At 39.4% G+C, this 124,605-nt stretch overlaps 7 protein-coding genes, 1 non-coding gene and 1 pseudogene across 19 annotated transcripts; 4 read left to right on the forward strand and 5 right to left on the reverse strand.

The window, feature by feature from the left end:
- Positions 1–10,176: 10,176 nt before the first annotated feature.
- Positions 10,177–19,642, reverse strand: LOC103695470 (cytochrome c oxidase subunit 5b-1, mitochondrial-like). The gene is made up of 6 exons (XM_008776808.4): positions 19,326–19,642; positions 19,161–19,246; positions 19,013–19,066; positions 10,951–11,017; positions 10,637–10,716; positions 10,177–10,509 (listed from the first exon to the last, which is right to left on the reverse strand). The coding sequence occupies exons 1-6, from the start codon at positions 19,492–19,494 to the stop codon at positions 10,450–10,452; spliced, it is 516 nt and encodes a 171-aa protein (XP_008775030.1). The 5' UTR covers positions 19,495–19,642; the 3' UTR covers positions 10,177–10,449.
- Positions 19,643–20,661: 1,019 nt separating this feature from the next.
- LOC103695471 (pentatricopeptide repeat-containing protein At3g54980, mitochondrial) lies at positions 20,662–24,979 on the forward strand. 2 transcript variants are annotated; one of them, XM_008776810.4, is made up of 3 exons: positions 20,662–23,467; positions 24,394–24,526; positions 24,624–24,979. In XM_008776810.4, the coding sequence occupies exon 1, from the start codon at positions 20,817–20,819 to the stop codon at positions 23,352–23,354; it is 2,538 nt and encodes an 845-aa protein (XP_008775032.1). In that variant the 5' UTR covers positions 20,662–20,816; the 3' UTR covers positions 23,355–23,467; positions 24,394–24,526; positions 24,624–24,979. The 2 variants fall into 2 exon arrangements, with proteins under 2 accessions (XP_008775032.1, XP_008775031.1); XM_008776809.4 differs by having other exon boundaries at positions 24,394–24,979.
- A 35-nt stretch (positions 24,980–25,014) lies between these two features.
- On the forward strand, positions 25,015–26,604 carry LOC103695478. 3 transcript variants are annotated; one of them, XM_039118963.1, is made up of 3 exons: positions 25,015–25,742; positions 25,863–26,087; positions 26,263–26,604. In XM_039118963.1, the coding sequence occupies exons 1-2, from the start codon at positions 25,145–25,147 to the stop codon at positions 26,042–26,044; spliced, it is 780 nt and encodes a 259-aa protein (XP_038974891.1). In that variant the 5' UTR covers positions 25,015–25,144; the 3' UTR covers positions 26,045–26,087; positions 26,263–26,604. The 3 variants fall into 3 exon arrangements, with proteins under 3 accessions (XP_038974891.1, XP_038974890.1, XP_038974888.1); XM_039118962.1 differs by having other exon boundaries at positions 26,424–26,604; XM_039118960.1 differs by lacking the exon at positions 26,263–26,604 and having other exon boundaries at positions 25,863–26,209.
- Positions 26,605–30,375: 3,771 nt separating this feature from the next.
- On the forward strand, positions 30,376–38,861 carry LOC120106090. Of its 9 annotated transcripts, none has more exons than XR_005508322.1 (6): positions 30,376–30,573; positions 31,263–31,784; positions 32,125–32,409; positions 33,806–38,140; positions 38,227–38,345; positions 38,423–38,861. XR_005508322.1 is itself a non-coding variant. In XM_039118964.1 (3 exons), the coding sequence occupies exons 2-3, from the start codon at positions 31,380–31,382 to the stop codon at positions 32,950–32,952; spliced, it is 1,233 nt and encodes a 410-aa protein (XP_038974892.1). In that variant the 5' UTR covers positions 30,377–30,573; positions 31,263–31,379; the 3' UTR covers positions 32,953–33,134. The 9 variants fall into 9 exon arrangements, 1 of the variants encoding a protein (XP_038974892.1); XR_005508323.1 differs by having other exon boundaries at positions 38,227–38,340; XR_005508324.1 differs by having other exon boundaries at positions 38,227–38,271.
- Positions 38,862–46,767: 7,906 nt separating this feature from the next.
- On the reverse strand, positions 46,768–52,304 carry LOC103695474 (GTP-binding nuclear protein Ran-A1). Its single transcript, XM_008776812.4, has 8 exons — positions 52,149–52,304; positions 51,946–52,015; positions 51,733–51,789; positions 51,423–51,540; positions 48,125–48,214; positions 47,864–48,043; positions 47,690–47,767; positions 46,768–47,178 (listed from the first exon to the last, which is right to left on the reverse strand). The coding sequence occupies exons 1-8, from the start codon at positions 52,287–52,289 to the stop codon at positions 47,109–47,111; spliced, it is 804 nt and encodes a 267-aa protein (XP_008775034.2). The 5' UTR covers positions 52,290–52,304; the 3' UTR covers positions 46,768–47,108.
- Positions 52,305–57,293: 4,989 nt separating this feature from the next.
- LOC103695475 (GTP-binding nuclear protein Ran1B) lies at positions 57,294–62,288 on the reverse strand. The gene is made up of 8 exons (XM_008776813.3): positions 62,131–62,288; positions 61,951–62,020; positions 61,102–61,158; positions 60,895–61,012; positions 58,226–58,315; positions 57,949–58,128; positions 57,784–57,861; positions 57,294–57,594 (listed from the first exon to the last, which is right to left on the reverse strand). Exons 1-8 carry the CDS (start codon positions 62,131–62,133, stop codon positions 57,525–57,527), a joined length of 666 nt encoding a protein of 221 aa, XP_008775035.1. The 5' UTR covers positions 62,134–62,288; the 3' UTR covers positions 57,294–57,524.
- Positions 62,289–64,956: 2,668 nt separating this feature from the next.
- On the reverse strand, positions 64,957–68,541 carry LOC103695476. Its single transcript, XM_008776814.2, has 3 exons — positions 68,365–68,541; positions 66,014–66,523; positions 64,957–65,937 (listed from the first exon to the last, which is right to left on the reverse strand). Exons 1-3 carry the CDS (start codon positions 68,441–68,443, stop codon positions 65,396–65,398), a joined length of 1,131 nt encoding a protein of 376 aa, XP_008775036.1. The 5' UTR covers positions 68,444–68,541; the 3' UTR covers positions 64,957–65,395.
- Positions 68,542–84,216: 15,675 nt separating this feature from the next.
- Positions 84,217–99,202, reverse strand: LOC120106089 (annotated as a pseudogene).
- A 67-nt stretch (positions 99,203–99,269) lies between these two features.
- On the forward strand, positions 99,270–99,375 carry LOC113461707. The gene has a single exon (XR_003383993.2). It is a non-coding gene; the product is annotated as a small nucleolar RNA R71 (small nucleolar RNA).
- Positions 99,376–124,605: the final 25,230 nt, after the last annotated feature.

Below are 124,605 nucleotides of genomic sequence, written 5' to 3' on the forward strand. Positions count from 1 at the left end.
CAGACAGCACCGGAATAAGGAAAGATAAAGCTAGAAGGGAAAAGCATGGGAGCTTTTTTTCTCGGGTAGAGAATCTATGGCGCACCACACACTCCCATGCATGAGCGATCGAGCCAAAAAGGGACATGTGCGATGGAGCCAAATAAGAGACAAAGTGAAAATATAAAGGAAAAGGTGCGCAATGAAGAAAGGCAGTGATGCTTTGGGTTTGCATACAGGAATCAATGCCTGGGGCAGTGGAGGGGAACCCATGCCAACCCCAAGAATCTACAATAATAACACCATTAAATAGTCTTTCGTTACCGGCGTTCTCAATGGGATAACTAGCCCCGAAGAATCACATCATGATCACGTCATCAATACAGCGGTATAATATATCATTAATGAATAAAATATAAGAGAAGGAGGTGGAAAGAAAATAAAGAAGGAGCTTGAAGTAGATGGAAGAGGGCTATGCTTTGCCAAGTTTAACTACTAACCTCAAATTGATGAGAGACAGCAGAACATAGGATTTTTTTTTTGTTTGTTTGCTTGTTTCATATTTTTTACCCTTTTTTTGCATTTTCTGTGTGGAATATTTTGTCCTTTTTGTTTCTTGGCTACAAAGAATACTTTGTCCTTAAATGGGCAGATTTATACCTGAAAATTAATCGGCCATCGGTCAACTATAAAAAATGGTCAAAAATATATTGCTCGACCAATATCGGGTTCATATTAGTTTATGCATGATGACTAGTTTGATCACTTGCACTCATATATGTAGCCACATATGGACGGTCTTTTACTGGAATTTAACTTTCTAAAGAATTATTTAGAATAAAAAAGTGAATCATGCAAGCAACCTCAGAATTGGAAGTTACCAGGACAAGAAGCAACCATCCCAGGTGAAGTTTTGTTGGAAATAACTCTCTCTTTCATAACAGATAACAAGACGGCCTTCATCGACTCTCTCTCAAATATCCTCATACAAGACTATACGACAGATCTACTATGGTGTCTACACCAAAATAGCCTACTTCAACCTTGTATCTTTAGCTCTAGGATTCTTCACTATAGCAAAGATTCGATCTACTCTAGAGTGCATCTTATATAATTTTAGTGTATGAAAGACACTTGAAATTAGATTAAATAATATTTAAGCATTAATTCCCCCTTCTTTTGTAATCTCATTTCTCTCTTCGATGCCTCACTTATATTATCTTATCTTTATAAATTATATATATTGGATCTATCAGTATTGCAAAATTTTAGATTAAATAAAAGTTGATTCAATATCTTTACTTTTAATTATCTTGTTCATGCTTTTGGTGCATGTTTTACTTTTCTTTTTCTTTTAGCCGCTCGGCAATATTGGGCTCTCTCATTTGAGGCGTGAAAAAGGAAACCAAGTATTTCTTTCATTGATCTAAATCAAAAAACATATATGTATTATTAGAAAAATATTAAAACAGTAGGTAATAGATATGAAAATATTAAAAAGAAATCAAGATCGATCACAAGAAAAATATTGGAAAATGAAGAGCCCATGGCAAGTACACTCCCACTTCTATTTTAGGTTGGTTTGGGAATGCCCCTTTGCAAATCCTTCTTTTTATAAACCTTTTGCGGGTGGCAAGTCGATCCGTCCCATCATGCAAACGTAATAAACAACTGGAGTGAATCTAAACTACCATCTCCTTTTCTCGCGGGGAATATTAGAGAGCTTGGCTTACAATTAGGCCCGTCAGCTCCTCCGCATGCAAAGAGAATCTTATGCAACTCCACCTTCCCATTTTCTATTATTTGCATGGGGATGATGGCGAACAACTCGACCCAAAAACCAAAGTACTAGAGTGTGACGTCAAGTCATTATGTCCCTATGCCGAGAGCGCACACGTGTTACAAGTAGTCGGAACAAGGAATTGCAATCCTGCGAGGATAAGCTGTCTATAAAAATCTGTCCTTGGTTTGGATTGCAGGCTGATTCCATGGAACATTGTATCTATGTGCATTAGGATCTCAATTTATGGATCTATGGATTCGGAAAACAAGAGGATCAAACTATTTCCAATCAAACTACTTGTTACAAATAACATCTTGTTGTTGCATCGAAACATACAAATTTTAACTGATCTAGCGGACATTGAACCTAGTAAAATGAAATGGTTGAACAATTAAAAGATTAGATTATTCAAGAAGATGATATACGGTTCCGGTTGTTGCATTTCTTTGTTTCGAACAATTCTACTTTCTTTTTTTCTTCCAGATACTATCCTCGAGTTTGTTTCTTTTTTTTAACATTTCAAAGAATTTTTTAGAAATCCTATAAGATCAATTTATTCTTTTTTCTCTAATAGATGATCAGAAGTTTGTCTAGATTCAAATCCTACTAGGAAGTCTACTGGAGATTAAAAATTGTTGCAGAAAATAAAGATGCTTCTTTTGCCCCTTCCATGTGTTTGGAAAATCAAAAAATATTTGTTATATTAAAAATAATTATATATCTACAAAATGCCGTCTCAATTCATTCTATTTTATTATTTTATTTTTTATGAATAATATTGCTTGCTTTTGGTATTGAGGGGACTTGACAACGAATTGCTCAACAACAACAATGATTTGGGTAATGATTAAAATTGTTGCTGCTTCCTGATCTGGTTTCTACAACTTTCAACCCTATCTTAATTTATTCTCCAGCTATTGGTGGAGTTCTGTCCTAACTCCATCTTGCATCGAGTTTTCTATGAACAATGCATGACCATGGGGATCATTTGCTTTGGTTGTCAAAACCTCCATTGCTAGGTGATCCAGCTAAACTCCGCATGGTTAATTCAAAAGATTCCTTGGATCAGCGAAACTAACGAAATGCTTCCTGCAATTTTATCATGTCCGGCCATGGAGACAAACTAGCATGGGCGCGGCCCCGTCAAGTGGTTGATCATAGGATCCCCAAAGCGCGTGCTTGGAGCTTTGCCGTGGTCCAAATTGCTAGAGTGGAAGCCATCAGAAACAACCAAGAAAAGGAGGAGGACAAATCTAGCTAGCTACCTCGATTGTCAAACCCTTTGTTCATATTGTAATAGCCCAGCCTTGGCCTTGTGGGCCGGCCCGAAGAGGCCAGGCCCAAGCTCGGGCATGCCCTGTTGCACACAAAGGAGGAGAAGACTTCCAATCAGAGTCTTCTTCCTCCTCCAATATTACCGGACTCTGGGAGTCCTGAGGCAATCCCAACACCGGCTAGAACTCCGGGATTCAATCTATTTAAGGCTCCTTTTCTCTCTTTGAGATATCTATTTGATTCATCGTCAAAAAGGGCCGCCAAAATCTTGTCGGATCGAGGCGAGTGACGCTTGCCTTCCTCTCCTTCTTTTTCTAGATTTATAGCTGTCTTTGCTTGAATTTGAGCCAGCTAATAATCACTAGGATTTAATTAGAAACAGGGGTGCCTTGTTTCAGCATCTCTTCCCTCCGTGTTCACTGGCATCAGCTGCCGAAAAAAGGGCGAGCCTTGCCGCCCCTGAGGACCTTGAGATCATGTGGTGGTGGGTTAAAAAATATCCATGATCAGGCCAAGTTTGATTAGTTCTTTGATGATATTCTTCCTCCTTTTTTTCCTTCTTCTCATCGGCCAACCGCCGTCGCCGATGGTGCCACGGCTAAAGGTCGCTATCGCCGAAACTCGACCACCTTGGGTTGCCACCCCCTAATCCAAGAAGAAGAGGGTAAGATCGGGCTCTCCCCTATTTTGGAGAAGAAGAAGAGAGCCCTCTCTCTTTTTTCTCTCTCCTCTCTCTCTCTTGGTTTATCTTTCTTTGTTTTTCTCTCTTTGCATGATTCTCTGGACCCAATAGAAGAGTCCCAAATATTCTCATTGTAGACTCGGATTGACCTACTAGAGAGTTCTGGACTAGTGTCACTGCGACCACCCATCATGCTAGCCTTATCCTGACCATTGCCAAGTTTCGTTGGGCTCTATCATCATGAATCTCTATTGCGTTACTTGTACTATAAGCTGATTCTTGTTTCATGAGTTGACTAGCTTGATTGACCAGAGCGGACCGACCTGGATCGTTGGATGCTGCTACCTAGTTGACCCTGTCTGTCCTGCACCCCTACTGCTGTCAGTTACCATTAGATCTATAATTGATAACCCGTGATCTATTTCATTGATTGGATATATATATTTCTTGATCAGATAGATTAAGTTACGCTGTAGTGATTGATTCAAATAATTAAGCGTTGTTATCTAGTTGGCCTTGTATATCTTCATATATAAGTCTATTTTCACAGTGAGCCCTAATTTTGTATAGGGTTATAGTCATCTGGATAGGAACAAAGCCCAACAAAATTTTATACCCTAGTTTCTCTCTCTTTCTGGTTCTTTCTGTTGGTATTTTCTCTCTCTAGCTTGATCCAAAGAAATTTTAGTTAAAGGGGCTCAAAGGGTAGTCCTAGATTGCTACATAATGGTAAACCCTTGAGTGGACCAGTAAAGGGTTCTGGGTTGTCAGATATCTCAAATAATTTTTTATGTTGATTTGGTTCTATAGAAGAACAATTTTCTGGACAAAAGAACATTGAGCAGGATTCTGCGCACCCCCGGTTCGTAGACCACGGTGTGGGTAGATGATTAGTATATCTGGGCTATCAGCAAAGAGGTAAAAATTCTTATACACTAACCTGCATAATATAGATATTTTTGTATCTATATATATATGGTATGTTAAGGATCTAGATAAGTAAGAAGCAAGAATAGTTTTATGATGGTTTCTGTATTAAATCATATTTTGATCATATATGCTTATAATTGATAGTATGATGGATGCATATATATACATAACTTACACTTGCATAATCAGACTAATGGATGTGTTGCTTTGGACTAACCATGTTATATTGATTGTCCCATCAGGTAGAAAAATGTGACCGTGATTATTCTAAAGCTAGAAATAAAAAGAAACTAATGTGTGAATGTGAACTAAATTGAATAAATAAGAACTTGGAGCTTATCTCGTTACTATGGTAGACTCCATCACAGGCCAAAAATGTGATACTTTGATAGGCCCATCACAGGCTGGAAATGTGAAATTATAGCAACCCCCATCATAGGTTGGAAATGCGAAACTATAGCAAGCCCCGTCATATGTTGGATATGTGATATCTTGGCAGACCCCTTCATAGGGTAGGAAATGGAACTGAAATTTGGTCCAAAGTTGGAAAGATAATTGATCCGGATCAAGTTAAAAAGGAATAGAATGAAAAGCATTGAAAATACTAATAAAAATTTATGAGATATCATCCGATATATCACTCTTGAGTAGCTAGATTTCTATTAATTTTTTATATACATATTTATATTGATTATTCGAGCATTATTTGTAGTCGGTTTGTAATTTCATAATATGTTAAATAATTTTTTATGGTTTTCAAACTTAAATTATTATTGTATTGGTGTGGATGTGCAAGGATTCTTACTAGGTTGTAAAGCTCACAACTTTTTATTCTTTCTCTTTTTCAGAGTTGCATGTTGCATAATACATAGCTATAGTTGAGATCACAGGTGAAGGGGATGATTAGATAAAGCATCACTAGTACTAGTTGGATGATCAAATTTTGTAATTGGATCAACTTTATTGTTTGGTATAAATTGAGATCATTATTGATTACGAATATTGAGGTTGTAATATATTTTTAGGCCTCGCATATTTTCTAGGGTTCTGCCCTAAGAAGTGTGCAATCATGTCGCATGCCGGACCTAGGTGCTGGGTTCGTGACGTGACACATATCCCTATCATTCTTTTCCTTTAGATTATCAGATATAATTGAAAGCACTATTATTCTCTCTTTTTGCTTGTCAAAAAAAAGAAATTTGAAGCTGCACAGCAACTGATTCTATTCTCACCTTTGCACCTATGCACCTATGCACGGGCTCTGAGGGAGGACCTCTACAACTGGGACTTGGCATTTTGTAGGTACATGTACATGCATCATAGGGTTTACTATATATGTGGATGCTTCGATATCTTATGCGTAAATGCGAACTTGGGGCATCAAATTTCCAAATACATAGGGAGGGGCGGAGTAATTAGTGGACATGATATTCTGTATTATCTAGAATCATCTTTGGGGTCTGGCCTTTATCAATATCCTTTCACCTCAAACCCCTAAATTAGCATTGCAAGTAAATAGCTATTTGCTAGGAGAATTGAATGATGGTGTTCTAATTAATTAGGATATCGAAGCATCCCCTTCCGCGTATCATGGTTACAGATTGGACAGTGTTGTGAATGGAAGGAAAAGCTTGCACTTCTCTCAAAGAAACAAATAATTTATGGTTGCATTTCGCATGTCAAATATTAGTGCCATCTTGTTCCTTAAGAAGGGACAAATTATCACCATCATGTAAGGGACAATCAGGGACCCATTAGGTGCCTGTTGTGGTGGTAATGTATTTAGTTGAATCTGTCAAAATTGACGGTTTTAATATCAGGGTGCTATATTTTTACAAGATAATCATTAAAACCTAATGAATAAATCTACGCATATTTTAAGATGCATATATCATGACTACAAAATAATTTTTTTAATTTATATACCCTATCATATATTTTATCGCGCTAGGTGATTAAAAATATTCTTTTTTGTATTGACTTGATCGATGCATAGATCAAAGAGCACAAATATACATGAATTTTGATTTGCAGATCATGATCAATAATTTTGGTTTTCAATTTAGACGGCGTTATTATTGATTTTGAAGATGAGAGAACAAATATGTTACCCTGCGTCTCTATGAGTGCACGTATATAGAGACCACAAATATAGGTATCGTTGTATGTATATATGGATGTATTGACAAAAGCAAGAGGGTTACTCCCAACTCAGCGCGGTTCAGATTTAGGCACCATCCAAACAATATATGTGTTTATGCATGTGTCTGTGTATGGAATCAATAACAAATATTTTATAGTCGATAATCTGAGTAAAAAGGAACAGGACTGGAGGACATCATCATGCATGTTTTAGGACAAAGGATAGATTCTTCAGTCATCATCTCTACTGTTTGATGTGTGGTCACGAGATCTCGGCAGATGCACTTCGTCATCATAAAAATGAAAGCTCGCCTACCAAGTTGATATCTCTCTGGGCCATTTTGGAAGAGAATGATTGCAAAACGAACCAAGAATCCTCTGGATATGATTGAATGGTGATAGAAAGATGCAGAGAGAGATAGAGACTGAGAATTTTTGCTGCTTTAGGCTCTTGATGTGGTCTAGACGCGTGGGGCGAAATTCTTAAAAGTAAAGCAAGAAAGCACCGAAGGCAATAAATAGCAAATAGCTCCAGAGAAGAACTGAAAAGATTTAGTGCCTGAGAATATATAGAGGTAGAATCCAAGTTAGGTACCAATCGGATCTCAAATCTTTTATCATGAAACAGCGACTGTTCCTTTTGATTGTCAAATGGATTTAAAAGCACTATTAATTTCCTCTCTTTTCTTTTCTTTTCTTTTTTTTCACTTGTCTCGTAATATGAAGATGTACAGGATTTGACTCCAGTTACGCATGAGCCTCTATTAACTTACGTGATCCGACAAGCTCATTATTTAAGTAACAGGACTCCATGTACGACCATGACTATATGCTTGTAGATATATAATATGATAATTATAGCAAAAGAAAATGAGACTTAATCGTGCTTGTTGCAACCAAACGCCATTTCTGCCATCTCAACAGAGATGTGTTGCCAATTAAGGGGTAGACAAATAACAATTTAACCAGCCCTGTGGTTAATTGGTTAGGTGATAATTATCGGCGCTCAACACTAGCCATCCCCAATTAGCTATCCAGAAACCTAAAGTTATCCAGCCAATCAACCACACACCATACAAAAGATATGATAACCTTATTCAAGATGGATGGCCAGTTTAAAGCTAATTCAACGCCCCTATTTTCTTCATCACTTGTACCCTGGATGGTATTTATTACCATCCCCTCAACAAAACAAAGAATAACTTTATTCGCTGATTAGCTCATTGAACGATGAATATGAGCGAGTAAAAAGGTTATCCAGGGATAGTTAATTATTCGGCATCGAGACACAACCTTATGATTCTAATAAAATATGTATGCATATACATGCATAATATGTATATAAGTATTTAATCGTTGGTAATCAAAGCATTAATATACAATAGACCTATAACAGCACAAATTAAACACTTGATTCCTATTTGAGCCCAAAAATAGCTGCTGAAGCAATTCATAGAGTTTGAGATCTTGAAAAAAGGCTATAAGAATGCAGCTCATAAACCTTCCCACTTCTTCTTCCACTTCTTTCTCTCTTTTTTTTCTTTCTTTCTTTTTTCTTTTTTTCTTTTTTTTCTTTTTTTTTTTACAACGGCGGCTCACACACAACGAATATGAATGCAGCCAACAAGATCGAAAAAGAAATACTACACAAGGGCTCAGACAATGACACATGGTTCACCTAGATAAAAGTGGTGAGCTGCAAAGGAGGCAACCCAGTTTGTACCACCATTTGCCTCCCTATGTATATGGGTGGCCTGATGGAAGCTGCACCCCTCGAATAGTCAGTGGATGTCGTGGAGCAGCGATCTGCCCCAGTAGCGCATCCTCGACTCTGAATCCACTCGATCACTGTGGCCGAGTACCTCTCGAGGAGGATGCGATCCCAGCACCAGCTTTGCATAGTTAATGCAACCCAACACACGATGCCTCAGTAGTGCTGAAAATCTACGCCGCATGCAGTAGAGCCCTGTCCACCACCACCCTCGGATAAGAGCTGCCATTCTTGAAGATCCGAGCATTCTTATCCAGCCAACAATGGCAGACCAAGTAGGCAGGCACGTGTCCTCCTCTCCTCAAGCCCGAACCCCCGCACGGAGGCCTTCAAGAAGCACAAGTAGTCCTCAATGGACGTCCACCCCTACTGCAGATCGGGGTGAGCCATGGCATACTCCCAAATTTGACTAGCTTGCAGACACTCAATGAAAACATTGTAGATAGACTCCTCCAGCTCCGAACAAACCGCACAGACTAAAGAGATCCTCACTTTCTGCCGCACCAGTACGCCTCTAATAAGCAAATACCCCCAAGCCACCTTCTAGAGAAACATGGCTACACAGAGATGGATATGCGCGTCCTCCAAATCCATCCTTTATTAATCTGCCAAGCCAGAAATCTCTCGACCATTCCAGATAAGTCCCAGGCTGGCACGACAGACCTCTCGATCATACTTCAGACTCTCCTATCTACTCTCCCTGCAAGGATCGACAAAGGCAAGACCCGCTCAGCAATCTGCTCTCCAAACATCCGCCTGACAAGGGCCTCGTCCCACCTCCGCTCCTCTGGAGCGAACAAATCACAAACTCTGCATCCCACCTTCCCACTTCTTTAGTAACACAGATAAATTGAACGAAATCTTACCATAGATGATAACATACATGAGAAGCAGTCTTGAATACAGAAATCCACTTTTCCAGTCCCACAAAAACCCCCTTTCATATGTATATACAATCCTCATCGGGAGCATGCCAGGGATAGGACCTCCTCAAGTTATAAGATCTTGCCACTCCTAAAATAGCAACCTCTAAATAAGGCGGGCTCCAGTTAGGACCTTCTCTCCCTTGGGAATTGAACCTGCAACCTGAATATAATATATCTTGCATACCCCAGGCAGACGGTCCTACAGTCCCCTCTGCAATAGGCTCAAACTTACAGTGGCTCCACAATTCTCCACATAGTCAGCACTCAGTAGCCATTTGGGCTTGCCCTGAACACACATGGAAAATCAATCATGATCCTGTCTTACACTTCGCAATGTCAACATTTTTCAACATAGTTACTTGAATTCATAGTTGGATCCTAATTGATAAAAAGCTCAGTTACTCTTAACTACACCAACCATTATTTGAATACGATTGAAAGATAACGGTATTATAACCACAATGTTGGTGGAACCTTTTGGTCATCCCTAAAGAATCCATCCACACACTCGCTGCTCCTCTAGCAGCAGCAACATAAATACCAACAGACTATAGCAACTAGAAAGCAAATTGCAGCCCTACCTGAGCAATTTTCTTGACATGTTGCTTCTAAGAGCAAAGGTTTCCTGCAAATAGATAGATCAAATATAGCAAACTATAGATGAAAGTACATGCAAACTAACACCACAGGAAAAAACCTTTCTGATTTACTACAAGCAAAGGAAAGAACAGAACTTAACGTGGCCATTGATTATTCGACAATGCATCAAAAGGCATAAAATAATCCAAAGGTCACGTAGATGACCATTACACCATGCAAGCAAAACAGCCAACAGGAAATGCCTTCAGATTCACAGGCAAGAATATTGGTCAAACAGAATGACCTAAAGCTCTCTGAAGATTCACGGTATGACAGAAACCAACCATCTCACCAAATATTTTTATTTCCAGGAGTCCTATCCCTAGTGATGTTCATCATCACTGTGTGCTTCTGGGTCCCCTCCCTCACCAATCACCTCCAACTGCAAAATGATATGAAATTAATCAGGAACTCTTACTCCTAGACATAAAAGCAGCCAAAAATATAGAATATTTCTATATAATCCTGTTTGGTGGTACACTAGGAATTTTACAAGCCATCTCAATTACCACAAAATATTGGGAGCACACAGGGCACTCGTGTGGTTTGTCTTTCTCCAGCCAGAACCAGACAACATCATGCTCATCCTCTGCAAACACATCAAGAATTTGAACTAACATCAAACGCGGTCAACTGGTGGCATCTTATTTTAGAACTTTCCTTCCTTTCAGTTTCCTTTTCATATAACAGAAATTGAAAGATAAACATTCTTTTCCTCATACTTCTTTTCTTGGAGAAATTGAAAGATGATGAGCCAGGGTCAATCAAAATACAACAGATGTCAAAGAACTAGCTTGTCATAAGTGTGACAAAAGTAACTTACCACCTTCACCACCAGGGCAGCCAACTATTCTCTTGTTATAGTAGGACTTAACGACAGCAGGTGTTTCCTACAAGCAAGCCAAATAAAATTTTATGGCACAGTTCAATACTCAATGTTTTAATAACAAGTTAATACTGTGGACCAGCATAAACATTGTTATATTCACAATCAATATCCAGGAAAAGCTAATTTAATTTTAAAAACAAAGGGAAAATTTTCATTATACTCGAGGAAAGGAAAATTTCTAAACTATTGATGAGGAAGATCTGAGGAACGAAAAAATTAAAGGATACAGGTTGAATGTTGGCTGTATGCAATAAAGAGACAGATTATAAAATATATGGATTATGTTTTCAGTATGACACCATTTTCCTCATAAACCATGCCACAAATTGAACCAGTAGCATGGTAACAGAATGCGCAATGGCTGCCATGAGCATCACCGATCAGGGATACATGACTATGAAACCTGGTAACACCAATGGAGTGGCAAAGTTCCTGAACCAAAGATCTTGGGTGGACAAAGGATCTTCCACACAAAATTGAATAACTAGACCAAACCCATTAAGGGCACAAACATATTCAGGGATTAATTTGCTTTGTGCATCAATTTTAATGATGTGATATATTACATTCTACTAAAAGGAAAATGTGAAAAAGGTAAAAAAGAAAAAGTAAAAGCACACAGAACAAGTTGCAACAATGCCACATACACAAGCTGCATGACATGAATATCTGAAGGCAGACCTGAACATTAAGAAAATATAGTAACGAATGTGCATGAACCATCAATTTTTACTATCCTTCCACAATGCTCTCAGAAAAGAAAAGCCTCCAAAGAGATGAAACAAGCTAAAACAATCCCACTACATCCCACAAAGCATCAGTCTCTAGCATAAAGTCATAACTATTCTTTTCAAAACAAGAAATTTTGCCAAGGAGTTATATATATGGAGAATAAGGCAGAAAGTTTTGTTTGGACCAAATGACGGCTTTTCATTTACTACCACAAAGTTGGACCAACATGAACCAGTAATGAGGATATCATACTTATAATATATCAAAAAAATGATGTAAATATGAAAAAGCTAATTAAACAATATGCAAGACATAAAGTATTAAACAGTTGACACTAAGACCACTTAGATTTCCATAGATAGTTGATAGTTTTGGCAATGTTTAACAGGGATGATCTTTGGAAATGAATATATATTCTCCATACTGAATACTGTTCTACTCCTCTATGATGAAAGTCAGGTGTTTTGTCCAGAATCATGTGTTTCGTCCAGAATCATGTGTTTCAACCAAGGACATACCAGTTCTGTCCACAACATATCAAAACAAGATAAAAATGTACAAATAACAATTTGGTGTAATGTTTTGGTTAGATATGCCACAACTACCATTTCAGGTGTTACATTTTTTTTGCCTCAAAAAAAGTTGTAAAACATCGGAAACTAATGCAACTTCCACATGCCTCTCAACCAGAAGCATTTTTGTTGTCTAAAATCCAAATAAGATATGATAAGCATAGTACATATACACCCAAAATGGTTCCAATAGAAACTGGAAAATGCTTCTCATGATGCCAATGCAAAAAAGTTTACAAATATATACAATACGTATTTTTAGGAGACTAAAACCTGAGCATCCTACTTTCAACCATCAACATAACCAAAAGCCTCAGACCATGTATTTGTTGTTATCCTAGCAAATCCTTTATCACCACTATCATGATTAAAGTTGCATCATATACTAAGGCAAGCTTTTTCAATTTTAAGTCACAATATCTTGGAGGTTACAATCAACTCACCTCTTCTTTTACTCTGCAACAGATAGCAAGTTCATAATTTCACCTGGCACACCTAGTAACTTCAATGAACAAAGGAAGCCTAGGACCGCCAAAATCGGGTGGAGCCCTAGGGCTTTTCTATAAATAGAGATGCCTTCTTCTCTAGTACCCCACCGTCGAGATTCCCTCCAAATCACCGTCAATTGCAAGTTCTTTGGTCGAGATTTCCTTGGATTCTTGTTGGAAGACCTCACCGAGCCCCCATCATATCTCATCAGAATCGAGGTAATAACCCCTAATCTTTCTCCTCCTCCCTGTTTCGGTTCCATGGTTGTCATCATCACCTTGAATAGCACCAGCAAGTCGTCGGATTTGGTTGAACAAGACCACCCTTGCTTTGCGATTCTTCTCCTCTATTCCGGCTATAATCTCTTCTATTCCGCCAACCCTGTTGTGGGTTAAGGCTAAGGTTCTTGCCAAAGCTCTAATCGAGCTCTCAACCACCTCTTATTTTAGGCCAACCTATCATCAATTTTCTTCACCCTTTCGCCGTCGCTATCTTCGTCGAAGGCTGAACCTCGAGCGGAAGCTTGCGGCTGCCGCTAACAGCCCGAGCTTCCTCCATCTAGATCCAGCCCAAGCCGCCCTTTCCTATTTGATATGTTTTTCTTTCTCACTCTTGCTCTCTCTTCATCACTCTTTCTCTCTCTACATACTTTAAAGGACCAATGAAGTGTCCAAACACCTTTGTGAATCCCGATCAATCCTAAGCGAGGTCTCGAACCAGCATTGTGCGACCATCTACCATGTCATGTAATTTTCCACCATCGACCGTGGTTGTTTATGATTATTTTGTTGATGAGACTTGGCTTTGTAGGTGAGCGATCATTTGGGCAAGAAGATGCTGAGAATGATGTTCTATGCCTTAGTTCTTAGATCAAGAAGTGTGGTACGCATTGTGGTTTGAGTCTATCACACGTAGAGATCAGAATCCCTGAACATTGATCGTCTATATATATGTTATTTTCGTGCATCAATGATTTTGGCTTCGCTTGGAATATGATCGCAGCTCATTGCATGATTATATGTTGGGGATGTATGGTTCTTTATGTATCAATGTAGCATATGTTGCTGATTTTGGGTTGCATGGATTTTGATACTCGTGTGCATCGAATTTCATAAAGAATATAGCTTTATTTACTTAACAAGTATAAAAAATAAATTGTATAATCGAACGATTGTGGTGCTCTAAACTAGCCATGTAGTTCATGCTCCGTCATGGACTGAAAATGTGGTACTTGTTGATGCCCCACCACAGATTGAAAATATGGTACTGTTGATGCCCTACCATAAATCATAAATGTGGTACTATTGATACCCTATCAAAAACAATAACGCCACGGGCTAGAAACGTGGCACCATTGATGCCACACCATGGGCAGAAAATATGGTCATGGTTAGTCCAAAGTCCAAATGCTAAAACATTATTTGATCAGAATTATGCAAAACAAAAACAAAGATAATTAATGGGTGTCATTATTGCATGGAAAGGTATTTTGATGCTATATGATATATTGCTGATCTAGCATACTTATGTTATTATATTGGATAGTTGGTGTCAAGAGTTTTATAGCATTATACTTTAATTATTTGTCATTTTCAAAATTATATTACTATTATGCTGGTATGGGTGTGTGGAAATTCTTACTAGACTGTAAAGCTTGCACCACTCCTTCACTTCTCTCTTCAGATTTGCGGAATGCTTATTGCTTGGTTGCATTTTGGGATTATTGGTGAAAGAATGAATAGTTAGAGCATCATTGACACCGATCAAATAGCTGAATTGGTAACTAAATAATTTGTTACTTATTAATGATAGAACTATTTTATTGTTAATTAAGATCATTATTATCCAATTATGAAGACGTTGTATTGAATTTATAAGCCTTGCATATTCTTTTGGGCCTTGCACTAGGAGATGCACAGCCATGTCATGTGATCAACCCTGATGATGGGTTCAAGGCATGACAAAAGTGGTAATCAAAGCTTATATTTATGATCACTAGGAATTGAGACAGAAATGATCCATAGGATTTCTATAGAGGGGATGGTGAATTTGTCTCCGGTTATAATCTATGGGGTGTGGTTTAACAAATTTTGGGTCATATTGATTTAAGTATAGAGTAGTATTTTGATCGAAAATTATGTATCTAACTTAGAGAATTTTGGTGGGTTTAGATCAGAGTTGCGCAATGGAAGTGTGAAGGGTTGAGTCATTGTGAAGCTAATCGAAAAACATCAACTTTGATTCAGAGCGTGTTATGATGGAGAGGTTTCAATTCAAATCATAGACAAAAGGAAGGCTACTTAAGAGCTCGAGGATGAGATAAGGATTTAGCATCTTCAACTCTTTGAAGCCTCAAGTACATGAATTTCGAGGACGAAATTACTTTAAGGGGGGAGAATGTGAGAACCCAATTTTGAACTTGGTTGGGCCAACTGAGAAAGGGCACGTACTGACCCTCGTGCATGCCTCGCACGTGAGGCAAGGGCGCATGCCTTACACGAGGATGCATGCCTTACACGTGAGGCGGTGGATGCAGACTCCCGATGGAAGTCTGTATCCTCTTTTGACTCTATCGAGGGAAGGAAGCCCAGGGCCGCCACAATTAGGCGGAGCCCTAGGGCTTTTCTATAAATAGAGATGCCTTCTTTAGTACCCCACCATCAAGATTCCCTCCAAATCATCATCGATCGCAAATTCTTTGAAAGAAATTTCCTTGGAAGACCTTACGGAGCCCCCCATCATACCTCATCGGAATCGAGGTAACGACCCCTAATCTTTCTCCTCCTTTTTCCAATCCTATGGCTGTCGTCGTCGCCTTGAGTAGCATTGGTGAGTCATCGAATTTGGTTGAACAAGATTGCCCCGAATTGTGATTCTTCTCCCTTATTCTGGCTATAACCTCTTCTATTTCACCAGCTACGTCGTGAATTGAGGCTAAGGTTCTTGCCAGAGCTTTATTCGAGCTCTCAGCCACCCCTATGATCATTGAAAGAGACCCATCACTGGCCAACGAGCCAAGCAACTTTCGTTCCCTATTTTAGGCCGAACTATCATCAGTTTTCTTCACCTTTTCGCCATCACCTGCCACCATGGTCGTTGATACCATCAGTCTCCGTTGGAGGCCGAACCTCAAGCAGACGCTTGGCACTGCCACTGACCACTTGGGCTTCCCCCATCTAGATCAAGCCGAAGCTACCCTCCCCTATTTGATCTGCTCTTCTTCTTTCTCTCTCTTGCTCTCTCTCCTCCCTCTCTCTTCATCACTCTCTCTCTACATACTTTAGGGGATCAATGGTAGGTCTCGACACCTATGTGAATTCCGGTCGATCCTAACGGGGTCCTAGACTGGCATTGTGTGACCATCTACCATGTCCTGGACAAGAAGACACTAAGTAGGGTACTCTACATCTTAGTTCTCGGATCAAGTGGGTCAGCACGCATTGTGTTTGTGTCTGTCATTGGTAGTGGCATGAATCCTTGGACATTGATCACCTATATATATATATATATATATATATATATATATATATATATATATATATATATATACCATTTTTGTGCATCAATGATTTTGGCTTAGCTTGGAATATGATAACCACTCATTGCATGACTATCTGTTGAGGATGTATGGTTCTTTATGTATATATGTAGCATATGTTGCTGATTTGGGTTGCATGAATTTTGATACTCGTGCACATCGAATTTTGCAAAGAATATAGCTTTATTTACTTCATAAGTATAAAAAATAAATTGTATAATTGGACAGTTGGTTGTAGCGCTCCAAACTAGCCATGTTGCTAATGCCCCACCATCCCCAAACGTGGTGCTTGTTGATGCCCCGCTATAGGCCGAAAATGTGGTACTATTGATGCCCCACCACAGGTTAGAAACGTGGTACCTGTTGATATCCTGCCACGAGCTAGAAACGTAGTACTATCGATGCCTTGTCACAGGCCAGAAATATGGTATTGCTGATCCCCCACCACGGGCCAAAAACAATGATAATTAATTGGGATCATTGTTGCATTGAAAGGTATTTTGATGCTATGTGATGTATTCATGAGCTCATATAATTATAGTTGGTATCAACAGTTCTATAATTTCATATTTATATTAGCTTTGATTATTTTCTATTTTCAAATTTATATTAGTATAATGCTAGTGTGGATGTGTGGAGATATTTATTGGGTTGTAAAGTTCACACCGCTCCTTCACTTCTCTTTTCAGAGTTGTAGGATGATGCTTATTGCTTGGCTACGATTTGGGATCATTAGTGAGAGAATGAATAGTTAGAGCATCACTAATACCAGTCAAATAGCTAAATTGGTAACTAGATAATTTTGTTACTTGTTAATGATGGAAATTTTTTGTTGTGAATTGAGATCCTTATTATCTAGATATGAAAAGGTCATATTAAATTTATAGGCCTTGCATATTCTCTCAAGGGTTTCCCTATGGAATGTGCTGTCGTATCATGTGACCAACCCGGGTGATGGGTTTGGAGAGTGATAGGAACCATGCCAGTAACCAATTGATCCAGTTTGGCACGCCCCGAAATCGGCCAACTTGGCATGGTTCAGCAAATGATGGATGGAACACTATTGGCATTTCACCTAATATTATATCCTACAAATTGAAGAAATCATGGATTTTTACTTTCAAATACATCTTATAGTTCCTATTTTAAACTCAATTTATCCCTTATCGATCAACTATATACGATCAACAAAGATGATCTAGATCGACATAATGGTAGACCATTAGTTTACAACACCTTGTCATAGGCTCACTACATCTAGAAAATCAACTATCACACCCCTACTACTTTGTCTCAATACCTTTGTATAAGTGCCTAATACATTTTTGTGATTCACGTTGAGGAAAGCATCCAATTAAGCACCTCATTTGATTATATCTAATATCTAATAGACTTCTGAAATTTTGTTAATTGAGAAAATGAATTTACAATTTAGTGTAACCAAGGCTGCATCAACCATGAATTCTTGTGCAAAATATATACTTATGACATATAAGTACTCACATGTCTATGGCTTATATGTCAAAATTTTTTACACTTTTAAAATCCCATCCATTTTATCCATGATAGCTTTCAGTCATCTTAACTGACCTGGAAGTGTTATATTTCTGACCCTATACGTTACACAAATTTAAACTATATAATTTGCAGATCTCATAAAATTTCTTGGAAAGAAAATAAAACAGAATGATACCTCATTAATTTCTACTCGTGACCAGTGGAATGTGTACCTAAAATGTATATTTTAATTATGATACCAAATGAAAAAGAGGGGCAGCTTCAGTTTTGTCCTCTAATATTTGTCCTAAGTTTTGCATACAAGGAGCTTACATAAGCTCAACATGCTAACAAAAACTAGCATGGCCAGAATTCACAGGCAGGTGCCCTCTTGACAAGGTGGATGCTTCCACCACATTATTATGAAGAATAGTAAAATATTGTTATGAAGAATACTAGACTTGAGAATAATGTAGAATGTCTGGTATCCCATTTCTTTCTAAGTTCACCTAACCTGTAACTACTTTTTTCCCAACCCTACAGTAGATATCATTGACCCATCCTGCACATGTTGTTCATGTATTGGGCATCCAAAGCTTTTGAAGACATCAGCAGAGTTTTACATTAGGGTGTTAAAAAGAAGGGGGCAAAACAAATTAATAGTCCAGGGAAAGAAATGAGAGTTGATGATTCAATCCTTCTAACTGTGAAGTTGCTGAATGCCAAGTTGACCGTATAGCAGTATGAAAATTCTCTTCAGGTTAACTCAGCAGATGGTATGATCTTTATTTTGCAGCCCTAGCAAATACATGAAAATAAAGATATACACAAGCATCATAGACCTACGAACAATCATTGTATTACAATCTATGTAGTTATAGCGATAAGGACGAACATAACAAGATGGTACCCATTAATCTAATGCACATTAACAAATGATATACCACAAGTATTCGCTTCCATTCTACCAAGTACTAAGAAACCAGCTAAAATATTGCAGCCAACACATATGAGAAGATCGCATTTTAATGCAAAAACACTGAAAGGGTCTAAGCAAGAAGGGAAAAAGACGGAAAAACAACACGTCATCATCCACGAACAAATCAGAACGAAAATTTATCAGGGATCAAGAACATCTTGCAGATTCAAGTTCAAGAATCAGACTAACTTTGGTGCCGAACGGACCGACCGGGGAATCCATGTCAGTAAACCGCTTCGTCCCCTAAAAAAGTCACGCACAAGAGAATCCATCAGATCCTGAATCGACCAACAAAGACGCAAGCAGAGTGCAAGTCGAACGAAACAGGAAAACTCGCCTCCAACTCGCCCTCGAGCTCCTCCCGCTCATGGCCGGTGGCGATCGGCATCACGTCCTCCACTTTCTTCTTCGTCGGGACATTATCTAAAGAAAGAAGACCAAATCGGATGGGTCAGCATGGTTCCACCCTAGCCAAAACAAAAGAGATCGGAGGAGGACCCACCGGATTCCGAGGAGAGGAGAGGAGAGGTCTTCCGGAACGGCGAGGAGGTGACGGAGGCGAGGCCACGGCTCTGTAGGGTATCTTGGGCGGAAAGGCAGAGAAGCTGGGGGCCGGATCGCCGCCATTGGCCAGCGAGGGTTTGGAGGTGGGAAGAGGCCCTCCGCCACATCGTCTCTTGCCGCCGCAGCCGTCAGAGTTCTCAGGTCACCCCCTATGGTCTCTCGCCGAGACTCCTCTCTCTCGCTTGCTTGACCAAGAACTAGGGAATTGGGTCTCCGAGAACCGCCGCCAGTCTCACAGCCAGTGGGGGAGGCGGCCCGGAGGCATTTAAAGGCCAATACGACGCGTGTCGGCTCAGGGCGTTCACGTGCCATCTGAGACTGTGTTATCTCAAGATTCGTGCGGATAGATAGCGGAATTTCCGATGAGGTGATCTGCAGTTTTATTTGATATATATATAAATAAGGATCCATCCCTGAGGGCATGACAGTAGCAGAGATCATTGATAATGGTGAATGATAGTGGAGATTGTTAGTAAAGGTAGGTAGTGATAGAGATCTTAAACAACGGTGGATGGTTATAAAGATTGGACATGGTAGTGAATGATGGCGAATATTAACGACTATGATGAATGAAGGTAGAGAGAACTAACTTGCCATGTCAAACTAATATCTCCTTAACTTACCATGTAGGCACCAACAGCGAACTATGGCCCAAATTAGAAGGTCAGTGGGAGCATTGCAATAATTAAAAAAATATATAGGGTTGACATTATAGCAATTAAAGTTACAGGAATATTTGCAAATCTAGATAAAATACAAAATATCTACTGGACTCTATTTTTTAAAAATAATAAATATTTTCTCTTATCTCATCCAACTTCTCCCGACTCCTTTAAAATTTTGAAAAACAAAAAGCATATATTTTTTCCATAATACATGTATATATATTTCTTATCTTCATATTTCTTAACTTTTCTATTAAATCATTTTTAACATATCTTGCTCAGGATATATTGGTGTTTAGTCCTAAATGAATTACTGCTACAATATTTTCCAGCCTATAGCAGTTGCATGGGCGATCTACTCTAATATTATTTATAATAATTCAGCATATTATCTTAAAAAAATTAAAAAGATTATTTGAGTGCTTAGGATCTATATGAGTAATTCAGAATTATCTAATAAATATTTAACGTATGATACACCTACATGGATCGTCCAAAGATCTAGAGTTAAAATCGGCACTGCGTGTACCGATATCTGTTTGAGTTGGACAAATAGCCAATTATTTACAGATAACTCCTCGCAGATCGAAGGCTGGGGTTGGGTGGGTTTGTGCCGGGTTGGGTGGGTCTGGCCGGCTAGGGTTATCGACTCTTCCCACCATCTGCAAATAGGCGACCCCTCCTCGCTCCTCTCGCTCTCCATCTCACCCCGGCCACTGCCGGAGCACTCGGTGGCCACCGCCTCCGATTCCTAGATCGAAGAAATGAGGGCCTTAGGAAGCTCCTCCACCCTCTCTCCACGGCTTCCCCGCTCTATCCGTCGTATCCCCAGGTCCTTGTACTCCGCCTCGGCCACCCTCCTTCCTTCCATCGAGGAGCCAACAGCGGCCGCGGAGAAACCGATCCCAAATAACGTCGTCCATGCCCATTCTCCTCCGATTCGAAGACTTATCTCCGCATTCGACCCCGAAAGATCGATGTCGACGCAGGAGCGAGTCGTCGAGTTCCTCTTGACCTATCAGCGCAGACCCCGAGAAGCTTTGAAGTACTTCAATTGGGTTCAGAATCAGGGGGGTCCCATGGGCGTGGAGCCCCTCTGCATCTTGCTTCATATCCTCGTGCGGTCCGGATGGCTGTCGAGTGCTCGAGAGTTACTAAAAAGATCGATCTTGGGCGATTCCAGCACCCGCCCCAGCAGCATCGTCGACTGCCTGATTGAAACTTCAAAAAGGTGCGATTTTGATCCTCTCTCCTACTGTTACCTCTTGTCTTGCTATGCACATGTCCATCGAGTCGAAGAGGCGGTGGAAGCTTTCAGTCGGATGGTTGAAAGCAGCATCTTTCCTGACGTAAAAGCGAGAAATGATGTGCTGAGTGCTATGCTAAGGTCGAACTCTTTCTCAAGGGCTCGAGAATTTTACCGAGAGATGCGAGCTAAAGGAATGGACTTCGATTGCAGCACGTGTGATATTATGATGCATGTGTGTTTGAAAGAAGGGAAGCCTGAGGATGCCGAGTTGTACTTCAGGGAAATGGTTGATGGGGGCGTGGAGCCGGATGTGCAAGCTTATGCTACCGTGATTCAGTCGGCGTGCAAGAAACCTGATTCCAAGAGAGCTTGTGAATTGTTCAGCGAGATGAAAGGTTTTGGCTTGGTTCCTTCCGAGTTTATATATACTTTGTTGATTGGAGCTTGTGCAAAGCAGAGAAACATGGGCGAGGCTGTAAGGTTAAAAGAAGAGATGGTCAGTAGTGGGCTGCCGCTGAACTTGGTAGCTGCAACTAGTCTGATGAAAGGATACTGTGCTCAAGGAGATATTAACACTGCATTGGATTTACTCGCAACTGTTCTCGAGCAAGGAATAGTTCCAAACAATGTGACATACTCGGTTCTGATTGAAGGTTGCTATAGATATGGAAATGTGGAGAAAGCCTACGAGCTTTACTGTCAAATGAAACAGCTGGGGATGTTGCCGAGCGTCTTCATTGTTAATTCAGTGATACGGTGCTTCTTGAAGAATAATCAATGGAAAGAGGCATTTGACTTATTTGAAGAAGCAGTTGGCTCTGGTGTACCAAATGTTTTCACATATAACATTCTTATGCATTGGCTCTGTCATGCTGGTAGGCTGAAGGAAGCTTGCAATCTATATGCTAGAATGGAGGATGCAGGAGTGAAGCCTAATGTTGTATCATGCAACAACTTGTTATTTGGCCATTGTGAACAGGGGGATATGGATTCAGCAGCTAATCTGTATAGCCAAATGACTGAAAGGGGCATCAAACCCAATGTCGTCACCTTTGCCACTCTGATGGATGGGTATGTCAAGAAAAAGGACTTTGACCGGGTTTATGATATGCTCAATATAATGCGTGGCTTGGGCATTGCTTGTAATGAATATACATTCAACACTGTTATAAATGGCTTCTGCAAAGCCTGCCGTACATCTGAAGCGAATGACATGCTGCCCAAATTTATGGAGGAGGGTTTTGTTCCTAACTGTATGACCTATAACAGTATCATCAGCGGCTTCATAAGAGAGGGTGCAATGAGCTCCGCAATCTCAACTTATCAGCAAATGCTTAAAAGGGGCATCTCTCCTAATGTTATTACATATACCAATTTCATTGATGGCTATTGTAAAAGCAATTGTACTGATGTTGCTTTGAAGTTGATGAATGAGGTGAGAAGGAAGGGTCTCCAATTGGATATTGCCGCATATAATGCTATTATTGTTGGTTTTTGCAAGGACAATAATATGGCTGATGCACTTAAGCTTTTCGATGAGCTGCTTGAAGCTGGGTTAAAGCCAAATGCAGCTGTATTTAACAGCCTTATCTCTGGCTATATAGATTTGAGTAATATGAAAGCTGCTTTTGAGCTGCACAAGAAAATGCTAGAAGAAGGAATACCTTGTGATACTGCTATTTACACAACCTTAATCGATGGATCACTAAAAGCTGGTAATGTGACAATTGCTTTAGAACTTTACTCTGAGATGTTAGCCAAGGGCCATTTTCCGGATGATGTTGCCTTCACTGCACTGATACATGGTCTTTGCGAGAATGGACACCTTGAAGATGCTTACAAGATTTTGCATGAAATGGATAGGATGGACGTACGTCCTAATGTTCTTATATACAACACACTGATCAACAGATACTTCAGGGAAGGCAATTTGCAAGAGGCCTTTCGATTGCATGATGAAATGCTTGACAGAGGCCTCATGCCTGATGATAAAACTTACGATATTCTCGTGAGTCAGAAGTTTGAAGGAGACGATGCTATTGCTGGAACTTAGATGTCCCTCTGGCATGGCGAGTGGATCTTGTTTGCATAAATTGGCCCATTGAGACAGATCAAATGGAGGAATCTCATAGTATTACTGGTAGCAATTATGCTCTGCCTGCAAAGGTAAGCATTATGGCTATATAAGTTGCTGTAAATTGGTAGCGATGGCTGCATTTAGTCTGAATAATTGTTTTATTTTTTATTATTCTCTTACCTTCCATAAGTCATCATTATTTTATATCATCTTGTGCTCATTTTTTTTTTTCATCTCCTCAAAGCTTTTAAAATTTCACCACACATGCATATTTTCAGTTTTTGATTACTTTCAATTTGAAAAACTGTGTATTCTTTCTCTTATGGACAATGACAATATGTCGATATCTAGAAATCCTAGTTTGATCAACTTTAAGGGATGGATCCGATATGCAAAATTTTTGCTGATAGTGTTGTTGAACCACTGGAAACATCCGGAATTGGATTGTTTCATGACTTTAATCATACAAATGTTGGCATGAGCTAAGAGGGAGGGAGGGAGCGAGCTCTCAAGAAAGAAAGACAAGAAAATTATGATGGATTAAACTCGGATGCTAATACCGTGCACATCATTTGTTGATATATTTGCTCTTTGATATGTGCATGGTTGAAGTAGGTATGGTTCAGTTTTGTGGTAGTTCAATAAGGTATCCAAATTGGACCTGGTTGATACCAGATTCATAGAGGAAAATGTGTTCTAAACAAATATGTTAAGGGAGTATTCACAACTAGCAGAAAACCAATATGTCTTTTGCATATAAAATATGAGAGAACTAACTAATTGCTCAGGTCAGCATGTTTCGCATAAGCTGGCTGTAAAAAGGTTCTGTTAATGTGGATCATAAGCTTTTTGTATTTTGGGGGATATAGCTTGAAACCTACAGTTTGATGCAATTATATGACTATATATTATTCCTAGTGCAGAAAGCAATAAATGTGCATGTGAAAATTGCTCTGAAATTTCAATCTCAGTAATCTAAACAAAGTAGAAAACTGACTTAGCTGCTACTGTGCAGATGCTTGGCTTTGCTACTAATCTCTCAAGTAACTACTTTCAACCCCACTTGAGTTGCACAGGAGAGCACCCGAAAAGCTATCACTGAAGAGGTGGCATCATACATACATTTCAACATGGTCCTACCGAATTTGGTAAGCAACTCTCAGGTTGCATTCATTTCATGCTTCAGCAAAGTTTCTTTCAATGACGTGGTGGTACATAAATTCATTTGTGTACGTGGACAAGCAGCATGGGGTGTGCCGAGTCCATTCTCTGCGGCAAACCATGTAGGCAAGTCCTTCAAATGGAGTGGAGATGGGTGAGAGGCCTGCGCGGCCGATGAAACCAACAGCATGGCGCAGAGATATTGGTTGAACGAACAATGGTGCTTGCGCCTTGGTCTAAATTCTTCTAATAGATATGGAATCTCACTGGGTTGGCATCCGAAACCGTGTCATCGCTTGTGGCTAGCACTTGGATCAATGGATACTTTTTTTCTGGAAACTAGGACTCGATGTCTTCTGTCCTTTGTGTATGCTGTGTGTTTACATAATAATTTTGTGCAAGACTGTTCATCCATCAATAATTGTGATCTTACATCTTTATCCGGATCCGAGTTCTTCATGTCTTTGTATTGGGGTTAACTTTGCCTTTGGTTTATCTCCAAATAGTCTCTATTTTTTTTCTGAAAAAAAAAGTTCATTCTTTTTTATGGTGGAGGGTGGTTGGGGTGATTGGGCGATGATAAAGGTCTAGGCCATAATCCTCGAATGAACGGATTGCATGCATATCCAACCAAATTAAATCGGACAACAATAAGGGAATCTCAAGTTCCACGCCTTCATGTACTACAGTCTGGTCCGATCCGCTTTCTTCTCTTTGTCGTCTCCTTAATCCAACCCGCTTCCACATGGGATCGGAGTCTGACCGAGTCTGCTCTATTGCATCCGCATTACCGCAACCTCCGCAAATCTGAATTAAAAGGCTGCCTCCTGCCAAATTCAAGAATACATCTTCTCCTTTGTTATCTTTCCTTCTCGCTGCTGTTGTTGTTGCTGCTGCTGCTGCAAGAGATGCACCGATCGGCGAGCGCATCAAGGACGTCAGAGGAGTACTATATGAGCATGACGACGGGAGGAGGAGGAGGAGGAGGAGGAGGAGGGGGAGGGGGAGGAGGAGGGAAGGGACTGTCATCGTCTCCCGGCTACCGGTCGAGCCTGGACGTGGACCAACTTCCCACCTACGACCCCCTCTCCGACGCCTCCAAGAAGGCGGCGCTGCGTGCCCGCTTCGCCGAGAACATGGTCCATCTCATCCCCCTCGTCCTCATCTTCTGCGCCATGGTCCTCTGGTTCTTCTCGCACCCCGGTAAAAACCACTCCTATCCCTTCTTGAAGGCCTTCTGATCCTGACGGACCGTAAAATAATTTGATGGCTTTTTCCCATGTGTCCGTCCGTCTTCTACTACTACCGCTCGTTTGTCTGCAGAGATCGATATGGTGAATACAGATGATTCTATTGTTGCTAGAATCAAGAACATGACCATCGATGGCTACAGCAGCTGGAATGGCTCATCGATGACGATAGGGTTGGGGGATTTGGATCCAATCGATGGGATCGGGATGGAAGACAGCGGCAGAGACACCGAGAACAAAGACAATGAGGAATGAGGGGAGTGTTTTGCTGCATACATCATTGCGATGAGGAAATTTGGTAATTCTTTGCGTCTTGGCTCTGCTCTGTCTGTGAATTTTGTTTCTAAAATATGGAAATCTTTCCTTTTTTTTTCTCTCCTATTTTTTTTTATTTTTTTAATAAATAATGTTTGAAGCTTCCAGGTAGGGCATGGTTCTCTTTAATCTTCTTTTTTTCTTGTTTTAAAACCCAGCCTGTCATGAAGAATGGAGGGTGTGGAGTGACAGGTTTCCCCTTTTTATCCTGTTTGGGAGGATGAATTCTGATCCAACTTCTCAAGAAAAAACACACAGAAAAATATCACGCCATGCTTGTAGATATCCATGTAGGGTTGATGCATTCACAATTTTTCAGGTCTCTATTGGTCGAGGTTTGAAATGATGCCTTACTCCATGATCACGCCATGATCAGCTTGCTATTGCTATTGCAACTAAGCTACCTGCATAAATTGCTCGCTGATCACAATGACGTAAGGACTTTGTATTACCATTGGTTAGTGTTGATTCTAATAATACAATCTTTAGACCATACTTCATCATTGTGGCTCTGATCCTTCATCTTATATGGACTTTCAGGTATCTAGATTTTTATAGATGATAATATCATCTTTATTTAATTATCCCTTCTTCTATTAAATTTTTGATAGCATGAATAGTTAGACAACTAAAATTACTATGTAATATCTTTGTAATGTCGTAAGTGCTGGAGCACGGAAGACGAGGAGGAGAAGGAACAATAAAATGGTGGAGAAAGATAAAAGAGAAACAATGGGACCATGTAGAGTAGAGCAAGCCCTGAATTTTATCCCCGTTCAATAGTCATAATCCTAGTTCCTGTGAATCTGGAATGGTTTCACGAATCATCCATATAACTCATAGTTAAATATAATTTAATATCCACGTAAGGGTGTGGATGTAGATAAAGGTATCTTGCAATTCGGATAAATACAAATTAGTCGAAGCCAACCCGATTATAAAAAGCTCGAGTATATGTTTGACCCGTCAACCCAGTGGCTTTTCATGGATTGAATAAATCTTTAAGATCCATGCCAAATTTATAGGAAGCAGTGGCTATGCGATGAGTTAAGGCTTCCTTAATGGTTGATGAAGATGATTACCAAAAAGCTATATTATTAATAATTAAGAGAATAAAAAAATAGAAAAGAAAAGTGAAGAGGATGGGTTTTATATTTTTTTTTCTGTTTACTAAGGTATTATAATGGTCAGGTAAAGCGATAATTATATTTTAGTATACTCTATATATAGTCTAGTTCTTTATGGAGGGGGGATATAAGAGATGTCGACCCCCTCAAACCGAGTTTGCTAGAATCTGATTGGTGTGAGGAGATAGAGGGATGTGGGTTGTCGTGATTGGAGGAAACCAGGAAAGAAAAGGAGAAGTGGCACTCACATGGCCAATATAGCAGGAAAAGAATGTATAAAAAATTTGAGGTGCAGTCTAAGAAGAGTTAAAGTTGAAACCTTGGATATTGTAGGGATGCATTGAATAATGCATAGGGCATAAAAGAATCTTAATTAGATTGAGGGATCATAATTATCGCTAGTGCTTGAAATCAATCTTAGTTACGCATAAAACATAAGATAGATTATGTTCAATTTTGGTGCCAAAATCATAGAAAAATGTCTTTGATGATTGGAAAGTGCTAGCGAACCCACCATAAGAACAAAATCATAATAACATGGGATAAATTAGATAATCCAAAATGACCTAACATAGGCTTTCCTTGTGGAAGAAATGCAAAAATCTATAAATAATGAATTCATGGCAAATGTTGGCATTTTAGCAATTGCCAAACATAAAAAAGTTGGCACCGCAAACCTTTTGAATTGAAAAAAAAAAGACAATTATCAGAGAGCAATATATCTCTACGTGAAAAACAAAACAAAAATAATTGAAAATAAGCTATCTTGCTCAAAAAATGAAAAACCTCTAATGGTAGAATTATGAATATATGTTGCCTAAAATCTTAATTGAGAGTTGTTGCTTAACACTCAACAGCCTTATTTAACTCAACATTCAAGCTTCCATCATAATATTACTCAACTAGAACGGCATGCATACATTACAATTTTATTACATGATCATGGATCATGATGGTATATAATGGTGCATTTATTCTCTCTTCCACTAAGATATTATTAGGCGCGCTGCAAAAACTCTGGTACGATGGAATTAGTCCCCTGAAGCATTGATTTTTAATTTTCTCAACCATTATCTTAATAAGCTTCGGTGATGCTATCATGATTTGTTTTTGTTCCATGCTTCATCATGGTTAATTTGTGTGAGGGCATGCAGTTGATGTAGAGTATTTTTTGTTGGACCAAGTGAATCTGAAATGATTATAAGCAGTCTGTCATTTGGGGGCAAATGCTGAAACACGGTCAGGCCACAGCCACACACACACACAAATCCGAAAAAAAAAAAGGAAAAGAAAACAAAACATGAAAGGAGTCTAGCTTGATGGCTTCTAATGATGAAACCTACTCCACGATGAAGACCTCCAGTCTTAACAGATCGATCAAAGCTGACTTCAACAACTTCAAGTGGTGGGGGGAGCCGATAAGTGCATGGTCTTGGTGGTCTCCCCAGACTTCCCTTGGTTGTTGAGTTAGATTTGATGATCTCCTAGCCCCGGAACTCAGCTCGTCAAACAGGTTGCTGCGGTGAAATAACGTCTGTCTTCAAACACTTTGACTCCAAGCAATCCAAATTGAGTAAACGAGGTGAAAGTAATTGTGGGACTTTGGTTTGGGCTATCAACACCATCATTACTTAATACAAATTTAGGAGATGATTTAGCCGAAATGGCATCACCTCAAACACATTCGCCTGGAGCCAGATTGCTTGTGCCGGGGGCAACGAAGAAAAACTTGATCCACTATTTCCTGTGATAAATCTATAGTCGTAATTGAATCGACCATCTCTTGGGAGAACATAGGAAACAACTTCTGCAAGTTTCAAGATCACATGAGCATCATTTTATTTTCAAAAAAAATAATAGAGCTGTAGATTGGATGGCTTTTCATACAATATGAGCTCCTGGGATAATTTCAGGTGAACCGCTAAGCCGCCCGTGGCATGGAGGCCTCGTCTCTTTCCACCCGCCACATTTTTCTCCTTTTCCGTCTCGATCGCATCACAGCAAACGCCAACCTAGACAAAAAAGCCCAGCTCAAGATGAAAACGGTTATGTCAAAATTATATTAGGGCTGCACATCTTCACCTTATAATGAGCGGAAACAAAAAAAAAATCAACATGCAAGAGCAAAAAAAAATAATAGAGTCTAAACTTTGAAAAAAAATTTAATTAAATATAAATTAACTATAACTGAAAAAAAAAATTCTATGGTGTTATGGATCGGATAGATATTTGTATTGAACTTTTTAATATTTTATTTGTGGATTCTCACGGTTGTATTTTTCTAGATTGATTTAATAAATTTAGTTTCTTTAGAAAAAGAGTTCTAATCACACTGGGAGTCTCCAACAGATTTTGTACTAACTTTTTTTAATATTGTGTTTGTGGATTTTCATGGTTGTATTTACTCTGGACTGATTTAATAAACTTGATTTTTTTTAAAAATAAATAGTTCTAACCATACTAGATCTACTTTGTGGATGATTCTAATAGATATTTGTACTGAATTTTTTAATATTTTATTTATAGATCCTCATGATTGTTTTTATTTTTAATTAGAAAAAGAGTTCAAAAATTTTGATTCAAAAGTTCATATCTATATTTCTTTTAAATAGATATAAATACAAATTGGATACCAAAAAATGGATATAAATCAGATAATTAAACTTTATAACCATATAATCAAAAAATATTACTAAATAGATGGTAAATCAAATTAATAGCATATTAGTTATTTATTTTTTAAAAAATATAAATATTATATGAAATTAAATAAAATTACATATAAAATTGAATATGATAGGATGATTGTTTATGCATATCTTTATCTTTTTTTTTTTAACAGATATGAATGCAAATACAAATATTAATCGGATGCTTATATTATATCAGAATAGATTTGAAAATAAATTGAGATAAATATTATCCAACCACTTTTGCCTTTATCCAACCAGCTTAGATGAAGTGCCCGGAATAACTCATCTCGGCATTTTCAATATTTCCCATCGTATCGTAAACCCTGTATACGAAAAAAAATATGCAATCGTATAAATCGGACGGCTGAGATTGGCGGACGGTCTCCTAGTTGGTACGGGAACTCGGACTTGACCGAGACGCGGATTATCGGATTTGATGGGTTCCTCAATTCCGTTTCATGAGTTCCGCAGCTCCTTTGAAATCCCCAGCTAAAAATTACTACGAGGAGGAAACAGGAGGGAGAGCCGGAGAGGAGGGGGTGAGAGAGAGAGGGAGAGGAGGGGGTGAGAGAAAAGAATTCTTTCCTTCCCCGTTCTTCCATCCGATCGATTTTTTTGAGTTTCTTCGTCACGGTCGTCGTCGAGAGAGGTCGGTGGAGTTCTTCTAAATCTCAATCGAAATTTAGCGTTCCAAATCGATAATAATTTCTAAGATTTTGATTCGACGTTGAATCGAGCGGATGGAAATCGAGATTTCGTCTCCTATTTTCTATTGCGATGCTTCGAGGATCCGCGATTTTTTTTTTACATGTTTTCAATTTTTACTTGTAATTTTATGTATTATTCATATTTTTTCATTCTTTTTTTTTATATGATTATCTTCTAAGTATCGGCGAGTTATAAGATTTTGTGAGAATCTATCTTGGCTAGGGTTTGGACTATTTCGAGGGTCTTGAAGAGTATTAGTGCACATAACTCTTGCGTTCATCTACTGAAATAAATATTTTATGCTGTTAAACTTTGATGATCGATGATGCATTCGATCGTGGGATGACGATTTAACCGATTATTGGTCTGGAGGACTTGTCTGTGTGCGATTAGTGTTTTGATTTTTGTGTTTCCCTCGGTAAGCCTAATATTTTTCCGTGTGCTAATTAGTTTATGCTGAAAGATTTGTGGCTTCTTTCATTGCAGTCTGCTTTAGTTGATGCGTCCGTCTGTATTTTTCTTATTAAGGTTCTGCAGTAGTTGTCAATGCAATTTGACATCATGTTTATAATTCTCTTTCTTCCGTGCATCTCGATAATCCTCAGTTGATGTCTTTTGATCTAATTATAGGGTCATGATCTTGGTTCAGAGTTAGCAAGGAATTCAAAGGTTTTGAATTTTATCACTTCGAATCTCATTTGCGAATTGCCCCCACGAGGATTTAGAAATCTGGGTTTTGACATCATTATGCTCATGAGGTTCAAGAAAGGGAGTAAGGTGGAGGTATTGAAAAAGAGGGAGGTGGCCTCAGGCTCCTGGTGGTGTGCCGAGATCATCTCGGGGAATGGGCATACCTACAGTGTCAGGTACGATCGATATTTGCCGGATATGGATGGGGCTGTCGAAAAAGTATCAAGAAAGGTTATCAGGCCATGTCCTCCTCCTGTTAAGGCGCCGAGGAGCTGGGTTGCTGGTGACATTGTTGAGGTATTTGACAATAACTCGTGGAAGCTTGCAGAAGTGTCAAAGGTTGTTGCTAGGAATTTCTATTTTGTCAGACACCTTGGATCCTTCAGGGAATTCAGAGTCTATATATCAGATCTCAGGGTACGACAATCTTGGCAAGACAACAAATGGGTTGTGATTCAGAAGGTAGCATCATAAAATCCTGTTATTAATATTAGATTTTTTTTTCAAGGGATGAACAGTCATTTTTCAATGATGCTTTAAGAGCATGCTGTTTTTTTTCTCCCCTTTAAAACATCATTAGCTTTACCTTTTTACTAAGTAGGTGCATTTGACTTTCTATGCTTTGTTTTCTTGCCCTTAAAAATGGTTTTGCTTTAATTGTTTCTGATTTCACTTTAGAGTCATCTTGAAAACATTTGTAATTGACTTATTTAATTGATGTTTAAGCTAGCTATCAAGCTTTTTTTTTTTTCTGCCTTTCTTATTCCTTTCTATTATCTAATGGTTCATCACTTGCTTGCAGGACTCTGGAAGATGTAATGATGGGCTTACAAACAGCCAGACAAAAACTGTAAAGTTCAGTCCCCAGTTACCCCAGTCATGCATAGAGTTGGAGAAATACAGGGTAGATGAGCAAATTCATGTCAAAAATAATAATGGATATGCAGAGCCTACTTCAAGAAGCATGAAGAAAAGATCACTCCCGGTTGATACATGCACTGGAACCCGCAGAAAGATGAGAGCAGTCCAGAAAGAAGGAAGGCATCAGCAAATTATTGCAAGGCATTCATCCCAATTACTAGAAAAGGTAGATGCTGTTGCTTCACCATGTAACGTGCTTGGTGAAAAATACATGCATGCTTCCTTAAACCACAGAATTTATGAAATAGGCTCGGACAAGCAAAAACGACTAGCCAATGTTGGCTATCATTTCATAGGAAGTGCAGGGCCTAATGATGCTGAGAGTGTTTCATCCTCTGTTGGTAGTTGTAGTCCTAACAAAAGTCCATATAGGTCTCTCCACTATCCTATTGCAAGCCCACCCCAAGGTCTGGATAATCATTTTGATGATGCTGATTCTTCTTGTGCATTAGGAAGAGATTGTTCTCTTCATGCAAAAAAGGCACTGGAGGAAGAAATTCATCATTTAGAGTTACATGCTTACCGTTCCACCATGTTGGCATTATATGCATCTGGGCCCTTAAGTTGGGAAAGGGAAGCATTGATGACTGACCTCCGCCTTATGCTCCACATATCAAATGACGAACATCTATTAGAGCTAAGGCATCTTGCATCTACCAACACAGATATTCGTCATAGTTCTCAGAACATTATTCTTAGATCATTGTAGGGTTCCTTGTGCTTTAGTTTCTACTACTGCTGCTTTAATTTCTCCATATCACTGTAAAGCAGACATTCATTTGTAGCTACATGGGTATTCAGGTTTTGAGGATGCAACAGTAAATTACTATGGCGAGTTTTTTTGTATGCTACTACTTTTCATAAAGCAATGGAATATCTTAGCATTGAAGATCTCCTGGCCCAATCTGTGTTAGTTTATATAGTTGTTATACTTGTTATATTATCCATACTTATTGTATAGTGGAATGTTGAACAATTTCTAAAGTGATGATCTTCAGCAAATTGTTAGCAACTTATCTAAAGATTATGCTTTTCTTTTTACGTGGATTTTGTTGATGCTATTTAAGTTTATTGCCTAAAGGGGGCATTTGCTTACCTGCTTGCTCTCATCGAGCTTTGTCAAGATGGACAATCAACCAATCATGCACACTTATATAACAGTTGAGTGGGGAATAATTTGTATTCTTAGTGGAGAGGCTGAGGTTTTTCCAATTCAGTTGTGGTTTCTCATACAAGAATTTGGCAGCTTGAAAGAAATGCTTGTTGCCAAGGGCATTTTGAACCCTCATTATGTGAGTACGTGCATAACATTAAATGGTTCATGTTTGGAGTTAAAATCCTAAGGGTTCATGCTCAGGGATTGCAATTATAATTTGTTTTCTTTGTTTACCGCCTCAGTTTTATCAAGTTCACTGCTTTAATTTGAAATTTCTTTAGAACAGGCCTCTTGTCGTGATCCAACGTGCTTCTGTGCTTAGCATTTTGATATTAGTCATAGAATTTGATACTGTAAAAGTATTCCATATTGAGGACATATTTGACATTCCCCATGCACTTTTCAGGGCCAAAGTTGGATGCTTGTATAGCTTGCCACAGGGCCAAGATTGTGATGGGGTTTGTCACCTATTTTACAGTTTGGATGTTATGGCAACAATTTCAGCTGATTTTGACACGTTAAGTCAGCATATGATGTAAAGTTGGTATCTTCTATATCTTTTGTCACTTCCATTTCAGGCTAGCTGCGTGCCTGGGATATATGATCTACAGAGGAAAGTTAAACCAAGATCCATAAATGAACCCCATGATATATAGATCGTCAGTATTTTTATTTGCAAAACCTTCTTCCAAGTTCCAAGCTACCTTATATCTTTAAATTTCATAACTTGCTTGCATTGTGTGCATGTTACAAGCTTCTATAAACTAAGGCAATGGCCAACTGGCTTGTTAGGCTTAAATTTGATCATGGATTGCAGACAATCCTAACAATTGTGGTCTTAAATCCAGACAATCCTAAGATAAGTTTAGAAGCAATGGTTGCAGGTGCTGAACCCATCGAAACATAACTCCGCGAATGAGAGCATATGTATAGAATTGCATCCAAATTTATATGATATCACAAGAAGCATTTTGTTTTACTTATTTCTTGAATTATTGAATATTGGCACAAAGTCTTAGTTTAATCAGAAGAGACGACTAGACGCAATGAAAATCATTCCATTCTTATGTTTGGAAGGTTCAGCATTAAAACACAGACACAATATTGCCTGCCCCTTCAGTGCTTCAGAACCAAGATTCTATCTCCACTCCCCTTTTCCCTTTTTTTGCTCCACTGGTGGTTTGGAATTTTTCTTGTTGGATGGGGTTGTGGGTTGCTACCATGTACCAATCAGTTGGGATTATGTGGAATTGTGGATATTCAAATTTTATTCCGATCACCATCAGTAGACTTTTTGTATGATATAACTTTCAGAAAGCAACAAAATCTCCTAGGCCAAAGGGGACTATCGTACACGCTTTGACAAGATGGACAATTGAATGCAGGCGTTTATCTTTCAGTTCTCTTGCGATTGGGTTGTGAGAGGGCACACATGCGTGCATATACCAGTGCTTGTCTGTCTGAGTATGTTCTCTAGAGAAAGGGTTGCAGCTCATTGTGATGTATAATATGTTCTTTTTCGGATAGAACTTAGCAGGTTTAAAGATGTATGTGGTTAACGAGGGCATCTTGAACTGTCATGTTCGAACATTTGCTTATTGTTCTATGTTTCATGCTGAGGCTTACATTTTCAATTTGTTTTCCCTCTTTTCTTTTGCTAAGTTTTATTGGTCAATTGATTCAGAATCTCTTATGTATAAGCAGCTTCTCTGTGCTCAGCTATTATCAATTGTTCTGATCTATTGATTAATTTTGGAGCGCTTTGATGTCATCTGTAGAATCTGACACTGTTAAGTACTCAATATTGAGGATATATTTAATATTATTCATGCATTTTTCAGGATCAAAGTTGGTTGCTTGTAAAGCTTGCCACAGGGACAGGTTGATGGTAGTGTTTTTCGTCTATTATACACTTCATACATTCTTGCAGCATTTTCATCATATTTTGACAAAAATTAGACAGCATAAGGTGATAAGTGGAGTGTCTTCCATTTCTCTTGTCGCTTCTCTTTCAGACTAGCTGTGGACCTTTGATGTATGAATTACTCCATGAAAATTGATTGCACTGTGCAAAATATAGGTGGTCAAATCCCTTGTTATGAAGATTGTGATTAAAAAAAAAAAAAATTCAAGACATGCTCAGTAGATTTATGCTCACTTTCATAACTTGCTGATTCTGGTTTTTTTGTGTCCATGCCACAAGCACCTATGAACTAAGGCAATTGTTAACTCAAGCATGTTGGTTTTTTGGAATAAATCTGTTCCATTTTTGTGGATGACTTACTCAAATAATATAACATAAACTTAAAAAATTGCACAGATTTACATCTAGAAGAATTCAACAAGAGCTTTCGAAGCAAAGTATGCATGTTTGGAATACTTTACAGGAGAACTCAGAAAATGAGAATTTATAAATGGAAATAGCATGAAAAAATGCATCTGATATTCAAGAAGCATTTCATTTTATATATTACTTGGATTATTTAAACATGTAGTATTTCAAAACTAGAACATCACAAACAATAAAAACCATTTCAAAATTTGTTTGCATACTTTAATACGGGCACAATTCAATCCGCATACATTGGTTCAGGAAGTTGCACTGACTATATTTTTCTTTGCCATTACTGTTCTTTTGTTATACTGTATGTTTAACTTATTTTATTTCAAGGAATTAGGTATGCAGGAATTCTATGAGCAAAATATCTGAAGGAGATGTTCTATTGTAGGAACAATAATAATTAAGGTGTTGTTATAATAGAGTACAGTATTTGGAGGTAGCAACTCAACACACCCAATTCCCAGATATGTTAATTTCGAAGTTATGAAATTAGTCTTCAGTTTGAAAAAATTGAAATGGAAATATGCATGTAGTAGTATATAGTTAATTTTGTTTAAGAGGAAAGGTTGCTTGGAATTAACTGGATGGATTATATTATTAGTGAGTCATTTTGGTGTTGGTTAGAAGCCTTGGAAGGTTTGTGCCTTTGTGCCTTTGTTTTCTCATACATTTTTGTGCTTTTGTAACTCCTTTATTCTTTTGTTAACCCTTACTTTTTTCAGTGTTTTTCTGCTTTGAAGAAATCTGTTAGAAAGAAATTCTGCATTTTACTACATAATCTGAAATTTTGTTAGACAACTTATGGTCGCTGCCCATCATGCACTCTTTTGATGTGCTTGATAGTTAAGTCTTTTTTCCATGTTATGTATGGTGAGTTGGAGAATTTTCTGTTGTATTTCCAGGTCTGGTGAATGTGCATGCATGACTAGCATTCTCACTCCTTCCTCTTGCACCCCTTTTATACATGCAAGATGAATACAGCAGCTTATAAACATCTTAATGAAATATTTGAGCCTTTAGATTCATGTAGCAACTTGAATAAAACCGAATTAGCATGATGCTGCTGACCAGTTAGATTAAACATCTGAATGCACTACATTTGAAAATCTCTACTATGCAAGTTAAACATTGAACAACATGATACGGGGTGAAACAGAACATAGCACTGAAATGCTCTACTGATCAAGAGGTGAAGCAAAAAAGTAAAAGCAACCATTCATCAGCTTCAAGATTTTAACTTGGATCTTGACATTGGGAGTGAATGATAGAATTTCATTCAGCAAAAGAAAATATACAAAATAATACTTTTGAATTATTGATGGATTTTGTATAGTTTTGCATTTAATTGAGTTAATCCAACTTGTATTTGCTTATACTGAAGAGTAGAAACTTTTGATAAACAGTTGGTTGAATACCTACCACATTAATTCTTGTTCTACAAATATCAGAACATGCCAATTTGCTATGTATGCCACTGCATAACCATGATATGCTTATACAGGTTTATATGCAACAATTGAAAATACACAAGCTCTGTATATTGTGCCCAAGGAACTTTATGACATGGTATGGATGATATAGTGGTTATAATTGTTGCCACTGAACTTTACTGGACCTATTCTGGTTTTCTCAGGTGTAGCATCTATGATGCTGAACTTGTTCAGGTGGATGGATCAGCATGCTGTGAAAGATATAGTTTTTAATCTGGTAGATGAAGTTCAATATTTTATGGTTACATAAAGATAATGTTTCATCGTTTGAATCTTTTCATGAAAGTACATGTCTGCAGAGTTTCTTGCTAATCTTGAGGCATGGCATCTTACTCCATCGAGATGCCATGCCTACGAAAAAGTCGAAGCAAGAGACTTAGAGAGCTTTAAATATAAGCAAAATTTTCAGCATACCAGGATCGAGCAAAATATTTTTATTGAGTACAATTGTGACCATCCTGTCATTTCATGCAAAAATCAGATGGCTGTTGTTATGGTTATGATTTTTTTTTTTTGGGTGTAAAAATCTTCAAGCTTGGTACCCTTTTTCAGCGGGAGTTTTTCTCATCTAATTGCTGTCTTCAACAGTTTGAAATGAAGCTTTTAGGATAACAAACCTGCTGTTCCAGCCTCTTGAAGCTTGACAGGCTAGCTCTCCCTCCCTCCCTCTGTGTTTGTGTTTGGGGGGGGGGATGTGTTTCTGTGCAGTCTGTTTGCGTGGCACATGCATGTTTTGGATATCAGAGAAACTTTTAGAAGGGGTCCTCTGGGGGTGGTCTTCTGCCTCTGGCTGAGCATGCTTTACCTTTTGATGAATTAGCTGGAGAGTTTGGATCTTTGATTTGTTGGTCTCCTGGAAGACAGCCTCCTCCGAAAGTGCAGTTTTAACACTTTCAGCCGCTGCTATCAGGTATGATGATAGGATCTATGATGAACAATGAATTTGCATAGAAAGAGTTGAAACATTTATTTCTATTCGGTATTGGTGCATTGCAGGGTATGGATACTGAAGTTGTGAGCTCATGCAATATGGAACGGAAGGTTTGGAACTATGAGGATTGGCTAATTAGATTGCCAACTATCCTTCATTATTGGCACGATTACTTCATGGTTGAGTGGGTTGATGCAAGATGCACAGATTGTTGTTTTTCTTTAAGCAATTCAGATTGATCCACGAGCATTTGTTTTACAGAATAACTAAAGAAACACTCCTCTGAAGCTTGGACTTGGATACTGAGGGTTGTGCAGCAGCTGAAACATGGGTTTTGCAAAATCAAGGAAAATGGACTTGGAGTCCAGGCCTCCACGCTACATCGGCACCTCTGCTGGCCCTCAGCCGATGCAGTGCGCAGGGCCTGTTGTACACACTAGTCATGCGCGGGGCACATGGCGGGTACACCGTGCACAGGCATAAGAGAATCCAAGCTTTTTATTTTTTCGGATTCTGTTGTGCAAAATTGGGGTTAGCAGTATCAGTCGAGTCTTTTTGTTGTGTGGTGTGTATCTTAAGCCAGAAGCTTGCCTTAATCCTTTTCCTGTGAAAATGCTTGTTATATTTTTGTTAGAATCCATTGATTGATTGATTGTGCTAAATTTAGTTGGTCTTACCAAACTTCACTTTGATTGATTTATGATTGATCGTGTGAAAGTTAGTCGGCCTTATAAAACTTCATCAACCTCTTATGAGGGTAGAATTATAATTTTCTTCTCTTTTTTTTTTTTTTTTCTTTTCAAAATGGTATCAGAACTTTTTGAACACCTGCTTTTAGGTGCTTTTGTTCCTTTGGAGATGGAGTTAAGCTCCTCGGGAACCCACTGTTGGTGCTCGTGTTTCTTTGGGAATAAGGGAGTTAAAGCTCCTCGAGCATCCGCTTTCGGTGCTCCTTTTCCTCCGAAAATAAGGGAGTTGATCTCTCTAAGCATCCGCTTCCGGTGCTCTTGTTCCTTCATGAAGGCGGCATCGTACTGTCAGAAGTTTGGCGAAGGTAAATTTAGCAGGCATAATTTCTTCCTCGATCATGTAAGAGCAGCGTGCCACACCGTACCGTCAAAAGCTTAGTGAAGATAAACTTGGCATATGTGGTTTCGCTTTCCATCATGGAGGCTTACATTTGCATGGGGCCACTCCAGCCTCAACCTCCGATTTTATTTACTTTTCTCGGCTCTTTCATCATCCAATTTGAGGTCTCTTGCTCTTTTTTTATGGTGCTTTCGTCTGCGAGAATCGTTGAGCTTCTCTTTAAGATCTATCCTCATTTGCAGATGCCTTCACCGAAGCTCATCATTCTGGCATCTTTCGATTTCTAGTTTCCAAACTCAAGTTGGTGTCCATTTTACCACCTTGAGTTTGAGGGGGATGCTAGAATCCATTGATTGATTGATTATGCCAAATTTAGTCAGTTTTACCAAACTTCATCTTGATTGGTTTGTGATTGATTGTGCTAAACTTAGTCGGCCTTGCAAAATTTCGTCAGCCTCCTATTATTATATAAAGATTGTTCCTATATACTGTAATTGATGGGTAGAAGTATAATTCTCTTCTCTCTTCTTTTTTTCAACAATTTTAATACTTCTAATGAATGGTTAGGAATTTGGAAAAGAAAAAGGAAGCGCCGTCGGGGATTTGCTTTGGGTTATCTGAAAAAGATGTTCTTTTCAAGTTGCAGGTCTTTTCAAGGACTATTGATTTGATCAGGTCTAATGGAGTCAAGCCAAACGGACAAAGTTCTAAAGACGGCCAAGCGGTGGGCCCTTGTCTGCATTCTTTTAAAAAAAACTCTAGATTGTTAAGGAAGCGTTCCAAGTTTTGGGCCCATCCAGTCTTAGTTCGAGAAATCTCAAGCCATGTTTCGAGTTTCAAACCAAGTTGTTCGGCAATTCTGGCTGAAGTTATAGTTATTCTCCGTCCAAGTTCTTTGCATAAATGCACGCAAGCAATCCGAGCTATCCCTATATGATCTGAGTATCTGCTTGGCTGAACACCCTTCAATCTAATGTATCCAACTTTTTTTGTGGGAAATATTTTGTCCGACATTTTAAATATTTCGGTTAGCCGGTTGAATATATTTTACAGTGTCAAAGTGGTCAAATTGGCTCAAAAGTTGCAAGTACCTTGATTCCTATTCCTGCTCTCCCTCTCCTCTTCGCTTCCGACGATGGAAACTTCGATGCTCTAGTTGAAGGTCGACCCGCCTTGTTACTCTCGACATTTCTTACGTCGGATTCCATCGTTTGTTGCCGTCAAAGATAAGCTGCCTGAACTGGCTCATCAATCTCAGCATTACCTGTGACTGGCGTGACGGCGGGATCCTCCACATAGTTTGCTCCGGTCTTGCTCACGAATCTCGCGAGATGAGGCATTAGGTACTCGCTGCCATGAAGAAGAGGAACTCTTTAGGCATCTGCCTCCGCCATCCTCTGCTAGCGTAGCAACCTTCGTCACTGGGGGCAGCGAGCGCCTGCACCACCAACAGCAAGAACTTCTTGCCAACCTCAAACGTTCTTCGATCGGTCCAGCATCTGCGTCAGCCTAGTCGCGCTCTTCCCCTCCATTGATAGCCCATTTTGGTTTGATAGGATGGCCAGTAGCATCACGGTTGTCGAATATGAGGAGATCGATCGGGGCTAGTATGATGCCTTCCTCGGCAATGGTAGTCTGGACGTCTTCAATGGTGGGCAAGGGCTTGGATGAAGGAAGGGGATGCATCTCCCGACCGGTGGCTAGCAATCAGGATCAGGACACGGTTGTATGCAAAGACATCCTAGCCATTTGCGAGATCGATGGTGATGGCCTCCATCATGGTGGCATTTGCGAGATCGATGGTGATGGCCTCGATCATGGTGGCATTTGCGAGATCGATGGTGATGGCCTCGATCATGGTGGCAACGTGCTCGTAGCCTCGTGGGGAGGTCGTCCTCGGCGACGAGTGGGGCGAAATTGGGGGATCATTGAAGGTACCGCTACTGGAAGATATGTAACCTCAAACTATGCCAGTTTACTGCATCCCACTCTCATCGTGATGCCAACAGAGCTGCTGGTTTCATAGCTAAACTAGCTCTTCAACTAGACTGCTTTTGGACCTCTCAGGACGTTATGCACTGGAACCTATATTCCATTGTGCAGGGGCAGGGCGATGCTCAAGGTGCCATATATAGGACATCAAGACGACTGTGCTGGGATGGTTTTGGTTGCTTCTTCAGACCGCGATGGAACGGGCCTTTTAGTCCTGAAAACTGAACGGGGATCTTCAAACATATATCGTATGGGTATAGTAAGTCTTTCTTAGATGTTGTGTCTGTTGTATTAATATAAGTATTCTGTATTGTTTGTGTTCGGGGAGTGCTAAGTTACATTGTTTAGAAGTACCACTCACAGGTGGTTTGTAGCAGGTGCGAACTGGGGGGAAGACCTTATCCAATAAGAGGGAGGTTAGAAAGTTTCAGGACTTCATCACGAGCAATGGCCTGATTGACCTCGGATTTGACGGTCCGTGGTTCACTTAGTGCAACAATCAGCAGGGACAAGTCGGGGTCTAGGAGCGAATTGACAGTTTTCGCCATGACTGGATGGGTGCAGAGTTATCCAGACTACTGTGTGAGTCATCTACCTCGGATCGCCTCATACCACTGTCCGGTTCCAATGAGTACCTCATCCATCATTCCTTACCGTAGTCCATTCAGATTTGAGAAGCTATGGATGTCATATCCCCGCTCCTGGGAGATTGTTCGTGATGCGTGGTGGGTGCCGGTCGGGGGCAATACCATGTATAAAGTTTCTCGCAAGCTGGAGATAACTAAATGGCGGCTGCAGAGATGAAATAGGGAGGAGGTAGGCAACATCTTCAAGAGGGAAGAGGAGGCCGAAGAGGTTATCTCCAAGCTGCAGTACCAAGAGGTTCAGAGGGGGGCCTATCGGCGGCGGACCTGGAGGAGCTTAGATCCCATCTATCCACTCATGACTCACTCTAGGAGACGTTCTCGAGGTAGAAGTCTCGGATTCAGTGAATCAGGGAGAGGGACAACAACACCAGATTCTTTCATCAGTCAACCATCATCACAAGGCAGAGGAATAGAATCATGGGTATTAGAGGGCCGGATGGCAAGATGATTGAGGATTCGGATGTTATTAGAAGAGTGCTAGAGCAGTTCTTCAAGTCCAGGTGGACAGACCAGACGGGTAGGGGGAGCTCGCCTTCCATGCCGCCTCCTTCTGCCAGGGTTTCAAAGGAGGAGAATGCTGCTCTGATCAGACCAGTCACTATCGAGGAGGTTTGAGAGGCTTTGTGGTCCCTAGGGGAGAATAGGGCCTCGGAGCCGGATGGATTTCCTTCGATATTCTTCAGGAGGTATTGGTCGATCATCTGGCAGGATGTGTTGGAGGTTATACAACAATTCTTTAGCTCACAGCCCTACCAGCAGATTGGAAGAGAACCTTTGTCACGTTGATTCCGAAAAGACAGGATGCCATGGAGCTGTGCCACTACCGGCAATCAGTTTGCGCACTATATTGTATAAGGCCACGACAAAGGTTTTTTGTTGCTAGGTTGCGGTGCATTCTACCTAGACTTATCAGTTCGGAGCAGGGGGCCTTCGTGGGAGGGAGAAGCATTACAGATAATATCCTTATTGCCCAGAAATTCTTATTCGACTTACGGAAAGCCCCGAGGTGGAAGAGCTTGATGAGCATCAAGCTAGACATAAAGAAAGCTTATGATAGGATGAGTTGGGAGTTCCTGCGGAGTTCGCTGGTGAGCTTTGGTTTCCATGAGCAGTGGATTGACTGGGTCATGGGTTGTGTGTGCGCTCCTTCCTTCGCTATTCTCGTGAATGGCTCACCCACTCAATTCTTCGAGTCTGTGGTTGGCCTCCGTCAGGGTTGCCCTTTGTCTCCTCTGCTCTTCATTCTGTGTTCAGATGCGTTATCAGGGCCCTTCGGCGTGCGGCGGAGACTCGGATCTCGGAGGCTTATAGACCAGTGGTGGAGTCAATGACGCAGAATGAAGGTGGGTGCTGCTGAATTTTTATAGAAGATTGCTGAAATTGGTTGAACCCAAAGATAATTTGAGTTAGGATGTGGTAATAAAGGATTCAAGGCCTACGTTTGAGGTCTAAAACCTAAGGGGATTTATGATGAATGACAGATTGAAACAATAACAATAAAAGTGCTGCGAGTTGAAAGTAATGGAGATAACTATGGGCTGAATATAAAAGTCTCACCTATACCCAAAATCCAAGAAGTTTTTCTAACATCTTACTAAGGAAGAAGAAGAGCCTTTGGAGTCTCACCAAAGAATGGAGTGCTTTTCACCCCACCACCTTCCTTTCACTTTTTTTTTTAGCTCAGCACAGGATTTTTCTCTGAGTTCCTAAGACAATAGAGGGGTCGCGCCTAATCGTCTTAGCTGGGTTAACCGGGGTTTCCTCAAGTCCCAAGATCGGGTAAGTAGAGAGGAGAAGGAGAGGTGAGAGGTAAGGGTCTTATTGGCTTTCTCTCTCTAGGTGAAGTACTACTGCTTTTCATTTTTCGAATCATTCAATCAACCGACAGCATAAAGAACTGGAGCAGGAAGACGAGTTGGAATATTGTTGTATGAACAGATCTATTGGAGAAGAAGAAGAAGCCTCTCGCCTCTAGATCACAAACAATTTGCAAGCCAAAATATTCTACCTTTATTTTTCAATGTCTATCCTTTAAATAGATGGGGTGTTGGAACAAAATAGAAAATTAATCTTATGACAAAACTTAGATTAAGTCTCATGACTAAACTCGTAACTAAAGTAAGATTTGACCATGTCCAGGGACCAAGTAGGATTTAACTAAGTCAAAAGATCAAATATTTTTGCCCTTCCAACTTGATTTTGGTTGCAAGACCTTAAGCTCACAGCTGCTAATGATTTCCTTAATCATTCTCCTCTTCGAACAGTAGCTTTTTTTCAAGATTTCAGCTACCCTCATGGCTTCTTGCAAAGGAGCTGATTACTTCAATTTTAGCTCTTTCAAAAGCCAAGGTTTCAACCCATCAATAAAGTTTCCCAAAAAAGCTTCATCCGGCCAACCCGTCACCATAGTTTGAAGTTGATGGAATTCATCAATATAGGTTTGGACCTTCCCTTCTTTCTTCAATTTCGCCAATTGCCCGTGATGATTGACAACCGGCGATGGCCCCATTGTATCATGAACTCTTTGACAAAGGTCGTCCGCTCCAATCTTCTTCTCTCACTCTCATAAATGGATCTTAACCACCTCCACCATCGGCTAGCCCTTTCCTCCAAATGAAAGCTTGCTAAGGTGACTTTCTCATCTTGGGGTACTTCATACACATAGAAGAATTGCTCCGCTTTATCCAACCATGGATCTCCTCTACTAAATTTCGAAAAGTCTATTTTTGGTTTTCTTGACTTCCGATCTTAAGCTCTTGGACTCCCTTCTTCATTACTATATTCTCCTACATGTGGCCTTCTTCTTCTTCTCTCCTCATGACCTCTTTGGCCATCATGTCATGGGGCATGATAAAGCCTCTCTTCTGGCTCCGTAACTCTCTTCATAACATTCTTCTTGTCTCATACTCCCTCCAAACCTATCTACACAAGCACCATAGCCTTCGATCCTACTCCCTCTTCTCACATTTTCTCTCATATTTTTCCTCACATAATAACCCCTATGGTCGGGAGCCGACCCACTAACACATTCACTCTCTCTTTTTTCTCTAGCTTGGCCCTACCGTAAGGCATGCGAACAAGACCTCTCCCTCTGATTTTTTTCTCTTTCACCCTCACCCAATCTTCTTTCCAATCTCTCCAAACTAACATTTGTCACTCTTCTCATTTCAGCCATGGAGGTAAAGAGTTTTTCCAAGAGTTCGTTTACTTGGTTAGATTGACTTTTGAGGGTTTCAAGTCGTTGTTAATGGGAGTTAGAGTTTTCCTCGAATTCCATGATTAGATGGCTGCTGCGGATGATCGCAACACCCAGAATTTCTTTCTTTCTTTTTTGGCACTTCTTCCACCCAAAACCACTCCAAACCTCCTGCGGTTGTCACCCAAAGGATGATCCAACCCTCAATCAGCCTCCACTTTACAGTGTTTCCAAATATACCTATAGAAAATTCAGCCCCTCAAGTTCTCCTTAATCAGCGCTTGATTCTAAGTTAGTTTTCTGATTCACTGTAGTTGAAAAATTAGCACAAGATACTACCAGTAGCCTCACTTTTGTGCCATCCCTATATGAACACGGCGAAGATCAAAAACTTCAATACAATCTACTCGAAAGAAGGCACAGATACACCTGCCCCTTTACAACTCAAGACTCTCTCAATTCAAAATTTTAGATCTCACAATCAACTCCAAATACTTAACAACTCATTCCCAAGCAATTGATAATGATACAGAATTTTAAAGATAACAATTCCACATGAAGGATATAGCATGTACTACTCTTTGATAAGATAGATTTAAGAAGTGTAAGTGTGGCATTACCTCCCGAGATCCTCCTCTTAAGGCTCTCAATGAAAGCACCAAATTGATGGGGTGCGTCGGTCGACCATCTCCACACCACGTAGTCCCCTTGCCTTCTTTGCATCTGCCCTTGGAATGATAGCGCTGCCTCGATCGGGTGTAGGCAACGCCGAATAAATTTGATATTCGGCACACTTAAAATTTCTTTGTCCAAGATCGAGATTACTGATTGTAGCTTATCTCGATGTTTGCACAAGAAGGATGGTTCTCTTTCTTGAAATGCTGGAACTAATGGATTACTGGTTGCAGCTTATCCTTTGATTTATCCAAATTGAATGAACCCACATGAGATGCATAATGAGGAAAGCTTGCTAATTTGATTCAAAAAAAAAAAAAAAAAAGACGAAAACAATCTAAGGAGGGATTAGCTTATCCTAACCTTAGCCCAAGCCCGAAAGCCAATTACAATAGGCGCTAGGCCTTCCAAACCTTTGCTGTCGACTCACATTGTAGGTGGATGAAAACAAGATTTCCAGGATATCCCCCTTAATCTTATCCCACACCTTATATAAGATTTTACATAAACACATGCTAAATTTTGAAACAATTCAAATTTAAATTTAAAATTGAAATTCAAAAAAAAAAGAGAGAGCAACGTTGGGCGTGATCAATAAGCGTCGCTGCTGTCGTATGGATTGCAGAATTCAAATTCAAAATTTGAATTCAAATTCTAAATTTAAATTCAAATAAAAGCCAGTTGATTGGATATAGAACAGTTACTCCTGAATTTAATTCGCCAAATTGGCCCGGCATAATCCTTAGCTTTAATTACTACAGTGTTTGATGGCTACAGAATTTGAATTCAAATTCGAATTTTAGACGACTGTTGGGGGCCGAATGCGAATGGGGCGAAAAACCGGACGCGGTCCATGGTTGGACTTGCGGAGGCTCTTAACACAATGAAGCAGAAGAGAGCTCACCTTAGTCATGCACCATCACACCCGGATGTCAAAATAAACCATATTTGAGGTTCTCCTTATGCCCCTACCTATACCAACAATTTATATGATCACCAACAACAAATTGAAACCAGATTTGCCGTAGATGGCAAACTTAACCATAAGCCTGACATCGCATATTCTCAGTACTGAATTTAATGCAAAAATCAGAAGGCACGGATCACTTGGAAACCAAACATTTCCAAGCTTAAACAGAAGTAACAAGACAAGCAAAAGAACATCCAAAATGCAGTCCTAGCAAATGCCAATGACAGACCCGTGACCTACCCAATCCAATCATCTAATAATACTCCACAAATAGGGACATCAAATGCAAAATCAACTGGCTTTTTTCCTAGATTAGAAAAAGAAACGATGCTGTAGTTTAGAAGCAAAGACATCCCGCCAACACTATCATCCCTCCACTTACTCAAATGCATCATCATCATCATCCGGAAGGGGTTGTGCTGCAGCAGCAGCTATCTCAGCCTCATACCTGAAAAATACAGAAGAGAATATTAAATGGATAGCATCGATACGAGTTACAAGAAAGACATCTTCCTGAAGGTGTGCCCGCACAATCATATACCCATCAAAAAGCCTTCCACATCATATTAGAGTTGCAGAATATAACACTTGGATTATATTAGCCCCCAAATAATATATTTGTATTGGTGCATTGTAGTTTGGCCATGGTTATCAACAGAATACAGTAACAGCTTTTCAATTGAAAAAAAAAAAAAAATGGTAGCTGTCCATCTAAAAATCAATGTTTGATGAGGATCTACATAAACTGCAGAGCTAAACAATGTCTGCAATCAATGTGTAGACCCCAACTTATATTAATGATCAACAAAACATTATTAGGGAAATGATAATGATTAAGACTAATCTATTAAAATAAGAAACATATGGTGAATTTTACTGTCACCAGTGCCCCTAACTTATCATTGTCAGCTTACGAAATAATATCCCATCTCACTAGTAGTCAGGTGTATTTCACTTACTGTTGCTGCGCAGCAATGTCAATCTGTACTTCAGGAGGAGCAAGAGCTGGTGATTCAACAAAGTGAAGATTTGGATCCCTGCAGGAAGGCAAGCATCGATACATAAGCACCTACGAGCATTCACATGTTTAATATAACAACGTTGAAAACAAGTAGCATAATAAAAGCTCTTACCCAGCAAGCTTTCTAGCCAAATAGAGGAATGGCTTTTCAAAATTGTAATTACTCTTAGCAGATATCTCATAGTACTGAAGATTCTTCTTCCTGTGGAAGGTAACCATCTTGGCTTTCACCTGCCTGTTCTTGACATCTACCTTGTTGCCACAAAGAACTATGGGAATGTTCTCACAGACCCTGAATGCAGCAAAAATTAGATATGCTTGAAAGAATCTATGCCAAACAAAATTTAGAGGATAAACTGATTGCAAAGCTCACCGACAGAGATCCCTATGCCATGTAGGAACATTCTTGTATGTAAGCCGTGCGGTGACATCAAACATGATAATTGCACATTGACCATGGATGCTGGAGAGGAAGGAAATTATTAAGCTTAAGTTTCAAAGCTAAGAGGCAACAAACGTAATTGATGACCACACCAATAAAAATAAACCAAACAACCTTGTTCCAACATTTAAAATAGCAAGAATCTCTAGTTTTTTTAAGAAGCAACGGAAATTTTACAAAAAAAAAAGAAAGAAAGGAAGGGGGGGGGGGGGGGGAAGAGAGGGGGAGGGGGGGGGGGGGGGGGGGGGGGGGGGTGGTGGAGTTGTAAATACAAAACTCTTAAAGACCTGAAGTAAACATAGACAAAAAATTAAAGGACTTTGTAAAACAAGCAGTCAGATGCACAGGGAAACAAGCATCAGTATATTACTTTGCAAACCAAAAATAAATGCCCATTACCAATAGGAACCCTCTTTTCTGATGTTTATATCAATGAACTAGAAATAAAATTAGGTGTATATTAAAATTAGGAAATTGAAAATCAACAGACTAAAACTAAGCATTTATTGATAACATGGAAAAAATTTTCAAAAAAACTATTAATAGGAAAACAATAATTTCTCGTATCAGCAATTCGTGGCTATTGCAAATAGATAATCGAGCAAATAATTTTGGACCTAAAACTAAAATTGACTTCGATGCCAAAAAGCACATAACAGATGAATCATTCCTCCATTTTATTTCCATTTTTTTCAAGGCATCACGTACATGCATGGTGGTGGTTTTGCCAAAATGATCCAACTGCATCTATTTTGTCTTTAAAAAGACGCATGTTGATGAAGTGGTGGCCTCTCAGATGATATTATTTGCAGATGACAGATAAAGAAGCATATAATATTGCCTCTCACAATGTAAAGAAAACCACATCATAAATTTCAAACATCACAAGACAAACTAGAAGCAATGCATCACACAATAAGCATTATTCAGCATAAACACAGGTTTTCGACATTGGACTCTCAAATACCAGAAGCATGGATGCATAACACAGTCAATAATCTCTCAAAAATAAAATCATCTGCAAATTCCATACACAATAACAGAAATCTATTTTTTACTTTTTCTAAATTTCAGAAATGGAAAAGACATGCATGACATTATGAGCAACCAAATAGCAATGAAGCAATATGCAGATGACAGAGCACATAACTGATCTCATAAATCTGCATATATTTGGAATAATGTCTCTACCAAAAACATATTCATACAGCATAATCCACAATCAAGAGAGGGTGAGCCTTGGTGCAGCTGTAAATTGCTCCAGTGCAACCTAGAGGTCACGGGTTTGAAACACGGAAATAGTCTTTCCATATGTGGAGTGTGAAGTTGTGTACATCTAACCTTCTACAGACCCCACAATGGCGAGAGCCTTGTGCACTGGGTCACCCATAATCTACAATGAGGAGAGTGCACTACAAAATTGAAAAAGGAAGACATAAGCCTAGAATTATGGCTAAATTCAAAAGGGAAAAAATGAGAACATTATCTAATTATACACTACTCCATACAGAATGCGCATGTACAGTGACTTAAAACACACAATATGGAAGCGCAAAAATGCATGTCTGTAACATTATGAAGGATAAAACAAGAGGAATAGGAGTTTCGCAGATTGATGACCGTGACGGTGCGAAGAGGTGTTTGGATTTGTATCAAAGGACTACAACTAGATGACAAAGACCAGGAAGCTTTTACAAAAGAGGATTTTGAAGAGCTTAAAAGCAACACCGGAGATAGGCATCAAGAGGGGCATTGGCAAATCGGGATTCATAATTGAAACTCAAGAGAATCAGAGCATAGCTTTACTGTTACTGATAATGGTTTATACTAGAGCCGAAACACTTCAAAGAACTTTGGAAGTCTTCATTGCTTTATTTGGATAATGTGCTCCAACGGAAAGTTCGGCTAAAATTTTAATGCCACAATTTGATCTAAAAGATCTGTCCAGAAAAAGGGGTAAAATCTGTCTTGATCTTATACGTGGGTTATATTACATTATTTCATTAATATCATTATTTATCTATAAAAGTTTTTCTGCAGGGTACTTGCAGAGGTTCAATAAACCTGAAAGATCAGTACTATGGTGATGTTAAAGCTTGTATTCATGAGGGCTGAGGCAAATTTCCCTCACCACAACAGCACAGTAAAAGCATTTAAATCTTACATCAAACATGTACTGCTATCATCCACAACATTATCATCAGCTGGGTCCACTGAACATAGCTCAATCGATGTAAAAGTAAATATTGCACTCAATCATCTAAATGAATGACAGTTTCAATGTGTAATCAATCATCTAAAGTTGAAAGAAAATGCTCAGCAAGAAGCCAAACAAAGTATTCTGTTATAAAATAAAGTGTTAGTTGGTAGTCCTGAAACATAACTTCCTTAGTTTCTCAGCAAACAATGCCTAGGGAAGGAAATATTTCAAAAAACTAATTTTCTGTTTAATATAGTATAACTCTATATATGACTAAACCAATAACACCTTATTATTAGTGTACTGAGAGGAGGCCTAGTAATGTAAACCGAAAACAGCATATGTATCAGGAAATTGGAAGTATCTAAGTAAAACTACTTGAGCTTGCAAATGCAAACATAAAAATCAAATAATCAAGCAAAGCAAAGCTTCATATCACCATATGATTCAAATTAATCTTTAACAGGACAATCACACAAGCACCATAACTAGACAAGAATATAGAACTTGAAAGAACAGAATTGGACAGCAACCCATTCAATTAAAAAGGAGCAAATAAACAACTTCTCATCGTGCTAATACTATCATGTCATGACAACATAATATCATAAAAAACACATGCCTCCTAATTCTAAAAGCAAACTTAAAATATCAACACAATCGCATAAAAATCAGTACAACAATAGATTATACATACACACATATATATTCATACATACACAGAGAGAGAGAGAGAGAGAGAGAGATATATACATATAGAGAGAGAGAGAGAGAGAGAGAGAGAGAGAGAGAGAATCTCATCGTGCTAAAACTATCACGTCAGGACAATGAAATATCACAAGACACGTGCCTTGTAAGACGCAAACTTAAAATAACAACACGTTCGCATAAAAATCCGTATACCAATAGGTTATACATACACATACGGAAAGAGAGAGAATCAAAAAAACCAGGCACAGACCCCTATCCATGGATGCATCCAGGCAGACAAAATAAACAATTATAGAAAGGGTAAACCCAAGAACTCACTAGTATCCATCCCTAAGCCCACCAAACTTCTCCTGCCCTGCAGTATCCCAGCAGTAGAACCGGATCTTCCCACAGTTGGTGAAAAAATCCAGGGGATGGACTTCAACCCCAATAGTAGCTGGAGGAGAACAAAAAAGATTCTTTGAAATTAATATCGCAGCAAATCAAATCGGATGCAACATGAGCGAAACAAGCAAATCAAGAGGAACACAAAGAAAGACAAAAAAATAATAAGCGAGAAAGATCCAATAAAGAAAGACGAATAATTCAAAGCAAAAAAAAAAAAAAGACGAATAAGATGCCTACGTACGTTCATATTTCTTCTCAAACTCTCCGGTGAGGTGCCTCTTCACGAAGGTAGTCTTGCCTGTAGGAAAGAGATCAGAGAGCTCTTGAGAACCGATCCATTCTCTCCGATCCAAGAAAGGACGCGAAAATCACCAAGAAATAGAAAAGTAGAATGTCCAACAAGCTAAAACCCCCAAATCTACATAGAGAACGAAGGGGAGGATGGATCGATCACCTGTGCCACCATCGCCGACGATCACCAACTTGAAGCTCGGATAATCAACCGCCTGTTGGCCCGGAAGCGCCTGCAATCACCAAGAAAGGAAAGGGATCGGCAAAAACCCCAGAAAATCCAACAGAAAATACTAGCCCTCACCAAGAGAAGAGAACCCAAGAAACGAGAGAAGGAGGAGGCAGAGTAGCGCGAGAGAAAAATACCATCTTGCTTCGATCGAGGAGCGTTTTCTCCCTTCTCTCCTTCCACCGGAGCTCGGAGACGGAGAGGGCTTTTGATTGGGATGGGGGGAAAGGGGGAGCTGGGGACTGGGGGTATATATGGTCCCGGCTCTTGGCTTTCATTTGACGCGACCATTTGGGCCGTCCGATGTGATCGCGCTCTGCAGCAATGGTTTAACTAAGACCGTACACGTGGCAGGGCATCGATGCCGGTCACTACACTCGAGGAGTTTGACCGGAAACCCTACTCTCGCATTCGTGGCCGTGAAATTCCAGAGCGGCCCGAACTTTCTTAGACTTCAATGTTTTCTTTCTTTTTCTTTATTAAAACCTGACAAGAACCCACCGAGCAGCTTGCGAAGACCGCTTCAAAATGGAAGGCTACCCACACCGCCAATCTGGCGTTCAATGGTGCAGATGGGACGGGAGAAAGGCGAAAAAAGAAAAAAAAAAGGGAAAAAGAATGAAGCAGTGGAATAATGATAAACTAATATACTTTAGGTATTATGTTTCAAATGACATCGATATATATTTTAATATACTCTATAATTGCACTATAAATAGGAACAATCATGATTCATGTTTTATAAATAAAATGTAAAAAATATAATATAAGATTTCGTTCATTGTAAATAATAATTGATTCATTTTTTTATTATTATTTTCTTAATTATTAATAAAAATTTTAAAATATCATACAATAAAGTTATCTTGGTTGTCCGTTATTGTCACTTTTAATAAAAAATAAAAAAAATATTTTTAAAAAATATGTTTGATGGTCACTATTATTTTGGCAATAAAACTAAGAAAATATTCAATAGACACCGCCAGAAATGAAGGTGGCGAAGGGCTAAACACTTGAGGATGTGCTTAACCTTCGTGAAACTGGCAACCATTGCATAAGAGTAATCGGAGAAGGAATGGATTAGGGGCGAAGAGAGAGTGGAGGATGCGAGCAGTGAATGTTTCAGTGAAGATATCGGAAAAATGGTAGTTGTCGACAACAAGAAGGCAGGTAATGGCAGAGGGAGAATGAAGTAAGAGGTGGGTAATGAAGATGCAAGAAATAAGTAGATTGGTGATAAAGATGCATGAAGTAATGAAGGTGGGGCAAAAGAAATAGAGGGCGGTGTCGAGGTAGGATTGGAGGTCGTTGAGGACTTCGGAAGGAGTCGAGAAGGAAGTTGAATAGATGAAAAGTTGCAGGGATTTAAGATGCGAGTGGGTGTTGAGATGCACGAGGAAAAAAGTCTAAATTTTACATTCATTTTTTCTAGAAAAAATAAAAGTTATTTTTTAAAAAAATAAAAACGCAGCAAACAAACAACTTTTTTGTACATCAAATTCTATATTTCTACTATAAAAAAAAATAAACAGCTATATGAAAGAGATAAAGAATTACTCTTTTGCAAAAAAAAAATCTTGGACTACTATTATTTTTAATTATTTTAAGTCATAAGGTTGTGAAAATATCCAAAATAACAATGGTAGAGTGAGGATTTTCTATAATTGGGTTGGGCATGGATTACTCGAGACTAGTGCAATTACCGATGGGTCAACCTAACTCTATGTAGCATCATCGTTTTTTATGTTTTTTTATCAAGTATTGTATTTCTCATTTTTTTGGTCACTTTCTTCTTCTTTTCTGGATACCAACTTAAAATTTTCTGTTTATATATATATTCTGCATTATTTTAAATCATTATAATTGATAGGTGAGATGGTTATTGGTCACCTAGTTAGGTATGGTTTCAAGATATTAAATAGGTTGGTTAGATGGAGTGTCTCACAGAGACCTATGTAGCCGAACCCAATACCCTTACCTGGAGAGGTTGAGGGCTGACACTTTGGTAGTAATATTCGTACCATATTCCTTGAAAAGATGCAATTTTTTTGACAAACATAAAGATATATAAATTATGAAGATGCGGTATTTGAAGATATTATAAAGATGATGGAAGATCGTTGAAGATCTTTGATAATTTGTTACCGCATTGGTAAGTAAGAGAGATTGGGCAATTTGATACCGTATTAAAGTACGATCCAAAAGCTTACATTTGTTGGCGGATAAGAGCATAAGTATACAAACACCACTCCCATCCCTTTCTTATCCAATGTGGGATTATACTATGCTCTCAACACCGCTTCTAACATGTAGAGTTCGAGGACGGAACCTATAAAGAAGTAACAAGTGGAATAGTAAGTAGGAGCATAGAAATATTCGAAGGACAAGAGAGATTCCAGGTCTAATACCATGATATAATATAATCCATGAGTACTTAAGCACCGCAACGATTCTTTTCCTATCCAACGTGGCATTATACTTTTACCTGATGTGACATTATATTTTTCTCAATAGCAACATGTGCAGCCTTTGATGCGGGTAAGCAAGGTTTAACCTTAGCTTCAAAGCAAAATAATGGAAGATTATAATTTATTAAGCAAGAATTAATTGTCATAAACAAGATATGATCGAAATTTAGAAGCCAGAAAGTAGGAAATTCATTTTAAAAACCAGAAAGCTAGAAAAACTAGATCTAACAGCTAAGAAATATCTAGTAGCTTCTCTATCTTGCTAACAAAAGGCTTCTAAATGCCCATGAATTCATGAATTAATAACTAGAAGCGTCAGTTAGCCTCGCTGCTGTCTTCAAAATCCATTAGGGCTTGCGCAGAATTGCATCATACAAGGAAAAGAGGAGCAAGATAGCACACTAAAAAATAATTCTTTTTACCTTGCAAAAATGGGAGATATGTATAGATTTTGGGACCTCTGCAAAAATTAGAGCAACCAGATGTCTTTACAATCCTTGAAAAACTTGAATGGAACTTCTGAAATATCTAAACTAGGACTTCTCGCTGAAAGAAGTTTTTATATGGAAATATTTTTCCATTGGTGAACCAACAACCGTCGAAAGTGTTCAGATGGTTATTCCACTGTCGCATAATATCCATCGTAGCTTGTTCCACCATTGGATGCTTCTAGACAGGACTTCAGCTCGGACTCAATTCCTTGATCTTCAGAAGTGAGCTAGCCGAATCGGATGTTCTTACATGGGTGCTATTAAAGTCACTAAAAATATTTGGGGTAATTAATTTCCCGCCCTTCAAAAGACTGCGCTATAACAAAAAATCCCTGTTGACCGGACATTAGTTTCCCCATTAAGATATCAAATCCACCAGAGAGATCTTTTAATGCACGCCTTGCTTAGCATTCTGGTTGGCACATCTGCTGATTCTTAGAAGACACGAAAGCATGAAAATATTGGTGGAGATACTGGACGAAAGGTTTTAAGACCGGTCAATAGGAATTTTTTGTTATAGTGCGGTCTTTTGAAGGGTGGGGAATTAATTACCCCATATTTTGAGGAAACTTACCTTTGTTGTTCTAGTTGTATATATGTAGGAATGTTGACGAATAGTCCGATATCCTAAGCGTATGTGATGTTTAATTAATCATGGTAGCAGAACTCATGATCCCTCTTGCCTTCTGATGCCTCTGCATCCTCTTTTTAATCCATGTGTCATCCCTCCCTAAGGTTTCAGTACATTAGGCTCTCCATGTGAGAGGGGGTGTTGAAGAATAATCCCACATTGTTTAAGTATTTATGGGCCCATCCACTTATTAATTGGAGTTTTAGGATTCGGTTGTATAAAGAATTCATAGAGCGGCCTAAACCTTTCCCCTTATGTGAGTAGAAAGAAAACTGAGAGAATTTTTTTGTAAGAGGTTTTGTTTTATTTTATTTTCTTTTTTTTTCTTTTTTCTGGAGAATGAGGACGTGTATGGCAGAGGTGAAGATCAAACAAAAATGAACTTTCTTTGACTCAAGTTTTGTTAAAATTTCCAACCTGCCATTTATTGGAAAATCATCTCCACGTTTATAGCAAAATCCAATCGACACAAGTAGCACCTAGTCAGCTCTAATAGACTCAAGTTTTTTTAATACATGGTACACTTTGTACCATCCGATTAGAACCGGTGTGGTGTACCATTTTTGTTTTTTGGTACAACGATTGCTCATGCTACTCTGGTATAGGTACAGCCAACAGAATCAAGAGCGACAATCTGACATAACTGTGAAGGAGATATCCTCTAGTGTGTTCAGAAGAATCTCTCCAAAGTGCTATGCTACATAAGAAGCGACCCAGTCGACAGCCTTGTTTGCCTCTCGATATACATGCACTGTCTGAAAGGCATTGCATTTTCTGACCATCCGTCGAATGTCGTCGAATAGAGGACTTCCATCTCCTCTCCGCCCCTTCTTTCCTATCTAATCAATCACCATGGCAGAGTCTTCCTCGAAGATGATGCGCTTTGCTCTAACATCAAAGTTCCACATCTACTCAGTCTCCATCATCGGTAGCACTAAAGTCAAAGTTCACCTTGAAATAGAAGACAACTAATGGCAATTTTATAGCCACCGGTACTGGTAACTTCCAGTTCCAATTGAAGAGTTCTCTCAATGAAATCTTCTCTCTTTCTCAGCTTTCCTAAACCAATAATGAGTTGATTCTTTTGGTGTTTATTTTCTTTTTCTTTAAATTGAGAGACCGCGCTATTTCATCAATTTTAGATGCGAAAGGCGAAAGTTCCATGAGTTCCATAACAATGACTCGAGTGTACCCGAGAGCAGGAAGCATGAGCAAACGCTACCACACTGCTTTGAATTTCTTGATGCTCCACCGCAGCCACATCCGGGAACCTCCGTGAGTTGAAAAACCAAACCACTTAGCGACTGTTACCAGCGAAGATTATATAACAACCTAAATCACCACCCAGACCGTCACTAGCACCCTTGAACTTCTCAAAGCCAAATTACCAAGTGACTGTTACTAACAAGATTATATAACATCATAAATCACTGCTCGGACTATCACCTAGAAAATAGACAAACGGCTAACTATGAAGCTGCAAAGACTAACTCATCCAATGATAACCACATCTGCAGCAAATACTATCCAAAGTTTGGCAAAAATCAGCTTCATCAATTTTTGATGGCCAGTGCAGGTTTCTCCAGTCTCGTCCAAGGCTACGTTGTTAATGGGGAATTTTTCATCAAACTTTCTTATTTAACCAAACGTAGTTTCCTTCATCTGCCTTCATCTGCAACTGGATGCATAAAATTTAGAAATATCTTTATCTTCATATGGATATGTATAGCCATCCAGCAAACTAAACAAAGGATCCACTCTAAGACTACTCATACAGTATAATAGATCAAGAATTCGGCTGGTAAAAGCTGACATGGTTCGAAGACAAGAAACATGTTTAAGGATACATACCCCCTCATAGCAGAACTCTCTATAAGACTTATAAAACCTCACTGTACTGGATATATTAGGAAAATTATGATTTTAATTAAAAGCATCATCGTCGTCGTCAGGAAGAGGCTGAGCGGCAGCTGCAGCTAGGTCCGCCTCATGCCTGTGGAATAAGAGAGAACCATGGTTAAGAATTTGCAAGCTTGCACAGGGAGCAAAAAAGTATATTACAGTAATTTTCTTTGTTTGAATATTGGGTTATCACAACTTCAGCTGAAGCTTCCACTAGTTAGCACGTTAAGCCAAAACTGAATAGTATGATGAGATAAAACTCAGTGCGCAGAACACTTACTGTTGCTGGGCAGCCAAGTCAATCTGCACCTCCGGAGGAGCAAGAGCGGGTGATTCAACAAAGTGTAGATTCGGATCCCTGGCAATGTAATCAACATGTTAATTCCACCCTGTACAGGTTTTTTACATCATGCCTAAAACAATGGGATCGGTCAAATCTCATTACCCTGCAAGCTTTCTAGCAAGATAGAGAAAAGGCTTCTCAAAGTTGTAGTTGCTCTTTGCTGAAATCTCATAATACTGCAGGTTCTTCTTCCTGTGAAATGTAACTTGCTTTGCTTTAACCTGCCTGTTCTTCACATCAACCTTGTTACCGCACAACACAATTGGAATATTCTCGCAGACCCTGGTTTAGTATATTTCATATAAATCAGACATCTAGAATAGCAATAGCAAGGACAAGTTCTGTAGATTTTAGTTCCATATGTATTTCAAGCACAAACCTGCATAGATCCCTGTGCCATGTTGGAACATTCTTGTATGTTAACCGGGCGGTGACATCGAACATGATAATAGCACACTGACCATGGATACTGTAAGACAGCAAGACGGATCAGAATAGGTCACAAAGTGCTGATCTCCCAAATACAGAATAATAATTAAAAAAAAGTTTCATCCGCAAGCATTTAATGGCTTTGACTCTAGTTTCATTTGGGCCCTCCCGACATCACCTAAATCAGCTGAATAAAACCCACTTATCCAGCATTGGTCCACAAATAACATTTTTCGCACCTGAATAAAGTCAGCTAAAAGGTGAAAGGGGGAATTCAGTAACGGGCTAAAGCAGACAGACACTTCCTTCACTCACTCATTCCTCTTGACCAGGATAAAACTATTCATAACTTCTCTTATTCAAATAACCCGAACAAATCTATGCTGGAACTACACCAGGACCTAAATGGCTCATGGTGATAACTAGAATCACCAATGAACAGAATATAGTGTCCAGAAAGCATATGCAGAATAACTTTGCTAGAACAAATATTTCATGAAATAGATGGGAACTAATTATTCTAGCAAGCAATTAGAAAAACAAACAATCAAGCAACTCCTGACACATAGGATATAATAGGCACAAAGAAAAGAGGGCCTGTTATTAGTAATATAACAATTTCTCCATGTAACTTGGCCCACCTATCATATGCCATTCAAAACTACACCCAACTTGATAATGTCTATAATAAAGATGCTGATGAACTAGCTTGAAGGGAATTCCTATCTCAGATTCTCGAAGAAGAGTAGCCCAAACAAGTGTTCTATTTATTTTTCATCTAATTCACATTGACCAACAATTTTAACAAATCAGTACCATCAAGGAATACTGTCATGCTCCAGATAATATAACAGCATCAAGAGGGAAGCATGTAATTCCAGCAAACTGTCAACAATATCCCGTTCATAAAACGAAACAACTTCTAGCACATTCTTCTTATTTAATCAAAAATCAAGATGATATGAAAATCTCAGCTTAACTTTATAAGTGTTTCAACATTCAGCATTCAGATCAGTATGTTCTGTTTGCATGATAATGTGCATCCCATTGAATAACTATTGTCATATCAAAAACATAAAGTGCGAGGCTCAGCTAATTCAACAATGGTGCTACAGAACTTATATCAATGCAGCTTCACACACACTACACACACACACACATAAAACAAATGACCGAAAGGATTTTTACAAGGTACACAGCAGTTCCAATCGTTGTGAATGAACATATGAAGATCGTGTTTTGTAAGGAGTTGATAAAATGTATTTCCTATTAAAAAACACTACTTTTCTCTCACAGATACTCAAGTACCATAAGATTTCATCATGAAGCTTGGGAATAGGAAAAGAATAGGGAAAAGAATTTGAATACCAATAACAAGTCTCAATCCTCAAATCTGTCCAATGGAAACCCACATATAAAATTGCATGAAATTGAGCAAACACCACATGTAATAACAACACATCATGATAACCTAACACAACTGTCTTCATTATTAAGATTCACCCAAAGCAATCATACGAATTAACATAATGAGAAACTAAAAGCACATAAGAACTACAAAATGTCCTGGTACTAAGTGCTGCATCATTTGTTCCAAATAACTGAAATGCCATAACAAGTGCAGATACTGGATTAAAAGATAAAACTTGAAGGACATTTTATGAAGAAACAATGCACTGAGAAATGACATGCTAAATAGCAAGGTAGGATTTTGTGCAATATAAATGGGGAAAGAGCAAAACAACAACAACAACAACAGCAATTTGCTAATTCATGGAGATCGAAATTATGGAGATCGAAATGAACATTGTGTATTTACCAAAAAAAAAAAAAAAAAGAACATTGTGCATGTGCACCGAAACAGGGAATCAGCCATCAGTTAAGAGCAATGTCACTATATGCAGCTCACTACCTATATTGATGGTAATGTGGAAGCATAAGTGAACAAGCATCAGATAGCAAGAGTAAGGAAAGTGCATTTGATACGGCAAACAAAAGAAGATAATGTTGAAAGATATTTGTAATGTTAACATGTGAAAGGCCTGGAAGTGCAGTTATATGGCTTCAGAGGAAGTGCCTGCAGTTATGAAGAAGCTTCTTGCTGAACTCAGAAAGTGTCCACATTATACACAGAACTGGACATAATTTCATCTGTTAACATGATATAGAGAAAAATGAACATAAATGCCAAACAATATTTAAAAGCATTTTGATACTTCATATTGTAAAAGAAGTCCAATATGTTGTCCGCTGGGAAGCTTGTCATGTCATTCGTGTTCTACATTGATTTTTACATGTCATGTTAGCAGGAAATTTTTTGTGCAAATTATTATGCAGTCAGTCTCATTAGAAAGACCTAGGAAGCATCAAAATGAAAGCTGTGAAACCAATTTGGCTTTCAATAAGCAAAGACTTATGAACCTGCGAATTAAACAGCCTACCAACAGTAAAGTTTACTTTTTCACACCTAAAACCGTCAATGCTTGCATCTCCAATGAGCAATTCATCATCTGATATGGTCTTGAAAAGAGAATTTGCAATCAAGCATCCACAAGCCCAATTTCAAACAATTTATAGCAAAAAAGAAAAATAAAAACAAAATAATATTTCCTGACTTACTAGTATCCATCCCTGAGACCACCAAACTTCTCTTGACCAGCTGTATCCCAGCAATAAAACCGGATCTTCCCACAATTTGTGAAGAAATCCAAAGGATGAACTTCAACACCGATAGTGGCTACAGGAGATGATTGAAGGGAAACTTACAGAAATAATTAAGGGGAAAAAATGGAAGATATACTGCTATAGATTAGAGACGATACTTACGCTCATATTTCTTTTCGAATTCACCAGTGAGATGCCTCTTCACAAATGTAGTTTTACCTACATGATTATAAAGCAAAACATGTTCAACGTTATGAAAGCGCACATGAGATAAAATAACTACATATGCATGTGAAGTACTAACAGAATTCATGGAACTCAAGAATCTGGCCACTTATTCTGCTTAATAGAAATATAATTACAAGAACAAAAATGGATTGAAAACTAATGTGAAGTAGAGATAAACAAATAAGGCTGCTACCAAGAAAGAGTACTTCCTCAGAGTTTTAAATATTAATCAAAAATCACAGAGTCATTATACTGGTAGCAGTTATAGATAGGCCTACCATCATTATTCTAATCACAGAAGAAAAATTTGTTAGAAACCCATAAGTGAATAGACAAATGATCAAGATCTAGAAAGCAAAATGCATAAATATTTTTTTTAAAAAAGAAAAAAGAAAAATCCACGTTAAGAAGAGATATTAGTATATATTGATAGATAACATCAGAGGAACTAAAAACTGAAATATCGAGTGTCATATAAATTTTCTGAACTCAAAAAAATTGGATTTTGATTTCATGGCAGCAAACAACCAACCGACAAAAAATCGAGAAGCATGACGAATTGCTCGCAAAAAAATTTCCCAGGTCCCCCAAGATATCGATATGAAAAAAGAAACAGACCAAGAAAATAGAACAAGAAAGATTTAAATCCACGAGGTAGTCAAAAAAAAAGAAAAAAATCTCATCAAAGCCAAAGCTTCGGAGCCGCGATCCCATCAAGAAAGTCCAATCTTCAGCGCAAAATAAAGTTAACAGAGAAGTACAGAAACGAGAGGAGATGATCACCAGTTCCTCCATCGCCGACGATGACGAGCTTAAAGCTCGGATAATCGACTGTTTGCTGATTCGGCAGTGCCTTCGATCAATGGCAACGAAATCGATTAGAAAAATGGAAGAGAAAAACCTAAAACCCTAAGCCGCTACCTTTAATCAAATGCCCGAAAAGAAACGGAAGCGAAAGCCTACCATTAGATCTCTTCGCAGGGAAGGGAGCGAGAGAGACGGACAGAGCGGAGAGATGGCGGTGGGGACGCTAGAGGTGGGAAAGATTCGCGTACTTATCTAGAGTGACAACCCTAAGGTCTGGTCCGTCTGGAAGGTTTTCTTTCTATGTTTGGGCTTTTGTTTTCAATTTTAATAGATTTCCTTTTCTTTTTTGGCTTTGGAAGAACGCGAGTCTTGGAGCCGTAGGATTTGATCGGTGAGAACTTAGTAACGGACACGTGCGCTCCCCGAACGCAGTTGATAAATCAAACCAAGCGCCGAGAGCTCCCAGAATGGGCCGGAGGCCCAGAGCCATGGGAACAACTGATGACTGGATGGATTTGCTGCCCATGAGAAAATACTGGAAATGTGAAGCAGAACTAAATATGGAACGGAGAGACTACTTGATTCTCCTCTCTTTTTTTCTCAATGAACATAATTCATTTATATCAAAAAAAAAATATCAGAAAATAAACATGATTCATGTGGCAATGTCAATGCATGAACTAGTATTTTTATATATTAGGAGAAACTAAATGGGATTGCATAATTGTATGGGTCATGCTAGGGTTTTTCATGCATATTCCCATGTGATGTATGTCTAGCATGGGAGCAGGTCCACTAGTTCTCTCTTTCGATGAAAAGATCAGCAGGCTTTGAAAGACTGCATATAATAGAATGTTTTTCTTTTTTTTTTTTTTTGCAATTCAGCTCTTCTTAAGTGAAAAATTCTTGAACGACAATCAAGGATATTGCATTGTGAAAACAAGATCGGGCACTAATTGTAAATACGCTGAGAGGAATGAAAGTGCCAACATGACGAAACAAGTATGTCCTCGAAAGTTTCTTCTTATCCACTATGCTCTGAATGGGAAGATACTAAATGTCAATTGTGTCACCATATACGATAGATTAGGAATCAACTTTTCTCTTTGCTACCAATCCTTGTTGCTCATCGGATACCTAAAGCTCGAAAAAAATTACATTATTCGTGTCAGGATTGATATTTTATACTGGCATCTAACACGTGCAATGCATGTCGGAGGAGTGATACTAGCATGGACTTTGTTGTGGATGGATGATCGATGGTAGTTTGTATTATAATGGTAGAAACGTGTCTTCACAAGCAAACTTTGCTTCACCATCACTTGTTTCTGTATTAATTGTTTTTCTAGATTTAAATTTTTTCCTAATGTAAAAGCTAGACCAACATGGATGAAGAAGGTTTGGCTTGCGAGATAGATTTTATATTATCTAGACAGTGTTGTCTACTCAGTCATATTGGATATAGGCCTGTTGACGAGTTGAGCTGCTCGGACTCGGCTCGGGCTCGGCCCGGTAAAAGCTCAGCTCGAGCTTGGCTCGTTAGTCAAACGAGCTCAAGCCCGAGCCCAAAATGAGACTCGTTTAAATCCGAGCAGCTCACGAGCCCAACAGAGCTCGTGACTTAGCTGACAATTGCTATCGAGGAGGAGGGGCTAGATCGGGGAGGGGAGTTCTCGATCTTGAGCTACGAGTCTTTCTCCTGGCACGACTACTTCCCGCCGTCGCCTCCCCCACCGGCGTCCTTGATGCCACCGTCGTGTTCTTGCGAGGCCGACCTCGGCGGCGCCGGAGACTTGGACATAGTGTGTGAGATCAGCAGTCGGCTCCAGCGTGCAGCTGTCCAAGGATATCTACATGAAGGGGAACGGCATCCTTGTGCTCCGTGCCGACGTTGTTCTCAGCTACCTGGTCGTTAGGTGCTCCATCATCGGGAATCTCTCCGGTGGCGTCCGCTTTGGGCCGAACTCCGGGATTGTTGTCGAGACCGTGAAATTGGCGGTTGCCAACATGACTGTTCTGGAGGGGGCGGTGGGGAACACCTCGGTGTTGGCTAGAGACCTGCCATCAAAGACCAATGGGAGACTTTCCAGAACTAACGGGGACGGCGGGGGGCATGGAGGAAGGGGGGCGAGCTTCGTGGTGAAGGAGGGGGCAGACCCAGGAGGACTCATGGGGTGGGGATGCCTTTTATCGAGCCCGAGCTCGGGCTCGGGCTGGAGCTCGTAATTGAAACGAGCTTTACAAGCTCAAGCCCGAGCCTTTACTTTGCCAATAAAGCCCGAACTCGAGCCCAATACAGAGCTCGGTACCGAGCCCAAGCCTGAGCCTAAGCTTCTGTAAAACGAGCTGAGCCCGAGCTTCTGTAAAACGAGCTGAGCCCGAGCCTCCCAAGCTTGGGCTCGACTCGGCTCGTTAACATGCTTAATTGGAAGTAGCAGATATCCTCGGTCTGGTCCAATTTATTTATATTTTAATCAAAAACTTTAAAAAAATAGGGCAAATGTAAACTCCAAATAAATGGATCCGATTACTGATAACTATCGGTGCTTTCGTTTTAGTCTTGAAAAAAGGTTATGATAAATGACTTTATTAGTGAGGTTATCATGTCTCAAGTTTTTTTTATAGGTTGTAGCCAGAAGTTTATATGCAATTGGATGATTAAGGTGAAGAATCTATTATCTGCCCGGTGGTCAGCTAAAAACGTATAACAGTGCACCACCAAAATATTTACTCTTTTCGTACGTCAGTGGCTAGAAAATGGTCGGCAATCGGTTTAAATGTAGAGTTTATTTATTTGTCAAGCACGAGCTCAGATAAATCATTAATCCGACAAGAATCCGATCCGAGTCAAAATTCAAACAAGGTCCAAAATGAAGCGCAAATTCAACCCAAAAAACATTTATTTTGCATACTGTTATATGGAGAGAATGACGGAAAACTAAAGAACAAATTAGAGCGGGTTTAGCTAAGAATAATGCATCATATATCAGTTACTAATATTATAAAAGAGAGCCCAATTTTTGGCTAGCCCATTTACTTGTGAAGCAATAGTATAAAACATCAAGCTATAATCTAATTTGGACGGAACCTATTTTTGTTCCAAACAGGTAATTCAGGTTCCGTCTGGCATGAGCCTAGGTTCGGGTTGAACTAGGGCTTAGATTTTCTTAAAATTTTGGGGCTTAAAATTTTGGGCCATATGTTTGATGTGTCCAGCCGAATAAAATCAAAGTAAGTTCACGGGATATTATGGTTCCTTATATGCCTCCAGTGACACTTGGAGATATATGATAATGTCTCAAGTTTTTTATAGAAAAGAGAGACGGAGAAAGCGGCAGGGGAGAAGAACATTCAATCCACTGCCATCGCCGCATCGCTGAGCCGGCGATCCTTCCGCTCTAGCAGCCGTCGGCCCTCACGCTCACAGGAGGCGGAGGCGGCGCGAGGGTTTCCGGACGCTGAGCAGCGTGACGTCGTCGACGACCGGGCCGCAGAGCGAACCGTCGGTCCGGGTATTGTAGTAGGTGCTGAGGAAGACGACCCGGGTGCGCTCGGCCTCGGCGGTGAACCGGAGCACGGCCCGCTTGAAGCCGCCGGTCCCTTTAGAGTCGTAGGGAACCTTAACGGTGGAGCGGGCCGCGAAGGCCTCGACCATCATGGTTCCAGCGCAGGCGTTGCCGGCGTCGCCCACCGAGAAGGAGAGGGTGTAGACCCGGCCGACGACGGTGCGGACGACCTGGGCGAGGGCGCTCTCCTTGCCGCCAACCAGCTCGACGGCGCGCTTGCCCTGGGGGACCTTGAAGTGGGCGGAGTCAATGTAGTTGACGGCCTTGAGGGACTCCACCATCCAGCTGGGGAGAGGAGAGTGGTCGTCCTCGATGTTGGGCGGGACCAGCACGCCCCACGTCGTATTGGGCAAGATGTAGGGCCCTTCCTCAAAGTCGGCGTTCTTCAACAGGTTTTCTGTCATTAATTGTTAACTATTGAGAGATGGATCAGGACATCAGGCCAATCTGGGGAGAAGATAGAGAGCGCTTACTGTTTGTGAGCCTGGGAGGATAGAGTGTCTTGATGGCGACGGAGTCGATGAGAGGACCGCAGGCCGGGTCCTCTTCGACGCCAGGGTTATGGATCACGAGCTCGACTTGGGGGAACAAGGCTTGGAAGGCCCAGGCGTAGCAGTCCCAGCCACTGCTGCTGTACATGGTCTGCATGGGGAGCACGCCGGAGTCCGGGGTCACCGAGACGTTGAGCCTCTCCTCCTGGGCGCAGGTGCGGGCGGCGCAGAAGGTGATGGAGTAGTACATGCCTTTGGTCACCTTGAGCTTTTGTTTTATAGAGGCCTCGTTGCCGAGGCGCACCGCGTGGACTCCCTCGGGGACTGGCAGCAGCATGTCGCCCTGCTTGTGCCCCGACTCGATGTACTCCACGAAGCCGGTGATCTCCCACTCCGGGATGGCATAGCGGCCGATTACCTGAGTACCGTTTAGCTGGGAGCGGCTGGGCCCTTTCTCAAAGTTCCCATTCGGCAGCAAGCCTGCTGCAGCACCTGCAATTGAACGGAGATTGTAAGGGGAGTAGTCGTCGTCGCATGTCACGTGACTTCGTCAATTAAGGGCCAAGGATTCAAAACTTTTAGAAATTCCGCCTTTCAAAATATAAATTTTATAAAAAACCATTTGCTGTCGTGCAATTATATTTTTAAAGCACGGTTAAGCTTTAATATATATTTGATAACCAAAATAAAAAAGTACTTTTAGTATGATAAAATGATAATAAATAATATTGTATAGCATTACATATTAAAATATAATACAATATAATATTACATATTAAATTATTATTATTTTATATAATACTATTATAATATAGTGCAATATAATATTGAATAATATAGAATAATAATATAACATAATATGATATAATAAAATATCATTAATAGTACATTATTAATATTACAAATTAGAATCCAATCTAATAATAAATTATATTTTATTATAGTATAATACTAATATATTATTATTAAAATTATATTAGCCTTATATTATATTATATGTTTCTGGACCTTTTCGAGGTCACATAGCGCCCTGCTAAGATCTGAGTCGAAAACATATTCACAGAAGAGACTAAAGAAGAGAGTAGCATCACTGTATCACCTAAGAAGCATGCATGTCCCCCCCCCACCCAAAAAAAAAAACACAAAGGATTTGGTAATCTGCTGCACCAGAGTCCAATGCCCATCGGCGTCACCCTCATTTGGCAGTTACCTTATGAAACCAGGTCATCAAAAAATGCAATGAGACGGACCTATCTGCGCGAAAGGAAACGTGCGCTTCCATCAAGTCCCAGACCTAGATCCAAATGCCTCAAGACAGCTAGCAAAACTTAATAGACTTGAGAATTAATTAGGGATGCACGCTATCAGAAATCCACTTAAATGGGACCCACGAAGTACAGCTCGCCGATCCGTAGATCCAGTAGTAAATCGAACCATCCGATCCGGCAACTTCCTCCAAAAGCAGATTAAATGGGCTTTATCACTCCAGCCTGTCAGAATCATACGGCGTGGACAAGTTCTCATCGCAACATGCCAAGATTCGTGCTCATAAATCTCGCACACAACAACCATCTTGCCACATGGCAACTTTTTCAGACGCGCGGCGACCAGTAATCAAGAGCAGTCCCCCTATGAAATCGATAAATTTAAACCAAATTGACAGCACCAAGACAAGAGGCCGTAGCCGGCCGACACGAGAATATTTTTTTATCTATATCTTAGAGCGAAACAGAGCGTTAAATGAAGGGCATTTCCGGAAGTCCAAACACCACAGGGGCGACAAGGCTGACACTGGGACTCTGCTTAAACTATTGCCACCCACATGGGTACGTATATGCTGCAGGACGACCCGAATCTGCACCATCTTGGTGCCCCATTCTCTTCAAATACGATTCAAACATCAGCACGCGTCCCAACAAAATTTTACCCTCGAACCGGAGGGCCGATTTGAATTTGCTCGCCTTGTTTTGAATATTTTGAATATTCTAGTGTAGCAGATTTATTGGGAAACGAGGGCGGATGGAGATGGATGCTTGAGGATCGTTTAAGAACCATGGAACCGTGGCGGTTCTTCGAACAAACGTTAGATGTTTTTTTTTTTATATAGTATTGCAGATCAAAGAGAAAACGAAAAGGTGATTTAGTCATCTGGACTTCTGGAGTGGATCTCGAATACAGATAAATCTATCTAGTCTGCCAGCTAAAAAGCCAAAAATAAGCGCTGGAACCTATCTGGGATTAGAGAGACCAAAGGTGACACAGAAAAGGTCATCGAAGAAGAGAAGTTAACCGCGATCGTAATACCAAAAGAAAACAGAGCTCAGGAATCTTACCGTCGGTGATGGCAGCGGCGCCCCGAGCGGCGGCGAACAATAGCAGAACCAGCGCAGCATAACGCGACATCATGCTCATATACAGTACACTCACTACGCAGACTGAGGGAACGAGAACGAGAACGAGAGAGAGAGAGAGAGAGAGAGAGAGAGATCCGCCGATGGATGGACGGGTGGGCTTGGGGTTTGGGGTTTGAGGGGGGCTTATAACGACGGGATTCCACGAAAACACCCTCTGCTTTCCTTCTAATAACGAAAGCGCCAAAGCGTCAGAGGCATTAAACAACTCTCTGGCGAGTCCACGTGTTCTCCGGCCCGGTTTGAACGCCGAGAATGTGTCGGTTTCTCGTAGCGTCCCGATAAGACGTCTCGATATTTTGGATTCGGCGCGTCCTAGCCCTCAGGCTTCACTCCTCAAACCCCCGCCCGCCCGGGGGACACGAGCAGCCCCGATATCACGTGCACCGTCCCGCGCCGCTGTTCCACGCCAGCCCCCGCGGCGGAAGGGTAGTCTCGTCATTCGGACAAGTCCAAGAACCATAAGATGGCCGGTCCGGTCTGGTTCTCATCTTCTTCATGGGCATGCTTTTTTTTTCTTTTTTTTTTTAATATGATCACTGTGATCTTAATAAGCTGAAAAGGGACAGGAGAAATCTTGGCTATGGACATGAATCCGCCTACCGTTGGGAATTCCATCATGGCCCGAGAGATTATCAAAAGGTCTGCAGCTTTCCTCGAAGTAGCCAGGGCTCCATGCGCTAATGAGCACCGACAAGAGAAAAAGATGCTGCATAAAGGACAAGAGAAATTTTCAGCAAAAAAAAAAGGACAAGAGAAATGAGAAATCTCGTCGCAATTATTTTATAGTACCACAGAACATGACTCCATCTACCGTGTAGAATTGCAAACAAGGTCCACTTAGGCCCTATAATAATTCAGATTTCTTAAAATAGTTGGAGTTGCATGTGCAGTCCTGCCAATAAACTAGATAAAAACTTTGGCGATTATTTTTGCGCTTAGTTAATTTATATTTCTATAGATTTGTATGTACATTTCATTAGGGAATGGATAAACTTGTCAGTTGAAAATCCCAAGACTTATGCGATTTCGAAATAAAACTCACTCTCCCATGTTCTTTTTTGTTTATTTTTTTGGTGAATCTGGAAGTGAAAGATCCCAAGAAACAACTTTGAGGGATGAAGATAGGTACAACCCAAAGCGCCACGCTGAAATAAGCAAGACAAGTCTCAAAGGAAAAATGAGCGCCCTCTAAAATCCCACTACAAAAAAAATAGTATTTTTCGACACGCAACTGCCGATGCTAGAAGCGTCCATAATTTTGGTTGATGTACCAAAATATGTAGATGTTTCTAAATAACATCGAAAAATACCGACGGAGTCTGACTTAGACTAAATAGCGTCGTCGGAAATCAAAATAACAAACGACGCTTTGCAAAGCATCATCGGAGAGCCCGAAAGCGTCGTTGGAGGCCGATTGCCCCAACAACACTATATTTCCTATTATTTACCACTCACTACTACATGACTTGATGATCCAACATGCCATATGTTGTGGGATGGGGTTCCCAGTTTAGTCCCACATCGGCTAATCAACGGAAAGGTCTGTGCCTTATAATGAGGAGGCCTAAAACCTTTCCTCACGAGGCGCCTTTTATAGGACAAAACCGTGAGGGTAGGGGGCAACCTCCGCGGACCCCCGCGCCGTCAGGGCTCGGGACTGTCATTGGGACTGTCATTGGGCTCCGGCCCTAGGCGACCTCCCTGGGCGACCTCCCGCAGACCCGAAGCGGCAATCCCAGAGCGGACAATACCTCGGGAGGGACGCAGATGCTTTCCCTGCTCGGCCGGTGTGTAGGCTGGTGTCGGGGTTCCGACCCCACATCAGATGGCGCTAGAGGAAGGGCCCCGGCCACGCACAGACCTTCCCGCTGGGGGGGCTGTGTTGTGGGATGGGGTTTCCAGTTTAATCCCACATCGGCTAATCAGCGGAAAGGTCTGTGCCTTATAATGAGGAGGCCTAAAACCTTTCCTCACGAGGCGCCTTTTATAGGACAAAACCGTGAGGGTAGGGGGCAACCTCCGCGGACCCCCGCGCCGTCAGGGCTCGGGACTGTCATTGGGCTCCGGCCCTGGGCGACCTCCCTGGGCGACCTTCCGCAGACCCGAAGCGGCCAATCCCAGAGCGGACAATACCTCGGGAGGGACGCAGATGCTTTCCCTGCTCGGCCGGTGTGTGGGCTGGTGTCGGGGTTCCGACCCCATATCACCATACGAGTGTGGCCTCGCCAGTTTATATGACTTTGCATTTGAAATTTGATGGTGGTGATAGAGCTTAGGCAGTCAATGGCAGGCAACTGCAGAATAATGCAACCAAGATTAGAGAGTTTGCTCGGTGATAGAGTGTCTAACATCATGCATGCTGCTGTATAAAGAAGCATAAGAACTCAATTCAATTGAAAGACTAAATCGGTACCAATACAAGCACTATCTTTCTTATTTTCCTTGCAAGACATGACTGTGCTGTATGGATATGATCTGGATCATTCTTGTGCCAACAAAAACAAAATGTCACAAGGCCACTTCGTTTGGTATTAGCACCGCTAGCGGGCTCGTCGGGGGACGGTGAAACCTGGAGTGGGACGAGACAGAGATCAAGTCAACAGCCAGAAGGTTGGGAACAGCCCACGATGTGGGGCCCGTCCCGCGAACTGGGCGGGCAAAGATTGCCCCAGAGTGGGCCTGGAGCCATGCGCCAATTTAAAAGAAGATCGAGGCCTCCGACGCCAACAGTCACGTGGGTCTGACATGATCTCTGCAACTCCAATTCCGGAAATCTCACGGAAATCATGGCCCATTTCGCGCTTCCTTTTTTTTTTTTTTATAATCTACATGCCGACCTGTATGAATTTTAGCTAGAACACAGAGTTTGGATAAGGGGAAGGCGTGGGAAAAACTTGGCCGTCTGATCAAAAAACCGACGGAGGTATTCCGCGGATGCTTTTGTAACTTAGGCGGTGTGATTCCTAACTTACAAATTGCAAAATTTGTCCCCATTTGGGATAAATTTTTAGTCGATTTGTTACGGGAGAGGAAATTGGGAACACCTCGTCGGTTCGGTCCGGATCCGATGTGCTGCTGCTGTCACGGGTTCCAATCGTTTGCCTTGCAATTCGACCATCCAATCTTGATCCAACGGAGGAGACTGCGACGAAAAAAAAAAACAAAACAGAAAGATGACGATATCTTGATATGGCGAAGGGAACCGTCGCAGGAGGCTAACGGAGAGCTGGAAGCCGCGGGACACGGAAAACATGCGGCGTTGGGTTGACGGGCGGTCAGAGGGAATTCCGCTCGACGGACTTTATTCACTGCCAGCTGGCAAAAAATAATAAAAAAAAAGCGAAAGCCATGCTGCTCCAACAACAATTATAATTAAAAGAAATCATTAAGCACCGCAAATTAATAGCTCGGGAGGCAAGAATAGCTGGCCTGAATATAAACTTGCCAGGATCAGCATAATATAAAGGTTAACCAAACAAATTGCTACACAAGAAGTTCCACAATTTACTTAGAATATCCCAACTTAGCAGGCATGTATTTAGTTCTACACCGATTATTTAGTAGGTAGATTTTAGGTACTTATACAGGATCAAAAAAAATTCAAATAATATTTTTTAGCTATTTTGTTTAACAAAATTTAGAGTTTTTGATATCAAAAGCTGAATTGAGGTTGGAAACTTACTCATGCATGCATCACATGAATACGCCGGAGAAAGCCTCTCGGGCACGGCTGTTTCGCGCACCTCCACGTGCCAGCTTATTTAGTGGCGTGTCATGTTTCGCCTTCTTGGTGCCCCTCCACAACCCTGTAATTTACCAATTTGTCTCGACCAACTTCTTCGTGCCCCTCCATAACCCTGTAATTTGTCTCGACCAAGATGTGCCAGTGATTACCAGGAAGTATTTGCTCTGACAATATTCAAGTCATCCTAAGATAAAAAACCCAAAGAAACAAAGCAATGAGATTGCCAAAGGAGGGTTGAGATGGTAAAACGCCGGGTCTCACTGAAACTATTAGTCTCATAATTATAAGGGACAACAGCGTCTAAAGAATGAACAGGCACAGCACCATATCCAGAGTTACACCCCATTTTTCTTGCCAAGATACAACCACCCCACAAATCATAGGTGTGCAGTCAGCATTACATGTATCTGATTTTGACTGGCTTGTAGGGTACAAATGGTCCCAGATCGAGCTTTGACTGTCTTTTGGGTTTAGAAGTAGGACGCAGCTCCACATTGTTATAAAAAATAATATTTTTCTCACTGAATATGTGTCGGTAGGGCTCCTCCAGGGCTAAAGTCGGTTTTTATCAACTTAAATAATTACCCCCTTATGCACATGCACCTGATATACCAGAAAGTCGATTGGAATAATCATCATTCTTTTTGTTATCATCGTCCAGGCCTTTTTCCCATCAACATTGTATCGTAAGTTGATGTTGGCCAAAATATACGTACTAAATTTAGAAGATCAAGCAAAGTTCTTAGAACAAATGATTCACTACACTGGCATCCTAGTTTATCTTTCTTGAAGCGTATAAAGCGTAGGTGTCTCATGCCTTGGATGTCAAAAATAATTCTCTCTTGATGCTTTCCCATGAATGGATCGCCTTACAATCCATGGATCAACTGAATCATATTCTAAGAATTGGAAGAATTTACTAAAGGATGTTCCGATCAACATTGGTATTAGCATTGCGAACATCCAAAATTCGGTACCACCAAAGACAGATAGATTGTTATGCTTTCATATTACATGAAACCGTGCTGATTTTTGCACCATAAAGTACAATACCATTATGGATTGCCACCATATCATCCATCTCGAAAACAGACGACTCTACTTTACATCTGCACGGGTCATGTGTCAGCACTAAAAGAGCTAACTAGCTCTGAGATAGATGACATGGCAAGTAGTACAGAAATTTGCGATACAAAAGTCACAACTCACATGGAACACCTACTTTCATCAAGGGTAATGGCCCCATATCATCACATGTAATGCCCGGCGGTTACATTAGATGCGTATATAAGTGGAGAACATGCTATGAAACTTCTGACACTGGACCCATCTTGTCTTCAATATCCTCTAATCGCAAGAGGCATGGAGGGGGGGGGGGGGGGGGGGGGGGAGGCCTCACATGGAATCGTAAGTCACACCCCTCCACATGGCATGAGTAGCTTACTTCTAGGAATAACATTGCATTGCTGGTGGATAATTGTGGCACGTCCATTTGAGTTGCACGTGGCGCGGTTCCACAGATCGATGACCATGCTTTCATGCTGGGAGAAAGATCGATTGATATATAAATGAGCGGTGCGCATGCACATGCACTTTGGTAGCAGCACCGACGGTTGGTCTTAGAGAGAGGCTCGAAGAAGTTTCTTTAAATATTTTGTTGTTTTATTCTCATGAATAAACAACAAAATATTTTGTGGTTTTGGTCTCAATTTCTAAGTTTCAATGATCTAGATTTATGGCAGTCCACCGAGTCCGCCACTTCCCATCCCCCCGCGCCCTCTTTTTCTTTTGGGGCTCATTTGGTTCGTGAAAAAAAGGAGAAAAAATGTGGTAAATGGAAAAGTAACGAGATGCTTCTTGTTTTTTTGGAGTTTTCAAAGGAGAGAAATGAAAAAGTTGTATTATCATAAAAATATGATTTCCACATTTCATGGAAAAGTCTTTTCCATGAGAAACATGAGAAAATTACTTTTTCATGAGCCAGGAATCGGCGCTCCATTCAGTCTACAGCTTCCCCCAAGTAGCTCAATTATACTAAAAACGAGATCATTGCCTTATTAATGCTCGATGGTTTCATTAGCGAACATCATGAATGTTGCACTGATCAGCGATCGCGTGTAGCAGAGATGGAACACATGCCCTTACTTTTTAGCTAAAATAATGGCTCTTTCTTCGTGTCCAATGGCTGTCACCGCCCATTTTATCATTGTCATTGGTAGTGAATATGTATCAGGAAAATATGCCCTTATTTTTTAGCTAAATTAATGACTCTTTCTTCGTGTCCAATGGCCGGCACTGCCCATTTATCATAGACACTGGTGTTTAATATATGTGTCATTAAGTATTTGAAATTCTCCATTTTTAGTTATGTAAATGGAAAGACTAGAATGCTATATAAGGACCATGTCGAATTGCAAATGTAGAAAAATAAAAGCAAGGTAATGTAGCTCGGATTCGTCGGCTAGACCAGCTGAACAATAGCAGAATGCAAGTGTTCAGCCGACCGGCCAATACTGAAGCACCACATCTATGAATCAAAACACATTAAAAGTAATTAAGTTGGTTGTTGCTACACGTCTAATAACTACTACACGCCCAATCTTCTTGATAACCATCCTACACTCTCACTCGTGTATATACCAGGCCAAGGGACCGCTAAGTATGGTTTCTCTCACTTGATTTCACTCTCTATCACCTTTCTCTTCGATCTCTCTTGTTTCACCAAAATTCGGTCTTCCTTAAGTACCGAAAGATCCTCCGCCAGATCGAAACCGGCAACCTTTAATATTTCTTCTTTTTTTTACTTGCAGGTCAAATTCTTCATTCCGAGCAGCTTTTTCACTCCGAGCAGAACAATTCGGCCAGCTTGTGTTAGATCAGATTTCGGTCGGGCTGGATTTTGACTACTGTGATGTCAGTCCAAGTTTATTGATTGCTCATTAAGTTGAACTTGAGCCACACATACATTTTAGTTAAATATAATTTCATCAGTATTGAGAAACCTGCCTTTATTTTTATTTTTTTTGCTAAGCAAACCGGCCTTTATTTCATCAATGTTAAGAAACCAAGAGATCAGAAAGGGAGAAGAGGTGAAATTGAAGTTCGAAGGAGGTGGGCTGCGAGGTATTTCTTGTGTTTTGGTCGAGGTGGGAGAAGATGAAGAGGTGTGGAGAGGAGGCCGCTTGGCTATGTTGAATAGAGGAAACCGCGTTCGGTGGGTGGGTGTTGTGGGTTTTGGAGCTTGCCTTGGTAGGTTGATGAGAGATAAGGATGCACATTGGGAGTAAGGTGATCTTGAGCTCGGTCTATATTATTGGATGCGCCCGCTGTGCCCGTTCTCATATAAGGTCCGCTGTCGTTTCCTCAACGTTCTTAATTTTGGATGTCAAGCCCAAACCCTATATTTTGGGTTAATTTCAAATTTGGTTAGTAAGTTATCACTCCCTACTGATGTCTCGATGCTTAACCCAATTTAAGCTTTGATGTTAATTCATAATCATGTTTAAGCTCACAAATCTTACTAACAAGTCGAGTTCGAGTCAAGTTGGGTGTGGATTATTTGAAAACAATTGTTTATAATTTATCTTTTTAATTTAAATTATACTAGTATACTATGTTAGTTAATTTGTTGATTTGGTTGCTCTTTTGGGAATAACTTTGAAACTCTCATGATTGTCGCATTATACTTTTAATTATTTTTACTTTAATCATAATCTAAGTTTCAATGAAATAATAATCTTTTCTTTAAAATATGATATTGGTTTATCTATTCAAGGGTTTTATCTATATTTCAAGTTTTCCTTTTCATTAGCAGAATGGAAAATATTTTTAATATTATATTATTTTTTATTTTTGCTTATAATGCATTTTATGTCTCAATAGTTAAATTTTTATTTTGTCAAAAAATATATATTGATTTTCTTTCACTTCTCCTGAATCAGGGGAGCATTTTACCATTAAGTTCTGATGGGGGGTAAAATGAATCGTCCTGTTTAGGGCAAGGGATCGTCCTATCTCGGCCGAGCAAACCACAACTTCGATCAGATAGAACCGCAGTCCAGCTCAGAACCAGTCCAACCCCGGACTCCACCGAAGGCTTAGTCGATCTCGGCCGAATCTCTCCACTACCACGACCTACAACAATTTCTTCTGATGCTTATAATGACGTCGCAGGCCCGAGTTCGAGACACCCTGCTGTGTCAACTGCAAGCCCAAAAGTTCCTTTAACCCCAGAAATATTCGCCAACCTGCCCGACTAAGCTCGGAGCGCCTTCTGTATTCGCCGACCTGCCTCAACCAAGCTCGGGGCGCTTTATCTATCAACCCGCCTCGACCCTCAAGTTCGGGGCGCTCTACCAAGGAAGCTAGGCCTACCTCAGCACCCGATAGACCGACCTCACCAAATATATGATGCGATCTTTCTCCGAGCTCGGCCCCGCCTATGGCCGCATCCATGAGCTTACCCTCGCCTGTTTACGTGGACGTACTTTGCAACGCCTCCGCGCCATGCTTCGCTTTGGCCAACGACAGTCAAGGACAACGCCATGCAGCTCCAGCCATAACCTGCTACAACTGACAATGCCTTACCATTCATAAGAACGGACTGCACCATACGTTTCAAGTAAGCTATAGCTACGCGCCATCTGGCTTGAAGCCATCTTCTCTTATGATGAGAACGGGCCATACCTCCATCACCTGAGCACCTTTACAGAGACTATCAGGTAATGCCTAGGGGAACTTTTGATCTATCGGAGATCCACCCTAACTTGAACGTCGGAGGGCCCTCACCGGAACTACCAGTGAGGCTTTGTGCAGGTACGCCGTCGTGCGGAAGGTGGCTCACCCTCTTCCTCAACATTTCGGCAGCTCCCTTGACTCCTCCGGCGTGGTCACCCTCGGGCCAAATTTGAACCACAACAAGTTCTTATTTATTTTTATATGTACAAGGAATACAAGACTAATTTACAAGTTGCCACATGCAAAACAAAGATGAGGTGTTAATTTTTTAAGGTGTGAATTCAAAAATAGGAATGATATCTCCTCTCCATCTCTCATTTTATCATATCTTTTGTTTCAGCAACCAAAGTCAGTTAAAATGCATGTTATATTATGACTGGGCATTTTGATTTCTCATTATTATTTCCTTTCTTATCCTGTCTACTTGTGAAATTTTTATTGTCACAGCATCATCTGCGAGACAATTAAATTTAACTAATAATAATGAAATTCATTTGCTTTTATATGGCAGTTCTCGAGTATAACATAATGGAATTATAGATATATGTATAACAAGTGCACTTTTCAATTTTAGAAGGTGTTCCAGAGTCAACGTTGCAATCTAAAGTTTAGAGTTATTGTTTAGTATGTAGATATATACGTACATACACATGTACACCTGTATATGTATACATTTATCAAGCAAGCAAGGCATAAAAATATTCTAGATTTATTTTTTCATTTATTTGATTTTAATATAATTTAGGTAAAGAGAAATATACTTGAATTATATAATGTAATTCTGAATGTGAAATTAGTTAAATTTACATATATTCATGCAACTGATGTGGAGAAATTGATATGAATTGGAAAGGAGAGTAGGCACCAGCGGAGGTGATTTGAGCTATTTTATTTCATTCATGATCGTCCTGGCAATGGCGACGATGGTGCCAGAGAGCAACTCCTCCATCTTCCTCTTCTTGCTCCACCGCGAGCATAACCACCTCCCTCTTCTCTTTCTTCTCCATCTCTTCTTCTATTTCATTGCCGCTGTCTTCACCTTCCTCTTCCTCCTCAAAGCTAGGAGATGGTTATAGAACAAGGGAGGGGGATGAAGAAGGCAATGTTGTTCATGTTGTAAGAGGTTTTGAATTTGAAATTTGAAATGGTTGTGAACCGTTTCTCCCCATTTAAACTCATTTAAAACCATCCTAAATGCAATAGAGACGTTGGGCTCCAACGTTACTCCAGATAGGAGAGAGAGGAGAGTCCTCTCACTCTCATTTAATTCCTTCTCTTCACATCCGATTAGAGAGCTCTTTCCTTCTGTGTTTTTTTTCTTGCCTTCCTAATTTTCTTGCTTTCAAGCGGTGAGGGGAGAAGACAAGAGAGGTTATCTTGTTGTTGGTCTCCTCTTCGTCGATCACTCTTCATCTTTTCTCTCTGAATCAATTGTGTACGAGCATACAGAAAAATCCCTACGGAGTTCAAAAGATTTTGTAGTACTGTGCACGTCTACAAAATCAACAATCCGTTGTATCTTAGGAAGGGATCGCCAGAATCCGGTGTATATAAGGAGGCGAATCTTTTTCAAAAACAGTGACTACACGCCCCGGACCGATCTACAGGTATTATCTATTTTATTTTGGATCTAAAGGAAACGACATCAAAGAGGTATGCATCGGAACCGGTTGTTTCAGTGAAATTAAATTATTTGTGGATTATTTGAGTTTTTTGAGTTGTTTGTCCAACAATTTTTGAAAGAGATTTGTTTTCGAAACATAAAGACGGACAAAGTTAAGAACTCATTAAAAGATATCCTGAAATCCGAGTCATTCGATGGAAAGAATTTTGTTAGATGGCAAACAAAGATGGAGTTATGGTTAGACACATTAGATTTATATTATGTGGTTTCAAACAATCTTTCAACTAAGGACCCAATGGATCATGAATCCGATAGATCAGCTGCTAAATACAAATTTGATAGAGATGATCGTTTGTGCAAAAGTTTGATACTTAGTGCACTAAATGATAACTTATACGACATCTACTCTAGAGCTGAAGGTACAGCTAAGATGTTGTGGGATGAACTTGAGTCAAAGTATGATGAAGAAACTGAATTAGAAGAGAAGTTCATCATAGGAGAATATTTTTCTTACAAAATGGTAGATCACAAATCAGTAATTGATCAAGCACATGAAGTCCAAAATAAAGAAAAACATAGGAATAACCATAAATAGGACTTGTGTAATGGCTCAGAAGTTAGTGCAAAGGCAAACTTAGTGGAAACAAAGAAAACTAACTTCTCGAGGAATAAACCCAAGAAACATTTTGAGAAGCAAAAACCAAATATTCAAAAGGAATGGAACAAGAGAACATGTTATGTCTGCGGAAAACCAGGACACTATGCCAATCAGTGTAGACATAGAAAGGACAAGGTCAAGGGGCAAGGTGACAAAGTGACTCCTCAGGCAAACGTGATAACCAGTTTTGGCTCTGCTGGAACCGAGGACAGATTAGTAATCTCAAAATTTGAGTTAAACCTGGCATACAATCCAACCGAATGGTAGATTGACACAAGAGCTACTGTCCATATTTGTTCTGATATTTTCTCTTTTTCTTTCTACCAGGAGGTTAAAGGGAGAACTGTGACCATGGGCAACTCTAGTATTGCACAAGTGATTGGAGAAGGAGAAGTAAAATTGAAGTTCACATCTGAAAAATTTCTTACTCTCCAGAACGTGCAACATATGCCAGATGTTAGCAAGAATCTTGTTAGTGGTTTCCTTTTGAGTCAGTTAGACTTTAAATTAGTGTTTGAATCAAACAAGATTGTAATTACCAAAGGTGGGACATTTGTTGGGAGGAGCTATGTTGCTAATGGGTTATTTAAATTGAGTGTATTACCATGCAACAATATGAATAAAAATATTTCTTCTGCACTTGTTATGCATATCGACTCTTTAGAGATGTGGCATAGTAGACTTGGACATGTGAATAACAATACCCTCAAAAGAGTGATGAGTTTAGATTTAATTCCTAAATATAATTTAGAGAAGAACAAAAAATGTAAAATTTGTGTTCAAGCTAAACAACCTAGAAAACCATTTAAATCAACAAGCAGAAGTTCTAACCTACTTGATTTAATACATAGTGATATTTGCGAGATGAGCGGTATTTTGACGAGAGGAGGAAAAAGATACTTTATTACCTTTATAGATGATATGTCAAAATATTGTTATGTATATTTAATAAAAACTAAGGATGAAGCCTTAGAAAAATTTAAAATTTATAAATCAGAGTTTGAAAATCAAACCCAGAAAACAATAAAAGACTTAGGTCAGATAGAGGAGGAGAATATAGTTCAACAGAATTTGGAAAATTTTGTGAAGAATATGGGATTCTGCATGAAACTACTGCCCCTTATTCTCCTCAGTCAAATGGAGTCGCTGAAAGAAAAAATAGAACTTTTATTGACATGATTAACTCAATGCTTACTAGTTCTGGTCTTTCCAATAATTTGTGGGGTGAAGCTCTAATTTCAGCATATAAAATACTTAATCGTATACCATTTAAAGATAACCAGAAAACACCATATGAGTTACGGTGGGGTAGAAAACCTAGTCTAAAATATTTTAAAGTTTAGGGTTGTCTTGCAAAAGTTAAAATTAACTCTAGCAAGATGACTAAATTGTCTCCTAAGACTTTCGATGCAGTTTTCATAGGGTACACGAAAAGTAGTAACGCATACCGATTCTAAGTAGTACGATCAGATGTACCTAATATTACACCAAACACTATTAAAGAATCGGATGATGCGGTATTTTTTGAGAATGTGTTCCCCATGAAAAAAAAGAGAAAGTTAGAAATAGGAGAATCCTCTAAATCACAAAATGATAACACCGAAATAGAATCCCAAGTCGAACTTAGAAGGAGCAAGAGACTTAGGATAGAGAAAAATCGAGGAGATGAATTACATGCTACGATTTTAATCTTGTTCTTTTTAAAAGAGAAATTAAAAGTAGGATACCCCAAGTATAGGGTGTAGCAAAGTAATATTCTCGGTGAGTCCGAGATCGAATCCACAGGGATTTGACAGTGAACAAAAACTAAAGGCTAAATAATATTCAGATTGACAAAAATATAACTAAGGCATTAGGATTCAGCCTAGCACTTAATCATGCATTTCTTAAAATCATCTATTAATCATAATAAAATATATTTAGTTTTATGGGCAGCATTATAGTAATTCTATTTTAAACTACATGGATTTCTAAGCATCTGTTATACCCGGGAGAAATAACAAATCAAAGAAAATATATAAGTTTGAAATAATTTCTATCAATCTACTGCACCATAATTCAAATCAAAAACATTAAAATTCAATTGATGATTAAAGGAAATACATGAAGAAAATGCTAGGCTTTTCCCTAGCCTTAGCTATATTAGATTTAGCTATCCATAGGAGATGCAAGCATTTTTGTAAAAGGGATTAGTATAGAACAAATAAAATAAAGCATAAATCCCTTTTTTTTTTCTTTTCTTTGGTTCAGAAAATAGGGCACTCTGTTTTCTCTCCCGGCTCCCTTCTCTCCTCCGTCCGATTGCCTCTCAATCCCCCTTCCCGCCGACTAGCTTCTTCCCTTTGCTTCACCAGAAGGATGATGAATCGTGGCCCCCTGGTCGCCTCTCCCCCTTGCTCCATGTCCTCCTCCTGCCTCCACCCGATGATGCCTTCTCCCCTCCGTGGCCTGGCTGGATGGATCCGTGCGGCTGCCTTCTCTTGGACCAAGCCCGACTGAGACGATCGGAAGACTAGATGCAGATAGATGGCTTCCAAGTTCCTCCTCCTTCTTTCCTCCTCCGTCGTGGTTGCTGGCTTCCTCCTCTTCCTCCACCGTGTGGTTCTCTCCTTCCTCGTCGGCTGATTTCCCCTCCTCCGTGATCCGTGGCCTCCCTCTCCTTTTATAGACACTTCACTGGTTTGGAGAAGCTGGAACGCTGCTGGGAGCGGATGAGGCTTGGATTTGAATGCTTGGGACTCTTCGGCGTTGGGAGGTTGAACATTGAAGAAGTTTGAGCTGCAGTCATTGATGTTGGATTTGTGGATGAGCTGAGAAGAAACGGGGGAGACGGAAGGACTCTGATGAATGCTGGGACGTTGCAGACGTTTGGGAAGCTCCAGATGTTGACGTTGGGAAGTTAAGAAGACTCATGGAAAAGAAATGGAGGACTCGGCTTGGGACTCTTCTCCTCCGATGGCTGCTGGCCTCCTCCCTTTCCGTCGCACGCTCCGCGCTTGGATGAGCTGGGAAGAAACAGGGGAAACGGAAAGATGCTGATGAGATGCCATTTGGAATTGAAGAGCTGGTTTAGCTTAGGTCTCTTGGGTCTGATTTAAGTCCCTTGGATTTGGTTTAGGTCCGTTGGATGAGATGCCATGATGCTTGGAATTGAAGAGCCCGTTTGCATGTGCATGAAGGTCCACGGTCGGTTGGAAAATTGGAAAATTTCGAAGCCCCCATGCTGTGGATGTTTGGAAAATTTATTGAGCTTGGGCTGCCAGGCATTGGGCTCAAATCCAGAGTTACTGGGTCTCTTGGATTAATTTCACTCAAACATTAATTAATTAATTTTATTAATAAAAATTAACTATAATACTAATTAAGATAATATGAAAATTTCACTTTTGTACTCTTATCACACCCTCCAACTAGCTTATTGCTAGTCTCTAGCAATTTAGTGTGAAAATGATAAAATGAGGGTGCAAAAGTGATGTTTATTTTATCAATATGCATGAATTAAAATAAATACTCACTTTCGTAGAGCATTACGATTGCACTTAGCACGTGCAACAAGCCGTTAAACCCCTAGGTTACCCTAGTGGACGAGTGTTGTCTCGTGAGGGTTTGCAGTGATGTTACCCACAAACATCGTTTTTAAGTTAGAAGATACTTTAAAACATAGCAACCCTTAAGGCAAATGTAAATGTGACGTCTCATAATATCTATACCTCCACCACAATTGGGTACCCCTTGAGTTCTAGGTGTACTACTCAAATTCACAAGTGTTAACTATCATTTGTTAGCTCCCGACTCACTAAATTTTCCGAATATCACATGTTATTTATCCAGAATGGTTCGCATATAAAAATGAAGCTATCAATCCCAACTAGACATCCCAGGTACACAGAGTTCTAAAACAATGGAGTCAAACCAGTCATCCACATGTCACTTGGTTTAAGTTTAGCTAACTCACTCATGTTTAAAATATTATTTTTTTTTCTTCTTTTTTTTTTTCACACAATGACTACAACAGTCCAACTCCATTAGGCTCTAGTAAGGTCCATGTAACGAGCTTTGGGTCAATGACTCTTGATCCAGTTGGCTCAAGGCATTAGGTGAAACACACCTCGGACTTAATTACTCGAACCAGACTACGCCACGAGGCCAGACTAGTCACTTATTTCAGTCATTTTCACCTTTTTACGCGAACACTCGCTGCTTTGTAGGCAAGAGGCCCAGTTACTCAGTGAAGACAAACAGTATTATTTCTCTCTTTTTTTTTCTTTTTATATATATATATATATACATATGTAACGTGACTGTATTGTGACTATAGGTCAACCAAGGTCAGAACATAAGGCACCCAGGTGATCTAGCCAGGAATTTCAAACTTTATCTTTGTGTGAAAACCAAAACATGGACTTTAAGATAAGGACACTCGTACTTCTCTTGCGAATAAGGTCAACAAACAAATAGGTAACACAAGTGAACTCCTGAGGCTTTCCTATTGTCATTGAATACTTGTGTGGGGATCTAATAATAGGTCTCTAATAAGTCATAATATGCTCCTTGCCTTAATAGCTGCACATGTTTATTTCTTTGAAAAAAAAAAAATATAGTGGTAATTAAATGCAACAAAATATATGTTTAAATAGAATTTTTTTTTAATAGAGAATTTTTTTTTAAAAAAAAATATATGACAATTTGTATGATATATAGAAAAATACAGTAATTTCTCCCCCAACTTAAATTCAACATTGTCCCCAATGTTGCAACATGAATGCATTAAATATGTTTGTATGAAGAATAATAAGGCTGAAGGTTAGAATTTACCTGATAGAATGACTGCATACTGTTGTTGCTCTCCAATTGTCATATGAAAGAAAGAAAAATTATGTACAAACAGAGGATCTCTAGCAGATATAGAGATCAATCCTGATAAACAGGATCTCCCAGATTGGTCGATTCAACTTCTGGGGTAAAGTTGTCCAAAAATAACTTCAAATGTTGGCCATTTACTTTAAAAATATTATCGGTGTTTGGATTCTCTATCTCAACGGTTCCATACGGATAAACAGTTTTAACTATAAATGGACCAGTCCACCTAGATCTCAATTTTCCTGAAAATAAATGAAGTCTTGAATTATACAATAGAACTTTTTGGGAAGGCTCAAATGTTTTTCTTATAATATTTTTATCATGAAAGACTTTCATTTTATTCTTATAAATTCGAGCATTCTCATATGCTTCATTCCGAATTTCCTCTAGTTCATTAAGTTGAAGTTTGCGTAGTGAACTAGCCTTATCCATATCAAAATTAAATCTCTTAATAGCCCAGTAGGCCCTATGCTCCAATTCCACAGGCAAGTGACAATATTTGCCAAAAATAAGACGGTACAGAGACATACCAATCGGACTTTTAAAAGCAGTACGATAAGCCCAAAGTGCATCAGTTAAACGCAAAGACCAGTCTTTGCGATTTGGGTTAACCGTTTTTTTCAGAATATTCTTAATTGATCGATTTGATACTTCAAATTGTCCACTTGTCTGTGGATGATAAGGGGTGGCGACTTTATGGGTGATCCCATATTTTCGCATTAAAGCCTCAAAAGGCTTATTACAGAAGTGTGAACCCCCATCACTGATGATGGCTCGAGGCATTCCAAATCTGGAAAGAATGTTTTCCTTTAAAAATTTTAGAACAGTTTTGTGGTCATTATGTTTGCAAGGAATTGCCTCAATCCATTTGGAGACATAATCTACAGCTACTAAGATGTACAAATTTCCAAATGAAGGAGGAAATGGACCCATGAAATCTATTCCCCAACAATCAAATATTTCGATAATTAAAATTGGGTTGAAAGGCATCATATTCCTACGAGTTATCCCACCTAACTTTTGACAACGCTCGTAAGCTTTGCAAAAGTTATGGAAATCTTTAAACAAGGTGGGCCAATAGAAACCGCACTGTAAAATTTTTGCAGCCGTTTTCTTAGTAGAGAAATGACCACCGCAAGCTTCAGAATGACAAAATGAAATGACACTAATAAATTCGTCATTAGGTACACATCTCCTAATAATTTGATCTGGGCAGTATTTGAAAAGATAAGGATCATCCCAGAAAAATTTTTTTATTTCAGTCAAAAATTTTCCTTTGTCTTGTTTATTCCAATGACTTGGTAGTTCACCTGTGACTAGAAAATTTGCAATGTCTGCAAACCAGGGTGAAGATGTGATCTCAAACAGTTGCTCATCAGGAAAAGTGTCTTTTATGGGTGAATTGTCTAAGAAATCTGGAAGAGTCAGACTCTACATTTTCTACCCCCTTTTTATCTCTTATTTCTAGAAAAAATTCTTGGAGCAGAAGGATCCACCTAAGCAAACGCGCCTTAGCATCCTTTTTTGAAAGAAGGTACTTAAGGGCAGCATGGTCAGTGTAGATAATGATTTTGGATCCAATCAAGTAAGACCTAAATTTGTCTAGTGCAAATACTACGGCGAGTAGTTCTTTTTCCGTAGTGGTGTAATTCATTTGTGCACTATTTAAAGTCTTACTTGCATAGTAGATAACATAAGGTTTCCTTTCTTTTCTTTGCCCTAGAACTACCCCAACTGCATATTCACTAGCATCACACATAATTTCAAAAGGAAGTGACCAGTCAGGTGGTTGCATGATGGGAGCAGAGGTCAGCAAGCTTTTAAGTTTATCAAAAGCTTTTTGACATTCTTCAGACCACACAAAATGGGTTTCCTTTTGAAGGAGATTACATAAGGGTTTAGATATTGAGCTAAAATCTTTAATGAATCTCCTATAAAATCCTGCATGACCCAAAAATGAGCGTATGTCTTTGATAGTTTTTGGGTTGGGTAAATTAGCAATTAAGTCAATTTTAGCCTTGTCTACTTCAATTCCTTCAGATGAAATGACATGCCCGAGAACAATTCCCCTAGTTACCATGAAATGGCACTTTTCCCAGTTTAAGATTAGATTCTTCTCCTCACACCGAATTAAGACTAGTCTTAAATGGTCCACACAGTTTTCAAAAGAGGAGCCAAAAATCGAAAAATCATCCATGAAAACTTCCAAAAAGCGCTCAACCATGTCAGAAAAAATACTGAGCATGCATCTTTGGAAGGTTGCAGGAGCATTACATAATCCAAAAGGCATTCTCTTGTAAGCAAATGTGCCAAAAGGACATGTAAAAGTGGTCTTTTCCTGATCTTCAGGATCAATTGCAATTTGGTTGTAACCTGAATAGCCATCTAGGAAGCAATAATATTTATGACCTGCTAACCTTTCTAAAATTTGATCAATAAAAGGTAGAGAAAAATGATCCTTCCTAGTGACAGAATTAAGTTTTCTATAGTCAATGCATACACGCCAACTAGTGGGGACCCTAGTTGGAACTAATTCATTGTTGGCATTTTTGACTACAGTAACACCAGATTTTTTCGGGACCACTTGGGTTGGACTTACCCATTTACTATCTGAAATTGGGTAGATCATACCCGCATCCAGAAGTTTCAGAACTTCTGCTCTAACCACATCCTTCATATTTGGGTTTAATCGACATTGAGGTTGACGAGAAGGTTTGGCATCAGCTTCTAGGTAGATTCTATGAGTGCAAATTGAGGGACTAATTCCCTTGATATCAGCAATTGTCCACCCTATTGCTCCCTTATGCTCTTTGAGAATTTCTAATAATTTTAGTTCTTGACTTTGTTCGAGTTGGGATGATATGATCACCGGAAAAGTCTCTTCTTGACCAAGGTATGCGTACTTGAGCTCAGATGGCAAAGGCTTTAGCTCAAGTTTAGGTGCTTGAACACTAGATGGTAGAGGACTATTGTTGCGTGTGGGCAATTCTTCAAAACGAGATTTCCACCTATCTGTATCCAACAAAGGAGCTGAATCTAATATAACAATGATTTCTCTAAAGTTTTGGTTGATATCTGTATTTCCGAAATGAGTTAGGCATGTTTCTAAAGGATCAGAAGAAAGAGATGGGACAAGAACATCTTCTACAATGGAGTCGATCAGATTAACTCCATGAATTTCATCATTTTCATTGTCATTATCGGGTTGTTTACAAATGTTAAATATATTAAAATCTATAGTCATATTCCCGAATGACATTTTCATTATTCCATTTCGACAGTTGATCAAAGCATTGGTGAGGATGATAGTGTTATTTTGATGATTAACAAGCAATTATCTAGAGTATATTATAAGTTAAATTGATACTTCATTTATAAGTTCAATACTCTCAGTATATTTGTATGAATTGATATAGATACATGTCTTTGTTCATTTGAATGAATCTAACCTTGAGATGCAGCAAAGTGTAGATTGAGTCGACCCAAAGGATGATTGGGTCGACCCCGGCACATCAAGAAGTCATTTGGCACACTTCTGCAAAATTGGCACAGATGAACAGTGAGTTGGGTCGACCCAAGGTAAGCATGAGTCGACCCAAACTTCAAGAACCTCAAAACATGAAAGAAATATGTTCTTTGGATTTACTGAGAGGGTCGACCCAAACAGTGGTTGAGTCGACCCAAGCTTGAGTCGACCCAAACCCTGAGAGGGTCGACCCAAAGGCAAGACAGAAAGGCAGACAGAAAATGGTTCTCTGGAATTACTGAGAGGGTCGACCCAAGAAGAAGTTGAGTCGACCCAAGTGAACTTTGAGTCGACCCAAAGAATGGTTGGGTCGACCCATGGGAAGGAAGGCTGAAATTTCAAGTTTCTGTGTTTTCTGAGAGGGTCGACCCAAGGAATGTTTGAGTCGACCCAAGTGAAAGTTGGGTCGACCCAAGGATAGGTTGAGCCGACCCAAACACGGGCTGAAGCATAACGGCTAGTTCTGCAGATGTACTTTTTGTCCTTCCCAAGGTCAGTAACGGCTAGTTTTTCAAATCTAACCATTGGGGCTTGTCCAAAGGATGTGGGAAGCTATTTAAAGGGGCACTATTCATCAGATAGAATAACTTTTGAAAGAGATATCAAAGAGTACACAAGAAAACAAAAGTGCCCTAATCTTCTTCATTCAAGTGCTTCATTCAAGAATCAAAGAAAGGGGTTGAGCAGATTCAAAGAGTCATCAAGAGCTCCATCCTCCCTTGAAGAGTGAAGCATCCTTGACAAAGAAGAGCAAAGCCACTTCAAAGCGATAAATACTTTCTAACTCTTCTTTGTAGTTAATATTGTTTCATTTGCTTATTTAGGAGTTTGAATCTTTCTTTTTGTTTGTCGAACTATTTGTAAAGGTTCGTTGGTGAACCCGTAAAACCAACAAAGGTTTTTGGTGAACCCGAAAAACCAAAGTGTAAAGGTTCGTTGGTGAGCCCGCAAAACCAACAAAGGTTTTTGGTGAACCCGAAAAACCAAAGTGTATAGGTTCGTTGGTGAGCCCGTAAAACCAACAAAGGTTTTTGGATTGTGAGCCCGGAAAACAATCCAACTGTAATCCGCGAGATTATAGTGAATTCCCAAGGGGTCGCTTGGGGAGTGGACGTAGGTGCTAAGGAGAGCACCGAACCACTATACTTTGTGTTGTTTGTGTTGTGATTTGCTTTAGCTTACTAACCATCCATTTGACTTGAGTAAGATAGTTTAAATTTAAAAGAAACCAATTCACCCCCCCCTCTTGGCTTGTCACCTTGGGCAACAAGTGGTATCAGAGCAAGATGCTCCAATAGTAATTATTGATCTCACAATCAAGAGTTAAAGATCATGACAACCCAAGTGGGATGTTCTATGAGTGAGGGACAATTAATTGATAGACCTCCACTATTTAATGGCATAAACTACACACATTGGAAAGCACGCATGCGCATTTTCATTCAAGCACATGACTACGATTTATGGAGTATTATAGTCAATGGGCTACACACAAGCACTAATCATGATAAGGAAATGGCTCAACAAAATTCAAAAGCCATGAAGCTGTTATATTGTGCATTAGATGAGAATGAGTTTAATTGCATATCTTCTTGCATAACTGCTAAAGACATATGGAATATGCTAGAGGCTAAATATGAAAGTACTAACATTTTTAGTGAATCTGAAATTAGCTCTGAAGAAGATGAGAGGCAAACTGATATTGAGAACCTAAGCCTTGTGGTACACAAGGACGAGGTATGTATTGAAACACAAAATGTCTCCTCTTCTGAATATGAAGTATATGATAAAATTGAAAATGATTTTACACTTGATAAGTTACATGATGCATTTCTTGATCTAATGAAAGAACATAAGAAACTCATTTGTAAAAATAAGAACCTGACGAATGAAAAGAAAACCCTAGTAAATGAAAAACTGAAATTGTCTAATTATTATGAAACATTAATTAAGAAACATACTAATGAAACTAAAATCTTAATTGAGAAAAATAAAGAACTAAATCAGAAAAACCAACTTCTCACTGAAAGCTATGATAAACTTAAGAAAAATAATGAATTGCTTTCGGAAGATAATAGAAGATTAACTAAAGAAGTTGACAAATTGAAACCTGTTGTTGAAAGATTTACTTTCAGCTCTGAAAAATTAAACCTAATGATAAATAATCAAATAGCTAAATTTGATAAAGTTGGATTGGGATATCAACCTTGGTACATCCAAAAATCTTTCAAGAATATATTTGTTAAAACAGTTTCTAATTATTTTAAAACAGATTCTTATAATGTTGATAAACAGGAACAAAAGCTAAGCAAAATCTCTTCTGTTGTTTCTAAATCTATACATTACAAATTTGATGAACCTAAAAGGCAAAAACAGAAAATTGTAAGTTTATCTACTACTCATGTTAAATCTATGTTTGTTAAATTTAATAAGAGTATGCAGAAATATATTTCTTGTAATCCTAAAACCTGCAAACTAATAAACAAAATAGCTATTAAGAGAATATGGGTTCCAAAAGAAACAATTATAGCTAACCTACAAGGACCCAAAAGAGCTTGGGTTCCTAAGTTGAAAATCTGAATATTTTCTGCAGGTGTGTCTAGCACTCAAGGCTCCAACAAAAAAATGTTAATTTAGACATTGGGTGCTCTAGACATATATTAAAGAATGAGACTTAAAATATAATTAAGAAGAGTGACTAAAATGGAAGAAATAATGAAATTAGTAATCCTTGCATCCTCTCATATTGAAATTGTAGCTAGTATTAATCATTTCTGTGATATAAGTGATACTTTTGGCATGAAAAAAAAATATATCCAAATCACTCCATCTTCCTATATTATGCTTCAGTTATTGATGGATATTTTGCTTAATCAATACTCTTAGAATAACTCTTTGAATTCTCTATATACTTGATTGAGAGTTCTTATCCATGGCATTATCTTCTATTGATTATAAACATAAGAATGTCTACTTGGTATATTTTTTTTTAAATATATGCATTAAGAATACCAAGATTAAAGAGTCTAGTTTTGGCATATAAAATCAACTCATACTAGTATGGACTTAATCTCAAAAGACCTTATCATTGTTTCACTTAGATTAATTTTTGCAAGGTCAAAGTTTGCTATGTATGTCATCTAGAAAAATAAACTAGAATCATTTCTAAATCTGAAAACATTGTTTCCACCTTTTAGCCTTTGAAAATTCTCCATATGAACTTATTTGGATCTCTAGGATTGTGAACCTAGGAGATAAGCTCTTTAATTTTGTAATTATGGATGATTTCTCAAAGCTAATGTTGGTTTTATTCTTGGCACTTAAATTAAAATATTTTCTGCTTTGGCACAAACTTACAAAAGGTTTCAAATGAAAAAAGGTTTGCAAACTGTGAAAATTCATGGCACAACTTTGAAAACCAATTTGTTGATAAGTTTTGTACAGAAAATGGTATTGAATATAATTGTGCTTGCACCAAGAACACCATTGCATATAGGGTTATAAAAACATAAAAATAGAACCCTTGGAAAATTTGTGTAATAACAATGCTTTGTGATAGTAACTTTTAATTAATGCTATCATCACAGCTTGTCATATTATAAGGTTTCTATTAGATCTATGTTTGAAGAAAACCCCTTGTGAACTCAAAAAAAAAAAGGAAAAATCAAATGTTGCACACTTTCATGTTTTTCAATTGTACATGTTATGCTCTCAACAATGAAAGATATGCCAAATCTGATAAAACAGTGTTTCTTTGGATATTACTCTTCAAGCAATGCATATTGAAAATTCAATGAAAAGATACTAGTTGTAGAAATATCAATTCATACTATTCTTATTAAAACTAGATCCTTTATTGAGAATATAGTTTATCATTTTGATTCTATGTAACAATCTGAATTTTGATAGAAACAATTGTTTAAGATAATTTGATTAAAACTTAGCTAGCACGTCTTATTGATAGTTATTTTAAGCAAATAGAATCTAAGCTAAATTGATTCTGAAAACAAGAAATTGATTTGACCTTGATGAATCTTCCTATTGCCTCACATGCTTGTTCTTGAACCATCTTGGTTAATGAAACTATCTCTTTAGTTCAAGTGACATGTGCTTGCTTATATTTAGGCAATCTCTTGAGTAAAGTGACTCAATATTCAATTATTGTCATATCTTATTTTGAGTCATCTAGTTAAGAAATATGTTGTATGAATGTTTTGTATCTTGAAGTAACTAATGACTTTCTTTCAAGAAAGAAAAGGAGTTTGTTAATAATGCAGGATCCTTGAGCAAGAAAATGAGAGATTTCAACTTGAAGGACACCTCCACATAAGATACAATAAACATTCACATGCAAACAAGAGAGAGGACCTTCTTCAGCCAAACCTTCACACATAAGAAATCTAGTTTGACTTGAAGAATATAGAATGAATCGGTAATTTTAGATACCTCTCTCATAAATTAGCTGAGCAAAGTCAATAACTTAAATCTTATTGTGGCATGGTTAAAATCTTTAATTATTAATTTTTTGATATCATGTCTATATTAATTGACTTATGCTTTTAGAAATTGATTCATAGTTTGCTCAAACTAAAATGTTCCTTTGCCTATATCATAACCATAAAATACACAAATATATGCTTAAAATGCTGATTTGAATTGACTTGTGAGAAGCTATGAATTCTTGAGCATAATGAAAATGTTGTTTGCATGATATACATCTATATGATACATAAGATTATTTCTTTATTCTGCTCTTTCATGTAAATTACTTGAGAATAACAAAAAGAGAGAGAGATAAAGAAAAGAAAATGGATATTATTCAAGAGAAGTAAAATCTAAGTAAAGGCAAATACTTCAACTTTAAGGAAAAGCAAAACAAGCATAATATATTTGGCACATTTGTGAGACTAATATGAACATTCCTTTTGGAAGAGATAAAATCCGTAATTAATTAAAGAAAAAGTTTGAAGTGAACATTTTAACCCTTCTATATTGCTCATCATAGGGATTGTGCCAATGGGGAGGCTAGTGGTAGTACCCGGCACTATTTGACCCAACTATTCGGTGTAGGGCATATTAGGGACGGCACAAGAGGGAGGCTAGTGGTAGTACCTCGTGCCCCTTCCAACTCCACCGGATAGGGAGCAAATAGAATATAGAGCATAAGAAGGTAAAAATGAAAGACAAAGTAAATGAAAGTATATAAGAAGAGTCAAGTCAAATTTTTTAATCACTTGAAAACACACTTTAAGGATAAAATCAGTACAAGATTATATTTAAATAGGAGGAGTTTATTTGAAAAGAATTGATTTTGATCCTTGACATGCTTGTTCTTAATATTTTAATGCATAATATATTTTGCATGTCACATGATGTTTTGAATTATATGTTTTCAATATTCAAATAACAAAGATCTTTCCTAAATATAACTTGTAATGCTTCATGCCTATAAAATTTGATTGAAACATGTTATTACCAACAACAACATCATTTTGTTTTAATGAATATATTTTGAAAAATAAAAGAAAAGAATAATTTGAATTTGCAAATTAGGCAAAATGAATTGATTCCAATTTATCTTTTATCTTGCCTAACATTAGTACATAATGTCCTCCAATTTGTACCAAAATTCAATATGAATTACAAAGATTCTGGATGTGCTCTAATGTTCTTGAAATATGTGTTTTCAATCTTAATAATTTAAGATAAGCTACAATGTAGAAGATGCATATCTCAAATTATAATCCTGAAAGCCTCCTTGAAAATTTTTATGAAATTCAGAATCTGATTTTGTATAAAAGCTTAAACTTAATTTAAAAATGCTTCTATCATTGCATTTTTGTAACTTTCATTATATGCTTCAATGATTGCATCATTTTGGGAAATAACTCAATATGATTTCTAGATAAAAACTACGGTTTAAGAAAAATAGAATTACTTTTGATGCCTTGATTGTTTGCTCCGATACGCATCTGAAACATATCATTTTCTATCTTATAAGTTTATTAAAATTAGTCTAAATGATGTGTTTTTCAATGATCTTGATTGCAAATAAATGGTTCTAAACATATGATATTATTTTGATATTAAAAAGATTTATGGTGCTTCATATATACATTGCTGAAAAAAAAAACTATGACTAAGAAATTAATATTTTGAATATACACTCCTACATAATTAAATGCTTCTATCATTAAAAAGAAAAGTTATTTTTAAGAAGAGAGTTAATGATCCTAAAGCTTAGAATATTTCAACTCACTTCAATAATTCTTATAGGAAAGAAAATGTAATTACTTTTGAAAAAAATTTGAGCTTCAAAAGAATTATTTTCTGATTAATATTTCCATACATATTAAAAAAAAAGAAAAAATATAATTTATTCTTGAAAGATTAAAAAAAGTGATTGCTATAAATTTTGAAAAATTCTAGATCACTCTACATTCTTGATATTATAGAAGAGCAAAAAAAAATAAATAAAAGGTTTGAAAGAAAATGCATCTTTTGAGGGGGAGCTTTAAATACTCAATCTCTTTATTGAAAATTATCTTCAAACTCTAAACTCTCAAATGGAATGATTAATTAAGGGGGGAGAAAGAAAATTTCAGAGTGAGAGATCATATAGAACTTAATCGTATAAATTCGCATCTAAAGATGAGACAAAGAATACTAAATGTAAAGTGGTATTAAACTTTGTGCTTCATTGAATATCTTTTGAAAGTTGGATTTTCATCTGTATTCATCGGTAATCATTTATTTCTGAAAATTTAATTGAAAAGGATTCCATCTGTCTTAGTTTCAAAAATTTATCTTGGAATCTACTTATGAGTTCTTATTGGCTTGCACTTTCGTGTTTCAATCCTGAGCCAATTCATTTTAATTGATTTTGATGCTATGATCTTTAAAGGAGTAAAAGAAAGTCTTTAAGAGAGCTTTAAAAGAACTTTCAAAGCCCTGAATTTTATGTATCCTACATTGCATAAATTCATATTTTGGTATCTATGCTCCAATACTTTTATATCATGAAAGAACTTTGAAGTCATTAAGAATTAAGGATTCAACATAATCTTATGTTTTTCGAGTATATAAGTTTTGATCTTTATCTGCTCTTATACTATACTCTAAAAATTAATTAGATTGCTCTCATGTTGCTATATACTTAATATATTATAAAAAAAAGGGGTATTGGATTTTCATTCGTGCTTTCTTTGAATATTATTCTTGATACTCCTTGAAATAACTTGAAAAAGATTCCATCTACACTTGATTTCAAAACTATCTTTGGAATCTACATTTAGAGATCACTTCTGGCTTACATCCTTAATATCTCATTCCTAAAGCCAAACACATAGAAATAAGATATCATTTTATTAGGAATCGTGTGCAAAATGGAAACATATGTATTGAGCATATATGTACTGAAAAATAATTAGCTGACATATTCACAAAACCCTTGAGTGAAGATAGATTCTGTACGCTAAGGAGGGAATTAGGCATATGTGATCCTTTTTATTGAAGAGATATAAAAATGGAGCAAGCAGTCTCATGATACATTCCTCCCATTTCTAAAAACCCATGAAACATGAGTCAAACTTGTAATCTATAGATTTCTTACTCATGTATCATTGTCCCAGAAAGAATTTGTACGGATTGGAAGCAAGAAAAATTTTTAGAAGCGAAAAGAAAAAAAAAAAAATTTCTGAACTTGGGTCGACCCAACCCAGAATAGGGTCGACCCAACGTTGAGTCGACCCAAGAAAATTCTTGAGTCGACCCAACGTCGGGACCCCACTGTTAAAAGGGGGACCCGTGAGCTATCTAGGGCACTGTTTACCCTTTGTCCTCTTCCGAAAACCCTATTCCCCACTCTCAAATCTTCTCCAATCATCTCCAAACAGTAGATTACTTCAATATCTTGGAGAAATGGGACCCAAGAGAGCCGTAGCCAAGCGATCCGGGAGAGTCTCACGATCTTGTTTAGAGCCTAGGATATGTATCTAGTTCTCATATGTATTTTGTATTGATCATGTATTTTGAACCTTGATTGAGGAACATTGTATTTGCTTTTGTTTTTGGCATGATTGTACTAAAATGTTCCTATTTTGATCAATGAAGTTTGAATGGTTGTTATTGTGTCTTTTCCCATGTACCTATTTGATGATAACAAAAAGGGGGAGAAGTAAAGAAAGAGAAATAGGGGAGAAGTAAAGATAGAGTAAATAGAGTAACAAAAAGGGGGAGAAGTAAAGAAAGAGTAATAGGAGAGAAGTAAAGATAGAGTAATAAGAGGAGAAGTAAAGAAAGAAAGAGAAATAATTTGTAAAACAAATTGAAAATCATATAGGAAAGCATATACATCCAAGGGGGAGCAATTTGCAACAATAGAAATGATCAAGTCAAAAATTTATATCAAATTTCAGAATTTGGCACGCATCTTTCACACCTCGATACATAACCTGAAACTCATGTTTTATCTCAAATTTTTGGAGTTTCATCTTTAGTGAATTATAAATGAAAGGGGGAGCAATTCAAAAAGTCAAATTGGCAACATTTAAATGAAATAGGGGGAGATTTCACTCTTATATATGAAAAGCTGAAATTCAGCAAGTTAAGCCCTTTCAAAAAACTGATTTTAAGATAAGTATCAATAGGCTCATACTCTTTATTTTGTAATCATCAAAAAGGGGGAGATTGAGGATTATAGTGTTATTTTGATGATTAACAAGCAATTATCTAGAGTATATTATAAGTTAAATTGAAACTTCATTTATAAGTTCATTACTCTCAGTATATTTGTATGAATTGATATAGATACATGTCTTTGTTCATTTAAATGAATCTAACCTTGAGATGCAGCAAAGTGTAGATTGAGTCGACCCAAAGGATGATTGGGTCGACCCCGGCACATCAAGAAGTCATTTGGCACACTTCTGCAAAATTGGCACAGATGAACAGTGAGTTGGGTCGACCCAAGGTAAGCATGAGTCGACCCAAACTTCAAGAACCTCAAAACATGAAAGAAATATGTTCTCTGGATTTACTGAGAGGGTCGACCCAAACAGTGGTTGAGTCGACCCAAGCTTGAGTCGACCCAAACCCTGCGAGGGTCGACCCAAAGGCAAGACAGAAAGGCAGACAGAAAATGGTTCTCTGGAATTACTGAGAGGGTCGACCCAAGAAGAAGTTGAGTCGACCCAAGTGAACTTTGAGTCGACCCAAAGAATGGTTGGGTCGACCCATGGGAAGGAAGGCTGAAATTTCAAGTTTCTGTATTTTCTGAGAGGGTCGACCCAAGGAATGTTTGAGTCGACCCAAGTGAAAGTTGGGTCGACCCAAGGACAGGTTGAGCCGACCCAAACACGGGCTGAAGCATAACGGCTAGTTCTGCAGATGTACTTTTTGTCCTTCCCAAGGTCAGTAACGGCTAGTTTTTCAAATCTAACCATTGGGGCTTGTCCAAAGGATGTGGGAAGCTATTTAAAGGGGCACTATTCATCAGATAGAATAACTTTTGAAAGAGATATCAAAGAGTACACAAGAAAACAAAAGTGCCCTAATCTTCTTCATTCAAGTGCTTCATTCAAGATCAAAGAAAGGGGTTGAGCAGATTCAAAGAGTCATCAAGAGCTCCATCCTCCCTTGAAGAGTGAAGCATCCTTGACAAAGAAGAGCAAAGCCACTTCAAAGCGATAAATACTTTCTAACTCTTCTTTGTAGTTAATATTGTTTCATTTGTTCATTTAGGAGTTTGAATCTTTCTTTTTGTTTGTCGAACTATTTGTAAAGGTTCGTTGGTGAACCCGTAAAACCAACAAAGATTTTTGGTGAACCCGGAAAACCAAAGTGTAAAGGTTCGTTGGTGAGCCCGCAAAACCAACAAAGGTTTTTGGTGAACCCGGAAAACCAAAGTGTATAGGTTCGTTGGTGAGCCCGTAAAACCAACAAAGGTTTTTGGATTGTGAGCCCAGAAAACAATCCAACTGTAATCCGCGAGATTATAGTGAATTCCCAAGGGGTCGCTTGGGGAGTGGACGTAGGTGCTAAGGAGAGCACCGAACCACTATACTTTGTGTTGTTGTGTTTGCTTTAGCTTACTAACCATCCATTTGACTTGAGTAAGATAGTTTAAATTTAAAAGAAACCAATTCACCCCCCCCCCCCTCTTGGCTTGTCACCTTGGGCAACAATTGGAAGTAGCTAGAAATGGGCGGCCTAGAATGACAGGTATTGGAGTGGTACAATTCATGACAGGCTGGGTATCTAATACTATGAAGTCGACTGGAAAGTAGAATTTATCAATTTGGACAAGTACATCCTCGACTACTCCTCTTGGTATCTTTATAGATCGATCGGCAAGTTGGAGAGTAACCTTGGTGGGTTTTAATTCACCAAGTCCTAACTGTTCATAAACTGAATAGGGCAGTAAGTTAACACTAGCACCTAAATCCAGAAGGGCTCGTTGTATCCTGAAGTTTCCTATGATGCAAGATATGGTCGGACAACCAGGATCTTTATATTTAGGTGGGGTGTTGTGTTTGAGAATAGCACTCACTTGTTCAGTTAGAAAAGCTTTCTTTTGTACGTAAAGCTTTCGCTTTATGGTACAAAGATCTTTTAAAAATTTTGCATAAGATGGAATCTACTTAATGGCATCTAATAGAGGAATGTTAATCTTTACTTGTTTAAAGATTTCCAGAATTTCTTGATCAGGTACTCCTTTTTTAGCTGCAAGCAAGCGCTGAGGAAATGGAGCAACTATCTTGTGATGCAGTATTGGATCATTTTGTTCATTATCATCTTCATCATTCTTTTCAATAGATTTTTTAGGTTTGTCATCTTTTGTTTGAATTTCTTTGTTAATTATTTTTCCACTCCGAAGGGTTGTGACAGACTTAACTTGCTCAAATTTAGGTTGGGATGAACTTGCTTCATGGACCTCATGTTGACCCTTTGGGTTAGATTGAGGTTGGGCTGGAAATGTCCCTCTTTCCCTAACATTAAGTTGAGCCTCAATTCTACCTACAGAATTTTTAAGTTCTTGAAGTGATTGTATTGTATTCTGATTTATTTGAGTCTGCCCTTGCATGAAGGTTTGCAAAGTATCTTCAAGGGATTTCCTATGTGGTGGCACATAAGGAGTAGGAACAGAATTTCTTGAGATTCATTAGCAGTGGGTCCATGTCTCCAGCTAAAATTAGGATGGTTTCGCCAATTAGGATTATATGTTTCTGGAAATGGTCTTTTATAAGTATTGGTGAAATTTGCTTGATCATGCAACACTTCTTGAAAAGCAGGGATTGTAGGACAATCCTTGGTTACATGTGCATTACTCTCACAAATTCCACATATACTTTCAACAATAGTTTGTGCTTTTCCTATATTGGCTTTGCTTAATTCCATGGCTTCAACCTTTCTAGTCAGATTAGCAATTTTTACATTGACATCATTATCATCTTTAATAAGATATATTCCTCCTTTTGCATTAGGTGCTATTTTTGATTTTTCATTTTTATCTGTTGTATCCCAAGCTTGTGCATTTTCTGCTAAAAGATCAAAATAATCCCAAGCTTCATTTGGTTCCTTACTCATGAATTCACCATTACACATCATTTCTACAAATTGTCTCATATTGGAGGACAAACCATCATAAAAGAAACTAATGACCCTCCAAATTTCATATCCATGATGTGGGCAAGCAAGGAGAAGGTCCTTAAATCTTCCCAACACTGAAAAAATGTTTCTCCATCTTTTTGTGCAAAGTTCATGATATTTCTTCTAAGTGTGTTTGTTTTATGTGTTGGGAAGAATTTCTTTAAAAATTCTCTTGTCATTTCTTGCCAGGTAGCTATGGTCCTAGGCCTTAAGGAGTGTAACCATGACTTAGCTTTTTCCTTTAAAGAAAAAGGAAAATAACTTAAGCTTAACTACCTCTTCAGTGACATCATTGAAATGAAGTGTTGAACATACTTCATCAAATTCTTTCAGATGCAAATAGGGACTTTCAGAATCAAGTCCGTGAAACTTTGGAAGTAATCGGATTATTCCTGGTTTCATGTCAAAAGCTCCCGCAGCAGTAGGAATAACCATACAGGATGGGGTACTGGTCCTAGTGGGTTGTAGATAATCACGAAGCGTTCTAATAGGTAAGTCATCTTGAAATTCATTATCTCCCTGATTACTACCATTATCTTCCATTTGATTATTTGAATTTTGAACATGAGGATGATAGTGTTATTTTGATGATTAACAAGCAATTATCTAGAGTATGTTATAAGTTAAATTGATACTTCATTTATAAGACTATTACTCTCAGGATATTTGTATAAATTGATATGGATACATTTCATTGTTTATTTGAATGAATCTAACCTTGAGATGCAGCAAATTGTGGATTGAGTCGACCCAAAGGATGATTGGGTCGACCCCGGCACATCAAGAAATCATTTGGCACACTTCTGCAAAAATGGCACAGATGAACAGTGAGTTGGGTCGACCCAAGGAAAGCATGAGTCGACCCAAACATCAAGATCCTCAAAACAAGACAGAACAATGGTTCTTTGGATTCACTGAGAGGGTCGACCCAAGAAGTAGTTGAGTCGACCCAAGCTTGAGTCGACCCAAACCCTGAGAGGGTCGACCCAAAGGCAAGATAGAAAAGAAGACAGAAAATGGTTCTCTGGAATTACTGAGAGGGTCGACCCAAGAAGAAGTTGAGTCGACCCAAGTGAACTTTGAGTTGACCCAAAGAATGGTTGGGTCGACCCAAGGGAAGGAAGGCTGAATTTCAAGGCTGAATTTCAAGTTTCTGTGTTTTCTGAGAGAGTCGACCCAAGGAATGTTTGAGTCGACCCAAGTGAAAGTTGGGTCGACCCAAGGACAGGTTGAGCCGACCCAAACACGGGCTGAAGCATAACGGCTAGTTCTGCAGATGTACTTTTTGTCCTTCCCAAAGTCAGTAACGGCTAGTTTTTGAATTCTAACCATTGGGGCTTGTTCAATGGATGTAGGAGACTATTTAAAGTGGCACTATTCATCAGATAGAACAACCTTTTGAAAGCAATATCAAAGAGTACACAAGAAAACAAAAAGTGCCCTAATCTTCTTCATCCAAGTGCTTCATTCAAGAATCAAAGAAAGGGGTTGAGCAGATTCAAAGAGTCATCAAGAGCTCCATCCTCCCTTGTAGAGTGAAGCATTCTTGACAAAGAAGAGAGAAGCCACTTCAAAGCGATAAATATTTTCTATACTCTTCTTTGTAGTTCATATTGTTTCATTTGCTCATTTAGGAGTTTAAATCTTCCTTCTTTATTTGTTAAACAACTTGTAAAGGTTGGTTGGTGAGCCCGAAAAACCAACGGAGTAGGTTGATTGGTGAACCTGAAAAACCAATTGTAAAGGTTCGTTGGTGAGCCCGTAAAATCAACAAAGGTTTTTGGTGAACCCGGAAAACCAAAGTGTAAAGGTTCGTTGGTGAGCCCGTAAAACCAACAAAGATTTTTGGATTGTGAGCCCGGAAAACAATCCAACTGTAATCCGCGAGATTATAGTGAATTCCCAAAGGGTCGCTTGGGGAGTGGACGTAGGTGCTAAGGAGAGCACCGAACCACTATACTTTGTGTTGTTTGTGTTGTGATTTGCTTTAGCTTACTAACCATCCATTTGACTTGAGTAAGATAGTTTAAATTTAAAAAGAAACCAATTCACCCCCCTGTTGGGGTATGTGGAGACCTTTGGTGATGAAGAGAATTGAAGAAAAATCAATTCTGCATAGTTTTCTGTCTGGCGGACTGTCGGAGTCGACTCGAGCTTCAGTCGAGTCGACTCGGGAACAGTCGAGTCGACTCGAGGTCCATCGAGTCGACCCGGGAGAAGAAAGGCCGAAAAACCATATTTCTGTCTGGACTGTCAGAGTCGACTCGAGCTACAGTCGAGTCGACTCGAAGCATCGTCGAGTCGACTCGAGCCACAGTCGAGTCGACTCGAGATCGTGCCAGTCATACTGGAAGTTGTCCAGACGTGCCCGAGTCGACTCGAACTAAAGCCGAGTCGACTCGAGCTCGCGGAAATCATACGGATGAGTTTTCTTTTGGTGTTTTGTTGGCGTTTCGACGGCTATGATCATCTGAAGGTCTTGAGACTATATATAGGACTCATGAGAGCCCTAGGGTATAGCGATTGGCCGTATATTTGAGAGAGACTCTTGTTTGTGAGGCTAGGGTTCTAGAGAAGAAGAGGATTGGGATCCTACTTCTTGTGCAAAGGGAATTCTGTGTGAATCTCTTGTAGAGCGATCTCGTGTGATCGTTCGGGTGTGTGCCATCTCTGTAATCTATTCATCCTAGTTGAGATTTGGAGCAGTGGAGGACGTAGGCTATTTGTAGCCGAACCTCGTTACATCTTTGTGTTTGCTTTGCTATCTTCTTCCTATTTCTTCTTCCTTTGGTTTGATAATCCGCTGCGGTGCTCAAGTGTTTTACCCTATTGATACCACGGGGTAATCTTTTGCCCTTCGTAGGGATAAACGAAGCGGTGATCCTTGAGTCCGGTGTCGAGGGAGCGAGAGAGTTATTCTCTCTTTGTTTTCCGACGTTGGTGGGCAGTGCCGGTGTGAGTGGGTTCCGGTGCGGTCGGACGCCAACAATTGGTATCAGAGCTATTGGTTTTTTTCTGCAATGGCGGATGAAGGGAAGTTGCGAATTGAGAAGTTCAATGGAACGAACTTCGGGTTTTGGAAGATGCAAATAGAGGATTACCTTTACCAGAAGGATCTCTATTTACCTCTTGGAGGTAGAGCGAAGAAACCAGAGAAGATGTCCGATGAAGACTGGGAGGTCCTCGATCGGAAGACGCTCGGCACCATAAGATTGTCACTTGCATCCCAAGTGGCATTCAACATCAAAAACGAGAAGACGACGATGGAGTTGATGGCAACATTGTCGCGGATGTACGAGAAACCCTCAGCATCAAACAAGGTATTTCTCATGAAGAGGTTGTTTAATCTTCGTATGAAAATGGCGGCAGCGTAGCAGAATACCTCAACGAGTTCAATGGACTCACGGCCCAGTTGGAGTCAGTGGAGATTAGTTTTGACGATGAGATTCGGGCATTGCTAATTCTCTCCGGATTACCTGATAACTGGGAGGGCCTGGTGATGGCGGTGAGCAACTCTTCGGCAACGGGGAAGTTGATCTTTGATGACGTTGTGGGAGTGCTTCTGAGTGAAGAAGCAAGAAGAAAATCTTCTGGAGCTGCGGAGTCGTCTGGAAGTGCACTAAACACCTCTGACCGGGGAAGACAAAAGAAGGACGGTCGATTTCGAAGCGACTCGAAGTCGAGATCCAGCAGGTCTCGAGCACCTCAGAACAAGGGAGCGAAGTGCTGGAACTGCGGGAAGATGGGGCACTTTAGGAGGGACTGCAAATCTCCTAAAGGGAAGCAAGGCGACCACACCGAAGGAGTCAGCAAGGATCTGGCAAATCTTGCTGAAGACGGTGACATGGATGCCCTCGTTCTATCTTTATCCACCGGTGACGAGTCTTGGGTGATAGACTCGGGCGCGTCCTTCCATGCTACATCCCAACGGAAGCTTCTTGGAGGATATGAGAAGGGAGACTTCGGCAAAGTCTACCTAGGGGATGGAGAGCCTTGCACTATACAAGGAAGGGGAAGCGCGGAAGTGAAGTTGATTTCTGGATCTTCACTTGAGCTTGAGGACGTACGGCACGTGCCTCAACTGCAGAGGAATCTGATCTCTGTTGGACAGTTGGCGAGCAAAGGGTACAAGACTACTTTCACAGCTGATCAGTGGAAGGTATCCAGAGGTTCGTTGACGGTGGCTAGTGGCAAGAAGATTGGGACACTTTATGTCGCCAATGGCACAGAAAACTCTATTGGAGTTGCTGCAGCAGATGTGGACGCCAAGTTATGGCATTGCAGACTTGGGCACATGAGTTATCAGGGACTGGAGGTGATGCACCAGTTGGGAAAGCTGCAGGATCTCAGGAGTGTTGAGATGGACTTCTGTGAGGATTGTATTCTCGGAAAGCAGAAGCGTGTTTCATTCAACAAAGAAGGTAAACCTCGGAAGCAAGAAAAGCTAGATCTCGTGCACACGGACGTGTGGGGGCCTGCACCGGTTTCTTCCATTGGTGGATCTCAGTACTATGTTACTTTTATTGATGATGCTACCAGGAAGCTTTGGGTGTTCTTCTTGAAGCACAAGTCAGAGGTATTTGGGGTCTTCAGGAGATGGCAGGCAATGGTAGAACTCGAGACAGGAAGGAGGTTAAAATGCCTGAGATCAGACAACGGTGGTGAGTATTGTAGCAGGGAGTTTGAGGACTACTGTGCAGAGGCTGGGATCGTCAGGCAGAGGACAGTTCCAGGGACACCACAACAAAATGGAGTTGCTGAAAGGATGAACAGAACAATTAATGAGCGTGCCAGGAGTATGAGGATACATGCTGGATTGCCACAGCAGTTTTGGGCGGAAGCAGTTAACACTGCTGCCTATTTGATCAACAGAGGGCCATCAAAGAAACTTGAATTTGGGATTCCTGAGGAAGCATGGACAGCAAAGAAGATTGATTTGGCGCACTTACGAGTATTCGGTTGTACCAGTTATGTCCATGTTGATTCCAGTCAAAGAAGCAAACTAGACGCCAAATCAAAGAAGTGCATTTTCGTTGGATACGGAGGTCAACAGTTTGGGTATCGGTTTTGGGATCCCGAACACAGGAAGATCATTCGTAGTAATGATGTGGTATTCAATGAGAAAATGCAGCAGAGCACTGAATCAGAAACAAAACCTGTTGAGCCGTGTTTTGTGGATCCTGAAGAGGAGTCTACAAATTCTGGTCAGAAGACTCAGTCAGAGCAAGAACCTGAAGTATTGGCACCCCCTCCACAACTAAGAAGGTCCACTCGTAGTACTCATGGGAAGCCTCCTCAAAGGTATGATGGGACTCTTAGTTATTTGCTGCTCACAGATAATGGCGAACCTGAATGCTTCACGGAGGCATTGGAGGTTGATACCAGGAAGGAGTGGGAGTTGGCCATGGATGATGAGATGAAGTCATTGGAGCAGAATCAAACGTGGGATTTGGTGGATCTGCCCAAGGGGAAGAAAGCACTATCAAACAAATGGGTTTACAGGCTGAAGGAAGAGCAGAATGGGAAGAAGCGATACAAGGCCAGGCTGGTTGTAAAAGGGTTTCAGCAGAGAGCAGGTATCGACTTCACGGAGATCTTTTCTCCTGTAGTCAAGATGAGTTCTATTCGGGCGGTGCTGAGCATGGTGGCAGAAGAGGATCTTCACTTAGAGCAGCTTGATGTGAAGACGGCTTTTCTCCACGGAGATCTCGATGAGGAGATATATATGCAGCAGCCGGAGGGATACATTGCAGCTGGCACGGGTGACTTGGTTTGCAAATTAAAGAAAAGCCTCTATGGTTTGAAACAAGCGCCCAGGCAATGGTATCTCAAGTTCGATAGCTACATGCTTAAGATAGGATACAGGAGATGTCAGGAGGATCACTGTTGCTACTTCCGGGACTTCGGTACATCTTACATTATCTTACTATTGTATGTTGATGACATGTTAGTTGCAGGAGCTAGCATGCATGAGATTGCAAAATTGAAGCTGAAGCTGTCAAGAAAATTTGCAATGAAGGATCTAGGAGCAGCGAAACAGATCCTTGGAATGCGGATCAGCAGAGATAGGTCTAAACATATCCTCAGACTATCTCAGGCGGAGTACATCAGCCGAGTACTCAGGAGATTCTGCATGGAGGGTGCCAAACCTGTTGGCACACCGCTGGGTGCCCACTTAAAGCTTTCAAAAGGGCAAAGTCCGAAGACGCGGGTGGAGGAGCTCAATATGTCAAAAATCCCGTATGCATCGGCGGTGGGGAGCTTGATGTACGCTATGGTGTGTACAAGACCAGACATTGCTCAAGCAGTGGGAGTTGTGAGTCGCTTTATGAGCTGCCCAGGCTTGGAGCATTGGCGCGCGGTCAAATGGATACTGAGGTATCTGAAGGGCACGGAGCACATGTCATTGTGCTATGGAGGTTCTGGGATCCAGTTACAGGGCTTTGTGGACTCAGACATGGCAGGGGACTTGGACGGCAGGAGAAGCACGACAGGATACTTGTTCACCTTGGGCAGTGGAGCCGTCAGTTGGATTTCCAGGTTGCAACCAGTTGTTGCATTGTCGACTACGGAGGCGGAGTATGTGGCAGCCACAGAGGCGTGCAAGGAACTAATATGGCTTCAAGGCTTGATGAAGGAGCTTGGGAATGAGCAGAAGGATTGCATGTTATATTCAGATAGTCAAAGTGCAATTCATCTGGCGAAGAATTCAGCTTTCCATTCGAGGACGAAGCATATTGACATACGGTACCACTTCGTGAGGTCATTGCTCGAGCAGGGACTCGTCAAGTTGGAGAAGATTCATACAAGTCAGAATCCTGCAGATATGCTGACGAAGGTCGTCACGGTGGAGAAGCTGAGGAGTTGTTCAGCTTCTGCTCGTCTTCATGCTTGAAGACGTTGAGGAGGCATCGTACCTATTTCACTAGGATGATTCAGTTTCAGTGGGAGCACAGAGGAGAGCCAAGTAACAAGAGGATATACCCAAGGTCTCCAAGTGGGAGATTGTTGGGGTATGTGGAGACCTTTGGTGATGAAGAGAATTGAAGAAAAATCAATTCTGCATAGTTTTCTGTCTGGCGGACTGTCGGAGTCGACTCGAGCTTCAGTCGAGTCGACTCGGGAACAGTCGAGTCGACTCGAGGTCCATCGAGTCGACCCGGGAGAAGAAAGGCCGAAAAACCATGTTTCTGTCTGGACTGTCAGAGTCGACTCGAGCCACAGTCGAGTCGACTCGAAGCATCGTCGAGTCGACTCGAGCCACAGTCGAGTCGACTCGAGATCGTGCCAGTCATACTGGAAGTTGTCCAGACATGCCCGAGTCGACTCGAACTAAAGCCGAGTCGACTCGAGCTCGTGGAAATCATACGGATGAGTTTTCTTTTGGTGTTTTGTTGGCGTTTCGACGGCTATGATCATCTGAAGGTCTTGAGACTATATATAGGACTCATGAGAGCCCTAGGGTATAGCGATTGGCCGTATATTTGAGAGAGACTCTTGTTTGTGAGGCTAGGGTTCTAGAGAAGAAGAGGATTGGGATCCTACTTCTTGTGCAAAGGGAATTCTGTGTGAATCTCTTGTAGAGCGATCTCGTGTGATCGTTCGGGTGTGTGCCATCTCTGTAATCTATTCATCCTAGTTGAGATTTGGAGCGGTGGAGGACGTAGGCTATTTGTAGCCGAACCTCGTTACATCTTTGTGTTTGCTTTGCTATCTTCTTCCTATTTCTTCTTCCTTTGGTTTGATAATCCGCTGCGGTGCTCAAGTGTTTTACCCTATTGATACCACGGGGTAATCTTTTGCCCTTCGTAGGGATAAGCGAAGCGGTGATCCTTGAGTCCGGTGTCGAGGGAGCGAGAGAGTTATTCTCTCTTTGTTTTCCGACGTTGGTGGGCAGTGCCGGTGTGAGTGGGTTCCGGTGCGGTCGGACGCCAACACCCCCCCTCTTGGCTTGTCACCTTGGGCAACAAGTGGTATCAGAGCGAGGTGCTCTAATAGTACTCATTGATCTCACAATCAAGAGTTAAAGATCATGACAACCCAAGTGGGATGTTCTATGAGTGAGGGGCAATCCACAAATAGACCACCTCTATTTAATGGCACAAACTACACATATTGGAAAGCTAGAATGAGGATATTCATTCAAGCTTCAGACTATGAACTATGGCAAATCATCACTAGAGGACCTCACACACCCACACTTAACATAGAGGGCACTATCATACCCAAACCAGAAATAGATTGGAATGAAAGTGATAGAAGATTAGCACAGTTAAATGCAAAAGCTATAAATATACTTTACTGCTCATTAGATGTAAATGAATTTAATAGAATATCTATTTGCACTACTGCCAAAGAAATTTGGGACAGACTTGAGGTCACACATGAAGGGACCAATCAAGTTAAGGAGTCAAAGATAAACATATTAGTACACAAGTATGAATTGTTTAAAATGGAATCTACTGAGTCCATAACTGATATGTTTACTCGTTTTACTGATATTATAAATGGGCTTAAGAGTTTAGGAAAGTCTTACTCTAACTCTGATTTGGTGCGAAAAATTCTCAGGTCTCTACCAAGGAATTGGGAGGCCAAGGTAACCGCTATTCAAGAAGCAAAGGACCTCAACACACTGCAGTTAGAGGAGCTTCTAGGATCACTCATGACCCATGAGTTGACAATGAGGCAAAATTCAGAAGATGAGGTCAAGAGAAGAAAGCCCATTGCCCTAAAGACTACCACCCCTAAATAACTAACTGAATCAGAAGATTCAGATGATGATGAAGAAATCGATGAAGAAGGGATGGCTGTGCTTGGGAGAAAATTCAGAAAATTTATGAGAGGTAAGAATAGGTTCCATAAAAAGAAACCCTTCCTTAAAGGTAACTCAAGCAAAGAAAAGGGTAAGGACAAAGAAAAGGAAAAAGAAACTCCCATTTGCTATGAGTGTAACAAACCCGGGCATTATAAGATAGATTGCCCAGATTTGAAGTGGATGGCAAGAAAGTTGAAAAAGAAGAATTTCATGGCTGAATGGAGTGAAAGTGAGGAATCAAGTTCGGAGGAGGAAGATCATCAAGAGACGGCCCAAATGTATCATATGGCCAATGACGATGAGGTAGATTCTGAACTTGACTGTGATTTTACTGTTGATGAATTACATGATGCATTCTTAGAACTCATGGAAGAACATAAGAAACTAATTAATAGAAATAAAGTTCTAAAAGAAGAAAATCAATCTCTTATTAAGGACAAGTTAAAACTGTCTCATACCTGTGAAACTTTGAGTAGGAAACTTACAAATGAAACCAAGGATCTAATTGCTGAAAATATCAAGCTAAAAGAAGATGCTGAAAAATATAAATCCTTGGTAGATAAATTTACACTTAGTTCTACCAAATTAAATATGATTCTTGATAGCCAAAAAGCTGTAAATGATAAGGCTGGTTTAGGATATAGAACAAATAGGAAACAAAAATTCTTAAAGAACATTTTTGTAAAAGCTAAAAGTGAAAATATTACTTATTATTGCTGCAATAAGTTAGGACATAGAGCATATGAATGTAACTTTAGAAAGTCCAGTCAAAACAAATCAAGTTATAATCAAAAGATTAACTTCAAGAAAGTTTGGGTTCCAAAAGGAACATGGAGTACTAACCCTAAAGGACCCAACTTAGTTTGGGTACCTAAAGTTTCTTCTTGATCTTGATTGCAGGTGTGTCTTATAGCTGATAAAGTGGAAAAACGATGGTATCTAGATAGCGGCTGTTCAAGACACATGACCGGTGACGTAGATCAATTTGTCACCTTGGAATCAAAGAAAGGTGGAGTAGTAACCTATGGAGACAATGGTAAAGGGCATATCATTGGAAAGGGTAAAATTTTCATTGCTCCATCTATTTTTATAGAAAATGTCTTATTAGTTAAGGGTTTGAAACATAACCTTCTTAGTATAAGTCAATTTTGTGATAAAGGGTTTAAAGTTACATTTGAAGCATCTATATGCATAATCACTAATCCTAAAGATAATAGCATTGTACTTGTAGGACAAAGGCAAAGAAATATTTACTTAGTAGATCTTCATGAGTTAGGCAGAAAAAATGGTTTATGCTTAATTACTAATGAAGAAAAGAAAAATGAAACTAGTTGGCTTTGGCATCGAAGATTAGGACATGCTAGTATGGAATTAATATCAAAACTAGTTAAGAAGGAATTAATAAAAGATGTGCCAAAATTGATCTTTGAAAAGGACAAAATATGTGGACCATGTTCATTGGGAAAACAAACTAAATCATCTTTCAAATCGAAGAATGTAGTATCAACAACTAGACCATTTGAACTCATACACATGGATTTATTTGGACCTACTAGAACTACAAGTCTAGGAGGGAAGAAATATGGACTAGTTATTGTTGATGATTTTTCAAGGTATACATGGGTTTCATTTTTGGCACATAAGAATGAAGCATTTTCAGAATTTTTGAAACTATATAATAATATCATAAATGCAAAGAAACTCACCTTAGTAGCAATTCGAAGTGATCATGGTACGGAATTTGAAAATCAACACTTTGAAGAATTTTGCACTAAAAATGGAATATCACATCAATTTTCAGCACCTAGAACGCCTCAACAAAATGGGGTTGTTGAAAGAAAAAATAGGACATTGGCAGAAATGGCACGCACAATATTGTGTGAGTCAAATCTTCCAAAGTACTTTTGGGCTGAAGCTATAAACACTGCTTGCCATATTCTAAATCGAGTTTTAATACGACCTATAACCAAGAAAACTCCTTATGAACTCTGGAAGAATAAGAAACCAACTGCTAAATATCTTAAAGTTTTTGGATGTAGATGTTTCATCTTAAACAATGGCAAGGAGGATCTAAGTAAATTTGATGCCAAGTCAGATGAAAGTATCTTTTTAGGATACTCCACATCTAGCAGGGCATACAGAGTATTCAATAAAAGAACCTTAGTAGTGGAAGAGTCAGTCAATATTATATTTGATGAGTCTGATAGTGAGTCTGCTAGGAAAGAAAATATTGTTGATGATGATACAGGAATTATCGATTTTGAAAAGTTGAATATTGATGACGTGCCAAATCAAGATAAGGGAGATGATAGCGTGCCACCACAATCCCAAAACTTGCCAAAGGAATGGAGGTATGCATATGGACATCCTAAAGACTTAATCATTGGTGATCCATCTCAAGGGGTAAGAACTCGATCATCTCTTAGGAATTTAAATGATTATCTTGCTTTCGTTTCACAATTAGAACCTAAGACTTATGAAGAAGCTGAAAAAGATACTAACTGGATAAATGCCATGCAAGAAGAATTAAATCAATTCAAAAGAAGTAATGTATGGACATTAACTGAAAGACCAAAGCATAATTCAGTAATTGGAACAAAATGGATATTTAGAAATAAATTAGATGAAAATGGATTAGTTATAAGAAATAAGGCTAGACTTGTAGCTAAGGGATACAATCAAGAAGAAGGAATAGATTTTGATGAGACATTTGCTTCTGTAGCTAGATTAGAGGCTATTAGATTACTTCTAGCATTTGCATGTTTCATGGATTTCAAATTATATCAAATGGATGTGAAGAGTGCATTCTTAAATGGTTTTATTGAGGAGGAAGTATATGTAGAACAACCTCCAGGTTTTGAGAATCATGAATTGCCAAATTATGTCTTTAAACTACATAAGGCATTATATGGATTAAAGCAAGCACCTAGGGCTTGGTATGATCGATTAAGCAAATTTCTGCTTAATAATGACTTTAGTAGAGAAAATGTAGATAAAACTCTATTTCTCAAAAGAAAGGACAAAAATCTATTAGTGGTACAAATATATGTAGATGACATAATCTTTGGTGTCACAAATGATACTCTTTGCAAAGAATTTGCTGATTTAATGCATGGAGAATTTGAAATGAGTTTGATGGGAGAACTAAGCTTCTTTCTAGGATTACAAATCAAACAAACTAAAGAAGGCATTTTCATTCATCAAACTAAGTATACAAAGGAAATACTAAAGAAGTTTGGGAATGAAAATCATAAGGGAGTAGGCACTCCAATGAATCCCACTAGCAAGCTAGACAAGGATGAAAAAGGGAAGAGTATTGATATCAAGCTCTATAGAGGACTAATTGGATCCTTGCTCTATCTTACTGCTAGTAGACCCGACATCGTATTTAGTGTAGGAATATGTGCTAGATACCAATCGGATCCTAAGGAGTCACATTTAAGTGCTGTTAAGAGAATCCTTAGATATTTAAGAGGAACTACCAATATAGGGCTATGGTACTCAAGGGACTCCTGTCTAAATTTGCTTGCGTATTCAGATGCTGATTTTGCCGGATGCAAATTAGATAGGAAGAGCACAAGTGGCACATGTCAATTCTTAGGAAATAACTTAGTATCATGGTTTAGCAAAAAGCAGAATTCAGTGGCACTGTCCACAGCAGAAGCTGAATATATAGCTGCTGGTAGTTGTTGTGCTCAAGTATTATGGCTTAAGCAACAACTAGAGGACTATGGAGTTAAACTAGATAATATTCCTATTAAGTGTGATAATACTAGTGCCATCAATCTTACTAAAAATCCAGTTCAGCACTCTAAAGCCAAACACATAGAAATAAGGTACCATTTTATTAGGGATCATGTGCAAAATGAAAATATATGTATTGAGCATATATGCACTGAAAAACAATTAGCCGACATATTTACGAAACCATTGAGTGAAGATAGATTCTGCATGCTAAGGAGGGAATTAGGCATATGTGATCCTTTTTATTGAAGTAATATAAAAGGGAGCTAGTAGTCTCATGATACATTCTTCCAATTTCTAAAATCCCATGAAACATGAGTCAAATTTGTTATCTAGAGATTCCTTACTCATGTATCATTGTCCCATAAAGAGTTTATAAGGATTGGAAGCAAGAAAAATTCTTAGAAGCAAAAAGGAAGAGAAAAGAAAAAATTCTGCACTTGGGTCGACCCAACCCTGAATAGGGTCGACCCAACGTTGAGTCGACCCAAGAAAAATCTTGAGTCGACCCAACGTCGGGACCCCACTGTTAAAAGGGGACCCGAGAGCATTGTTAGGGCACTGTTTGCCCTTGTCCTCTTCTGAATACTCTAATCTCCACTCTCCAAACTCCTCCAAACAGTAGATTACCTTGAGATCTTAGAGAAATGGGACCCAAAAGAGCCGTAGCCAAGAGATCCGGAAGAGTCACACGGATCCAACGGGAGGAAAGGCAACCTACGGAGCCATCTACCGTGTCTCCACGACGTGAGGCACGTGCGGAGGCCCCTCCTCCTCCTTCCCCCTCAGTGATACTTGCAAGATTTGCGGGGAGACCGGTTACAACGGGGAGAAGGATCCATTCCGAGTTCTTTGATCAAGAAGGGTTTCGGTTGAGGGAATGGATCCAAAGGCAAGGTTGGGAGTATCTTTGCTCCCTAGACGTGATGATCTACCCCGGATTGGTTCAGGAGTTCTATGCCTCCCTCAAAACTGGTATGGAAGGGCTTGTTTCGGAAGTTCGAGGGGTTCGAGTTCGAGTTTCCGAGGAGAGCTTGAGTGAGCTACTTCATCTACCCTGCGTAGGAGCCACTCCGGAAAAGCCTGAAAACAAAATGAGAGCTCTACAGTTGATCATGGAAAATGAGAACTTCGACTTTTCCGCGAAGGTAATAGCTAGTTCTCTTACTGCTGAAATGAGATTACTGCTCAGTATAATAAATAGAATCTTATTTCCAAAGACCGGGAGATTCGATCTCATCACAGAGCGAGATCTAGCAGTGATGGAGTATATGATTCAGGGGATTCCCCTAAATCTTCCGGCCATGATACTGAGACAGATGAGGAAGGTGATGTGCAACTCCAGGGTATCACTACCTTATGGTATGATACTCACCTTGATTTTTCGACAGCACGGTTTAGCTCTCGAGGAGGAGGTATCCAAGAGTCTGCATCATACTGACACATACACTGCACGGACACTTATACACATGGGATATGAGAAAGTGAACGGGCAGTGGATTCACACTGGAGCAGGCATTCAGGGTGAGGCACCAGAGGGAGATGCACCAGAGGATGAGGATGAGGAGCATATGGATCATCCTACTGCACCTTCAGAGGCTGGACCATCATCATCCATTCCTCCGAGAGATACGGATGAGTTCTGGAGCAGGATGACTGAGCTCATGTCAGCTCAGGCGAGGACTATCACTGACGGGCTGACGAGCCGATTGGATGCCCGATTGGACGTCATGTCTGCTGAGATCAGTGATCTGAGGCAGCAGATAGGAGCACTCCGGAGAGAGAGAGAGACCCATGGACCATCTGTGCCACAGGCTGCTGAGTCAGAGATTTCGGCACAGAGTCATCCAGCTCGTCGTGCTCCACGCCAGACACAGTCTCACCAGGCTCGACCTCCCCTCGCCACGTACACTAGGAGGATGAGGACTAGATCCCAGCCGTTAGAGTCTTCCTAGGCTGATCTTAGCATCTATGTTTAGAGCCTAGGCTAGATATCTAGTTCTCGTATGTATTTTGCTTTTATCATGTATCTTTAAAACTTTGATTCAGGAACATTGTATCTGTTTTTGTTTTTGGCATGAATGTATGAAAATGTTCCCATTTTGATCAATGAAATTTGAAGTTTGGTATTTATTGCATCTTTCCCATGTATCTTTTTGATGATAACAAAATGGGGGAGAAGTAAAGAAAGAGTATTTATTTTAGAAGAAGTAAAGATCTTAGGGGAGAAGTAAAGATATTGTTTAGAGTAAATAAAGTAACAAAAAGGGGAGAACTAAAGATATCTTTAGAGTAAGTAAAGAAAGATTAATAAGAGCAAAAGTAAAGAAAGTTAAAGAAAGGAGAAGTAAAGAAAAAGAAATAAGAAGTTATGTAAAGAAAGAGAAATAAGAACTTATGCAAGAAAAGAGAAATAATTGGGCAAACAAATTGAAAATCATATAAGAAAGCTTATACATCCAAGGGGGAGCAATTTGTAACAATGAAAATCATCAAATCAAAAATTTCTATCAAATTTCAGAATTTGGCACATATAATTTCAGAATTTGGCACGCACCTCTCGCACCCCGATACATAACCTGAAACTCATATTTTATCTCTAATTTTTGAAGTTTCATCGTTAATGAATTATAAATGAAAGGGGGAGCAATTCAAAAAGTCAAATTGGCAACATTTAAATGAAATAGGGGGAGATTTCACTCTTATATATGAAAAGCTGAAATTCAGCAAGTTAAGCCCTTTTAAAAAAACTGATTTTAAAGACAAGTATCAATAGGCTCATACTCTTTATTTTGTAATCATCAAAAAGGGGGAGATTGAGGATGATAGTGTTATTTTGATGATTAACAAGTAATTATCTAGAGTATGTTATAAGTTAAATTGATACTTCATTTATAAGACTATTACTCTCAGGATATTTGTATAAATTGATATAGATACATTTCATTGTTTATTTGAATGAATCTAACCTTGAGATGCAGCAAAGTGTGGATTGAGTCGACCCAAAGGATGATTGGGTCGACCCCGGCACATCAAGAAATTATTTGGCACACTTCTGCAAAAATGGCACAGATGAACAGTGAGTTGGGTCGACCCAAGGAAAGCATGAGTCGACCCAAACATCAAGATCCTCAAAACAAGATAGAACAATGGTTCTCTGGATTCACTGAGAGGGTCGACCCAAGAAGTAGTTGAGTCGACCCAAGCTTGAGTCGACCCAAACCCTGAGAGGGTCGACCCAAAGGCAAGACAGAAAAGAAGACAGAAAATGGTTCTCTGGAATTACTGAGAGGGTCGACCCAAGAAGAAGTTGAGTCGACCCAAGTGAACTTTGAGTCGACCCAAAGAATGGTTGGGTCGACCCAAGGGAAGGAAGGCTGAATTTCAAGTTTCTGTGTTTTCTGAGAGAGTCGACCCAAGGAATGTTTGAGTCGACCCAAGTGAAAGTTGGGTCGACCCAAGGACAGGTTGAGCCGACCCAAACACGGGCTGAAGCATAACGGCTAGTTCTGCAGATGTACTTTTTGTCCTTTCCAAAGTCAGTAACAGCTAGTTTTTGAATTCTAGCCATTGGGGCTTGTTCAATGGATGTAGGAGACTATTTAAAGTGGCACTATTCATCAGATAGAACAACCTTTTGAAAGCAATATCAAAGAGTACACAAGAAAACAAAAAGTGCCCTAATCTTCTTCATCCAAGTGCTTCATTCAAGAATCAAAGAAAGGGGTTGAGCAGATTCAAAGAGTCATCAAGAGCTCCATCCTCCCTTGTAGAGTGAAGCATTCTTGACAAAGAAGAGAGAAGCCACTTCAAAGCGATAAATATTTTCTATACTCTTCTTTGTAGTTCATATTGTTTCATTTGCTCATTTAGGAGTTTAAATCTTCCTTCTTTATTTGTTAAACAACTTGTAAAGGTTGGTTGGTGAGCCCGGAAAACCAACGGAGTAGGTTGATTGGTGAACCCGAAAAACCAATTGTAAAGGTTCGTTGGTGAGCCCGTAAAACCAACAAAGGTTTTTGGTGAACCCGGAAAACCAAAGTGTAAAGGTTCGTTGGTGAGCCCGTAAAACCAACAAAGGTTTTTGGATTGTGAGCCCGGAAAACAATCCAACTGTAATCCGCGAGATTATAGTGAATTCCCAAGGGGTCGCTTGGGGAGTGGACGTAGGTGCTAAGGAGAGCACCGAACCACTATACTTTGTGTTGTTTGTGTTGTGATTTGCTTTAGCTTACTAACCATCCATTTGACTTGAGTAAGATAGTTTAAATTTAAAAAGAAACCAATTCACCCCCCCTCTTGGCTTGTCACCTTGGGCAACAGAACAATTAAATTTTTATCTTTTGATTCAACTCGAAATAATCTATTCGTTTTATCTCTTTGCCACAACCGCATATACTGACCAATTAACCAGTCGACCTTTTTTTTTATTATTATTGTTATTTATTTATTTATTTTGTATATATATATATATTTTTTAGAGTTTTGGATGAGTATGAATATTACCTAAAGCTATGAATATTGACACCCTGCTACTAAAATTATTCACAATCAAACAGTATCAAAGCATAGCACCCTTATTTCTAATGTTTTCCTAAAAATTTCTAGACAGCTCCTAACTGGTTTGAAGAGTACACTTAAGCCTCCAATCCGGTCTAATAACCTAGTCGACCAGGTAAGCTCCCAGGTAAGTGGAGGGGTCACGATGCGTATAGCAAAGGTCCCACTTAAAACCCACTTTCCTCGAACAGAAACTGTCTCCCTTCAATCACTTAGAGGGACAAAGCTTGCCTAGACATCGACCGGGGTCATAGAGCGAAATTGGTGCAACTTTCAGTGGTCTTCGTCCTATTGAGCTCGATTATCCTTAGGGGCCAATGTCTAGTTGATTTTAATTAGGCTTAGGATATTTATGCACTTGGATAATTTTTGGGCTAAGGACGAGTGATGAAATCCCGACCTTATCTTGTTAATGGGTTCAGCCCTTAGATTATTTTATGCAAATGCTTTATGCTATATGCAACAATCAAGAAGATTTTTAACATTTTATGTCATGACATTAAATTGCATTTGAATAGTTGATCAAGCAAACTAGCTAAAATTTTTTTCTTCTTTTTATTTATTTATTATTTTTATTATTTTATTATTTTAATTAATAATAATTTTTTTAATTTTTTTTTAAAACAAGAGTAAAATTCTAATCTAGGAAAAATAGGACTAGTATGAGCAAAATAGGAAAATTAATTTAAATACTCACGGCCGGAGTTCGTTCACTCCGGGAATCCAAAAATGTGATCTTGATCTTCCTCGTTACTGGTCCTGCTTTGTGTCGCCCTTGAATCTGAAAAGATTTGAAATTTCAGCTGTGTTAAAAATAAAGAAAAATTGAAGAACTAGAAATAAAGAGTTGAAATTTGCAGCCTTGTTCTCGTTCGCACGTTGCAAATCCCCGGCAACGGCGCCAAAAACTTGCTACGATTTTAATCTTGTTCTTTTTAAAAGAGAAATTAAAAGTAGGATACCCCAAGTATAGGGTGTAGCAAAGTAATATTCTCGGTGAGTCCGAGATCGAATCCACAGAAATTTGACAGTAAACAAAAACTAAAGGCTAAATAATATTCAGATTGACAAAAATATAACTAAGGCATTAGGATTCAGCCTAGCACTTAATCATGCATTTCTTAAAATCATCTATTAATCATAATAAAATATATTTAGTTTTATGGGCAGCATTACAGTAATTCTATTTTAAACTACATGGATTTCTAAGCATCTGTTATACCCGGGAAAAATAACAAATCAAAGAAAATATATAAGTTTGAAATAATTTCTATCAATCTACTGCACCATAATTCAAATCAAAAACATTAAAATCCAATTGATGATTAAAGGAAATACATGAAGAAAATGCTAGGCTTTTCCCTAGCCTTAGCTATATTAGATTTAGCTATCCATATGAGATGCAAGCATTTTTGTAAAAGGGATTAGTATAGAACAAATAAAATAAAGCATAAATCCCTTTTTTTTTTCTTTTCTTTGGTTCAGAAAACAGGGCACTCTGTTTTCTCTCCCGGCCCCCTTCTAGTTGAGTTCTATTTCTAGCTTTTTTTATAGCTATATATTTCGTAACTGGGCAGCCAGGTCGAGCGAACAATCGCATATGTTAGGAAACGCTCAGTTTCATTTCCTTTGGTCCAAAAAAGTCAAACATTAGCCACCTACTACCGGCCGCTTTTTTAAGAAAAAAAGGCTAGTTCAGTCACTTCCGGATGAATAAGAGTTCTTTTTCTCTTTCTCGATCGAAAGAATCTTAATTCTCTCCTCCGTCCGATTGCCTCTCAATCCCCCTTCCCGCCGACTAGCTTCTTCCCTTTGCTTCACCGGAAGGATGATGAATCGTGGCCCCCTGGTCGCCTCTCCCCCTTGCTCCGTGTCCTCCTCCTGCCTCCACTCGATGATGCCTTCTCCCCTCCGTGGCCTAGCTGGATGGATCCGTGCGGCTGCCTTCTCTCGGACCAAGCCCGACTGAGACGATCGGAAGACTAGATGCAGATAGATGGCTTCCAAGTTCCTCCTCCTTCTTTCCTCCTCCGTCGTGGCTGCTGGCTTCCTCCTATACCTCCACCGTGTGGTTCTCTCCTTCCTCGTCGGCTGATTTCCCCTCCTCCGTGATCCGTGGCCTCCCTCTCCTTTTATAGACACTTCACTGGTTTGGAGAAGCTGGAACGCTGCTGGGAGCGGATGAGGCTTGGATTTGAATGCTTGGGACTCTTCGGCGTTGGGAGGTTGAACATTGAAGAAGTTTGAGCTGCAGTCATTGATGTTGGATTTGTGGATGAGCTGTAGTGTTGGGCAACGGGCCGTGCCGGGCCGGCTCGGCCCAGGCCCACCGGGCCAAAGGACTAAACGGGCCGTGCCTGGCCCGGCCCGCTTATGAAGCGGGCCGTGCCTGGCACGGCCCGTCCAGCACGGAACGCCAGCCCGGCCCGGCCCCAGGCCCGTCTATTGGCGGGCCGGGCCGGGCACGGCACGCCACGGGCCGTGCCAGGCACGGCCCGTATCGGGCGCAAACGGGCCGTGCCAGGCACGGCCCGCAACGGCTTCAAACGGGCCGTGCCTGGCACGGCCCGCAACGGCTCCAGACGGGCCGTGCCGGCACGGCCCGTCTGGAGAGGGGGGAGGAAAATAGCCGTTTCCAACGGCTATTTTCGGGAAAAAGTCCATTTTACCCCTCCCAACAGTCCAATAACGGCTGAATTGAAGGGTATTTTGGGAAAAAAAAATTTGGGCTTCTATAAATAGCCCATTCCTCCCTCATTCTCACCACACCAAACCTCTCATTCTCTCCTTCTCTACTGCTATTATTTCTCTCTTCTAAAGTGCTCTTCTAGCAATTTAATTTTTAGTTTGTTCAAGTGCTACACAAGAGGAGGTTCCTGTTGAGAAGAGAAGGTCGCTTCTGTTGAGAGCACAAGAGGAAGCTCGGAATCTCGGCTCTGCCTCTGCCCTCCGACCCTCTACTCAATTCCTCCTTGCGGTTAGTTTTTATTTTTTGAATTAATCATAGATATGTCATCTTTTGAGGAAAGTCAGTTTGGCATTCCTGTTTCTGAGGGAGAAGAAACTAATCTCCAACCCCATATTCCTAGTTCCTCTAGAACTGGTGAATCGAGTGAAGATCAAACCTCTTCTCGTAAGAGGACTAGTGCTGTATGGAATGAATTTGATAGAGTTATGGTTGATGGAGTCTGGAAAGCTAGATGTAAAAAATGTGCCAAACTTTATAGTTGTAGTAGTAGTGGGGGAACAGGGCATTTAAAAAGACATCAAGAGAGTCATAGGATGCATGATTCTCATGCTCAAACTCAAAGTACCCTTAATATACAAGGGGGATTACTTGTAGGTAATTTTGCATATAATCATAAAAATCAAAGAAAAGCACTTGTAAAATGGATAGTTAAGGATGAATTACCTTTTAGTTTATGTGAATCTTTTAATTTTGAAGAATATATTCAATTAAACCTACAACCTGCTTACAAAAGAACTAGTAGGCGTACATTTAGAAGAGTAGCTATGACCAACTTTTTAGCAATGAAACAAAATTTAATTGAAACACTTTCTACTTTAAATGTAAAAATTTCATTAACTTCTGATATTTGGTCAGCATCTGTAGGTAGTAATTGTTTTATTGCCATTACTGCTTATTATATTGATAATGATTGGCAATTAAATAAACGTATTCTTGCTTTTCGTGCTTTTGATTTTTCACATTCTGGGCAACAAATTTCAAATATTATTTATCAAACTGCATGTTCATATAATATTAATGATAAAATTATGTCTATTACTTTTGATAATGCATCTAATAATAATTCTGCTGTTGCATTATTAAAAGACTCATTGCATCCCATATTAGATGGAAATTTACTGCATATTAGATGTGCATGTCATATCTTAAATCTTTCTGTTCAAGCTGGCATGGGCATGATTCAAGATGTGATTTCAAAAATTAGAAATGCAGTTTCTTTTATTCATGCTTCAAGATCAAGACTTCAAGAATTTAAGGAATTATGCATAAATCATGGTAAACGTTTTAAAAAATTTAAACTTGATGTAATTACTCGTTGGAACTCCACATATAGCATGATACATGATGCATACCCATATAAAAACTTATTAAGTGCATATATTAATGATCGTGGATTAGGCTTTACATTGTCTGAAACTGATTGGAATAAAGAAAAAATTTTGGAAAATTTTTTGCTTAGTTTTTATAATGCTACCAATGTTCTTTCTGGTATTTATTATCCTACTTCATGTTCATTTTTACAACAAGCATATATAATTAGTCAAAAATTTGCAGAACATAGATATGATGATGTTTTAATGCCTATTATTGACCTAATGGAATCTAAATGGAATGAGTATTGGGACAAGATATGTCCTATGCATAACTTAGCTGCTGTATTTGATCCTAGAGTTAAATTAAATGGCGTGCTAATTTTACTTGATGCATATTCTGAAAATATGAATCAAGATTCTGAATCTGCTAAAGATGAGGTAAAACAACTTCTTTATGATATTTATGCTATATATGATGAAAAAATTCGTGGATCTAGAACACAAATACAAACCTCTATTTCTTCTTCTAGTAGTTCTCGTTCGTCATCTATTTTTCATTCATTGCACAGAGAAGACACACACATGCTTCAAGTTCCTCTTCATCTTCTTCATCTTTAAGTAGTGAACTAGAATTTTATTTACGAAATGATCTTCAGTCTGCATATGATGAAAATCAAATAGAGAATCTAGATGTATTATCTTGGTGGAAGAGTGTTAGAAATCAACATCCTGTTATGTCTGCAATTGCACGCGATATTTTAGCTGTGCCGATGTCCACGGTAGCATCGGAATCCGCTTTTAGTGCAGGTCGGCGTGTTCTTGACGAAAAGAGAAATAGGATGACGGGCGAAACGGTGGAGATGCTTCTCTGCTTCAAGGATTGGTTGGATGCTGAGGCAAGACTTCAAGATAAAGGTGGACATAATACAACATCCTCTGATGATGATGATACAAACACTACTGAAGACTGAAGACTGAAGACTGAAGACTGAAGAGTGAATACTGATTCACTGAATCACTGATGATTAGTAAGATTTCTTAATTTTTTATAATTGTACATTTTTATTGTATTCTGGAGATCAGACCAAGGTCCAAACCTCGGCCCTTTCTTAGTTTCTTATTGTATTCTAGAGGTCAGACCAAGGTCCAAACCTCCCTTCATGTACCATTTTGATTTAAATTAATAAACTGGTAGGGGTCTATGCCAAACCCCCCACCATTAAGGTGGCTTTATATTCATAAATCCTTAGTTTTCAATATTTATTAATTTTTTTAGAAAATTTATGAAGCATTAATTTTTATCGGGCCGGGCCGGGCCCAGGCCCGGACCGTGCCAGGCCCGCGGGCCAGCCCAGCCCAGGCCCTTATGGGCCGTGCCGGGCTGGCCCGCGGGCCGTGCCGTGCTTGGCCCGCGGGCCTAGAGCGGGCCGTGCCGGGCTCGGCCCGCGGGCCAGTACCCTGTGACCCAGCACGGCCCTCTCAAATGGGCCATGCCAGGCACGGCCCGGCACTGTAGCAAGCGGGCCGTGCCAGGCACGGCCCGCTTCGTGCCGGGCCGTGCCGGGCCGTGGGCGGCCCGGCCCAGTGCCCAACTCTAATGAGCTGAGAAGAAACGGGGGAGACGGAAGGACTCTGATGAATGCTGGGACGTTGCAGACGTTTGGGAAGCTCCAGATGTTGACGTTGGGAAGTTAAGAAGACTCATGGAAAAGAAATGGAGGACTCGGCTTGGGACTCTTCTCCTCCGATGGCTGCTGGCCTCCTCCCTTTCCGTCGCACGCTCCACGCTTGGATGAGCTGGGAAGAAACAGGGGAAACGGAAAGATGCTGATGAGATGCCATTTGGAATTGAAGAGCTGGTTTAGCTTAGGTCTCTTGGGTCTGATTTAAGTCCCTTGGATTTGGTTTAGGTCCCTTGGATGAGATGCCATGATGCTTGGAATTGAAGAGCCCATTTGCATGTGCATGGAGGTCCACGGTCGGTTGGAAAATTGGAAAATTTCAAAGCCCCCATGCTGTGGATGTTTGGAAAATTTATTGAGCTTGGGCTGCCAGGCATTGGGCTCAAATCCAGAGTTACTGGGTCTCTTGGATTAATTTCACTCAAACATTAATTAATTAATTTTATTAATAAAAATTAACTATAATACTAATTAAGATAATATGAAAATTTCACTTTTGTACTCTCATCATTACACATTCCTTGTTGAAGATGAATCTTTGACATATGCTGAAGCAATGAAATCTAGTGATGCACCTCTATGGGAGGAAGCCATTAAAAGTGAGATGGAATCAATCCTTTCACACAATACATGGGTGTTAACCGACTTACTTTTAGGGTCTAGACCACTAGGATGCAAATGTGCCTTTAAAAAAAAACAAAATCTTGATGGATCCATTGAAAAATACAAAGCTAGATTAGTTGCTAAAGATTTTAGTCAAAGGGAAGGAATGGACTATTTTGACACTTATTCTCCGGTCACTAGGATAACTACAATTCGGTTGCTTATAGCATTAGCAGCATCATATAAACTTGAAATCCATCAGATGGATGTGAAAACCGCCTTTCTTAGTGGTAAGTTAGATGAAGAAATTTATATGGAGCAGCCAGAAGGTTTTGTAGTTTCTGATCAAGAGAATAAATTGTGTAAGCTAGTCAAATTCTTATATGGATTAAAACAAGCTCCTAGACAGTGGCATGAAAAGTTTGACCAAGTCATTTCATCATATGGCTTTAATATTTGTGACTTCGATAAATGTGTATATTGAAAAATATTTGATAGGTCTATTATTATCCTATGTTTATACGTCGATGATATTTTAATTTTTGGTAGTGAACATGTCACAATTTTAGAAGTGAAGAAATACTTAAGTGACAATTTTGAGATAAAAGATCTAGGGTTAGCTAAAGTAATCTTAGGACTCAGAATTATAAGGACACAAAATGAGATTGTTCTGAGTCAATCTCACTATGTTGAAAAAGTGTTAAAGAAATTTGGGTACGAAAATTGCAAGCCAATTAGCACCCCATATGATCCTAGCATAAAATTAAAAAAAAATGATGGGGATAGTGTTTCCTAATTAAAGTATTCTTAATTAATTGGAAGTCTTATATATTTATCTAACTGTATAAGACCTGATATCTCCTATGTTGTAGGAAGACTGAGTGGATACACTAGTAACCCCGATAAAACACATTGGGATGCAATAGAAAGGCTTCTTAAATATTTGAAGGATACTATTAACTACGAGATATACTATTCTGGTTTTCCCACTGTACTAGAAGGGTATAGTGATGCTAACTGGATCTCTGACTCCGAAGACACAAAGGCCACTAGTGGATTTGTTTTTACACTAGGTGGTGGTGCAGTCGCTTGGAAATCTTCCAAGCAGACCTTGATTAGTAGATCCACCATGGAGGTTGAAATGGTAGCCTTAGAGTTAACTGGTGGAGAAACAGATTGGCTTAGAGGTATGCTATCAGATATTCCCATGATGGATAATCCTATTCCTTCTATTCTAATTAACTGTGATAATCAGGCGACTATAGCAAAAGTAAAAAGCAAAAAATCACAACTCGAAGTTGTCTAGCACATTGAGCTTCGATATAAAATTTTAAGAAAGCTCACCCCTACTAGAACTATAGCTTCAAGTTATATTAAATCAGTGGAGAACTTGGCAGATCATCTGACCAAGGGCTTGTCGAGAGGACAAGTTTAATATGCTTTGAGGGGGATGGGTTTAAAGCCTATTTTGGAGTCACTGTCAGCAGCAACCCAATATATCTGACTGGAGATCCCAAGATGTAGGTTCAATGGGACAAACAAGCTGACGGAGTGGCTGGTAGGAGCACCAAATTTAAAGTGAACATAGTTCACTACCCATCTCTATGGAGCAGGTGCTCAACTGCACTAGACAAGAGGATGGCGTAATGCCTTAATGATATCAAGGCTATTATAGCAGGGTATAGAGTTGCAGTATACCCTTGGAGATATCACCGATGTGAGTGTGACTATGGGGCCGTAGTCAAATAGGGAATTAAGGCTTGTTCTCTAATAGACACTCACAAAACAAGATACATGCGCACGGCCATAATGCGCTACCCCGATGGAACTCACATGCAGGGTCAACTCTTAGTTGTTCAGTATTTTAAAATCTATACATAAAGTCCAAGTTCAAG

The sequence above is a fragment of the Phoenix dactylifera genome, unplaced genomic scaffold, assembly GCF_009389715.1.
Source record: "Phoenix dactylifera cultivar Barhee BC4 unplaced genomic scaffold, palm_55x_up_171113_PBpolish2nd_filt_p 000454F, whole genome shotgun sequence".
NCBI classification, from domain to species: domain Eukaryota; kingdom Viridiplantae; phylum Streptophyta; class Magnoliopsida; order Arecales; family Arecaceae; genus Phoenix; species Phoenix dactylifera.

Excerpts from the sequence above, each read along its gene's own strand:
- LOC103695470 (XM_008776808.4), bottom strand. The coding sequence starts at position 19,494 with ATGTGGCGGAGGGCCTCTTCCCACCTCCAAACCCTCGCTGGCCAATGG. Across the intron at positions 10,717-10,950 it reads CTGCCCTGGTGGTGAAGGTG|AGGATGAGCATGATGTTGTC; the intron begins GTAAGTTACTTT and ends ATGTGTTTGCAG. Across the intron at positions 10,510-10,636 it reads TGTGCTCCCAATATTTTGTG|TTGGAGGTGATTGGTGAGGG; the intron begins GTAATTGAGATG and ends ATCATTTTGCAG.
- LOC103695478 (XM_039118963.1), top strand. The coding sequence starts at position 25,145 with ATGAACGGATTGCATGCATATCCAACCAAATTAAATCGGACAACAATA. Across the intron at positions 25,743-25,862 it reads CTGGTTCTTCTCGCACCCCG|AGATCGATATGGTGAATACA; the intron begins GTAAAAACCACT and ends GTTTGTCTGCAG.
- LOC103695475 (XM_008776813.3), bottom strand. Across the intron at positions 58,316-60,894 it reads GGTCTCAGGGATGGATACTA|TATCCATGGTCAGTGTGCTA; the intron begins GTAAGTCAGGAA and ends GCTGTCTTACAG. Across the intron at positions 57,595-57,783 it reads GACTTGGCTGCCCAGCAACA|GCATGAGGCGGACCTAGCTG; the intron begins GTAAGTGTTCTG and ends CTTATTCCACAG.
- LOC103695476 (XM_008776814.2), bottom strand. The coding sequence starts at position 68,443 with ATGAGCATGATGTCGCGTTATGCTGCGCTGGTTCTGCTATTGTTCGCC. Across the intron at positions 66,524-68,364 it reads CGCCGCTGCCATCACCGACG|GTGCTGCAGCAGGCTTGCTG; the intron begins GTAAGATTCCTG and ends GTTCAATTGCAG. Across the intron at positions 65,938-66,013 it reads TCCTCCCAGGCTCACAAACA|AAAACCTGTTGAAGAACGCC; the intron begins GTAAGCGCTCTC and ends AATTAATGACAG.
- LOC103695471 (XM_008776809.4), top strand. The coding sequence starts at position 20,817 with ATGAGGGCCTTAGGAAGCTCCTCCACCCTCTCTCCACGGCTTCCCCGC.
- LOC120106090 (XM_039118964.1), top strand. The coding sequence starts at position 31,380 with ATGCTCATGAGGTTCAAGAAAGGGAGTAAGGTGGAGGTATTGAAAAAG. Across the intron at positions 31,785-32,124 it reads AATGGGTTGTGATTCAGAAG|GACTCTGGAAGATGTAATGA; the intron begins GTAGCATCATAA and ends ACTTGCTTGCAG.
- LOC103695474 (XM_008776812.4), bottom strand. The coding sequence starts at position 52,289 with ATGAAAGCCAAGAGCCGGGACCATATATACCCCCAGTCCCCAGCTCCC. Across the intron at positions 51,541-51,732 it reads GTTTGAGAAGAAATATGAAC|CTACTATTGGGGTTGAAGTC; the intron begins GTACGTAGGCAT and ends GTTCTCCTCCAG. Across the intron at positions 48,044-48,124 it reads TGGCATAGGGATCTCTGTCG|GGTCTGTGAGAACATTCCCA; the intron begins GTGAGCTTTGCA and ends TGCTGCATTCAG.